This window comes from Triturus cristatus, chromosome 3_2 (assembly GCF_964204655.1).
Source record: "Triturus cristatus chromosome 3_2, aTriCri1.1, whole genome shotgun sequence".
In the NCBI taxonomy this organism is placed as follows: domain Eukaryota; kingdom Metazoa; phylum Chordata; class Amphibia; order Caudata; family Salamandridae; genus Triturus; species Triturus cristatus.
Genome location: NC_140584.1, coordinates 576,969,907 through 577,114,085, shown reverse-complemented (window position 1 = coordinate 577,114,085; position 144,179 = coordinate 576,969,907). Strand labels below are relative to the sequence as shown.

At 46.2% G+C, this 144,179-nt stretch overlaps 1 protein-coding gene across 1 annotated transcript; it reads left to right on the top strand.

Annotated features, from left to right (window-relative positions):
• Positions 1-30,786: 30,786 nt before the first annotated feature.
• Positions 30,787-132,301, top strand: MFSD2A (MFSD2 lysolipid transporter A, lysophospholipid). Its single transcript, XM_085648338.1, has 14 exons — positions 30,787-31,523; positions 40,731-40,856; positions 45,821-45,945; positions 72,189-72,312; positions 73,987-74,065; positions 91,051-91,223; positions 98,258-98,348; positions 106,293-106,414; positions 110,528-110,611; positions 114,794-114,877; positions 115,656-115,768; positions 118,051-118,194; positions 118,665-118,841; positions 131,148-132,301. Exons 1-14 carry the CDS (start codon positions 31,440-31,442, stop codon positions 131,200-131,202), a joined length of 1,581 nt encoding a protein of 526 aa, XP_085504464.1. The 5' UTR covers positions 30,787-31,439; the 3' UTR covers positions 131,203-132,301.
• Positions 132,302-144,179: the final 11,878 nt, after the last annotated feature.

Below are 144,179 nucleotides of genomic sequence, written 5' to 3'. Positions count from 1 at the left end.
ACGTATCAGACGAGCCGCGGTGTATTTAGGGAAGTTACCAGGAATGACTGTGCATCTAGATAATATATATCATTATGTCCAAACAGGGCGAGACTCTGAATGTATTAACAGAGCTATGGAATACCAGAAAGTGGAGATACAGGGGGAACTGTTACGTTTCCTCATAAATTGCGTAATCAGAAATCAAGACCGACCGGGGGTAGATCCGGAAATAATGCAAACTCTTACCAGATGGAGCCAGAATATATCAGAAGGGAGACATGATAGGCAAAAATGTATAATAGCCATGTGCAGAAAGATCCGAAAAGAAATAGAACGCCTACACGAAGAGAGATTAGCGGTAGACCAGTTTGAACAAAACGAGGAGGAAGAAGGATCAGGACCGTCCACAGGACAGTCAGAAACCATAGCCTATGTAGGTAGAGGAAGATCTTGTAATAATACTAGATATTTTACTGACCCGATACGTCCGATATGTCCAGATACTAACAGGAATTTCCAAACACCTATAATAAATATGAGGTCCCCCGAGCATTCGTTCCAAGCCGCTGACAAATTATTGCGAGAACGAAGGGGTTATCATTTTCTCGATTCTATGGATGAACAAGAATTAGCCAGGTCAGCCGTTCACTGGGTTGACAGTCCCGGAAAGTATGATGATGATACAGTAGCGCACACATTTTTGAACCTCACCCCAGATGAACAGCGTTTAGCTGGGATTTATATGATTCAACAACTTCTTATACTATATAAAAGCCAACATTCAGATCCTGGTCCCTTACCTGATATATTGACCGAATTACTCACGAATAGATGGAAAGGTTCAGGTACTAAGTTAATTAAGGAAATACTAGAATCTAGAAAGCAGTACATTCTTTTTGTATGTCCAGAACATGTTTCATTGCCCATCAAGGAAAGACCGATGTATTACATGGACAGACAAAATCCCTTACGAGAAGTACACCCAATAAAGGGCGAGGACAATCAGTTTAAACGTGTATATGTATATACGCCCATATCTAAAATAGAATTGTTAGAAATGAAGAAAGTGGTACCCAGTCATGACAAAGACCCAGCGGGTTTCCACCGAGAAATTAAAGACATGTTACTCATGGGAGAGTATACCTATCCCGACATTATGACAATATTAAAGGTATTAATGCCTGCTGGCATTTATGAAAAACTCAAGGAAAAAGAGTGGGAGGTAGGAGACCAAAAGATAGAGTGGACAGCATTAGAAAATGAAGAAAAGGCCCGAGGTCCAGGTTCGGGGCTTGGGGACAAAACTAAAGCACTGCCAGGTTTACTAGTACAGGTACTGCCACGTTTATTAACCACGAAAAAGGAAGACTGGGGTGCAATCTCAGCCTGTAAACAAAAGCAAGATGAAGACACTAGTGATTTCTATGCCCGATTCGAAAAATGTTTTGGTATAAATAGTGGTATAAAAGCAAGTAGCGAGTCATACCCACATCTGTTTGTGACAAAATTAGTTGAAAATTCCTTGCCCCAAGTGAAGAATAGAGTATTAAAATTCGAGAGTACCTGGCAAGGTAATACGCCATCACAAATGCTACAAATGTTACAGTACCATTACAATAGAATTAGAGAAGAACAAGAACATGAACAAAGACGCATGAAAGACACGAAAATGAAAATGCTAGTCTCCCAGACAGTTCCAGCTGAAGGACATAAAAAGGGTACGACACATTCTGGTGATTCAGCAGGACCTATAAAAGGGACATGTAACTATTGTAAACAGCCAGGACATTACATACATGACTGCCCAGTCCTGAAGCGTAATATCGCCACAGGCATTACAAAAGAAAGACCACGGCCACCTAGACAGGATCAGAATGAACAAGGAGCACCGCAGCATACACAGGCCATGCCGGCCCCACAACAGTCTATACAGTTTGTGCCAGCCGCACCAGCGTTGCCTGCTGCTGCCACACAAACCACGACACGACAGCTGTACCAGACCGCACAGTATGACTATCCTGATTATCAACGATATGCATGAACAAGCCTAGAGAGGGAAGTTGACTTACCCCTTATCGAGGTCCCAGTAGACCAAGAAGGACCTTATGTACATAGTGAATTATTAGGCCAAGATAGAAAATTTTTACTTGATACAGGGGCAAGTCGAACAACTATAAAACGTAGTGAAGTTCCAGGGGCACCCCTCTCAGGCTCACAGAATATTTCCCTTGGTTTTTCAGGAAAACCTATTGTTAATGAAGTATCACAGCCTCTTCCACTTACGATAGGACCCTTGACCAGAACTACAGATTTATTGCTTACTAAATCATGTCCAGAAAACTTGTTAGGTATAAAAACACTGAAAGCTCTAGGAGCTATAATATGTTGTTCTCCGGAAGGAGTAAGATTGTTTTTACGTGATTTCAAAGGTCATTATGTGTCTCGAGATATGGATTCCCGACTGCAGACTTTACCGACACATTTATGGGCACAAGGCCCTACAGATGTTGGTTGCATGAACATTACACCCTATCGAGTCACACTAAAGGCAGGAGTGGTACTACCACGAATGCGACAATACAAGTTACCCCCAGATGCTGTAATGGCTTTACTGCAAATCATTGACGAACTTATCGGCCAAGGAGTGGTTGTGGAGACCGACTCCAATGTATGTAATTCACCGATAATTCCGATTCTTAAACGAACTGATCCAAAAGCTCCCCCAGTATATCGATTGGTTATTGATCTGCGCGAATTAAATAAATGTATTGTACCACAATACCCCGTAGTTCCAGACATCTCTTCATTACTGACAGCTATTGATTCCGAAGCAACATTCTTTACTGTAATTGATCTCAAGAATGCCTTTTTCAGCGTCCCAATAGATCCGGAAAGCCAATATTTGTTCGGATTTAGTTTAAATGGACGTAGCTTTAAATTCACACGCGCACCTCAAGGATTTACAGAAAGCCCCAGCATCTATAGCCAAGCACTGAAACGAGAACTTGACAGTATCCACATGCCAGTCAACACTGCTCTGCTTCAATATGTCGATGATCTGCTGATCACCGCCCGAAGTGAACCTGAATGTGAAAAAGCATCACTGACGGTTTTACAATTTCTAGCCAAAAAGGGGCACAAGGTGTCCCCTTCTAAGCTGCAATTCTGTGTCCAGCGAGTTATTTACCTTGGTCACTCGCTGTCCAAGGAGGGAAGGCAGCTTACACCAGATCGTATCCAGTTAATAGCTAATATGCCAATACCCAAGACACAAAAGGAGGTGCGGGCTTTCATAGGCCTCACTTCATATTGTAGGCAGTGGATCCCTCAGTATGCATTTCTAGCAAAACCACTCATTCAATTAACAACACAGGAGGCGGCCACATCGACTGTCCTCCCTTGGACTCAGGAACACACACACGCTTTTGAAAGCTTAAAGAAAGCTCTATGCCAAGCACCTGTTTTAGCAACACCATGTTACAGAAAACATTTTACACTCTTTGTTACAGAACGAGAAGGTACTGCCTTGTCAGTACTCACACAGGAACAAGCAGGATCACACAAACCGTGTGCTTATTTTTCTAGTACATTAGATCCCGTAGCTCAGGCTCTGCCTGCGTGCCTGAAATCAGTGGCAGCGACAGCTTTAGCAATCAGACAAAGCGATGCCATAGTGTTAGGACATCCATTGACAGTACAAGTACCACATGCAGTAGAGGTTCTTGTGAATCGAACGCAAACACAACACTTGACTATAGCGCGACTTACAGGTTACGAATTAACCTTGTTTCAGCCACATATAGAAATCAGACGTTGTAACACATTGAATCCTGCCACACTTTTACCTGTAAATGGAACAGACCCACTAGCTCATGATTGTATTGATGTTATTACAATAACGACGAAACCCAGACAAGACTTGACAGATGTCCCATTGTCAGATCCAGACCTGACGTTGTATGTAGATGGTTCATGTATGAGAACAGGTACAGGAGAGTTAGTGGCCGCTTACGCAGTCACAACAGACACTGAAATTATTGAAACCAAGTGTATAAATACCTTGTCCGCTCAAGCAGCAGAGCTCGTCGCTCTGACACAGGCCTGTATTCAAGCCACAAATAAAAAAGTCAACATATACACTGATTCACGTTATGCATTCGGAGTTGTACATGACTTCGGCGTGCTGTGGCGAGAGAGAGGTTATTTAACTTCTCACGGTGCCCACATTCAGCACGGACCCCTCATTCATGCCTTATTAGATGCAATACATCTACCCATTGCAATATCAATTATGAAATGTAAAGCTCATACGAAAATTACTGATATCATTTCTCAAGGCAATGATCTAGCTGACAGAACAGCTAAACAGACTGCTCAAACTCAAACATCCGACATGACAAAGACAATAGTCCAGACACCAACACATTGCATGATGGTTAAGGATCCCGCTCTTGATGTAATTGACATACAGACACATGCTACTCCAGACGAAATAAGGAAATGGACTGAATTAGGAGGGATCCAAACGGATCAAGGATGGATGACGAAGGAAAAATCTGTGTGGTTCCTTCCTGATTCAATGGTCCAAGTCATTATTAACACTATCCATAGTCCAGCGCATCTAGGAGAGAAAGCTATGCTAGACAGCATTCAAAACATTTGGTTCAACAAACATTTACGAGCAGCAGCGAAACAAAAAGTCCGTACCTGTATGATCTGTTGTCAGTTCAACCCAGGAAAAAGCATTCCCGTAGAGCAGGGTGGATTTCAGCCTCCTGATCACCCTTTTGAAATTCTCCAGATGGATTATATCCAGATGGAACGATGTCGAGGATTCAAATATGTTCTCGTAGTTGTCTGTGCTCTTTCCCGTTGGACAGAGGCGTACCCGGTTTCAGATTACACTGCCCCGACTACTGCCAAACAGTTAGTTCGAGAATTCTTCCCACGATACGGTTTACCACGTGTTGTCTACTCAGATAACGGCCAGCCGTTCTCATCCGAACTAATGAAACACGTTTCACTTTTGTTAGGTTATCAGTGGAAGTTTCATTGTGTCCGACACCCCGAGGCAGCAGGTCTCGTGGAACGACATAATCAAACTTTAAAAATCAGACTGTCCAAAATATGCAGGGAGAAAGGTGTCGACTGGGTAGTAGCATTACCAGTTGCACTCTTTTACATGAGAATGGTAGCACACTCTCGAACAGGGCTATCCCCGTATGAGGTGATCTTTGGCAGACCACCAAATATGTGGGGGACGCCTATACCACGTAAAATAACTGATATTGACTGTAATATGCTGACAGATTATTTGGCTTCCTTGATGTCTGCACTACAATCTTGTCGTTCACAGGTAGCTGCAGCTTTTCCTGACAACACTGAGGTGAAACCCCATGACGTAATTCCGGGGGATCTCGTCTTAGTGAGGAACTTTGATCGAAAGACTCAGCTGGATCCTAGGTGGAGGTCGCCTCAACTGGTCTTACTCACCACAAGGACAGCCGTGAAGATCGAAGGCAGAAAAGGCTGGGTACATTCAAGTCATATCAAGAAATTTTATGGACTACCATCAGATATAAAAACTACACCTCGTGTGTCTTCACCCATTGACTCAAAACCCATTGACTCAAAACTTCCTTTGGTTGACTCAGGCAGTCACGAACATTATAAACTAAAACTCCGATCTAATCAGTCAGGAAATTTGATTGTTTAAGTCCTCTCCAAGGTGAAGCGGTTGAATTTGTCTCTGACATGTATCCCTTAGATCTGAATAGAGAAAGAACACGAAAAATGTTGAAACGACATACATACTGTAAATCACTGCGTAGTCATTGCACAGTGACGTTATTGATTTTGTTTTTCCTAAGTCTTTTAATAATTACTGCAAGTATATTGTTGCACATATGTTATCCTATTTCTAGACATGTTTATAATATTACTGCTGAACATTCTTTTAGCGAATTACCTCCGCATGAATTGTCATACAGATTTGCGCTGCGCAATAACACTTTTATTAGTATGTTACATCATTCCCATCAGGTTAGCAATGCTACAAATTGTTGGATATGTGGCCGACTCCCTCCCTATCAGAACTATAAAGGAATTCTACCTCTTTTTCCATACCCGTTCACACACAACGGCTCCTGTGGAGCATGGTTTAGTTTACTTAATTCCCAAGATTCGAACTCTGCAGTTTATCAAGACAATGGGGTATGGGGAAATCTGAACTTAGTTTTACTTAAAGTCTGCCACCCCAACAAGGAGGGACTTCCCAAAAGAACAGGAACTGATCTAGAAAATGAAGTATATGGATTAGGTAATTTTACGCTTAATCTCCTGATCTTGAATGTCGAATCCGAAGCTAATCCAAGTTTGCCCGCCATGTCAGTATTTCCAGTAAAAGGTGAATTATGTGTGAGAAAGAATGGTTCCATACATATGGGCCATAGTAGATGCACCACTGTAATAGAATTCAGTGATCAAGGCAAGTCGACATTTAGAGCTTCCCGCCATTCCTATTTTATATGTGGTCAGACGGCATATGTACGTTTGCCTCTAGATTGGGATGGTACCTGCTACATTGGATTCCTTTTGCCACCTGTTTTTCTAGCTCCTCCTGATTATCACAGAAATACTCATTTAGTACACAATAGAGAAAGGAGAGATCTCCCAATTGTCGATTACACTGAAACAGCATGGGAAAAATACACAGATTTCAATAAAGGTCTCTTTCCCTATATAGGTACCGTTACTAATAGTAAGCTGATACGTAGATTGACTAGAACCCTTGAAGCAGTAGTGAACAAAACTATTTCCGCCTTAGGCAATTTAACAGAAGAGCAGTCTGCTATGCGGATTGTTGTGCTTCAAAATCGTCTTGTCCTTGACGTCATCCTGGCCGATAGGGGCGGAGCTTTTAGGGTCATCGGATCAAGCTGTTGCATTTTCATACCAGAAAATTCGCCATCTGTATATAAAGCTATAACGCGCCTTCACAAGATTGTAAGCCAGATACACCAGAATCCAGGCACCTGGACTTGGTCCGGTTGGTTTTGGAGCGTGTTATCAGCCTGGGGATGGAGAGTTCTATCCTTCCTAGGTATTGGCCTTCTCATACTATTCAGTTGCTGCTTATGCCTGCAATGTGGACCAGCGATTTGTGGTCTGTGTGCCACATCGTGTATTCCACATCAAGATTTTCATTCAAGATCCCGGAAGAAGAAAGAAGAACAAATGATGCTATATGAACAGATCAATGGATTAATGAAGATTGATATCTCTTGACGGGCAAGTAGGGGACAAGGAGGGAATGTGGAAATATGGATTTTTCTGGTCAGTTATGTCCCCTATCTTGGACCCCAACGGTTCTATGTGCATGTTACAAGTACATGTATGATCCCTCCAGTTCCAGTTATGAAGACGCAAATACATGTGCGTCCACCGTTAACATGTCCTCTTTCAGATCCGCCATGAATGGGCCGGATATTCCATTCCTAAGTACGAAAGGCCACCGCCTTTATATGGTTCACTTATGCCATTTTACAGTCCAGGCAAGTAGGCCCTGATTCTGTCATCAAGCTTTTCTTGCTTTCTGTCTCTGAAGCTCCAGTCCGAGCCTGCATCTGTGACCATGAACTTTGTCTCATCCTCTGCGCGGCTCACGATGCCTGACATCAGCTTGCTGCCTGCCAAGAACTGTATTTCACCTTCGGAAATTATCTGCTCCGCTCCCTGCCCAATGCATTCCTGTCTAGTAGCTTAAGTAAACATTCTGCCAGCTACCGAGCAAAGGCCCGGCTTCTCTGTCTTTATGCAAGTAATTCATAGCCCTGTTACTATGGAAGATTCCTGCCCTCGCATCTAGTGTAGACACTTAGACGCTTGTACACGCACTAACAGTCAGTATAGTCAGTATAGAATAAGATTCTACTCCAAGAAGGCCTCTCTTTTGGATAACATAGTTCTTTAAACATAGGATGTTAGATATGATTTGGGATTAGGTTGACTTGACCCTCCAGACATTTGTCGCCACATGTAGAGCTAAATGTCAAGTCCCCTTCACCCCCTAACTGCACGTCAATCACACGTCATGCTGCTGCGCGCGCATCTCTGCAAAGTATTTCTGCTGACATTGCGAAATTATTTCATAGGTCCACCCATATGCAACATCACAACCAATGACGTTTCCTTGTTACTCCCAATTACGCCTCCTTTTGCTACGCACGTGAAATGTTATCTTTGCTATCAATTGTTACACCTCTTGCATTTGCTTCGCTGTAATGCCTATTGTATAAAAGTTATTAATTATCAATAATGTATGTCCTTCACTTCCTGAGCCTCCCTGGTGATGGAACATGGAGTCCACGATTTCGAAATCGTTTATTGGAATAAAGCCCGTTCTTAACCTCTAATACCACGGATTCTGCCTCTTATTTATTGAGCTATTCTTATTATGTTCTGTATCAAATTAAGTCCCGGTAATTAAATTATTTACCACATTAGGACAATGAAATTCATCATATGGAAAGGTCACACTATTGGGATATCACAAGACTATGCAAAAGAAACTGTAAACCACAGGATGAGATTCCTCGCCCAAAGAAACAAGATGAAAAAAATGAATATTTCCTTCTCCTTTGTAGACCTGTCAAAAATGAAAATCACAATCAGTGGAAAGATGCCATTCTTTGATAAACCGGCAGATCTGGAATCCTTTTTAGACAAATTGACCCAAACAGAAATGGACTTATAAGCAATTCGTAATGTACTCTCTGCTTACCTTGTCTTGTACCCTCAAACTAATGTCCTAATAACTGCTTCATTAACCACATTGCTCACATAAATATTTGGAAAACAAACCTACAATAGAGAACCGACTCCCAATAACCCCAACAAATATGCTACTATAGCAATAGGCAACAACACCAAACTAACCACCATAGCTAATAGGCCCCAATAGGCCTTCCGGTTAGTAACATGGTCAGTAACACCCTTCATTCCATTATCAGGACTGAAATTAAAACATAACTAACATACCTTATCAACATAACTCTATCTACCTAATTCTACCATCTTACCCTCGTAACACACATCTTAATGCCAATCGACTTCAAATGATTGTTCCATAGTTTTCTACTCTCAAATGAAGCCACCACTGACCACTTCCCTCAACAGTAATTATATGCAGTCAGCTAATGCAACTGACACCGATGCCGACATATTCTCAACTACCCTGCACAACACTCTTCCTGTGTCATAGAAGGAATGCACAATGTGCAATGAATAGTGAATGGTATGCCAGACTAAAATACTATCATAGATATGTACGATTCATGCTGTAATACAGTGAAGGTAGTAGACTGAAGGCCACTGCTATATCATGCTAGGTTGTATACTGATATATAGGATATATATGATCTCCTAATGGCATATATCGATGGGAACTGTTGTGCGCATTAAGCTACGTCATGGTATACCACATGTGCTGGATGTTGCGTTATACATGTAATGTTGTGTTGTGTCCATGTCGCGCCTAACGCTCTAGGTAAAACTGCACTACAGATATTAGTTATACTAATTACATTATGCTATGTTACTGTTATGCCACTGATATGTCACTGTCATGCACCTAACATGCAATAGTTTCCTCAACTGTTTCCCCCAGGGTATCAGTATCACACACTTACTCTGCAAACTCACACCTACCTTCAACATCATGTGGTAATTCAACTGGATTGATAATACAGCTAATGTTGACACATTAATTTTTTTTAACCATCTTTATTACATTTTGCTACAACATAGTGCAATTTTATCCATACATTTAATACATATTACTGTAGCATGATCTCACTAAATGCGCTATGTAGGTGACACCACGATTAGCAGGAATCATTGGTTCATCAAAGGAATAATCAAATGAATTGAACATAGAAACAATAAGCCATGACAACTGCAGCTGTACCCAAAAGGGCCCTCCAACAAAGAAGCAGCCCAAAGAAGCATAAGGAGCGCAATCTCACCTCCGACAAACACCCACATAATATCTCCCGCCACCGGTCAAACAACCGCAGAAAGGGGGGATGACAGTTGACATCCCAGAGCGCACTACCCTGTAAATAGCCAGCTGGATGCTCCACTCATGTTCAGAGGATCCCATCCGTGGTGTCTGTGACTTATCCAACAAGCCCTCCCAATCTGCTGCAATTGGTATTTTACGCAATCCCAGCGCCTCCTCCCGTCACAGCTCCACCATCTCGGCCCTACTACACTTGAGTGTCGCCGCACGCCAATGTCCCAGGAGGGGCAGCGGGCCAGCGCGGCAGCCTTCCAGTTCATGGCGATCAACCTGAACACCATTAACATCACTAAATCCAAGAAGGCATTTGCAGCGCTCCCCGCTTTCCTGCACATTAACTGTCCCAAGAGACCGCTCGCAATGGTGTGAAGGTCAGCTCTGCCCATTATGCCTGCTAATATGTTTGTTACCTCGTGCCACAAGCCCACAACCATGGGACAAAGCCAGAAAATGTGTGCCATTTCAGCATCGGAGCTGAATATTCTGTGAAGTCTTGACGTAGTGAGATAAGCTCTGTGTAATATGTTGTGCTGGATATACTGAAATTTAGTGTTATGGGAAACATTACACAGGTGAAGAAGTTCCCTATCCCAAACCTTCTGAGTCGAGTCGCTGCCTATGTCTCTCTCCCAGGTCCTACGAAGTGTCAGCAAGGGGTCCTGTGAAGTGTACACTAGTGCTTGCATGAGCCACGTGAACAAGCAACAGCCATCACCTATGGTATGCAATGTGTGCACTAGAGGGTGCAGCTCAGGATCGGTGTCAGTGAATCACCTTAGGCAGCCGAGTTCGACCACTAATCAACCATGAGCCAGGAAGTGGCCCACCAAGAGGACATTATCAGTCTGAAGTTGCTCAAAGGGAATGAGCACTCCATCCCAGGACAAGGCGCCCAGAGTCCCAACACCAGCTGCCGTCCATGTCTCCAAGCCATCCCTCCTGACCAGATCTCTAATTTGTCAGAGGGAGTCAAGTCGAATCTCAGGTGTGTGCTGGGGCACAGCCAGCATGATGCGTAGGCCTCTAAGGAGGCTGGCATGAGATATTTCCGTTGTAGAGGGTGCACCAGAGAAGAAGTCAGAATCACTAAAATAAGTCCATAAAGTTTCTTTTATTCTTCACAATAATCAAAGTTTGGACATCAGCCTTTGACATTGCCCAAACAAGCAAGAAACTGTCCCATTGGGGGGGGGCGGGGATCACTGGTTCCTATGTCGGTACACAGTACTTCCCTCAAGGAAAGCATCCTGGGGTTGCCAGCCTGCTTAGGCCAACGAACTCAATGTCAAAGGACATCAGGCTGTAATTTAGAAAACAGATAAGAAAAAGAGGGGGGATGAGAAAGTGCCCTCCTGACCCATTTCTTCATAATCAGTCAATAAGGACCTAAAGTCCTCTGGGAGAGCTTCACCAGACTCTGCAATGCCAAGTCTGCCCAGGCATCAGCCTGACACGAGGAGCCAAGTACATTTTCCAACATCAGGGAGGCCGGTGGGCACCTGTATTTGGCTGGACATGATGGCCCAGGAGATGCTCCAGGCAGAGGCCATCTCGCTGGCACCCAGTAGGCTTGTTCCACCAGGTAGTGTGATGACAACTCTGCAGGTGCCACCATGCCCGCCAACCATGCACAAATGAATGCCACTGGGTCTGAGCCCTCAGCACCCTCAGGAAAGTCAATGATTCGCAGATCGTTTCGGCGCGATCGCCCTTCAGAGTCTTCTGCCCTGTTCTCACTCTCTTGGACCTTGTCTGTGAGGCTCTTGACCTGTACCTCCAACTCAGTCAATGTGGTCTGAGTGTTTTGAGCAAGCTTTCAGCCTATATGACTCGGGTAGTAAGCATCCTCCGGTCATCCCACAGTAGGCTTAGTTCTTCCGCCTCCACGCTTACTCTACCCTGTAGTTCTTGTTTTGTATCCACTATGGAGCCATGGATTTGGTTCAGTTTGCCATCCACCAAACGCTGCCGGCTGCTCCCCCTTTGCTGTCATCAGGTCAACTGGATTGATGGTCCCGGCCTCCCTGTGCTCCAGCTGCTGTGGGGCCCCCAGTACCCCATGTCAAGGCTGCTAACACCCTCACCCCTGTAATAGTCACACCAAGTCCACCAAGGTGCAGGGTCAATAAAAAGGCAGAGGTGAGTCCATAGTCATAAGTTAGGGAGGCACGTGAAGTCCAGGCCTCTGACGGGGTAACTGTCAGCGATCTCCGGATGGAACCCACACAAGCAAGGGAAGTTCTGTCCTGTGGGGGGATCCGTGGTCCCTCCTTTGGACCTCTGAAGTAGCAGCTGCAGCGTCAATGGGGGGGGGGGATATCAGCAGTCACGGGCAACCCCAGCATCAGGTGCCCAGTTGGAGCCAACCAACACGTCCAACAGGTGCACAATCTGCCTCTGTTAGTGCCATTCCCAAGCCCTCCGGCCATGTCTGGATCGCTGAAACACTCTAGGACCCTCCTCGCCCCTCCAGCCCTGTCACATCAGAATGAAGGGGGCACAAGCAGTCCAACTGTGGTAAAGTCCCCAAGGGGGGGCCCGTCAGTCAATCTGGGCTGTAAGGCATTCACCTCTGGCCTTCACAGATTCCAACATGGCCAAGGCAGGTAGGTGATCCACCCTTCCACTGGCAGGTGAGATGGAAGGGGAAGGGGAGAAGAAAGACCCCACAAATCAATGTCACTCAGGTGGGGAGGAGGGACTGCAGTTAATGGCAAGCATGGGGGTCACCATGAGTTTTGTCTCTTCTCAGAGTTTAGCGCTTAGGCTAGGTGGATGGGCCCCAGCCTTGCAGGCGAGCACTTGAGTGCTGCTGTCATCCGATGGCTGGGGCGCATCCTCAGTGCAGCGCCACTGACGCCACAACATCAAGGACCTTCCAGGACTCCTTTCTCACCGCCGGCCCTCAAGGAAAAGGGCCTCCGAACCTGGTGCCACAGCGTCAGAAGAGGCCCGCATGGACAAAGTGGGTAAGACGCCACTGCTATCTTGGCTGCCCCACAGTGTCCAGTGTCCACCAGTAAGGCATTGTGACGGGTCGGGCCCCGGATGTAGAATTTCTCCTCACTGCTGTCACCTGCTGCTGATATGCACTGCGGCTGCCACCGCGAACTCCACAGTCATCCCAACCCTCCTCCGCTCCAGTCAGCAGCAGCTTACAGGCTACGTGGCCCAGAGTCAGTGTAGGCCTCTGCACCAACCTGGAGTATCGTAGAAGAGCCTTGGCAGATGCCACTCATCTCTCCTCATTAGATTCTCCTCGGCTAAGGCTATTTCTGAAAGAATGGCAAAGTTATATGCCGGATCGTGGATCGTCTGGCTGGAGAAATCTTAGCAAACACAAGAAGATGATGGACGGAGCGCTAAAACCTTTCAGACACTCACCCCCAGTCACAGATCTGGGTTGAATCCATCATAATTTTTTTCTAGTCCAGGGAGGACCTGGCTAGGCAGTTCAGGCTAGACTGTTCCTATGAGGCACAGGGTCAAGACTGATTTGCATATGGCTGGGTCTGAACCGGGATGGCGAAGTGAGCTAAAGAACGATGATGGATTCAACCCAGATCTGTGACTAGGGGTGAGTGTCTGAAAGGTTTCAGCGCTCCGTCCATCATCTCCTTGTGTTTGCTTTGTTTTCCCTAGGTTGGCAGGGTATTCCTAGACGTGGGTCCCTTGCTCACTTTGCCACTGGATTCAAGCTAGCCTGGCTGATGAGGGGTGTTACCCAGTAACTGGTCCCAGGATATTTGTTTCTGGTCCAGGGAGTACCTGGCTTGGCAGTTCGGTCTGGACTGTTCCTGTGAGGACCAGGGTCAAGACTGATTTGCATATTGCTGGGTCTGAACTGGGGTGGCAAAGGGAGCTAAGGAACGATGATGGATTCAACCCAGATCTGTGACTGGGGGTGAGTGTCTGGACAGTTTCAGCGCTCCGTCCATCATCTCATTGTGTTTGCTTTGTTCGCCCAAAATTTGCAGGGTATGCCCAGACCTGGTTCCCTTACTCACTTTGCCACTGGATTCAAGCTAGCCTGGCTGATGAGGGGTCTTACCCTGAAACCGGTTCCAGGATGCTTGTTTCTGGTCCAGGGAGGCCTGGCTTGGCAGTTCGGGCTGGACAGTTCCTATGGAGGCACAGGGTCAAGACTGATTTGCATATGGCTGGGTGTGAACTGGGGTGGCGAAGTGAGCTAAAGACTGATGATGGATTCAACCCAGATCTGTGACTGGTGGTGATTGTCTGAAAAGTTTGAGTACTCCATCCATCATCTCCTTGTGTTTGCTGGAGAGATCTTAGGTCACGTCCGCCATCTTGCCTGGGCTGGCCACGCCCCCACCATGTTAATGTTAACATTTCTGTTTTTATTTGTTGTTGTTCGAGTTTAAACACTTCCAAGAAGTTAAACTCCTCATGCAATAATGTTTGCTTTCTCCCCGCAGCAGTGTCCCCCCTCTTTCAAGAGATACGTGGGCTTCAGCCTCCAGTGGCCTCCACTGTGCCATCTGTCCCCAGAAGGATTCGGTCTGGGTGGCATGTGGTCTCTATGTTTAGGTTTTTTCCTTTTTCCCCCTGTACCACCTGGGTTCCCCCTTCCAGTCCCAACACTGGGCACCTTTACTTCATATAGACCTATTCACATCTCACCACATCACCTTTGCTACCACATTACATCACACATTCCTTATGTTCCCTCAACACTGCTAACACCATAAGTCTCACAAGACTTGATGTCAGATGTTCTATGAAAATCTAACAACTTTCCCCAGCAATATGTGGAAATCTGGAATAATTTCCGTCAGCATAAGCTGAAGCCATCTTGGTTGTGGCATCCATTTTGTTGGCTTTGTAATCCTCCCATCCTCTGCTGCTCGTCTTTTTCCCTGCCTGTGCTGTCTATTTTAGTTGACTTCCTCCCTCTGCTAAAAGCAATATGCATGCTAAGAGTTTGTAGCTGCCAGAACACCTGGTCTCGGACTCAACTGTCAATCTCTTACTGCTGTAAAATACAAAGAAATCCTAGGGTCTAAACATGTATCGATAATATACATAAATCAAACAATACTCCTTGTATAAAGAATGTATGTGAACAAACATATGAGTTTATGAAATCATCCAAGGGCAGATCCCTTGTTAGGACGTAATCCCTCACTCACCAGAGGTGACATGCTTCATCATAGGGATTCTCCTCCCAAAGGAAACTCCTAGTTCCTTTGGGGGCTACAACTCCCTCACTGTGAGGGAGGAGCTCTGGGATGTTTTGTTGGAGTATATGGGGTATCTGTTGTAACTTCTGTTTCCCTGCTGCTCAGCTAGAATGACTGTGGCGTGGAATGTTGGATGGATGGAATGTTGGATGTCTGTGAATGTCAGTTGGGTATGGGCTGAGCAGCAGGACAGCTGCTCCTGGTGGGGTTTCTCTTGTTAACTTAAATAAAGGAACTTAACCAATCTACTATAGAAGACTAGTACATCTTTTTGATTACAACATTTTGGCGATGTTTTGAAGAAGAATCCACGTGTGCCACCTATTGGAACTTAATGAAAAAACGGAACTTGACAGGAGAACTTGAAAAGAGAAGTCCATGGATGTTTGAGAACTGAAACCTGACAGGTACATGAAATAATAACGAAAGAAACCACAAGGTAAAAGTTTTTTTTTAAGGAAATTAGAAATACGTATGTACTGCTGTCTGGCACCCAAACCCCACCAGTGACCTTGCCAACGGTCGCCCTTAAACCCAAGCGTGCCAGATACGAGTTTAGTACATGTTTATCGGGGGCAAAGATCGGGCCTCAGTGCTAATTAATGAAGTTTCAGGTTTCAGTGTGATGAATCCTTATGTGTGTCGGTCGGGGGCAAAGATCGGGCCTCAGTGCTAATTAATGAAGATTCACGTTTCAGTGTGGTGAACCTTTGTGTGTGTCGTTCGGGAGCAAAGATCGAGCTTCGGCGTGCATTTTGAACTATTTTACTCGGGGGCAAAGACCGGGCCCCGGTGAGAAGCTGTTTAGCAGTTTGGTGACTGAAAAATACGGGCCCCGTTGTAGTCTGTTGATGTTTGGCAGCGATGCATAACATAGATTCTTTGGAAGTGTCGAGTGAGAAAAAAAAAAAAAAAATCGAGCCCCGGTATGAAGTGAAGGGAAGACTAACACACATGAAGGATGCGGTGTGTTGTGGAGGATTGTGCTGTTCACTATTGGTATGAATACTGTCGACAGGATTGAGGATTTCCTGGATACAGAGATGTGAAAACAAGATTGAATCATATGGCAGCTTCGTCTGGGTTGGATGCATGAACCCGTGCAGATTTGATGAACAGCGCATTTCCTGCTTTGCGGTATTTAAGGCATAAGGCATTGACTGTTTTTTTGGAATACTTAACTGTTCGTCGGTAAAATGATATTTTTAAAAAAAAGGAATGACAGTTTGGCACTCACCCCAACGGTTTCAGCTTGTGCTTACTGACCTTTGAATTAGCTTGAGCCCAGTATTCTTTACATGCATTGTCTTGCAGCTTTCACGCTATACCGCATGGACGTGCCGACAGCCACCCGGCTTAGCGTCAAAAACGTTCCGCCATCTTGTACTCAATCCATTTTATTCAATTTCAACAAAACTTTATCAGTGCGTGTGAAACGTGTATTATTATGGATTTTACGATCGGAGGTTAACAGGTCTGCACCCCTGCATCAGAGCTTCCATTACTCAAAGGTATTTGCTGTAAGTTTTGGTTTATAACGTAAAAGTACAGTCAAGAGCGTCAATAGCTTGGAAACAGGAACGACAGTGATTATTATTTCCCCTGCCTAGAACTGGGACAGCAAGTCCAGCAGTGAGTTAGACAGCCCGGAACTAAAACTGAGATCCGAGATGATGGCCTGAGGGTCCAGACTGTGCTCAGAACTGAGTCAGAACCGAGACAGTCATCTCACAAATGGGGTCAGAGCACACAGAAGAAGCTGAAGCAGGACAAAGGTCCCACTAAAGGAAGCAGGTCTTAGAGACCGTGTCGGGAACAATGTCCCGGAATTTGAAACACAACGGAAAGCCCAAAACACGGGGTCAAAGAGCCCATGTTGGGGACAAAGGTCCCAGAACTTGATCCACAACAGGGACAATAGTCCCAGAAGCAAAAGATTGTTGTGTATGGGTTGGCATTGCGGTGTTAGGCCACTCATTGGTTTGAGTTGTGTATGAGTTGGCTGTGTTATGTTAAGTCACTCATTACTACATATGTCTTGTTGGTTGATAGTATGGGGATAAGTCTCCCATTGTCTTAGTGTTTGAATGTGAACCACGACGGAGAGCCATGTCCCATATTTGGAATTGGGAAGGGACACTGGTCCCAGAAATTTTGAAACACTTTTAATATTGTGTATGAGGTGGTGGTTAATGGTTGGGCCACTCATTGGTTTGTGTCGTGCATGTGATGGCTGTGTTCTTTTAAGTCATTCATTATTAGGTTTGGTTTGTTGTATAATGTGTGTGAACGTGATATTTATCGTATCAGTGGTTGTGTTTTGGATGTGTGTGTAGAAGTGTTTTGAGGGTGATCGTCTTCTGACCTGCGGCGCGCACGGTGTGTCCTGATATTTGTATTGTTTTGAGGTTGGTTCCCTATATGTTGCTTGTCGTGCCGGTCTGGCCAACTGGTGTGATCTGTGCCATATGGGTTTTGGTGTGATGTAGGACAGTGGTTTATTCAGGAAGTGACGTGATACTTTGGTTTGAATTTAATGTGGTGTGAAACCTTTAGTATAGTTTCCCTGCGAGTTGTGATGTTGTATGGTGTAAAAGAATGTTTTAAATTATTCACTGTGTGCGAGTTGAGATGTAGTATGGTGTGATAGGGAGATGACATGTAGTATGATGTTTATTTTATGTGAGTTTGGTGAGATCTAGTATGCTGTGATTGGATATTTCTTTATGTGAGTTTGATGAGACGTGGTATGGTGTGACAGGGTATGAGGTGAGATGTTTATATTGTATTGCATTATTTTCTTATTATTAATGCATTGTATTCAATTTCTTGACTATATGTTATTTGCCATATTGTCATTATTTTATTGTTTCATCTAATTTATTTTACAATGCGCTTGTTCCCCGTAAAGAAGGGAGATATGTTGTAACTTATGTTTCCCTGCTGCTCAGCTAGAATGACTGTGGCGTGGAATGTTGGATGGATGGAATGTTGGATGTCTGTGAATGTCAGTTGGGTATGGGCTGAGCAGCAGGACAGCTACTCCTGGTGGGGTTTCTCTTGTTAACTTAAATAAAGGAACTTAACCAGTCTACTATAGAAGACTAGTACATCTTTTTGATTACAACAGTATCCTAAACCCACTTATGATTAGCCAAAAGTGTGAGTGAAGTCGTAGCGCAAATTAAACAATAATGTGAAAAAAGTGAAAAAATCAAGTGAATTATAAAACTGGCTAGAAGGCATAGAGCATGGGTACTCACAAACTTTCTCTCGGGGGCCAAATTTACAGTGTGGTTTCTGGCTGAGGGCCGCACCGGTGGGGGCGGGGCCAGTGGGGGAGGGGGCGGGGCTAGAGCAAAAAAAAACTATGACCATGAGGTTGAACACAGGCCACTGCAGCAGACGCCTTCATCTACTGAGCCGCCAGACCCGGTATGCATATCTATCTATCTATCTATCTATCTATCTATCTATCTATCTATCTATCTCTCACTCTGTCTCCCGCCCTCTCTATCTATCTATCTATCTATCTATCTATCTATCTCTCACTCTGTCTCCCGCCCTCTCTATCTATCTATCTATCTATCTATCTATCTATCTATCTATCTCTCACTCTGTCTCCCGCCCTCCCTATCTATCTATCTATCTATCTATCTCTCTCTCACTCTGTCTCCCGCCCTCTCTATCTATCTATCTATCTATCTCTCACTCTGTCTCCCGCCCTCTCTATCTATCTATCTATCTATCTATCTATCTATCTATCTATCTATCTATCTATCTCTCACTCTGTCTCCCGCCCTCTCTATCTATCTATCTATCTATCTATCTATCTATCTCTCACTCTGTCTCCCGCCCTCCCTATCTATCTATCTATCTATCTATCTATCTATCTATCTATCTATCTATCTCTCACTCTGTCTCCCTCCCTCCCTCCTCCGTTCTCCCTCCGTCTCCCTCCTTCTCCCTCCCTCCCTCCCCCTCCCTCTGTCTCCCTCTCTGTCTCCCTGTCTTCCCCCCTCTCCCTGTCCGCCTCCTCTCCCTGTCTTCCTCCTCTCCCTGTCTTCCTCCTCTCCCTCTCTCTCCCTCCCGCTGTCACCTCACCCCCTGCTCTCACTCCCTGCTGCCCTCCATCACCTCACCCTGCTGTCCTCTGTCACCTCACCCCGCGCTGAGACGGCTTCCAGGGAATGCACACGGTCGTCGCACCCAAGTTCTTCACAGGTCTTTTAAAGACCATTCACTTGTTAATGAGACTTTGTTGTATTTCACCTCTTCTTAGCGCCCCTGCATCTCCACTCAATGAGAGGGGAGATGCAGGGGTGCTAAGAAGAGGTGAAATACAACAAAGCCTCATTAACAAGTAAATGGCCTTTAAAAGAATCGCCCGGCCTCACAGCTCCGCGCTGCTGTAACCGGCGGTGTTCGCTGACAAGCACAGGGCACAGGCACTGTCTGCAAGGTCCGCGGGCCGCCAAGGAAGGCTTGCCGGGCCGCCAACGGCCCGCGGGCCGTACTATGAGTACCCGTGGCATAGAGCAACAATTTTAATAGAGATATGCCTGCTGTCAGGATTAAAAATGCAGTGCCCCAGCGGTATGGATATGAACCGCTATGGTGTGATGATTACTGGTCAACATGTTTCAGCCTATATAAACCATATTTATATATATGTATATTATCGATACATGTTTAGACCCTAGGATTTCTTTGTATTTTACAGTATCTCTTAGGGGAAATAATCCTTTAGTGGTCTCTAAACTTCTTTCCCTTGGACCCTCCACCTTGAACTACATTGTTTTTCAATCTCTTACTGCTGCCATAAGCACTCCTGCTCCCCCTCCCACTTTGCTGACTAAGTGATCTCCTATCTGCCCATGTTTGTCGGTAACTATTCCTGTGTAGGCCTGTACCTTCTATTTGTATCGTGTGAAAAAAGGACTTGAGAGGGACCCCTTGAAACTCAAGGGAAATGGGGTACTTTGAACCAGTAAAGAGATAAATATTCCCTTGTTACTACACTTTGAGAAGCATACAATGTTATGTCAGAAAGGGGTATTCTATATCAAATATTTATTATTTTTTTTAAAAAAAAACATGTTTATCTATAAAAACATACACAATCATAAAACATTTCATATTACATCAGATCACATTAATTAAAAACATCATATAATACATATAATTTTAATCTCAATCACATATGAAATTCTAGCCCAATTATGACCAGCATAACATGGAGACAGACAAAATAAAAGATCCAATTACTCTTTTTCAAGTGCACATCAAAAAAAACCCTGAAATACAGCTTGTCACACGTAGATAAATCCGTGCGTAATTGAATCTGTATTAGGACTTTGATTATGCAAATCCACGTGGATTTGCATAATCAAAGTCCTAATACAGATTCAATTACTCACGGATTTATCTACGTGTGACAAGCTGTATTTCAGGTTTTTTTTTGATGTGCACTTGAAAAAGAGTAATTGGATCTTTTATTTTGTCTGTCTCCATGTTATGCTGGTCATAATTGGGCTAGAATTTCATATGTGATTGAGATTAAAATGATATGTATTATATGATGTTTTTAATTAATGTGATCTGATGTAATATGAAATGTTTTATGATTGTGTATGTTTTTATAGATAAACATGTCTTTTTTTTAAAACAATAAATATTTGATATAGAATACCCCTTTCTGACATAACATTGTATCCTTCTATTTGTATCCACATGCTTACTAGTGCAGAAAAATCTGTATATAAGGCCTGTGTTCTGTGACTTCCAAGTACTACCTCAAGCAGCACTTGAGAGTGCTGTGTGGACGTAGTCCCACTAATGAGTGAATAATAAACTTGTTATTTGAATTCCAGCTTCTGTGCCAATCTCTATTTTGTTGGTCTAGGGACCCGTGGACAGAGAAGGGTGACCCCTGCACAGGTGTGCTCATTAAAAGACACATTTCCACAAATACACCCACAGTACCCAAACCTTGAAATATCAATGCCTGCATACAATAGGGATACCCTCCCTACAAAGATAATTCCTCCCAGAATCTGGGACCTATCTAATGATACAAAATCTCTAACGGAACTAGAATTAAAATCATATCCCAAATTACATGGCCAATGGAACGTTAAAAGTTCTCACCCTGAATACAAAGGGCATCAAAAACCCTGTTAAACATTGGAAAATTCTAAACTAATGCGCAAAACGTAATGGTGGCATAATCCTCCCACAAGAGACTAATATAGGTCCTCAAGAATGTAAAACAATGTGCCATCTCTGGATCCATAGTACAACTTGCTCACCAGCATTTAAGAAAAAAAAACAGGCTAGTCACACTGCTACCAAAAATGAAGGACTTTCTGTCACGGACTATTTCCATGACAGTGATTGTAAGCGGTTAATTACGAAAGTCAATAACACTTCAACCTTCTATATAGGCAATATATATGCTCCCACAAAGGATTACCCACAATTTTGGGTCACCTTAGCCTCTTCAGTGCCCATGACGAGATAGTCTTGTCATGGAGCACGGTCGCGCTGTGCCCATGACGAGACTATCTCGTCATGAACCCCACCCACTAATAAAACGCCCGGCACAGGAGGGGGAAAGGGCGTGGCACAGAAGGGGTTAAAAAAAAAAGACTACATGAATTACCAGCTAACTCAGGAGTAATACTAGCAGCAGATTTCAACCTTCCTAAACTTTTTTTAAATGTCACAAAAACAGATCCAATCCATTATCTAGAAAAAAGATACAGCCAGTTGCAGAATGGATACGACCTTCAGGTGCCCATAGCTGAAAGGAAGGAAGGGGTCTCCTGTTCCTTGAAGCAAAGAGAGAGGCAATCAGCGAACAAAGAACCAAACCTACTTCCTAGAGGACCTGCTACCTGAAAGAAATTTAAATCTGTGCAGTTGGTTAATTAGCAAATCTAAAGGCTGCTTGGGAGCCAGGATATGGCTTTAAATGATGGAATAATTTGAGAATTCATGGTGACAAGGGCATATCATTTTTGAGAGGTAATGTAAGAGTGTTATCAGCTGCATTCTGGAGTGCATCCTTCTAATGGAAACTTAGAAAATATCATATCTTTAAGTCTGGCTTGGACTTGGAGAAAGGTTTTAATTTCTCCAAATGTTACCACTCTGCATGCATACTGTATTACACAGCACTCGTACAAGGTGATAAAAGAGTTGGACTATGACTAAGCATAGCATTTTGTACTGGAGGGGTATCATTCCTGTTGAAAACCTATACTGCCAGAACAGATGTACCCTTGCACCAGTGCCTAAAGAGCGCCAGCACAGTGAGAGACGATAACAGCGCCATATCTAAGTAGGTATGGTGCTGTTTGCCATATTCTAGTAGCTGTGCTGCTATTCTGCACTCTGCTTTTCATGCAACTAAGTGCACCTTTGGTCGCTGGGCCGCGTGAAGAGTTAGTAAATCTGCTCCTGAATCTCTTTGCACATTTTGCAGAACCCATTGATATACTGTATGTAAAACAATTTTAAAATAATGAGTTGCATATTCATAGTGCTTTCAGGTGCAGGCTGGGACTGCGTAGTACTATAAATACAAGTCACTATTCTACCTGGATTCAGTTGTGTGACTGTCTATTTACACATAGCCATCTGCAGGGACCCCATTAAAAAACTGAACTTACATAGCATAAAAGAATGCATTTCCCACTGATTATGTTCACATTTGTTTGTCATTTAAGGTGTGCGATTTATATTTTGTATATATTTCCTTGAAGGTTAAATGTTGACAAAATAGTTTTAGCCACATCTCTGGCATGGCGCTCATAATCAGAGTCCCCACTGCTTTTTTGCATGTCATACACTTTGGAAATACACAGTTTTTATCGAGGCCCCATGTCCAGCCAGCCCAGCACACACCTGTTAAAGTGTGTGTCCTGGAAGCTGCAGCAGCCCAGGCTGTGACACATATCGGGTGGAGGGGGCCTGTCGACAGGTTTGCTGTGCGTCTGTTATTGTATACACATACATACAGCATGCATTCTGACATTGGTCTGACCTAGCAGAGCTAAAACATGAGCCACGGACCTTCCCACTCTGGCTTCAGAGATCACCTCACTGATCAGAATCTGGAGTTTGGTTGCCTCTTGTCGTCCTGTGGCCAGGCATATATGTTATCCGAGTTATTGTTCATGAGGGTGTGCAGTAAGGCTGGTTTAGGAGAGGACTGACGGGAGGTAGAGGGTGATGATAATATCGATCTAATGATCTGGAGTGTTTTGAAATTTTGTTTTGAGGCATTTTATGGAATGTTGGTATGGGGTATTGATGTGCTATCGTGCTGTAGTGAGCACTATTATACGTAAACAGGGGAGAAAATATACGCAAAGAGAAAGAAGGGTCGAGGCAGACGCCACGCTGGTATGTTGGAGGGGCAAACGTACTCCAAATGTTGATACTTTGCAAGCAGATATCTTTACTATACTTTTAAATTCGTTGAACTCAGATGGATTAGTGATGTTAACATATAATTCACAGCCCTGAAGAAGTCCTTCTTGGACGAAATGCGTTGGCTACTGTTTGTTGATATGGTTTTTTAGAAGACAAAGATGAATAAAGATTTATTGAAAGAAGAAACCTTCTTCATATGCATCTTTTGCGATTCAGCAACAAATTGTCATGAATACTGGTGTTATACTCTGTATAGTAATCGATGCATAAAGCAAATGCATTTTGCCATCACTTATTACTAATCCTGAATGCTGAACCATTAATGTCAAGGGAGAAAATATATTTGATTGTGTCTGTGATGACGTGTGCAGGGCCTTACTGGGAATCAAAGCAGGCCTGGCAAAAAAAAGTTCCCGCTCCCTTCCTCGTCGCTCTCTCATCTCTATCCCTCCCATATCTCTCTCTTTCTCTTGAAGCCCCCCGCTGTGCCTGCTGGGGAAGCTGGAGGAAGTGTCACAGAGGTGCCAGCAGAGACCCCCCCCCCCCCCGCCCCGCCCTAAAGCCCAGCTCCAAAGGCTCTGGGAAATTCCCAGTGAAAAACCCAGCATTGGCAAAGCCAATAGGTCTCACTAACCCAAGAGCTATTTGCTTTGCCAATATTTTTTATCCTTGTCGTACACCAGCATGACTGCTGTTCAGCATGGCTAAAAGTTAGTGGCGTAAAGGAGAATATAATGGAGTGAAATGTCGTAAAGTGGAGTGTTGTGGTGTGTTATGGGTTGGGGTAGAGAGGCATGCAGTGGAGTGGCCTGGAATGGTGTGGAGTGGCATAGAGTGGTGTAGATTTGAGTGATGTGGAGTTAAGTGGCGTGTCGTGGAGTGGCATAGAGTGTTGTGGAGTATCATGGAGGGAGTAGAGTGTCGTAGAGTGAAAGGGCGTAGAGTGGAGTTGAGTGTTGTAGAGTTGAGTGGCACAGAGTGGAATAGAGTGTTGTAGAGTGGCGTGGCATAGAGTGGAGTAGTGTCAGAGTGGAGTAGAGTATAATGGAGTAGAGCGTCATAGAGTGGAGTGGAGTGGAGTGGAGTGTTGTAGAGTGGCCTAGAGTGAAGTGGCGTAAAGTACAGTGGTGCAAAATAGACTGGCATAGAATGTAGTGGCACAGACTGCATTGGTTTTGAGTAAAGTGGTGTAGAGTGCAGTAACAGAGTAGAGTGGCATAGGGTGGAGTGGTCCAGAGTAGAGTAGGAGAATGGCACATCATAGATTGCAGTGGCGTAGAGCGCAATAGCGTATAGTGGAGTGGTGCAGGGTACAGTGGAGTGGCGCCAGAGTAGGGTGCAGATTGTGGTAGAGTGGAGTGGTGTAGAGTGCAGTGGCGTAGAATGGAGTGATGCGGAGTAGAGTGCAGTTGAGTAGCATAGAGTTGAGTGGTGCAGAGTAGAGTGCAGTGACATAGAGTGCAGTGTCATAGAGTGCAGTAGTGCAGAGTTCAGTGGCAGAGTGTAGTCTTGCAGAGTAGAATGTCGTAGAGTGCAGGGGTGTAGAGTAAAATGGTGTAGAGTGCATTGGTGTAGAGTCATTGGTGTAGAGTGCAGTGGCGTAGAGTAGAGTGGTGTAGAGAGCAGTGGTGTAGAGTACAGTGGCACAGAGTAGAATAGAGTGGCATAGAGTTCAGTGAGGTAGAGTGCAATGGTGTAGAATGGCATAGTGTACAGTGGCATAGAATAGACTGTTGTAAAGTATAGTGTTGTAGAGTCCAGTGGTGAAGAGTAGCTGGCGTAGAGTGCAGTAGCGTAGAGTCCATTCCTTTTGAGTAAAGTGGTGTAGAGTGCACCAGCATAGAGTGCAGTGGTAGAGTGGTGTAGAGTGCAGTGGCATAGAGTAGAGTGGTGCAGAGGAGAGTGGTGTAGAGTGGCACAGCGTAGATTGCAGTGGCATAGAGTGGAGGGCCGCAGAGTGGGTTAGAGTGGTGTAGAGTGAATTGGCATAGAGTAGATTGTTTCAGAGTAAAGTGAAGTGGGGTAAAGTGGAGTGATGAAGGGTAGAGTGGAGTTTCAGGGTAGAGTGCAGTGCCATAGAGTAGTGGCATAGAGCACACTGGCGTAGAATGGAGTGGTACAGAGTAGAGTATATTGGCATAGAGTGCATTGGTATAGAGTGCAGTTTTGCCAAGTAGAGTCGTATTGAGTGGAGTGGCGTGGAGTGGTACAGAGTAGAGTGGACTGGTCTGGAGTGGAGTGGTGTAAAGTGCAGTGTTAAAGAGTGATGCATGCACAGTAGCATGAGTTGAGTATACAGTAGAGTGGTGCAGAGTAGAATAGAGAAGGCATAGAGTGAAGTGGTGTAGAATGCAGTGTCGGGTACAGTGGTGCACAGTAGATTAGAGTGGTGTAGAGTGAATTGCCATAGAGTGTAGTGGCGTAGAGTAGAGTGGTGCAGAGTGAAGTGGCGCAGAGAGCAGTGGCATAGAGTACAGAGGTGCAGAGTAGAACGGAGTGGTGTACACTGCAGTGGTGCAGAGAAGATTGGCATAGAATGCAGTGGCGTAGAGTGTATTGGTTTTGAGATAAGTGGTATAGAGTGCAATGGCGTAGAGTGCAGTGGCATAGAATAGAGTGGTGTAGACTACTTTGGTGTAGAGTAGAGTGGTGCAGAGTGGAGTGGAATAGCACAAGGTTAATTGTAGTGGTGTAGAGTGGAATGGCCCAGAGTGGAATATGGTGGTGTAGAGTAGATTGTTTCAGAGTAGAGTGCAGTGGCATAGAATAGAGTGGTGTAGACTGCTTTGGTGTAGAGTAAAGTGGTGCAGAGTGGAGTGGAGTAGCGCAGGGTAGATTGCAGTGGCGTAGAATGGAATAGAGTGGTGTAGAGTAGATTGTTTCAGAGTAGAGTGAAGTGGCATAGAGTGCAGAGGCATGGAGTAGAGTATTGTAAAGCTCAGTTTCAGAGAATGCAATGGTGCAGAGTAGATTAGAGTGGATTGGTGTAGAGTGCAGTGGCGTAGAGTGGAGCGATGCAGAGTAGAGTGGCATAGAGTGTATAGTGCATTGGTGTAGAGCGCAGTAGAGTGGCGTAGAGTAGAGCGCAGTGGCATAGATTACAGTGGCGTAGAGTACAACCCAGTGGCATAGATTACAGTGGTACAGAGTAGAGTGTCGTACAGTTAAGTGGCAGAGAGTGCAGTGTTGCTGAATAGTGTAGTGTAGAGTGAAGTGGTGTAGAATGCATTGGCATGGAGTGCAGTGGAGCGGTGTAGAATAGAGTGGTGCAGAATACAGTGCAGTGGCATAGAGGGCAGTGGTGCAGAGTAGAGTGGTTCAGAGTTCAGTGGCGGAGAGTGCTTTGGTGTATAGTACAGCGGCATAGTGTAGAGTGGTGTAGAGTGAAGTGGTGTACAGAGCCGGAGCATAGAGTACAGTGGTGCAGAGTAGAATAGAGTGGCATAAAGTTCAGTGAAGTAAAGTGCAGTGGCGAAGAATGCAGTGACGTAGAGTAGAGTCTTGCAGAGTACAGTATTGTGGGTGAAGTGCAGTGGTGCAGAGTAGATTGGTATAGAGTGCAGTGGCGTAGAGTGTATTGGTTTTGAGTAAAGTGGTGTAGAGTGCATTTGCGTAGAGTGCAGCGGCATAGAATAGAATGGCGTAGAGTACAGTGGTGTAGAGTAGAATGGTGTAGAATGGGGTGGAATGGAGTGGGGCTGGGAAGATTGCAGTGGCGTAGAGTGGAGTGTCATAGAGTAGAATGGCGCTGGGATGGAATAGTGTGGCTTAGGGTGCAGTGGCGTAGAGTAGATTGTTTCAGAGTAGAGTGAAGTTGGCATAGAATGCAGTTGCATAGAGTAGAGTTTGTAGAGTTCAAAGTCCTAGAATCCACTGTTACACAGTAGAATAGAGTGGCTTTAAATGGATTGGCGTAAAGAGCAGTGGGGTACAATGGAGCAATGCAGAGTAGAGTGGCATAGAGTGCAGTGGCTCAGAGTGTAGTGGCGTACAGTGCATTGGTGTAGAGTGCAGTAGAGTGACGTAGAACTGAGTGCAGAGCAGAGTAGAGTGGCAGAGAGCGTATTGTTGCAGAGTAGAGTAGTGTAAAGTGAAGTGGCGAAGAGTGGAGTGGTGCAGAGTAGAGTGCAGTGGCATAGAGTGTAGTGATGCAGCGTAGAGTTGCATAAAGTGTAGTGGCATAGTGTGCACTGGCATAGAGTCGAGCCATGCAGTGGCATAGAGTGCAGGGCATAGAGTGCAGTAGCATGGAGTAGAGTGGTATAGAGCAGAGTGGAGCAGTGGCGTCGAGTGAAGTGGCATAGAGTTCAGTGGCAGAGAGTGCACTGTTGCAGAGTAGACTGTCGTAGAGTGCAGTGGTGTATTGTAGAGCGCAGTAGAGTGCATTGGGGTGGAGAGATGCAGAGTAGAGTGGCATAGAGTGCACAGTGCATTGGTGTAGAACACAGTAGAATGGCATACAGTAGAGCGCAGTAGCATAGATTACAGTAGTGCAGAGTAGAGCACAGTGGCATAGATTAAAGTGGTGCAGAGTAGAGCACAGTGACATATATTACAGTGGTGCAAAGTAGAGCACAGTGGCATAGATTACAGTGGTGCAGAGTACAGAACAGTGGAATAGATTACAGTGGTATAGAGTAGAATGGTGTACAGTTAAGTGGCATTTAAATTTTGCCCTCCAGCACACCCCAGTAGCAAGTATGATTGTTACATACATCCTCTCACTTTTAAGTCAGAGTAAGGAGAGTAAACACCAGGCTCCCTGGAAGTCAGAGCCTGTCATTTGACCTCTGTCTTTGTAGGCACAGCAAATGTGACAAGATAAGAAGGCATGTTCACAGGAATTGGACGCTGGTGAAACAATACCGTAAATGAGGTATGGGCCACAGAACGGCAAACACAGCCTAAAACATATATATCCAGCAAATAGAAAGCAAGCAAAAGTGAGCTACAAAGCCAATGGTAAGCAATGGGTGGAATGCATTCCCAGGGAAGCTTTCTGACTGTCCCCAAGATGTAATTAGTAAAACAGGCTGTGCTGTCTGGTAAGCTTTGACCCAATAAACAGGGCAGTTCAGGCTGGCGTGTGTGCTGTCTTATAAGTTGCGTGTTGTCAACTATGTACCTCACGTGGAGCCTACAGTACTCGTGATGGGATGTGTATGTGTTGTTCGGTGAGCTGTGCGAGGGGATGTATATATCTTGTGTAGTGTAGATGGTGAGGTGAAAGTGAGTTACGTAGTGTGGTGTGTTTTTTGATGTCGGTGGGGGCATAGGGATTTTTGTGCAGTTAGTCTTGTGCTGCTTCTATCTGCTGAAAGGAAGTACAGTATAGGAGATGAGATGTGCAAGTAGTGTGCTGTGTGTGATGCTTCTAATGCTGATTATACTTATGTACAGATTGAGTAGTTGTGTAAGTAGTAACTACGTTACAAGGCGTGTGGTACCCAGGGCACGAGTTGGGGGTACACGATGGTGGATGGCATCCACCAACTTTTTTCACAGGGTGAACGCCGTCCACCCTGCCCAGAATTTGGGCTCCACTGAATGATGAGCTGAACTGGTCCTGGTGTAATTTCCAAACACCAGGACACTTTCAGCAGCGCCTGCTTTCCATCTGCAACAAGCAACAAGGTGCAGGCGGGGACGGGGGCGTTCTTATTCAAGACTCCTGCCATAACAAAGGCCGAATTTGAGGGGTCATCAGGCCTCCTTTTGTTTGAGTCTCCTGCCTGGGAGCAGTCAGGAGCCTCACACCTGATGCAAATGAAGCAGAGGGGGAACAAAGCCTCACATCTTGTTAACACTTCACACCTACTTAAGAGAGGCAGCTTTTCACTGTGTTCAGTCCCTGTTTAGGAGATATGCATGCACTTAAGAATATCAGATGTGTTGGTCTTTCCCAGTGTTTACACAAAGCAATTTGCATTCATATAGAGCTTACGTCCCCTGAGGATACCTTGAATTAATTTAAGCCCTACTCATTCCAATGCAGGGTGCCAAAGCGCTTTACATCAACACGTGCATATTACATGTAAAATAAATGATATACGTTTGTAAATTAATGTACAGAATGTGTTACATAAAACTGGGGGATTGCAACGTGTAGAAGTCACATATCATCTTCCATAGCTCACTGTGCTATTATCCTCGCAATGCGCTAAAACGTATACATGATAGACCTGCTAAACATATAGGTGAAGGCTTTAGATCTGATGTCACTTCTTGTGATGACACTTCTTGTAGTAAAGTCGTGGCTTGTGATGCCACTTTCTATGATATCAATTCCTGTGATGCCATGTGTGATGTTGTGCGCCGTGGTGTCGTGCACAGTGATGTCATGCGCCGTGATGTCGCGTGCTGTGATGTCATGCGCCGTGATGTAGCGCGTCATGGTGTTACGCGCCGTGATGTCACTTGCATAACTAGGTTAGTCCCCCTAATACTTTTATTAGGACTTGTGCCCTGGTTATACCTGGGTGTTGTGTGATGTGTGTTTGTACTATGTGATGGACTATGCATGTATGCATTGTGGGTGCTGCGATGTTCTGTGTGTAACAAGTTTGTGTGTGCACTGTGTGATGCTTGTGAAGTTGTGCATTGTGTACGTGTGTGACCACTGTTTATGATGGCTGTAGTTGTGTGCGTTGTACGGTAGATTGTGTGCTATGCATTTCGTACGTGTATGGTGGGCTGGTTTAATTACTGTTTGTGATATGTGAGCGAATGAGTGAGACAGTGTGCCAGTCATAATAATGTGACATTAATTTGTGTGTGTATTTTATTTTATTGGTTCGCGTTCCATACCCCTTGTGTGTGGAAGGTGTAGCCCTCGCGAGGTGTGTGTGCGGAATATGAAGCGTGTATTTACATTTTCGCGCGAGCTCGCCTTATGTATTTAATATGTGATTGTGGGTATGTGCATTATAATGTATGTGGGGCGTAACTCAAGTGCTGCGAATATGTGGTAAGAGTGATGCCCCTAGAGCAGATGAATGGCGTTGGGGATGGGAGTGGTGGGGGTGTGTCCTGCTCGGGCGTTCATTGGCTTCCTTGCTCAGCTGCCGCTGCTGACGTGTGCATGGGGTGAGGAAGGCAGAGGCTGCCTCCAGCGGGGGCCCGCTTCTGTAGGCGGGGCCTAATTCAATTCTCTAAGAAAGATATACCGGCTCAGTCCTTGAGAGCAGAAGGGAAGCGGGAACCCGGCCTACGGAGCAATACCGTATGACCCGCGGAGGAATAGCTATCCCCTACCTGCGGACTGTTTGGACCGCTCGAGTTGAATAGTTAGAGGGCCCCGGTCAATGAGGCGCACACACACTGCAGTGAGCCATAGAGACCTTCCGAGGGAGACGCATTGGACTCCTCAGTGAGCTGGAAGCCAACCCCGACAGAGCGATATACATCCCGTAGTGAGCTAGAAGCCAACCCCGACAGAGCGATAGACATTCCCACAGTAAGCTAGAAGCAAACCCCGACAGAGCGATAGACATTCCCGTAGTGAGCTAGAAAATCCCGACAGAGCGATAGACAGTCCCGTAGTGAGCTAGAAGCCAACCCCGACAGAGTGATAGACATTCCCGCAGTGAGCTAGAAGCCAACCCCGACAGAGCGATAGACATCCCCGCAGTGAGTCACGGGGACTCCCTGAGTGAGGCACAGTGAGCCATCGCGACAGCCTCCGCCGGTGAGAGCCAGGCCCCTCGGAGCGGGCTTCAGAGTGTGCCGGCATGGCCCGTGGAGAGGGGGCGGACAGCGTTTCTTCGGTGGAGCTTTTGAAACCTGCCCTGCGGGAGGAGGCCCAAGTCCGAGAGGTAAGGATCGCGGTTTGAGGGATCAGGGATGGAGGGTGCTAATACCGATGAAAGGCGCCTTTACTCCTCAAGGGTGCAGGATTGCCACGGGGGATCCGCCCATAGTACTCATCGGGACCCAGCAGGCATGCTATGCTGTACCTGCCTGCCCTTCTGGACACCTTGTTGCTCCTGGCGACTGAGCTGTGGCCTTATCTCATCCCGGTGATGGTTGCTGGGCCGGGCACTGATGGTTGGGGTGCCTCTGTTGGGCTGTCTTGCTGCTGCACAGTTTTACCTCAGTAGTAATTTTTGTAGTGCAATAATTCCAATTACTTGCCCCTTTCCCATGAGGTCAGCAAAGATACCGTGCTTCATTCCTATGGGTTAGTATACCAGTATAACGTATTCTGGGAGTGGTAGTTCTGCTTCACGCCGCTCGATCCGCTAGCCTTGCCTTCCATGCACTTATTGGAATTTTATGTGTGGTTTGGCTGTTAAGCACTGGGTTGTCCAAGTGGTCCGCAATGATTTATGGAGTGAAGGGTGCCAGCTTCATGGCTGAGGGTGATGTGTCCTACCCCGGAGGACAGCGTGGGGCTTCTCTGATTACACCCTGTGTCCTAGCTCCACAGGTCGCTTTCTGCGGTGCCTACAGAGTGTTTCAGCGCGCACCCCGCCAGTGTCATCTTAAGGAATGTTGGTATGGACTAAGCAGGGAAGGTAGAAAGCGAAGGAGAGCGGTGCACAGGAAACAGGAGGCGGTAACAGTACGTTTCATGGAGGTACAGACAGTGCGCACACACTGGTAGTCAAATAGGTTGGGTGAAGTAGTCAAATAGGTTGGGTGAAGTAGTAAAAGAGTGTAGTGAGTAGGGGCGAGAGAGGTGGAGATAGAGAAAGAAGCAAAGGAGGGGGAGGAAAGCGAAGGGACAAAGGGAGAGAAAGGCTACTCGTTTCAGTAGCCTCCTGAAGGCGGGTGGCCTGGGCAATTGCTCATTTTGCCCCTGCCTTAAAACGTCTCTGCATCCTGACTTACTTAGGGGGTCAAGTGGTTCCTCTGCACAGTTTGCATTGTTGCCTCTGAGGGTTGAGTCCTTTGCTCTTTCTTAGTGAAAGTTACATTTAGAGGGCTGCAGATATGCCCGACTTGTTATTGCATCCACGTGATAGCAACTTAAAGTGCATTCATTTTCACAAAGTCAACTTCCTTAAAGGGCCCGCGTTAGGACCGGTTAGTAATGACTCGACGTTAGAAGCAACTGCTTCCGCCCATTGAGGCCCCTCCCCAGGCCTCAACTGCCCGTTTTTTCTCACCGGGAATTTCCCCGGTGGGCTCAAGTTTTCGGAAGCCACAGAGTTCCTCCGCCGTCGCCTTTTTGACACTTTCTCCAGCAGACACAGCGGGTCGGGGGGGGGGGGGGGGTGAGAGAAATGGGAGGCCGGCGCCAAGGCTGTTTTGAATATTTTACATGGGACACTTCTGGTTCCCAGGCCGGCTCGCCCTGCCAGAGCTTTTCACGGCCCGCCATTTTTGAGACATCCCCGCTGACCCCTTTTAGTAAACGTGTATTTTCTGTTTGCGTGTGATTTTAAATATTATTTCGCCCAAACGGCCTTTCCTTAATGTGGAACTCTTGGCCATCGCCTCGTCCCCGCTCCGCGTCTCTCCTTACCCCCTCACCACCGCTTTTGTGCTTCCAATCCCACACATCGCCGCGCCTTAGATAGCAAAGACAAAAAAAATAATACAAATATGATGCCCCCCACCCCACAGCTTGCGTATATGTACGTCACCGCCTCTGGGCAGCGCTTGGTTCTTCTGCACTTAGAATCACCGGTGCTTGAGTGCCTACGTGAGGCGGCACGAGGGCAGGCTTCCGTGTGTGTTCAGCGGGTGGGTGTGTGCGCGCTCTGGGCTGCGCCTAGGAGGGAGCTGTCAGTGAGCGACACGTTGTGCCGGTCTGTCTCCTCCCCCGCTGTCTGTATTTATCAGGGGTCTCGCTGGCTCGGGTCACTGCGTGCCTGTGCCTCTGCACACCTCACCTCTAAAGCATGCCTCGCTGCACGCGGCGGGCCCGGCCCCTGGAAGGGGAGAGGGCGAATATGTATATTTAACTGGGGGGGAGGGCGGGCCAGGTCCAGCTGGCGTTACAGGGGTGTGTCTGGCTAATCTATTTATATTGTTTTCTGTAGCGCAAACGCATTCTGCGCCACCGGTTTTATTTATACGTATTTTGTCTATAGCACAGAGTACACCAGATGGAGTGTGGCTGTGAAATAACAAGGGCGTCGCGGCGTACGGGGATAGTCGCAGAGCATGTGGACACCACTGTAATAACAGAAGGAGAAGTCATTGACCGGAGTCAGTGAGAGGGATAACATTAGCACATCGGGAATAATAGTTGTTTTGAGCTTGACACAGCAGAGGTGTAATGGCATGAGTAGCACACACTCGTCATTAAGCAGTTTCAGAGTGCTGTACAAAGTTGCTGCAGATGTGAGCTCGAAGCACTGCGTGGAGCAATTTTAGAGTGCTGTGAAAGAACTTTTGAAACAACTGGCGTAAACGAAACGGAACAGTGGGACATTATCTCGAGGCGTGGAGTGAAGAGAGATTCTAGTTTCTGCACCACAGACAGGTCAAGCCACAGTTGTCATGTCACGTAAGAAGCACTCAGATGTGCGACATTGTTTGCCACGCCCCCTTTAATGCTCTGGCGCTACTGGTAACCTCCAACCCGACTGACTGATCGCCTCCTTCTCCCTCGGTGCTCCTCTCTGCTTCCTGTATGACCGGTTATACCGTTTCTCGTCTGACTTCGCTTCGCAGATGACCCCAGGTCATCCAGGCTGCCATGCCCACGGTCTGGGCTCTCCGTTTACTGACCACTGTGATTTTGTGGCTTAGTCAAATTAGTTTCACTGATAGTCAACACGGTAATAAGCACCAGAATACATTATGAAGTTGTACCTATGGATAGTTGTGTGGTATGTCTGTAGAACTAAACCAGGCAAAAGGTAGTGGGGCACTGTACAGGGTCAAAGAAAGAAAGGAAAGATTAAGTCAATGATTAGACAGGAGGCTATGTTCTGATAGGCATGTCTGTGATATTTTTATATCGTGTAAATCTAGCCTAAAAGAAGCGGGGCTACTGGATTGCTGTTTCCTTGGTAACCTAGATAGAGGCATGTTAACTTTAGTTTGGAAAGTATTCTATCTATTTCCTGTCTAGGATTTCTGTGTTTCATCCAATCTGCTTTCTGTCTGGCTTTCAATCTGTCTACTTCTGTGTACGGTTTTATCCTGCCTTTCTATCTCGGAGGCGGGCTTCATTCTATCTGCTTCTTATCTGGGATTCTTCCCATCTGTGGGCTCCCTCTGCATTGTCACAGGGATTTTGGCCTCTTATGCTCCCCAGTGGGGTTCAGCCCCTTATGCGTCCTGCCCAGGACACAAGTCTTAAAAAATAAGTGGATGGACTAACCAAGTCAGGCAGTATGCGAGTGAAATTATAACGCGTGCTATCAAAGCACATAACGTCAATAACCATGCCAACTGAAAATGTAATAAAATGTTTTTTTTTAAAGTTGTCTCCTGCAACGCATATCAAGTAACAGATCACTGATTTTTATTTTATGTCGATTGGTAAATGGATTACTGCTATGAACACAGAGATCCTTTTGTTACTTGCAGTCAATAAATTGGAATCCCTCTAGTAGACTACAGTGAGCTATGAAGTGTATTTGACTACCACACCTTCTAACCCCGACTGTCTCATGTAACACATCTTCTACATTAATTTACACACTTACATGACTTATTTGGAATGGATAATGTGTATGTTATGTAAAGTGCTCTAACCCTCTGCATCGGGATGAGTAGCGCTATAAAAGAAATAAAATAGTGCTATTTAAATTATTTGTGTAAGCACTGAGACAGACCAACCCATCTGACATCCTAACAATGCATGCACTTATATACAACAAAGTAAAAAGCATGCATCTCTTAAGTACCTGTGAAGAGATAAGCGGTGTGATTTTGCTTTCTCGCCTTTGCATTTGTGAGGTTCCAGTACGCCTCCAGTCCCATAGGTGATCAAACGGAGCCATGATGGCCCCTTAACTTCTGTCTTTATCATTGCCCAGCTGGAGGTGGGAAAAAGCCCTCTCCCTGCACATTGCTGCTGGGAATCGAAAGCAGACAACGTGCAGGAGATGAACGTGTCAGGTGTTTCAAACTTACACTGGGACAAGTTCTACATATTTCTTTGGGGCCATACTTCTTAGCAGGGGGGACGGCATTCACCCTGTAAAAAGAGTGGGTGGACACCATATTCCCGCGTGTACTGCCGACTTGTGCCCTGGTCCTGCCCCACCTGGGATCCGTCACTTCCATGTCCTGTCTGAAATTCACCCCTTCCACATTTTTCCCATTTGGGATTATTCCCATTTATGCGTCCATCTGGAATTTGCCCTCGTTGTGGTCTGGAATTTCTCCTGTATGGAATTCAATCTATCTACCTCCCATTGGTGTCTCCTCTGGGATATATATCGAATCGGCCTCCTGTCTGGGATTCTGTAGTGCACTTCATTTGACATACATGTCATCTGTGATACGTTCCTTCTGCATCCTGCCTTGGAGATGTCCCATCTACACCCTGTGTTGGCTAGGCTACATCCAAAATCTTGGAGATATCTCTTATCGGATAATTTCTGTCTGGCATGTATACTATCTGCAGCCTGTCTTTGATACGTCCCATGTGGGTTTCTCCCTGCCTGGGCTGCACCCTGACTGAGATATATTCCATCTGCAGCTTTCCTGTGACACACCCTGTCTGCACCTTGTGTAAGTCATGTCCTACCTGGGATATGCCCCAGGGGATCGTTCTCACTTTCATGGTTGGGACTCCTTCATTCTCTTCCTGTTCGGCTTTGCTCCTCTTTGATTCTTTGTCTGAGGGCTTATTCTGTCTGCCTGCAAAGTATGTCTTTGCACCATCAGTCTATCTAGGATGTGCCCCAGGAGCATCCCATCTGGGTTCATTCCATATGCATCATGTCTTGGGGTTCTGTCTGCTTGCCTTGATTTTGTCTGTGGATTAATTCAATCTGCTCCCATCCTAAGCAGGAGAATCTATTTGGGTATGAATCCTATTTACTTCCTGCACAGTGGTTCATTCTTAGGGGTGTTCATGATGCCTGCTTCCTGTCTAGGTGTACATTCTACCATCTTCCTGTTTTACAATGCATGCTTTCCTTCTGGGAGGCAATCACCTTTGCTTCCTGTCTTCAATCAATCAAGGAATTTGTAAAGCACACTACTTACCCGTGAGGGTCTCAAGGCGCTGAAGGGAGGGGGGGAGCCGCTACTGCTCGAAGAGCCAGGTCTTGCGATGTCTTCTGAAGGTGAGCAGGTCCTGGGTCTGCCGTAGGTGGGTGGGGAGGGTGTTCCAGGTCCTGGCGGCGAGGTAGGAGGATGATCTGCTGCCGGTGGTCTTTCGTTGGATGCGGGGCACAGCAGCGAGGGCGAGGTTTGTTGAGCAGAGCTGGCGGGTGGGGGTGTAGAAGTTCAGTGTCGTTCAGGTAGGCTGGTCTGGTGTTGTGGAGTGCTTTTTGTGCGTGGGTGAGGAGTTTGAAGGTGATCCTCTTGTCGACGGGGAGCCAGTGTAGGTCTTTCAGGTGGGGGGTGATGTGGCTGTGTCAGGGTACGTTGAGGATCAGACGTGCAGAGGTGTTTTGGATGCGTTGTAGTCGATGCAGGTGTTTGGCTGGGATTCCTGCGTAGAGTGCATTGCCATAGTCCACCCTGCTGCTGACGAGGGCCTGTGTAACAGTACTCCTTGTTTCGGACGGGATCCACTTGTCGATCCTGCAGAGCATGTGGAGGGTGTTGTAGCAGGAGGAGGGGACGGTGTTGATCTGCCTCGACATGGAGAGGGAGGAGTCGAGGACGAATCCCAGGTTGCGTGCGTGGTCAGTAGTTGTGGGTGCTGTTCCCAGCGATGTTGGCCACCACGAGTCGTCCCAGGCCGAGGGGGGTGGATCCGAGGATGAGGACCTCCGTCTTGTCTGAGTTCAGTTTCAGACGGCTGCTCTGCATCCAGTCGGGGACGGCCTTCATTCCCTCGTGGAGGTTCGTTTTGGCGGTGTGCGGGTCCTTGGTGAGGGAGAGGATGAGCTGGGTGTTGTCGGCGTAGGAGATGATGTTGAGGTTGTGCTGACGGGCTACTTGTGCGAGGGGGGGGCCATGTAGATGTTGAACAGCGTTGGGCTAAGTGATGATCCCTGGGGAACGCCGCAGATGATGTTGGAGGCTTCGGAGAGGAAGGGTGGGAGTCGGACTCTCTGGGTTCTGCCGGAGAGGAAGGATGTTGTCCAGCTGAGGGCTTTCTCATGGATCCCGGCTTCTTGGAGGCGTATTTTTAGGGTGCGATGGCAGACTGTGTCGAAGGCGGCCGACAGGTCCAGGAGGATGAGGGCTGAGGTTTCGCCGTTGTTGAGTTGTCGCCTGATGTCATCTGTGGCGGCGATGAGGGCTGTTTCAGTGCTGTGGTTTCGTCTGAACCCGGACTGGGACGGGTCCAGGATGTTGTTGTCTTCGAGGTGGCGGGTTAGTTGTGCGTTGACGATTTTCTCGATGACCTTCGCCGGGAACGGGAGCAGGGAGATGGGTCGGAAGTTCTTGGGGTCCGCCGTGGGCTTCTTGAGGAAGGCGTTGATTTTGGCGTGCTTCCAGCTGTCCGGGAATGTGGCTGTCTCGAAGGAGGCGTTGATGACCTTCCGTAGTTGGGGTGCGATGGTTGCGTTGGCTTTGTTGAACACGTGGTGAGGGCAAGGGTCTGACGGTGATCCAGAGTGGATGGAGTTCATGACCATGCGTGTTTCTTCGTTGTTGACGTTGGTCCAGGAGGTCAAGTGGTTGGTCCAGGTGGTGTTCACGGGGGAGGGGTCTGGTGGGGTCAGGTCGATCGGGATGTTGAAGCTGTTGTGGATGTCTGCTATCTTCTGGTGGAAGAAGGTTGCCAGAGCGTTGCACAATTCTTGTGAAGGCGGAACGTCGTTGGCGGTTGGGTTGGAGAGTTCCTTCACAATGCTGAAGAGCTCTTTGCTGTTGTGTGCGTTGTTGTCCAGTCTGTTTTTGAAGGAGGATCTTTTGGCCATTCTGATGAGGTGGTGGTGTCTACGAGTGGCGTCCTTGTGGGCTGCGTGACTGTCAGATGTGCGATCGTGGAGCCATTTCTTCTCCAGTTTCCGGCACGCGCGTTGGAGGTCTGTAGCTCGTCGGTGAACCAGGTGGCTTTCTTGCTGGCGTGGTTGATTGGGGGGGGGGGGTTCCCTGAGTGGTGCGAGGGTGTTTGCGCTGTCTTCAATCCACTGTCTGAGGTTGCGGGCTGGCGTGTCTGGTTCGGTGGAGGCCTCAGGTGGGTTCTGGGCGAGGGTGCAGGTCAGTTGGTCTTCGGTGACTTTGCTCCAGCATCGACGTGGGAGTTGTTTGGTGCGGTGGTGCGTGTTTGGCTTCTTGAAGGTGAAGTGGATGCAGCGGTGGTCGGTCCAGTGGAGTTCGGTGGTGTGGATTAAGGCGACGTGGGTGTCTGTGTCTTGCGTATTTTAGGCATGGACACTGGAATTATGAAAGTTTTGCGCCTGCATCATTTTCCTCATTCAATTTATGAATTTGTCACATGGCCACATCATCTGCAGATTTTTTTTTTAAAAAAAATGCTTATACTTCAAACTGATCAAAAGTTACTGGAAATTCAGCAACTCTTGTTGCAGCACAGTGATGGGCTTTACGTAAAGGTTGACTGCGCAACTTTCTATTGCTTATTGCTGTATTTGTGTTCTTAATTCGTACTAATGACAAAACCTTGCTCAGACAGTGTTAACATATGTAAACATGACAAAATAAAGAAGTACTATCACACAATTTGCTGCATTATGCAATATAATTTGCCATTTCTTCCTGCATTTTGTCTGAGAGGTGATCCACATGCTTACTGACCAGTTTTGATTCTGTAAATTGTGAGGTAATCCAGCAAGTTTTATGTTTGTAGTTCCTCTTACCCCAATTTGTCTGATGGATTTAGTCCTTCTGCTTCCTATCTTGGGTTCATCCTGTATGTTTCCTCCTAAGAGGGTGCAACTCCAACATTATACCCTGTACACTACTTGAGCCAGAAGCTCTTACTGTTCAGTTCCTGTATGGTGGCAGCAGTGCCATCATAGGGATTTAAGGGGCCACAGCTAAAGCATACTTTCGAGCTCCCTGTTCAAAACAACTCTAAATGTATTATTCCAGTTTAGCTAATGGAGAAAGTGCACTGCTTCCCCTTTGTGAATGGGTTTTCACCTTCTCTGAGGATTTTGTAACTTTTCAATGGTTGCAATGGAATTACAATCATAAACTGTTGATGGATGTGGTAGAGGATCGCTGTTTGGAAGTGATGCCCACAACATGCCCATTCCAAACAGCAATTCATAAACCCTTTCAAAACTCATTTACCGCATTACAGATATAGGTCCTCTGCGCCATCGGAGCACTTTCTGTGATATCACTGAAATCAATGGTGTTGCTTAAAGACATGTACAGTGACACTGTATAAACCATATTGGGCCTGATTCACAATTCACTGTTGACTAAGTTTACTACTTTTCAGTATTTACAAACTTCACTTTTATAGTACATCCAGAACTACATATGGCCAACTGCTGGTACTGCAACACACCTTCACAGAAAGTAATAGAGATAGGGACTTAAAATAAAACCCCATAGGAAATAATGTAAAATTAATTTATTTATCAAATATTTAGTAACCAGTTTTGAATTAAGAATAATTTAACAATAAATGTTTAGTTTTTCAAAATAGGTTATTACATAGTTTATAAATAAATGTGCGATTTATATCTTTAATAATAATTTATATTTGTAACCATTTTAAATTTTCATTTAACATTATTTCCCATGGGATTTTAACATAAATCCCCTACCTCAATTATTGTTTATATGAGGGTGTTGGCAGTACCAGAGGTTGTCCATGTGCAGTGCTATACTTACTGGTTACTGCACTTATGTAGTATGTGAATACCGAAAAGTAGTAAACTTACTCAAAAGTGCAGTTTGTGAATCAGGCCCTCCGTGTCTTGCATGGTTAATGTTGTGCCTTGTGGGTCACTGCTGGCATCCTTTAGGGTTTTCATTGCTCATGTTTTCTGCTCTTTTTGTAGCCCAAGAAGCAGCAGAGGCTCTCTGTATGCGCCAAGATATGTTACGCCATCGGAGGAGCGCCCTATCAAATAACAGGCTGCGCGCTCGGTTTCTTCCTGCAAATCTACCTGCTCGACGTAGCACAGGTAAGTCTTTTGGGATCTGCATCCTGACATCCATGGTGTGAGGCGGTCACAAGGTGACCTGGCAGTCCGTGGGCTGAATGAGGCAGTGCTAAAAGGTAGTCTAGTGCCAAATATGTGTGGCAAGCTTTTTGGTAGGTGAAGGGTACTTTGGTGACTTCTCTGTAATGGATTTAGGAGTGGGATTTTCCGAGTATCGAATGGAGCGGCTGTAGGGTCATGGCAGAGATGCTCTATGGTGGATGAAGGAGTGGCAAGCTCTGGGTAATTTGGCTAATGGTCGTTTGGTTCTGTATAATGCATAGAAGGGTGGGCATGTGACATCCTGTTTGGTTATTTTTTTCTCATTGCATTGCTTTAGCCAACATTGCTTCTTTTGACAATATAGTAAGCCCCTTCCTGGTGTCTAAAGGCAGCACCTGACCCATCAGATCTACAATAACTCTGCTCTTCTACAGAGTGAACTGTTTCATTTAATTTTGTGGGCATTGAGCGTTTATGAAATCGGACCTTCTGGTATCTTCTTTTGGATGCAAAATACACCACAGACTGGTATATTTCCCAAAAGGAAAAAAACACTCTCATAAAAAGCTAATGCTGAAAAACGTAGATGGTAAGACTTGGAATGCCGTACACAGAGAAATTGACCTTTTAGGGAATTCCAAATTTGTGGAGGAAAAAATCCAAGGATTCAGCCTAAAAGTTTTGTATTCAAAGACACCAGTATTTTTTACCAGGAAACAGATCCATTATCCGCTCCCCTGCATTATAGTCTCAAAAGTCGGAAGTGATCAATGTCCTTACAAACTTCTGCAGACTTTTGTTCAAAATAAAGGCGAGCTTTTCTAGCTTTATAACAGTTTCACCGATTTGCTCTCAGCCCCTTACTTGAAAGAGTTATTACACGTCTATCTTAGCTGTCCAAAGCGATGTTTGTTCTTACTTGTCTAAGTGCCTACTAATTTAATACAGAACATGCATTGAGAAATGTCAGTAATTTATAATGTACTGTACAATGCTAAATCTCATGGAGCGGGATGATGAGAGGAAGTTCCCACTCTATTCTTGACAATTGCCCCGCCTCCTCACTCTGCCGTTTCTCATCAGACAAACGTACTGCCTCCGCCTACCGTAGCGTCATTGCCAGTCAAGCATATGGGAGTATTTTAGGGTGTCCATTCAGGTAAAAAAAAAAAGCTTGTTTTAAGGACTCCTAAGAAAACTAAAAACTAAATATGGCAAGATACAACTTTAAAGTCAAACTAAACTCAACAGCTAGAAAAAGTTTCAAAGAGCAAAATTATGTCCAGTATACATTCCCTAAAATTAAACTTTAAAGTTTCCGCCAAAATTAAATGCCAGCTTCGTTACTTTTGCAGTTTATACTCTAATCCTCTAATTTACAACAGGCAGGCAAGGTGGAGGGGATGTAAAATGGGTGATGCTCGTTGTGTGCCTGTATTTTTTTTTTTCTTTCTTTTTTTCTATCTTCAAGGTGTTTATTGTGGCACCAAATGATTCCTAGGTGCCAGTTATCTTCACAGGTTAAATTATGTCGGAAATCAACACTGCAAATATGTAGTTATTTGAGGTGGCAATAAAATGACTGCATGTTATGCCTTATGTAGCTCACCATAGTTACGGAACAGAAAACACATCACTAGAGTAGAACAGCAGTCTTGGCTAAAAGGGAAACCTTAGCAAGAGTGCCAAACAGCCACCAACTCTAAGGCCAAACTGTGTAACACATAGTGTCAGTAGCTTAATATTTTTTCCTCGAGTCCTTGAAATGCTGTGTTTATGCATTGCAGTCCTGCTGTTTCCAGTGCAAGGTACTTAATTTAGCAGATTCTTCTAAACAAAAGCTGAAGATCTTTAAAAAAAAATATATATATATATATATATATATATATATAATCTACTGGCGGTTGCCAGTAGATAGTTATAGTTAGGACCGTGTTTCCATAGGAAATCTCAAAATTCTATTTTGAATAACTTTGGCGCCGGTTGACGAATCCTCGCAAAATTCTCAAAACTAATGGGGCACTCCGTTCAGCTCCTACCCTGAAAGTCTCTGGGTCATTCGTCAAGCGGGGGCCGAGAAAAAAGGGGGGTCCCAAAACGCGTTTTCCCCATGCATTTTTCCATAGGACCTTTAGACGCAGCTACAGCCCGAACGGCTGAACAGAATTACTTGAAATTTGGCAGAGAGGTAGCCATAAGGTCAAGAAAGTGCCTTTTGCAGGTCTGGTGTAAATCTGTTCAGTATTTCCTGAGAAAATAGCATTTAAAAGCATATCAATATCTATATGCGAGCACCCTAACGTGCGCGAGCGTAATTCTGATTGGTGGTTACATGTTAGTCGACGTTCGAATCGGTCGAAATCAGGAAGTGTCGGCCGCCATTTTGTTTGTTTTCAGTGCGAGAGTGCAAAAGGAAGGTGGCGAACGTGAAAAGGGGGCAGGGTAGAGAGTTCCTGACCCCCTAGCCTTTGTCAGGGGGTGCGCGCACTGTGAAAAACCCCAACAACAAAAAAAATCGCGGGGGTGCGTGCACCGTGCGCGCACGGTGAAAACCAAAAAATAATAATAATTTGAATACGTAGTTTATTGTAAAATAAATATATAAAAAAATAATACATAAATAAATTGGCATTTAAAAAAACGTACAAATTCACTGAAAAAACCATAGGTTTCACACACGTTATAGTTAGGAATTGGCATTTAAAAAACCTTGCAAATTCACTTAAAAAACCATAGGTTTCACACATGTTATAGTTAGGTGGATATTTCACTCGTAAAAAACCAATGAAATTCCCCAGTTATAGTTAGTTCAGATAACTATAACTCGCGCGACCGCCACTCTATCACAAGGATGATGTCATCAGTGATGTCATGAGTGATGCCACTGACCATGTCATGAGTGATGTAATATGTGACGTCATGAGCAGTGGATTGCGGGCGCGCGAGTTATAGTTATCTGAACTAACTATAACGGGGGAATTTCATTGGTTTTTTTACGAGTGAAATAGCCACCTAACTATAACATGTGTGAAACCTATGGTTTTTTTAAGTGAATTTGCAAGGTTTTTTAAATGCTAATTCCTAACTATAACGTGTGTGAAACCTATGGTTTTTTCAATATATATATATATATATATATATATATATATATATATATATATATATATATATATATATATATATATATATATATATATATATATATATATATATACACACACACATACATTAATACATGGGCAAAGACAATAGGTGTGGCATTACCTATTAGCCTTTTGGGTTTGTCAATGGTTGTTTTTGTCATGATTTTTGTAAACCATTATTGTTGGGGGAGCTGCTAGTCCCTCACAAACACAAAAAAATTGACTAGAAGGAAAAATATGTTTAAGCCTCAAAGTGAACTACTTTGTATGAAGTATGTTTCATGTGAACGAGCAGAATGCCGCCACGCACAGTTAATGTAGCCAATGACTGAAGTGGGCTGACCCATTGACACAAGATGTATTTTGTAGTTGGTGGAAGAAAAATGTGTATGACGCAACAGACCAATGGATGAAGAGAGCTGGCTGAAAGATCTTGTAAGTATATCATTTTAGCAAAATCAACAGGTGTTGACTAACGCCTGACCTAAAGAACAAGACAGCAAACGAGTGTGTTCAGTTAAAGCCCTAACGATAATCGCTTCTTTAGCAGTAAGCAAGCAGTTGAGCTAAAGCTTTCCTTTTGTTGCATTTAACACAATAACGAGCTGAATTGTTTCAGCGTTCTTGTTCTTATAACCTCCAAATCCCTTTAGCCTCGAATTTCTCACCGTCAGGTGTTATCATCCCCTTTCCATTCTTGACAGGCGAGAAAGTTCCACCCTCTCCCCCAAGCTTTTACAGGTTTAGTTTCTTGGCTGTGCGCGTGCAGCAAGAGTGCTTCGGAGAGAAGATAATGGAACAGTAGGTCTCTGCTCTTCCTTAGGCCAGGGAACGACGGATAGCAGTGATAGTCATTCACCCCTCCTTTTGTTCACGATGACGCTCGCACGGATATCACTTTCTGGGCCCTCGAAGCTCATGGCACGCGCGCTCGGTGACGGCTCGCGGTGCCCCTGCCTGTCTCTGCCCCTCGTGCCCTGCAGCATGGAGGGTATTACCTTTCTGCCACCCACGCCCTGCGTACGGCGTCTGACATGATTAATGAAACGCCGAAAAGGCCTTTCTGTCTGAGGAGGTGTCTGCTGGGCCACTGCTGAGATCGGTCTCCTGGTCAGTCACTCATTCATACGAGTTGAGTTGATTTGTGATGAGGAAGAAGTCAGGCTGAGGAGGAGTTACAGGGGACAGATCAGGCTTGGACTCTTTTTCTACACAGCCACACGTAGGTTGATGCAAGATCAGTGGTACGAAGGCGATCGTGGATGGGTGGTACTGTTTGTTTATTTATTTGAGTATTTATATAACACTGACTGCTTCGTGCTGACGTTCGAGTGGTGTACACGTGAAATTGAGTATAAAATCGCAGAGCAAAATCAATGCGAGCTTTGAATATCCATCTTCGACAGAGTTTCTTAACCCTAAGGAAGCCTTCTTGGCTAATAAAGAAAGCGTTTTCTAAATCATCTTTTTTTTGTTTTGTTCTGGTAGTCAGTTAAACAGTTGAGGTGGCAGTGTTTGATTTTTCTCTATAAATGTTTGAGATGTACTTGGTAATGGGGTAGAGACAGTGACCGGTTGTGGATGGCAGTTTAATCCTCTTTGGAGGGCTTCCACGTACCCTCTGGCAGGGGTACAGTACTTGGCTGAGTGGAGGGATTGTGCAGTACTGGGTGTGCCACTGGGGTCTCCCTTTATTTATTTAAATGTATGGAGGCCCTGAAACCTGTAGTGAGTGGGGTGTACAGAAGAATAACTCTTTAACCTGCATTGCCCTAAACTCCACTGCTTCCCTTGCTGCAGGTGGACCCCTTCTATGCCTCCATTATCCTGTTCACTGGCCGTGCCTGGGATGCAATCACCGATCCCCTTGTTGGCTTCTTCATCAGTAAAACACCATGGACGCCATTTGGGCGCTTAATGCCCTGGTAAGTAGACTTTGTGCTCCTCTACCCTCTTTCTTTAGTTAGTTGCCTTTTTCTTCAGTCACAGATATCCTTTCTTTTGCACAACCGCTTTCTCTTACATGAGCTCACTTCCTCCTGCATATCCTCTAATACAGAATCCCTTTGTCTTGCACAATCCCATCTTTTTGGAGTAGAACTCCTCCCCTGGCCCTACTCCCTTTCTTTGACCCAGCTATCTTTTTTTCTGGCCCTACTGTCCCTCTTCTAGCAAATCTGCCTCCGCTGTCCTACCTTTCCTCAGGCCCTCAATGACCTTATGGTGGGATATAACCCTTTCTCTGGCAAGGCCCCCTTTCCTGTGCCCTGGGTGACTTTCCTGTGGTTTAGGTCCATTGCTTCTGGCACAGGATCCTGACTATGATATAGAGGGCTCCTAACTGTAATAGAGATGCCAGGCCTGTGTCACTCTTCCTGTGACACGGGTCTTATGTCTTTGACATGGACCCCTTCCCCTGACATGGGTCAATGCCTCAAGCATGAGACCCTTCATCTGGCTTCAGTCCACTAAACATGGGCCTGGCAGGGCTGAAAGTTGAGGAGACCTGCTCAGTGACAATCAGAGTCCACTCGAGTCCTGTTGAAATGTTGAATGCAAAGTTACCTTCAAAGGTTTCTTACCAAGTGTGAAGGTGTAAGATGAATGGGCTTCCCAAGGAATTTGTTTATATATGTATTTTCTGAAGCACTTAATGCTACATAAATGACATCGGAGTGATGCTCCTCATGCTGGATTCGGCATCTCTACTGTTCCTTTAATGTGTCTCTATCATGATTTAAGACCTTTCACCTGGCTGAGGAGAAAACTGAAGTCTGCCAGTCTGAGGGCACTGGAGGTGGTGGTCTGTGATATCGCAGTTTTACAGTAGTTTAGGCAGCACTTGGTGTTAGCTTTAGATTGTAGGAATTAAGAATATGGAACCTTGCTCTTAGAAGTATAGAATGTTAGTCTGTTTGATATTGGTTGGCAGCCTTCGTGGATGAGACATTTTGTATGTACCTCTGTATTAATAAAACTGTCTGGTACATCATCGACTGCCTCAAGTCGTACTTCTCTACAATTGCGATGATATTGGTCTGAACCCACGCTGTGGTACAGATTTCCCGGTGTTTTCAAGAGAGGAGCATGTAACGGACTCTGCATGACCGAGTCCATGGCCTACCCCATCTTTGAGCTAACGGGGGTTACGGAGAAAGGAGACATGCCAATGCGATTTCATGGAAGTTTCTCCCATTGTGGCCCAAAGTACTGTTGTGCAAATGTATTTTAATGTCATTTTTTTAAAACTTCGGAGAGCAGTCCCTTGCGATCTTGTCGCCTCACGACCAATGGCCTGCTTGTGAGCTGCTCCATGTCTTTGGTCTGCAGCATGGTTGCTCGTGCTATGTACTTGCGGCCAGAGGGTTCCTTGCATGCCTCCTATCTCCGGTGTGCTACGTCGCGATTGGAGAGTGGCTTGTGAGCCTGCTTTGTCAAGCGTGCTGCATCACAGAGGTTCGGCTTCTCGCTTCCCAATTGACTGGGGCGCTCTGTGCTTCTACTCAGTTGTGGTTGCTTGGACGGCAGCCATACACGGTGTGCTCTGTGTTTGATCTGAAAGGGGGCCGCGCCTGTCGCTATGAGTTCAGTGATAGGCACACTTGGAGAATCGACTTTGGTAAATTCCCGTTCCAACCATAGAAATTTAAGTTAACATTATTATACTGGTCTAGTTTGGCTCCAGTGATGGGCACTCTTGCTTTTCATTTTCGCTTGACTCCATTGACGGACACACCCGCTTGTCATTTCTACTTTATTTTTACTCAATATATCCTTTGCATTTAAACCTTAGTGACATGCACACTTTTGTCATATCCCTGCTTGTCACTAGTTGCTAGTTTCCCTATAGTCACCTCAGTGACGGGCCCACTTGATTGTCATTTGTAATTTCTGGAACATATATATTTTCTTTCAGGGGATCTTGGTGTGAGCTGCACACTGGTGGTGTTCAGATTACTGTCCTAATTTTTTACTTTGGGTGAGGTGCTTTACATTAGTGTTTTTACAGTGTTGGAATCATTTAAAACATTACGCCACCACCCTTCTTTTTATTTTCCCGGCTGAACCACCTATGGAGTGGTCAAAGTGGAAAAAGGTCTTCTTACATTATGTGACCTAGTCCGAGATGGACCTCGGTTCCCGGGAGTAGATTTTCTCCAACTCCTCATATTTGTTGCTTGACCGGACTTTGGTGTGCAGAGGCAAGGATAATTACCTTTTCTGAATGTTAAGGTTATGGTAACCATTGTCAACGAGGTGATAGCGCAAGACCCCCTGGGAACAGTGTTAGCAAAAATCTTATTCAAAGGGTGTCACATTCCACATATGGACCGGTGTCGTCTTGTAAGTGTTCGAAGGATCCCTTGTGCCTGCAATAGTCAAGCGTTTATAGGCAGGCCTGGAGAGAGATTTGGATGTGGATTCACTAAGGGAGGGGATGAAACAAATGACTAGGTGATGTGCTAGCTTTTTAATTGGATGTGATAGAACAATAACTGGTACAAAATGTGTGAGTGGTTTGAACCATGTGGGGATTAACTGGTACAGAGGACGCTAGAAGGGTAGATCAAGGAGAGCGGGGGGGGTCACAAGATGGGAAGAAGGCAGTGACCATACAGTGAAGAGGTAAGGAAAAAATAAGTTTGGCCATTTCTTTGAGGAGTTGGTGGTACCAGTGGCATAGGGAGCCCCCTGCTCTAGCAGCTTAAGCGGGGACTGCCACTGTGCCTGATTCGATCCCACTTAAATGGTAATTAGTTGTTTATGCACCTTTTCTGTCTGCAGCACTGCAGACAAAATGCTCATAGATGACACTGTTAAGGAAAACCTTGCTTGATTGGTGCAGACCTTGGGCTGACATGCACAGTGACTCAAATATAAATGATGGAAATGGTGTAAAACACAATGAGAGAAATACAAATTAAAAAACATGGTTGAGAGAGAGAACGGTGAGAAATAAAAAGTAAGGTGAACAAATTATGGGGTGAAAGACAGAAAGGGAGGAAGGAAGGGTGGTTGAAAGGAAGGCAGTCTTACCTCCTTCCTGGTCAAGCCTTAATTCCTGACTCCTGGGAGTGATCACACTGTCAGACAGGATCTCAGAATCCTCCTGTCATGGGGGCAGCAAATGCGGGAAGCACGGCCTTGCCAGCCAGAGCACAGAGAAGCTGGTGCAACCTGGTGAGCAACCTCTAAGGTAGCCACATACGCGCATATGCATTCCACATCACCCAGGACATGAGATTCATGTCGGGGGTGAGAAGGCATCTTTTTGATACCAAAAATGATATATTTCAGCTGTACCATAATGGAGCTAGCAACCTTGAATGCCTGGGTGGCAGCCCGTGTTATTCTATGGACCTCTAACACTTCTAGTAGTTTCCAAAGAAGATACCTCCGTATAGGGACATATGGGCTTGCCCTTATATCTCCTCACCTTGAATATAATGCACCCTGCCTCCTGGGCTTAGGAGGCCTTCCATAGCTGTGCTTGAGCTACAGTAAAATTAGTGTATGGCCTGTGCCAAACATGGTGAGGGCACAGTTGAGTTTGGACAGTTTTCACTGTTCTTGCAGTCTGCAATGGCAGTCCTGTTGTCTGTAGTTTACTTGGGTCACTCAGGGTGGCACAAAACCGTGCTCAAGCCCTGGGGACCCCCTGGATACCCCTTGTACCATATACCAGGTGCTTATAAGGGGGTAAATTATTTGGCAATTTGGGATCACTAAGTTGAACATAACCGTTTTGGGAGAGAGAGAACCGGCACCGGGTCTGGGCAGCAGACTCCAGTGCACTATCAGAGTCATAGCCTTCAGCATTTGGAGCCTAAACTGGAGATGACCATACAAGAAGGGCGCTTTCCTACAATAGGCAACTTGCAACCTCCTACATGAGCTCACCACAGGTACTCAAGAGTTTACCACCCATGCTTCCACTATCACAAGAGCTCCACATCAATGTGACAATCTGCAAGAATACTTTTGAGCCTGCAACCAGTGTCAGAGCTCACCAACAATGCTACAACCATCTGCATGAGCTCTTCACCAATGCTGTTACCTCTCACAAGAGTTCATTACTAGTTCTGCAGATACCCACAAGACCACCATAGAATGTACAACCATCTAGTGCATTCACCTTACTTATCCAGCGTTTAACCACCCAAAACAGATCAACATCCACTCTGCAACTACCCAGAAGAGCAATGTCATCATGCAACCACAAAGAAGAGGTCCCCAACATTATGTACTCCTGAGTAATCTAAACCAGTAAACTGATGCCGCGAGCTGCCATCACCTTGAGATTTAAATGGCTGCCTGATGATATGGCAGCTCACGGCTCTTTGAGACCGCATACGGTTATAGTGGCTTTGTCTATGGTTGCAAACTTGTCAGTTTAATTTCCTTTTTAATTTGCACTGAAGTGGATAACCTTTTACGTGAGAGAACTAAAACAATGCCTTTCTTTGCTTAAAAAATCTGAAATCTACTGCCTAAATTGGGAGAATTGGCAAGCTGGCGCAAATATGATTTGAGGCCTTGGGGGCACAGACGTGCAAAAACAATAGACTAGGATCAGGGCCGGACTGGGAACTACATCCGGCCCTGGCAAAGTGCTCGGCCGGCCTCCCCCCCCACCCATCCCGGGGGGCGGAGAGTGCCGCCGAGCTCTTTGTCAGGGCTGGTTTTCGGCCGATTTTGTTACAGGGCCGATTTTGCAGCTATGCTGCAAAATCGGCCCTGTAACAAAAACGGCCCCAAGGAGCCCAAAACCGGCCCCCACCCGTGCGGCGCACCGGGGGATTGCCCGGTGCCCGCTACGGCCAGTCCGGCCCTGACTAGGATGCACTCCAGGAATTTAATAATGTTTTACTTTTCAGTCGGATATAAAGCTAGTTGTGAAATGAGAAGGCCTAATGTCGGCTCCACTATTACACCTATCTTGGCAAATCACTCATCCCCTCCCACCCCCAATATTTCTTTGTTCCTTCCTCTTCCAAAATTAACTAGAAAGTGGTTAAAAACACGGAGTGTCATCTAAAAATTGGAAATGTACTTGGTTTCCATATGGGGAAGAACTCAGCAGTTTATTGGACAATACTCAGACCTGTTCCGTTCTGTATCAAAATATATTTGTTATGTTGCATGCTTGAAGCCAGGACTGGTGACTCAGTGCACAAATGCATCCGCTCCAGGAATCTGTTTATGACCACCTAGTCTCAGGTTTGAATCCTGGCGGCTCTGCTTAATCTTTCATCCTTCAAAATACATGTACTTTTTTTGCATATAAGGTGCTTAATGCATGTCTAAAGCCACAGGAAGGCACAGGGGTGAAGCCTGCAGGAAAATGGGTTACGATATGGGGAGAGAAATGGAGGACTGTGGTATGCAGAGGGATGGAAAAGGAGCCTTGCGATTAAAATGATATAGCTAAGCGCTCTACAGGTAACCTACCTTGGGCGCCTGGTCTACAGGACAAGAGTATAGGGGCAGTAGAGGCATGAGAGGTTTAGGAATCAAGGAGTTGGAAAAGGTAGGAAATAGAAATTTGGGGGTTTGAAGGCAATGCATGTGAGAGGAATTGGAAACTAAGAGTTGCTAATGATTGGAGCCTGTTGGTGGTTGAGAGAAGAGTGTCTGTCTGATGGAAGGGTACAAACCTGCTAGCGTTTTAAACAGTATGGTAGCCTCAGGAAGCAGGAGTCTTAGTTTCACAATATGAAGGCAGAGTTGTCAGGAGTTAGAGCTGAGGTCTTGTGACTTGTGTGAGCGCAGACAAATCAGGGTTTCTAGGAGGAATGCTCCTCATGTTGCTGAATGCCATGCCCTGACATTCCCCTAGCCGTAAACGTCGATTTACGTGCCGCCATTTTAAATTTTAGCATGATTTCCCTCGGACCTTTCAGAGCATGGAAAAGTGTGCATTTCTTCACAGCTGTCCCATATCCCGCCGCAACTACTTGGTACATTTACTTTCAAGCACACCCTTGTACGCTGATCACACAATCTGCACTTGAGGAAATTGATATAGCCGAGTGGCTCGAAACGCGTCATGGACTAGGCACGCAATACAAATAAACAAGATTTGAAAGCATCGGCGAGTGAAGTTGTCCGTTCCTGCAGATGTGCGCCATTGCACTTTGGGAAGTTTCTTCTATATATATATATATATATATATATATATATATATATATATATATATATATATATATATATATATATATAATATTCTCACTTTTGATTCATTCACTGAAGTTTGTCGGCTTTCCGTATATTCTGCTAGCCGCAACTTCGGGGGAGGATACAGCGTTTTCCAGACCACGATGACCACTTCATTTATTTTATTATTTTCTTGGGACATTACCACACCTCATATAAGCAGAGTGTCACTAAGTACTAATGTGCCATGCCCTGTACATCTTGCCGTGCTGCAATTTCATTAATATTCAAAATGTGTACTTTATGGTGTTTTTACAGTTATATTTACATTGCATTTCCTGTTGCTCATATCTCATTCTTTCATGTGGTCATCCTCCACATCCTTTTCACAGTTTCATGTGGGACTTTCTGCTGTGTGCCGTGTCCGCACGCACACCTTTCACCTTAACCTGCTCTGAGGGAAATCCTACTTCCTTATGTGGTCCTCCTCCACATCCGTTTTACAGTTTCATGTTATACATTGTGCCGTTTCCGCACACCTCTCACCTCAACTTGCTTTGGGGGATTCCATTGTTCAAGGCACTTTACTTTACAGTGCTTACTTTTGTTACGTTATTGCAACACTTTTCTCACAGATCCATGACAATCTGTAATTTCACCCTACATGGTACCTGTATGTGATTTTACATTTTCCTACTGTCTAGTGGATTCATTTTCCAAAATCCACCTAGGTGTACCTTACACACCTCCCTTAAATGTTGAAAGTGCTTTACTCTCTCCTGCACTAACTGTTCTTTTCCATTTCCGTTTCTGCTTGCCACCTCCACACTGGTCTGGCCAACTGGTGTGCCCTGGTGGTGATTAGAATGTCCATTCTCTACTCTTCATGTGTTGCGCTACCATTGCTGCGCAAATTTCATCTCTCATTTCTCTGCTTGCTTTTCTTTACATCACGCTTCCCTTTACCATGCAACATTTGCATCTCAATCAAATCTGTTTTCTCCGTAAAAGGGGGAAGACGGATTGGGTTCCTTCGTATCCATGCTTTGCCTTCATTTCTCATACTTCAGTGCTTTCCTTTTCATTACATGTCTCAAAATGTATCATTCACTCATTTACATGTTTCGAAATTCTTCACCTTCTCATTACTTGTTTCAACATATATTCTTCATTCCATTTCTTCAAGATCTTTTCATTTACAATTTTGCCTGTAACCTTTTGTTGTGCCTCTTTGTAGTTCTCCTTTCTCATTTCAAAGAAGGGAGAAGATGTAGTATGCTGCTCCCCAGGATGTGTGTATTGTAGAATGGTGAAGGTTAGAACGTTGGTATGGTTTGTCAGTTGAAAGGGTTGAGCGGCATAGGCTCCTGGTGGGGCTCATCCATTATACAACCTTATACCTAATGAATCTACATGAAAACTACCAAGGCTGGACTATATCTATAATATTACAAATGTACATTCAGTATTGTTCAGTCATTTCTCTGCTTATTTTATGTATCATCAGTGCTTTGTTTCTGCGATGGCATTTGACTACTGATCATTATTTGTTTTATTAAAAAATAATAATCATAAAGAAGATACAAAAAAAATCAAGATGAGCTCTTTCCACTGCCTGTGAGGTTTGCAGTTAGAGGTGCGTGCGATCGGATGAAGGGCGGTGGGTGAGAGAGGCCGCGTAGAAGCCTTTTTCCAGTGGGTGTGGCTCCGCTCTGGATGGCCATGTGCTCTGGTAGGTTTTACAGTGAATCTTTATATATGGAACAGCTGAAAGCAAGGACGCAGCTGCTGCGAATTCCCAGTATACAGTCTCACCCCACCCACTTGCCTTGACCCTTCTATGGCCCGCTGCGGACCTGGCTCCTTCCTCTCTAGGTGGCAGCCGCTCCGGGCGGGAACGGGTGAAGGCGGCCGTTAGAGGGTGTGTTCTGATGTACAACACACCACCGCGTGCAGCCAATCAGAGCCGTGGGTGTGACGGATGCCTGAGGAGGGAGACGCGGGTTACTGAAGTTCAAGTGAAGCTGCTCATCTAGGGCTGTGTGAAAGGAGGGCTCTGAGAGAATTAGGTGGAGCGCGGAAGAGACATGGGATGGGTGGAAAGGAAAGTGGCAGGATCATGCTCAGAAAGACTGAGGCCCTGGGGAATCGAAGGAGCTGGAAAGGATGGAGCGAAGGGAAATCTCAGCATTGGCGCTGTTACTAGTGCCGAAGTGTAAGAAGCAACAGATTTCTGTGCTGCAGCGTTGCAGCATAAGTAGGGTCCACATATTACAATGCCTTCGTGTTACAGAGACCGTACGAGAAGAATCCTCCCAGATCCCTTTATTACAGGAAATGTGCGAAAATAAACGGTTGGGGTTTGCGACAGTCTTGGTAGTTGTGACACTGCCTAGTTTCTCAATGTTGTAGCCGTGTTTTCAGTATAAGAAAGCTGTAACACGTTGCCAAATAATTTTTAGTTACTTTTCCACACTTCTCAATTTTGTACACATTTTTAAAAACTCGATGACGTGGCGTCCTTTACTCTTGAGACGGTCATAATCGTAATTTTAAAAATTCCGTGAGTATAGGAAATATCATCTCTGACCGAAAGGTGAATGGGGACACAAAGACACGATCTTGCCCGTAATCGGACATTTCTCAAGCAGAAAAGAAGTGCTCAATAGCCCCCTCCCCACCCATCACACAACTGCGATTTGTAGCTTCAGGAGTGTTTGGGATTGTGCACATGATCACACGTTGCACGCACGAGCTTCTGCACACAAGTAGTATTAATATGCACCGCGAGGTCGCACATGCTCCCAGTTAGAATGCAGAGCCGACAGCTCAAGCTTTGGTAGGCTTACTGCATATCCTTATTTAACTCGTCTCTCATGCTTCCTGGCGGCATCACGGGGCTAGGGGCTGAATCACAGGCCGGAAATGACGCACGGTTGGCATTCCCCCTATGATTCTCTATCTGTATCCTGGAAACTTATGAGCACGGAAGGAGGGAAGCAGCAGGGGGGTGGGGGCGGAAAGTGGAAGTGTCCGAGAGCCCATAGTGACCAAATGTCGCTAGTGCAGACTGTAGTGTGGCCTGCTCACTGGAGGCACAGTATCCGGCCTATCTCCTCGAAGAACAGGATGGGATCCCTGGACACGGACGCTTAGATTGAACATTATTACGCTCACCGAGTGAGCACAGGAGCCTGGAGCAGCGACCCGCCCACTGAAGGTGCAGCACCCTAGAACTGAGTCCTAGTCACTGAAAGCTTACAGGAATATGCCTAAATAAGGCATTCGAGCCTGACTCTGTGTCCTGCTCACTCGTGTTGTGTTCATTGAGGGCTCAAGAGTATGGCTCAGTATTTTGCTTACTGACGGGTACAGGAGCGTAGGGGTAGTGTTTTGCGGGCACAGAAACCAGGGCGATTGACTGTGCAAATTGGGTGACTGTGCAAATTGGGTGATCATAAGACCACAGAAAACCTTGGCACCTAGAACATACCAGTCTCTCAACCACACTAAAGCCAAGTATTATCAAAACATTGCATCACTATGTCCGCATCCACAATGTCTATCTTGTACCATACTTAATATGCACAATCAGTGCTATTCACACGTAGACTACTCCATAATCCTCCTCTCTTTCCACCAGTTACTTGTCTGGCTTACCTCCTTATCCCTTCATTTCCTCTGGAAATCTACCACAGTGTATTTCCATGCATTCCACACCCAGCGTATTGCACGGTCTGGCTCTGCACTGTTGAATTCATAGGGCTTCAATTCTTATAGTCGAAGGACTTTAATATATTTTTTAGAGTATTCTGCAAACACGTCAAGCATGTGAACACGCCAAGAAACCATAGGCACATGGGAGTGAATACACAATTGTTCAAAATGTACATCAACACATTTCAGTATTCATGGGATTGCAATGATCGGACAACAAGCATATGATATATGATAACGTGTTCCATCACCTTTTGCGTTGGTTGTGTGAGATGGAGCAGTTCCTCTCTGCCTTCTATTTCTATATCCTAGTACCTTAACCAGGAACCCAATACTTTGGTGAACTTCCTTGGGCACCCTCTGGCCCTATATGTGAATTTTTCAGCTGTCATATAGAGAGGTTCATCCCCTTTTTCCATTCCTGCAAAGTGGAGTGGATCTTGTGCGCCCCAGTGTTTGGTCACGTCTCGCTTTGCCACTGCTAGTCTCAAGCTGTTAAATAGAAGTTTGGCCTTCTGGATATCTACCTCTGAGGGGATATCCAACGGTATATATTTAGGGTCAGTTGCTATCGTTTCTCCTAGCACGCCATTGAGTTCTTCGATGATGGTAATCCAGAATTGATTAACGTTGGGGCACTACCACAGTGTCTGTATGAACCAGCCTCTCTCTGCCCTACAGCGGAGACAATTGGAGTCCGCTCTGCTAAAGCTATGCAAGCCGGCCTGTCGTAATCAGTTCTATGGAGGATTTTAAATTGGATCAGCGCAAGTCTGAACTTAATCGCAACTTTCCTCGGGTGCATTAAGGCTGCCTCCCCGTCTGTATCATTCAGTTCTCCCACCTCATTTTCCCACCATATCCTTAGTTTAGTTAAGGAATCAAGACAATTATTATGCTTTCTACTTGTCCATGACACTTCCTCCTCTTCGATTTTCTCCCCTCCCCCCCCCCCCCTCCCCCTCCCATGAGCCGTCTCCACTCTATCGGAGCATATTCTGGAATATTTTCTATATCAAGTTCCATCAGCTGTCCAAGGAAGGTGGAGCTGGAGGTATTTGTAATGTTGTGTTGTGCTGAAGTGATAGTCCGTTTGGAGAGAGCTAAGGTGGATCAGAGCATCACCTTCTATTTTTATTAATAAAAGGGAAGACACTCCTACGTTTCTTTGAACAAGATACACAATGGGGGCATTCAGGATCTATACCCCATTAGAGTGAACACCGGCCAAAAATAACTGATTTCAGACGGCAGGCAGAGGGTGTAGGACCCTTTATTGGTGTGTTTATCTCAAGCCTTGAAACCCTTCAACTTCCTAATCTCCACAGGGGAGTTTCACGGGTGATCCACAAGTCCCATTTCATCAACGCTCCACCCCTTTCCTGGCTTCTATGGTCCCCTAGGTTGCAGATAGGAGCTTTGTTACCCCTTTCCCACCATAGATGTAATGTGAGTTTGGCATTGGGTCGTTTCTAAGGCTTATGTCAGGTGGTTGCTAGACATGTGGCCCCAGTTATTAACTACTATTAGGTGATCCGCCCAATAATATGCTTTCATGGCTGGAAGGGCGATGCCCCCATTATATCGATTTGTCTGGAGTGTTCGCAGTGCCACTCTCGGGTGTCTCCCATTCCAGACTAAGATCTGGGCTGCCCCTCCTATCTTGACAAAAATTTCCTCTGGAATCTTATAGTATGTGTTTTGTAGTATGTATAAAAGTTTTGGTAGTTTTATTATTTTGTACATTGCTGCCCTACCGAGTACTGTCAACTGCAACGTTTTCCATCTTTCTACATCTCTAGGAAACTCTGTCAGGACCCTTTGAATATTGCATTCTAAACTATCTTCCTTGTTTGTGGTCACATACAGATCTATGTAGCGGAACCCCTCTGTGTCTGCGTACAACTGTCCCGGGATGGTGTGCGCGTCAAAGTGCCTTCCTGGTATAGGCTAGATTCATCCCAATTGATCATATAACCCGCACGTGCCCCATATTGTTCGAATGTGTGAAAGAGTTCATGGAGTGTTGTGCGTGGGTTGGTGACACACAAAATCAAATACTTTGAAGAAAACCTGCCCAAGGGAATGGTGAATAGGATACAGCGAGAATCCACTGTGATCGCTTAATAGGAAAAAAGCCTTTTTCCTAGTGACCCCTCACCCACCAGGGCTGCCCCTAGGTGGCATGCTTCATCATTGGGGTTTATCCAGATTGAGGTGTGCTGCAACTTGGCGATTACGCAGGACCACTTACTGGTGTGTTTTAAAAGTGAAGTAAGGGGGAGTGGAAAAAGTGAAGTTAAAAATACCTAACTAGTGAGCCACTATTTTATTCCCGCCCCTAGTCGGTAAGGTTAAAATCAGGGGTTATTACTGAAAACTAGGACCATAATGATTCTCTCAGTAACAGGGAGTCAACAAGTTTCAAGCCGTTCCCCTATTGGCTCTTCCTCAGGACTACACGGGAACCAGTCCCGCTAGTACCCCTCATAATAAATCCTCTAATAAGGACACACCCGTACACACACAATGTGCATGCCCCTAGTATACATACGGTTTACACTGTATTATCCCATTTCTGTAATAACTAAGGAAAAGAATTAAACACAGGCTTGGCAGCAAGGCTGGCAGGTCTAAAAAGCCATCAAGAACCAGGATTATGTTACACCCGTATATTGTGGGTGCGCAATAAGTCTAATCAGTGATCCCCCTTTAGTGTGTAAAACTGTCACCAAACTCTGTGGTTGTGGAAAAACTCACTCGTGAAACAGTACAAAATAAGAAAACACATATAAAACGTATAGAAAGTTGAATACTCCTTCACATACTTAAAAACCTCTATGCTATAGTGTCATGGTGTAAGACCTGGGGTCACCAAGCCCTAAGGGGGTGACGTGGCTCGAGCGGCTGGGCACCCAAAGGCTGTTGTGTAAAGCGACCATACAACACACACATCCCCTGAAGCAGGAAACGCACACAATAAGGGATGCCACACCGTAGGTTCAGTGAAAATCAAACACGTTTTATCTAAGCAGTTATATGCAAATGCAGTTCATGAGATGGCATTGGGCATTACTTGAATACATTAATAGTAGGTTCACCAGCATTTCATTATGATGCCCCAGACAGTACCTGAATACATTAGCGTCAGATTCACCAGCAATTCCTTATGATGCAATATGCAGTTCCTGAATACATTAGCGTCAGATTCATCAGCAACTCATCATAGATCCATTGGCACTACCTGGCGAACCTGGGGGAACGGTGAACACAGCGGTTAACCAGTGCGCTGCGCCCCTCCCACCACTAGCGTTTCAACCTGCCGTGGGTACCATGCGCGGTATCTAGCGATTATCAGCGCATGAAATAGGACTGGAAAATGTAGCGCCACCTATGTAAGACTACTAGCGCTTCAAGGCAGGACTCACAAGTAAATCATTACCCCGGGCATTACTAGCGCTCCGGAACAGAACCTGCGCACATAGCGCTACTCGTAATCATAAGGCATTAGGCACTTCAGAGCAGAACTCGAACACATGGCTACTCGTAATCATAAGCATTGAACAATTTTGCGCAGGACGTAAGAACACAGCGCTTCTCGTAATCATGAGACAGTAAGCACTTTTGAGCAGAACGTAAGAATACAGCGCTTCTCGTAATCATGAGACATTAAGCACTTTTGAGCAGAACTTGAGAATACAGCGCTTCTCGCACTCAGCAGACCTTAAGCAAGCGGTCCCCTTTTACGCGGCAGTCTCAAGGCAAGGGGACAATCCCATGGAGGGGAATCAGAGTCTCGGCCGGCACCGGAGCGGTCGCCAGACGGTGCAGTGACGCCCCCGATCAGCAGGGGGCGCACTGGGTCCTCCACAAGCCTCCCGGGGAGCAGGGGGTGAGTCCCAGGCCTATACACGGCCACGCTACCTCCCAGCCCCCAGGGGTTACCTTTATCTCGGCGTCCGGGTCTCGGGAGATACTCGGTGGTTCCTTACGGCTTCAGGCCCCGCAGTCAGCGTGCTCAGCGGCGACGCGCAGTCTGCCCTCGTCACGTGGGGCGGTAGACAGCTGTACGGCCTTCCCAGGCCTTCCGTGACTCACTCAGACGCTGCAGCGGCGGGGCCCCGGGCTTCTCCGCGGGCCCCGACTCGACGAGGAGTAACTTCTGGTCCCTGGGCCGCGGCGGTCAGCGCGCTTCCGGTTCCTGCGCCTGGGGGGAGGGGGGGTACAAATTAAGCGGGATGACAGCGAGCTCAGAGCTCAGCGTGGGACTGACTCGGGGGATTCCAGGCCAGGTCGGAGAGCGCAGGGGACACAGCGCTAGTACCTGGCTAATCCCCAGCAGTCCACCAGTCAGTTGCAGTTCAGGTTTCAATAAGGAGCTTCAGCATTGGATCTCAGCATTGGATCTCAGCATTCAGTTTCAGCATGAAGTTCCAGCGTTTAGTTTCAGCATTCAGTTTCAGCATGAAGGTTCAGCATAAAGTTTCAGCATTCAGTCTTGGCAGTCTTACTGGCGCAGATGTCTCTGGCGCCCTTAGGGGTTCCGTTCCTTGGGGGTAGGGATTGAGTTGGTGACTAGTTCCTTCCTAGTCAAGCTTAGCAGATGGCCCCTGGGTTCTCCTATCACTGGGCTAGATCAGTGGGCTGTACAGGATCCCTCACTCACTTAAAAGGCAGTACCTAAGTCCCGTCACTTTCAGAGGCATATGTCCCTGGCTAGGCCCTACCGCCTACACTCCTGCGTGGATTTTCCCCAGGTCTGCTTCACTCCCACTGGCCAACTGACCAGAAAATGTTCCCTCCCTCACCTAGGTCAGGTGACCTCTATCCAAGGCGGCAAAAGTAAAAACCACACCTCCCTTCTAGAAGGTTCCAGCACATTCCAGGAGCTTCCCCATTCTACCTATGGGACAAAAAAGAGGGCTGGTGTCGCAACATTGTTGTGGGGTCCCAGCCAGCTCCTCGCAGCTAGGGTTCTACTAATGAAAACCACTCTGCAGTAGCAGGGGCCTGTGGCAGCCATCTTGGGAGAAGGGAGCACCTGCACCAGAACACTGATTGGCAATGAAAAGGCGCCCGGAGACCTAAGTCCAACATAAAAATGAGGGTGGAAAAAATGAGGCACGATCAAAAATAGATGGGTAGACCACCCTAGGGCTGACAGGTCCAACAAATGGTCTAAACTAGGGTCGTTGGGCCTGTAGTCATACCCTGATGAAAAAGAAAGAATATCCCAATATGGTAATTGGACCGCTGTCGGCAGTGCAACTCGGTTTATTTATTTATTTATTTTTGGCGATTTTTAAAGCGCGCAAATACCCGAGGGTGTCTCGGCGCTGTGTCACAGAGCTCTCCGTAGGAAAGGAAACTAGGCATGGAATAGCCATGTTTTCAGATTTTTTCTGAACTTAAGCAGGGTAGGTGCACACTTAAGGTGGAGAGGGAGAGTGTTCCACAGTCTAGCTGTGGCAACGGTGAAACGTTTGTCTCCCCAGTTAGCTCTTCTTGTGCGGGGGACTGTTAGCAGATGGGCAGAAGATGAACGCAATGTTCTTTGCTGTTCGGGTGGGCGAAAGGCTTGTTTTAGAAATACGGGGCCATGGTTATGAATGGCTTTGTACGCTATGCACAAGGCTTTAAATTTGATGCGGCTCCTTACCGGCAGCCAATGCAGCTGTTGGATGTAGGGGGAGACAGATGCAAATTTAGGAATGCGTAGCAGGGTCCTAGCTGCTGCATTCTGTACAGTCTGTAATTTATTAAGGACCTTTCGTTGTGCATTTAGGAGTAAGGCATTACAATAGTCGGTCTTGGAAAAGACTAGCGTGCTGACTAAAGTTTTGCCTGCGGAAGATGGTAGGTACGGAATGAGTTTTTTGATTTTTTTTTTTTAAGGTGTGGAAGGCAGATGAGACCACTGAGTTTGCGTGCTGCTGGAAGGACAGTTTGTTGTCGAAGATGACCCCCAAGTTTCGTACCTTGACCACTGGTACTGGAGGTTGTCCCATTTGTTGGGGCCACCATTGAGGAGACCAGGTTGGTTGTAGTCTCCCGAATGTCATCACTTATGTTTTATCATAATTTAGCTTGAGGCAGTTTGATGACATCCAGGAGCTTATTGCTTCCATGCCAGATTGGAAGTTTGACGCTACTGTTTGGCCATCATCGGATACGGACAACACCAGTTGTGTATCGTCTGCGTATGTAGTGAGAGAGATACCGTGGGACTTGATGACCCTCGCTAAGTCAGACGCATATATATTGAAGAGTGTCGGGCTTAGCGAGGATCCCTGTGGTACACCGCAAGGCAGGGAGAAGGTCTGGGAAGTGTATTGTCCCAGCTTCACCGTTTGTGGGCGGTTTGACAAGAATGAGGCCAGAAGCTCCTTAGCCTTGTCCCTTACTCCTATGGCCGCGACACGGTCGATCAGAGTGGCATGATCGACCGTGTCGAAGGCTGCGGACAGATCTAAAAGTATGAGGATTGCTGCTCCTCCATTGTCCATAATGGATCGAATCTCGTCCGCCGCCTTCAGGAGAGCTGTCTCTGTGCCATGTCCCTGACGGAACCCGAACTGGGTGTCATCCAGTAAGTTGTTGTTGTGGATGTATGTTGCCAGTTGCTGGTTCATGATCTTTTCAAAGATTTTGGCCGGAAAAGGAAGGCATGCAATAGGCCTGTAGCTGGATGGGAGAGACGGGTCTAGACTGGGTTTTTTGAGTAGCGGCTTGATAATGGCTTCCTTCCATACTGAAGGGTAGGTGCTGGATGTGAACATTGCGTTGCAGATCGTAGTGAGTGACGGGGCAACAGCTTCTGGGATAAGGTTGAGAACAGCAGGAGGGCATGGATCAAATGGAGATCCCGATTTGGTTCGGGCGATAAGGGGTTGAACCGTATCTTTCGTGATGTTTTCGAAGGCTGGGAAATTTGGAGTGTTATTTGTCGTAGGGTGCTCGGTAGGGGATAAGGAAGGGTCAGGTGCAAAAGTGGAGAAAATGGCTCTGACCTTATCTTCAAAAAATTTGGCCAGTGCATCTGAGAGGTCCTGTGATCCCTCTGAGGGGGGCGGAGGAGGATTGGACAGGTATGTTACTACCTGGAACAGTTTTCCTGATGAATTTTTGGCCTGGTTGATTTGGTTGGTGTAGTAAGTGGTTTTCTCGGATGTGATCAGTTTTTTATAGTTGGAAAGGGCGTTTTTATAGCTGATCTTGTCTGCGTTATCAAAGTGTCGACGCCATTGTCTTTCTAAGTTCCTGCAATATTGGCGCTGCAATCTGAGTGATTCCGAGTACCAAGGGGCTGAAGGATGCTTTCTATTCCTGTTAGATGTTTTTGTGGGGGCTAGTTTGTTACAGGCTGCGTTCAGGATGTTTAAGTGGGTGGCTGACGCAGCTACAGGGTCTTGTTTGTTTAGCGGAGGACTGTCCCGTATGATCTCAGTGAGGTGGTCGATATTAATGTTTTTCCAGTCTCTGAATTTTGTTGGTCCAGAAGTAGTCTGGGAGGGTGGGCAAGGAGTAATGGGGACTGAAAAACAAACTGCCGAATGGTCTGTCCATGTTAGAGGAAGAACCTTATTGATTGTAATATCTCTGTCGTTGGTGAATAGGCCGTCTAAGGTATGCCCTGCTGAGTGGGTAGGTGATTTGACAATTTGTAGGAGGTCTACTGACTCCATGTCACCTAATAATGTTCCTGTATCAAGGTCATCATGAGATTCAAGATGAAAATTGAAGTCACCTAATACGGTAAAGTGTTGGGCTCCGATAGACATCTCAATGATTTTGTCTACATTTGAGAGAAATTTAGATCTGGATCCTGGGGGGCGGTAAATTAACAAACCTCTAAAGGTAGTTTTACTGGAGGTGCGTATGGCAAAGAGGAGAGCTTCGCACTCAAGGAGAGTAGTTTCTGATGTTGTTAATTTTGGGTGCTCTTTATGTATGATTGCTATTCCTCCGCCTTTTCTTAGGGGTCTGTTTAGCTTGCTTACACAGTAATTGTTAGGCATGGCATCTCTGAAATCAGGTCCAGAGGATTCATCTCCCCATGTTTCGGTGATAAATAATAGGTCCAGGTCATGGGAGTCAATGAACTCGGCGATTTCCATTTTATGTTTAGGTAAGGAACGAACGTTTATTAAAGCTGCAGACACTGTGGGTATGGAGGTGGTAGTGTCTGGAGACGGTATCTTTATGCATGTGGGACATGTAAGCGGTCCAATGCAAGAGTCGTAATTACAGAGGGGTATGGGATGGGCTATTTCGGCATAAGGTTTATAGCTCCGGAGTTCTGCGGAGGAGTAACATAGCAGAGGAGTATTGATGGTGGGTCGTGGACCAGGCAGAACAGGGGGGGTGGCCCCGGGCCCGTCCTCGGCGCAGACGAGCTTGCCTTATGCGCGCCTTCGGCGCGCAATCGTCGCGCCCGCTGCGCTCGTCCGCTGCGCTTCCGGAAATTGCACATATTAAGTAGGGGTAAGTAATAGGGAGGGGGGCGTGGCCTGGTGTTGGTGGGCGTGGCCTCAGTGTCCCGAAAATCGCGGCAACACAACAAATCCCGCAGCTGCCTCTAAAACTGCAGCGCGGTAAATGCCCAGAGAAGGTGCAAGTTTGTTTTTAAAATCACAGAAATCACTAAATGCACAATTCTAGTTAAAAACACAGCGTAGTGACCCTCCCGGCTTCCGCCTCAAGAGGTCTGATGTCAGGGATCGCGCTAGCGAATCAGCGCGCTTTAAATGCTGGTGTGGAGGGGGCGTGGCCTGGTGTTGGTGGGCGTGGCCTCAGTGTCCCGAAAATCGCGGCACCACAACAAATCCCGCAGCTGCCTCTAAAACTGCAGCGCGGTAAATGCCCAGAGAAGGTGCAAGTTTGTTTTTAAAATCACAGAAATCACTAAATGCACAATTCTAGTTAAAAACACAGCGTAGTGACCCTCCCGGCTTCCGCCTCAAGAGGTCTGATGTCAGGGGTTCAGAACGGCAGCCGCCATTTGAATGAATTGTATCCCGTAGATATTTCCCTGCAACTTATTTCGTCACTGCCGCCTCGGACAATGCACCTACTTCCTATCCTGAGGACCGCATCTTAGCATGTTGTTGCTCTGGTCCCCGCTCGCGCTTGGTCGGCGTGAACGTCCCAAGTCCCAACATCAGGTAAAGGCTGAAACGCTCACCAGTAAACCTGGCCGCTACTGGTGGCGTTTTGTCAAAGCCTTTCTAGTGGTATGAAATGAGAGGACAGTTAAAAGGTGTAAGCTTGTTGTACTCCAATCATTACTTCTATAATGACTTTAAAAAAAACGGAACTCTGATAATACTTCGGAGGAGAACTTTCTATAGTACATTACGATAGTTTGGAATTTAGTAAAAAAAAAGCTTGTAGCTCTAATCAGGCGGTATTACACTAAAGATTCCGTTTACTCTAGGCTCTCTGGCACAGTGGGACAACTGGAATGTGTATTCATTGCCAAGATGATTTAACCGTTTTGTTTCATTATTTCGTAGGGACCAGACAGACCTGGGTTATTTGGAAAGCTGTTACTCTTTGGGCTCAAAACATTTCTCATTACTGCAGAAAAAACGGAGCACTGGTAACACTTTATAGCCAAAAAATCAGTTGAATTGGCTCCGAGATCGCTTCGGGTTCTTAAGTAAAAACATTTTTAGTAAAAACTGTGTATGGTAGGCGCTTTGGCGAAAGCATGACAACTGATGAGTATATTTGTTGTCATAATGATTTGCTCGTTTTACTTTGAATAGGTACCAGGCAGGTAGACATTTTTTTTAGAGAGGCTCTGATACTAATTCTGAATTGTACTGGGTGAGGCTAAATTCAACTGAAGAGGCCCCATGGGATGTTGTCATTGAGTCCCTGGGTATCTGTTTGGAGCTTGAAAACCCATCGCTGTTCTTTCTCAAGAAGTTGTTCCAAATTGTCTACACTTTTAAAGTGTTCTAGGATTACCCATCTCCGGTCTTTGCGTGTGTGTTTCAGTTCGACGAAATGTGATGACGTCTTCATGGTGATGCGTTGGCATTGGACGTTACTGCAGTGTTCGCAAATCCTGGTACTCACTTTTCGAGTGGTCATGCCCATATAATGTAGATTGCAGGGGCATGTGATGAGAGAGACAACCCCAGGTGTATTGCAATTAGTCAGGTTTCGCAGTTCCCAACTCATGCCATTGTTGAAGGACACAGTCTTGCTGATACTCGTGAGGTGGCAGACACTGCAGATCCCGCAGGGATAGTGGCCTGTGGGTGGTGCGCCCATCATACTTTTGTTCTTTTCTCTGAAATCTTTGGGTTTTGGGTGCGTGTGAGCTAGTATATCTCTTAGGCTCCTCCTCCTTCTGTGGGAGACCATGGGTTTAGGGATGTTGAGTTGTCCACTGTTCAGGATTCGCCAATGTTTTCCTATAACTTTGGAAACATGGCCTGAGGCTATATTGAAGGTCGTAATACAGATAGGTCTCTTGTTTTCTTCCTTGTTCCGTTGTGGACGTGCATCCAACAAGGAGTCTCCATGGTTGTTACATGTACGTTTCCTAGCTGGCGACACCATCCGTTTTGGGTAGTTTCTTGCTACTAGTTTCTAAGAAATTGCCCAAAAGGGAGATTTTCTTGCCTGGGATGGAAACTGTCATACAGAAATAAACAGTTTTTGGTGTAGGTTTGTCATGGGTAGTAGTCTTTAGGATCCCCTCCGCTGCGATAATATTGATATCAAGGAATACCAACTTTGATCTGCTCATAGTGTGGGTAAATTCAGAAAGGTGTCTTGAGTATTGAGCCATCTTATGAATTTTTCAGCTGCTGACTAATCACCCTCCCAGATCAACAGAATGTCATCAATGTATCTTTACCATTGTTTGATGTGGTTGAGGAACGGGTTAGTCTCTGCCAGAATTTTATGGGATTCCAAATGATGTACATACAACCCCGCTACACTTGGGGCAAAGATGCTTCCTATGCTAGTCCTGTGTTGTTGGCGGAACAGCATGTCCTCAAAGCAAAATTAGTTTTCTGGCAAGGCCCTTTTGCAGTATTCTAAAACCACATGTCCTGGTGAATGATGGGTCCAATTAGCTTCAAAAAGAACTTCTTCAATGATTTCCAAGGTTTCTTTATGTAGGAGGCTTGTTTAAAGGCTCTCAAAGCCCAATCCAATTAAAATGCTGGTGTCCGGATTGAATTGTAGATCCTGGAGAAGGCATAGGACCGCTTTAGTGTCCTGTAAATATGTATTTGTGCCCTGGATCAGGGGTCGCAGGAAGGCATCTGTGAATTTGGAAAGTGGTTCCAACACCGAGACGATGCCCAATACAATTGGTCTATCAGGGGGGTTTCCAATGATTTGTGAATCTCTGGGATTGTATAAAAGTATGGGGTAATCGTTTGGGTGTTGGTCAGGAAATCCCCTTCCTTTTTGGTGATCCGATTGTGTGATACTGTTTCTTCCACCATACTTGTTATCTGTATTCGTATGCGTTCTGTGGGGTCGTCTCTGATCCGCTGGTAGTTCTTCTCATCCTCCAGAAGCCTCAGGCATTTCCTGCGGTATGCTTTTGTCGTTTGTAGGACAATTGCACCCCCTTAGTCTGCTGATTTTATCACTATACTGGCGTAGTTAGCCAGTTCTTGGATGGCAATTTGTTTCTCCTTGGTGGTATTGTGGAAGATCTTGATTGTCCTGGGATCAATCTCTCCCCTATGTTTTTCTAAACCGCCTTCTCGAAAGCTAGGAGTCTGACCCGTAGTGCTGAAGTTGGTGGTGTGAAGGTGGATTTTGGATGTAGTCCTGTGTCACTGCTGTTCCCATCGGAGACTGGCTTATCAGCAAAGAAGACTTTTAAGTTTGATTTTTCGGATGAACTCATTAATTTTGCAGCTCAATTTAAATTTGTCCAGGCTTGCTGTAGGTACGAACCCTAGGCCTTTTTCCAAAACTCTAAGGTGGGTAGGTGATAAGATCTTGTCTGTCAGATTTACCACTAAACTGGTTGGTTGCTCGTTCCTGGGTTGTTCACGGAGTCCTTGCTCCTTGTGGTCATCCTTGTCTTTTCCAGTGGGTTCGACAACTGTACTTGCTGGCCCTTCTTCATTTGTCCTCTTTTGGGATCCTCTGTCTCGCCCTAAAAAAGGGATGGGTGGTCTGGAATAACCAGGTTGTTGTGTTTGGGCTGGATTCCAGTACTCCTAGTGTTCTTGTTGGAATGGTGGTGGACTGTAATAGAAGGGGTCTGGGTTAGTGACATAATGTAAAATGTTATAGTCATACAGGGAGATCCATTTGTCTCCCAGTGCATCCTCTCTAAGGACTTTATTGACTTAGTTATAATTTAGATTTTCCTTATTGTGCTCTTTAATTTATTTGCTTGTGTGCAAACTTGTTTATGTACGATAAAGGTAAGCAGTTCAAATTCAGTGTTTCATTCGCCTGAGGGCATCTGGGGAGTGCGCTGTCCTGAATTTGGGAGTGTGCTCCTATACCTCCCGGCATAACTTTAATCAAATCCACGAGAGAGGTAAGAAGAAAACGATCTATACAACCACCATAAAATATATACACCTCTAAATAATCTTGCTCATTGAGGAAGGAGTACAGGCCACACCGGGAGCAGATATAACTATTTTATTATTTCATTGTCGAGACAAGGCAATGTGGTGTTAAGATTCCTTGGAGTCTTGATCATTGTATAATGAAGACTCAAAGGAGTCAAAACGTATCCTTTTTCTCGGCCATGAATTAATAAATACATATATATCTACTCCTGGTGTGATCCGTACTCCTTCGTCGATGACAGAGATTCTTTGTTTATGTAAGCAGGAATCGGACCCTTGAAACTAGGCCCGCTGCAGAAGCTGGGCATCTGTTAAAGTGCATTTTTCAAAGTCCCATGTTATACACACACACACGCCCCTGGGGCATGTGTGTGTGCAACATGTGGATACATTGAAATTTCAGGGTTGCAACAGGGTGTCCTTTTTGCACCCTTAAAATTGCATGTGCAATTTGCGAGTACCTATTGAGTACTCGCAAATTGCGCATACAATTCCCATTCATTCCTATGGGCCTCTAGGCTCATAGGAAATAATGGGAAGTCATTCCTTAATTGCAACTCACAATTTGCGAGTCGCAATTGAGGAATGTGTAGGAATTGCAATTCTTTTTGCAATTCCTACATGCATAGGCGATAGCGATTCTTTAATTGCGATTTTTAAGGAATCGCAATTAAAGAATCGCTATTGACTATTTTGATCCATGTGCACCATAGTTACTAATATACAAGTTTCTAAGGAAAGCTTGCACAGTGACAATGGAGGATACATGGTTCATTTTATATGACCGATCAAACCCAACAGAGCTTGCTGTTTTTCTATTTCACTTCAGATGCTTGCGTTTGGTATCTAGAAGACCGCATCTAAGCAAACGTTATTAATGGTTCAAGCAACCATGTGGTAACACGAACTTTTTCCTATATGGTGATGATGTGGTTTTGAATTGTACATCACTAGAAATATGTTCCATTGTTGTTTTTTTTTCTTGACACAACCATTTATTTTGTTGTCATGAATTGTTTGTTATACTATCAAGATGGCTTTATGATGGCATAGCTTTACAGTATTCTTTCTTATTTGTTTCACAAAAAGAACTTTGAATCGTCGTCTCCCTGAGGAAGAGCGTTACATGCTCTAAATGTATTGAGGAGTTGTTTAAAAACACCTCTGATGTCAGTGAATTTGAACTGTGTAGCTTTTAAGTTCAGATACATTTTCATTGGTGTTTAACTTAACTTTATTGTACATAAACACTTTTGTAAATAATAAATTAAAGAGCACTATGAAATCAAAAATGAGTCACAACTTTGAGACAGAGTCTTTTCACAACAAGAATTGAAGCCCTTTGAGGGCAACAGTGCAGTGCCAGGCCTCATAATAACCCTGGGGGTGGGAACCTGGTGCTCCCCATCAATGGCATGGATGGTCTACTCCTACCCGTGCCTGGCCCATACTCCGCGAGTTCAAAGCCAGCCTCGAGAGTCCTCATGTGATCAGAGTAATGAATAAACAGTGATTCATGTTTTATTCTCCTTGTTAATGGGCCTGTTGTAAAATGAAACTATTACCTGTGTGTTACCTCTTTGTACAGTGTCGCAAGCATGTACTTTGGTTTCTTTGCCTCACTTTATCTACGTAGCGCGCCATCACCCTTCTCCGGTGAACAGTATATTTGCGATAGACATCCTGCTGCTTGTGTCAAATAAATATTCACCAGGCTCACCCTTATTCTTGTTCCTTCTCCCATCCTTTTCTCTCTTGGAATGCGAGGTAGCAGCGGGGTTGCATTAAGCATGTAACAATCTTCCAATGTAACATTGCTGTGGAGAGTTGGAGGGGGTGGGCTAAAGCATAAATGCCTGGTTGCCTGCTTTGTTATATTTCCTGGATTGTGCCTCCAAGCTGCCTGTTTCTCCGCTGTGGATACCTACAGGTTCAGAACTAATATGAAAGGTGCCCTACATAGGAAGACTTTGAATTACAGCTCAGTCTTCATTTTCAGCGTATCTTGCCTCACTGTTCAAGGGGAGAGCTCTGGAGGGAGCAATAGAGTTCAGTTCATGAAGGAAAAAGTGCATTTGACTAGCCCATAAGGACAGGGTTCTCTCCCTTCAGCTGTTAGAAAACGCATTTCTAAACTGAACAGGTCACCCCATTTACCGCTGTGCATGCTACGGGTCTCGGGACTTGGGGGTGATATCCAGGTCTGTATTCTACAGATCGCTAACCTTCCTGGTCCGCATTAGCAAACGAGGCCTGAAGCCAAGCCTAATATTTAGGATATCCAAAGAGCGTACATGAGTAGATGTCATTCATTTCCTAAAGTTGGTGGTTCTCCTGAAATTCTGGCATGGCTTCTACTCTGATGGACCAACGTTGGACAATCTTGTATCCTATATAAAAAGCCGCAAATTGCATGAGTTATTCATTTGTCTGCTAAAAGTGCACATTTTAAATGTGCTAAGTAAGGTGCCTTATCTGTCGTTTTGTTTTGAGGGATTTCGTAGCTCTTAGCTTTACCTTTGAAACGGCTAAATATGATTTACAGTAGGGGAAACTGACGTCTTAAACGTTTTTTCCACATTTCCATTTGCGATAATATTTAATGAGTTTAGTTTTATATAGTGCTCAGAGCAGTCAAAAGGCTTCAGAGTACTAATAAAAACCTAACATAATGATGGAATTAATAAACCATGTCTCATGAGTGTTTTTAATGTGTTCATAACATCATCTCGATGAGCTGGCCATATAAACAATAACTGGAGTTCATTGTTTGGCAAAGGGCTGTATGACCCTATGTTGAGGTTGATAATAGATCCATACAATAATAATGCATCGTGTCGATTGCCAAGGCAAATATATTATTGTAACTTCTACCTGTACCTTGCGATATACTGCTCAGATAGATTTAGGGGATGTGATAATTACTGCCATGCACTACAGTGGGGTTTACCATTTAAAGCAATCTCTCCATTCCTTAATATGTGTTTCTTCATTGCAAGATAGGTATACACATCGATTAGTTCATTCTGTGTCAAAGATCAGAGTGAGAAAAGTCAATTTGTGATGAGTACACACTTTGAAATGCTGATGACCTGCATATTATGTATTTATTTTTAAAATAAAAATAGATAGTTACTTGCTTTGATCTCTGAATTATCACCTCAGTAAAATGCTTTCCATTTGCACTTGAAATATGGTCAACCCTTTAATGTCAGAGTTAAGACGCTCAACAAAACGTAGAAAGTATGATATACCAATGCCGCAGGACACGTGCAGAGGGACCGTATGGGGCAAGGCTGGTGATGTGAATGTGGTACTCAAGCCTACAGAGGAGCTGGTGAGGTGGTTCATACGCGGGCTAGTGTAGGATGCAGCGATTGTCCTGTCTCCTGAGCTATAGTGCACCTTGCTTAGTACATTATTTCTAATACTTCTAGTTAAGGGTCTGTTACGTGGTTCATAAATTGATGACTGGCTCGTGTGTGCATCCGCACACTGACTGTGAGGTGTGACTGGGTGTATTTGAGCATTTTCTCCCAGGGCAAGCAAAAGCTCTAGGGCTGGTCCCGCCCAGGCTCTATACAGCCCTTGTACTTTTGATGGGTATGGTGTTAAATAGTTAGAACACAGAACTTAACTCCTCGTTCCAGAAGTGCAGCTGCATGAAAAACATCCCTTCAGAATAGCTATCCTCATAATTTTCTCTTGCTCTTCCTCAGGATCATCTTCTCCACGCCGTTTGCCATCGTCTCCTACTTCCTGATCTGGTTCGTGCCGGAAGTGTCTAGTGGCCTGGTGGTGTGGTACTTGATCTTCTACTGTCTCTTCCAGTCACTGGTGACGGTGAGTCGACACGCTTTTAATGGATCAGGGCTTGGGTGGTGGGGGATCAGGTAAGGTCCAGCCCTTCCAGGTGGGGCACGTCTTGCTCCTATCCAGTCTGCAAGCTCAGCGCCCAGCAAAGAGCAGTTTGGCTCAATGCCGGGCGCAACTCAGTGGTGATAAAACACCCTGTTGTATTGCAAAGGTATGATAGCTGCTTGAAGGATCCCATGTTGTACAGGATGCCTTTACCATTTTGCTTTTTATCCAACATCACTTTGCATGCTGGGATTTGTAGGCCCAATATAGGACTGGAACACTGAAACAACCTGACACAGGATCATGGTTGTCAGATGGGAATCACAATTGCAACCTCCATCGATTCTCTTGCAGGCCATGCGTTTGAGACCCTCAGTTGTCCTATGAGTCATTTCGCGATGCTTTGCCACACAATGGAGCAGAGTTTGGGGCACTTTGGCCGCATCCCTTCTCACCTGCAGAAACCAGTGTGGCACTGATGGCCAAGCACTGCACTGCACTTTACCTGATCTCAGGGTCGTCATTTAAAGGTCACTGAATGCTGTAACCTCCTTGTTACTGCTCACCCACCTGTTCTTGTCCCTTTGTAAATCTTATAAGTTAGTTAATTGTATTTGAACTTTTAGAATTGTGAGCAATATCATATTCATTATATTCAAAGATTTTGAATGTCTCGTCTTGCAAATTCACTGGTCTCAAGATTTATGTGATGTTCCATCCTGTGATGATGCTAGGGGCTCGGAGTGGGTGATGGTATTTCTTTTAATGGCACCAGTGCTTAGACACACTCTGCTGTTGGCTAGAAGTCCTGGATAACCTAAGGATTCCTAGATGATGTGGAGCCATAGGTTGTATGTGATGCTGCAACCCAGCGTGAAGTACCACTTTAAATACCAGCATTTCAGGCTCTCCGCATGCTTGTGCCCAGCAAATCACAGACCAGGGATTGTAGTGCATTGTCTGTAGGCAAATCACAACAAAGCACAGCCTTCTGAGAAGGTTATCACTGCTGGCATCATTAACCCCCTGTAGCCACTAGGAATGTTCTAAGATGCTGCGCAAGTTGTGTGTTTTATTGCCATGATCTCCAAGCCGCAGCTGTACCAAAATCTATATTCACTTAGCAGTATTAACAAACCTCCACATAAGGTGACGTCTGCAGTCCAAGGTTGGTTATTGCTGGCAACTGGAGGTCGCTCCTGACAACCAGTGGTCACTGTAGGGTAATGATGGTTATTACTAGCAACTGATACTCACGCCTCAGACCTAGTGATCACTACCAGCAGCTAATGATCACAGATGGGAGTTAATGGTCACTGCAGGAAAATGGCTTCCAGCTGGGACATAGCCAAATCATTTATGAAGCCATCCCAAATGTACACACAGAGCTATTTAGAATGTTCAGTGTCCACCAGGGGTATATGGGTGTACTCTCAGAGAACACCAAGCCTTCCTTTAGGTACCGATGTATATTTAAGGAATAGCAAATCTTAGTAGTACAAGGGTGCCCTCTGATAGCATACAAAGCCTTTCGTTGAGACCCCCAGCCACCCCCGCCTTCCCCAAGTAGATTTGATGAAAAAGTGTGTGCGTGCGTGCACTTGTGCGTCATGGTTAATGTGCATCTGTATATTGGCCTCTGTCTTTCTCTTGCAGTGTTTCCATGTCCCCTACTCTGCACTGACGATGTTCATCAGCACCGAACAGAGCGAGCGGGATTCTGCCACCGCCTACCGTAAGTGAGCGAGAAGGTGCGCTTCAGGGTGTGACCGAATGGAATGTTATATAATCGTGCTCTTCTTCTCTAATGCAGACATGTTGCTCTAGGGTCACCGCAGGGCAGTTTCGTACAGTAAAGAGCACAGAAACTTAGAGTTTAAGAGCAGAGTCGTTACATAAGCTGCCCGGGTAAATAGCGCCCAGTTCATGGTCTTTGCTTTCGTTGTGTCTGGGTATGTGTCGACAGTCTGTTGAAAGAGCACTGCTATCAACCTATGATATTGATTTTTGTGGTCTGGTAGACGAGTTCAGTGGATTGTGAAACTGTTTTCATAGGCACTTCTCCAATCAGCAAAGACCAAGTGAGGATAACTGCCCTTGCTCGCTACAATAGGGAAAGTGCAAAGTGTGCTTCGAAGTATACTCTGCTGGAAACGTGGGAGCACAGTCGCACCCTCTGGATCCTTGGACTGTTGTTGCACCAATTATATGTTTGGTAAAGCTGACAAAATATAATTACTCAGATGGGACAGACAATCCTGGTTTCTGTTGGAGTACTGGAAAATATTTAGGGCAATACAGGATAGCAAGATGTAAAATTTAGAAATTTGGACTTTTCATTTCTTCTCGATTGCTTTACTTTACTAAGATTAACAAGTGACAGATATTCAACAACCCCACCTCTCCTGTGCCTACTTATTGTGTGGCCTGTCGTTTTTTTGCAAAGCAACTCTGAACACGGTCTTGTGCTATTGGCCAATTGTGCCAAAAGGATTAAGATTTGGAGAACATGATGCAAGATCGAATTTAAGGTTTGTTGGGCATCTCGCAGAATACCAGAGTCCCACCGGTCTGTGCACTTAGTCAGGTGCTTGTAACCAGTTTAAGTAACCCAGCCATTCACCTAAAAAGAAGAAAGCCTCTGTCACTCTCACCCTCTCTTCACCTTCATAAAAGATCTTCCAGATGTTCCAAGTTAAATTTTGTACATGTCTATGTGGATTTTTGACAGCACTGTTTGTCCATATTGCACACCTGTGAGGGACTTGGAGCCATTATAATATAGAGGGGCCCAGTCATCCGGTTTTAATTTGTTTCCAAAATAAATGAGCTCAAACGTTTTGAATATTAGGAGATCGAAGTTCAAAGCCATAGTTTATTTTCCTAGGATTATATAACTCTATCAACTGGGGGGACCAAGACTCCATCTCAGAGCTCCTATTTCCAAAGTCTGGTACTTGGCCACTAAATGAAGTTTGGAGGCCAGCCTATAAAGGGCTTCAATTTTTCAACAGTTGGTTCTCCCTTAACTTGTAGGTTGCAAAAAAATGAGTATCAGGAACAAGTCTTGAGCTAGTGAAAGGAAAGACAAACCTAAAGTTGAGACGTAACCCTCCTTCCACCAACCCCGCCCCGCCCAATTTTTGGTTCTGGGGGAGATACTTGCATATACTTCCAGAAAAGACATACCCAAACTTTTACATTAGGTGAGATGGATACATGCCTAGGATTCTTGAAATTATATACATAGCTTTTAGGCAGATCTAGACATTGAAACACAGTATTTTCCAGAAAGATGTAATATGCTTACTAATGAAATGCCCTTTCTTGATGTTTGATGGAAACCTCAGATGATTATGGGTTGATGCAGGTATTTTTTTTTAGCCCTAACCAGAGGCGAAAGCTATTTTCAGTGTCTATTGTGCACAGACTGTTTTGGCCTGTTACCAGAGGTTGGATGATAGTGTTTCACTGTTTTGTTCTTTTCACTTAAGTGATCTTCCTCTGTCTTTTGCATTGCTCTGTGCTTGCAGGATTGTTTGAGATTACCAAATCTTGGGTTTCTAGTGAAGTGCAGTGTAGGGAAGAACTAAAAGTGATGAACTGAATGCTTGACTTTATCTCAGCCACTGTTAATAACCCTGGACCTACTGTGCCACGAAAGACTGTTCCGACTATATTCAAGTCAGTGTTGACCATGCCCAAATAGCATCCGCCCTGGCTGAATTGCTAGTGCACACTCTTTTTATACAGGAAGACAAGCAACCAGAGACTTGTTGGGTGTCCTCCCAGAGGTTCAGCTTTGATCCAAGGGCACAGTGACCTATTGGATTGGACATCCATAAATACCTATCACACTTGTGCTGCCTTACTGAAAGTAACAAAAAGGTTTTGGGATGTAATACTTAAATTAATCTCGCCCAATGATAATTTACTCTGGACTGCATTTTTTTGTTTACCTCACTGCCACTACAATCTGTGGCCAACTCTGTGCTTAATTTGAGCCAGTGGGTTCCGGTGTTTGGCACCAGCACTTCATTGTCAACACTGACACTTATGACAGTCTGCTACATGGTGGTGCTGTTTGACTAATTTAGAGGTGAGCAGAACAACAGTTGTTTAATAATTCATTAAAATGAGTAATACCTGCCTAGCAAGACAATCTAATAGCTTTGGAGATCTGCAGTAGTCTTGACTTGTAGGAGTGTCATGGTGAGTAGTTGGGTTGGTATAGTTATTGACAGCACTGGCCGTGGCAATGGATGGTACAAGCTGCAGTGGCCTCCTGACAAGGGCCCTGGCACTTATATTTTTACAAATTAAGCACTGGGCCAACTATATGCAAAAATCACCCACCGCAATGGGAACAGTCCAACCCAGACTGCTGTGCGAAGTCCCCTCTGCAGAGTATCGCAAGAGCAATATATAGCTAAGATTTGGGAATGTGTTCTTTATGTGGTTAAAAACCATAGAAAGTGTTCGCTCTTGACACATAAAGAGTATTTATACTGTGTAAATGTTTTGTTTTTCTTTCTTTCTTTTTTAGGCTGTGTAAAACCTTGTTTTTTGTCCATGGGCTTGTAGGGTTCTTATGTTGTTGCTCATAGCCAGGTATTTTAAGTTTTTTCTATCATTTCATAGTTTTTCACCAGAAGAGATTCACAACTTTGGTTCTGGAAGTCTACCCTTTTTGTGGCTGTATCTCTGAAGCAGTGCCTATTGGTTCCTTCGTATGCTGTGCAGTAGATAAGAATATGAATTTCACCTTCTAGAAGATCCATGTTGCATTGCTTGCATATCTCTGCGTTACAAGTATCCATATACTGCATATCTACCACAGCCTGTAACACTTGTAACTCTTCGTGTTCCGAGAGCGATACAATTGTAACTTGTGGCTGCTGCAACTTTAGGCTTTAGGAGGAGGCGGAGCTGAGGAATTGCCAACGAACCCATAAAAGTGAAGGTTTTTTTCTTCATTTGGGGTCCGAAGCAATAGCCCCAAGTTCTGGTGACTTAGTGGTTTAATTTTGTCTCTCGCCAACCTCTTGTGTAAGAAAGCTGGTAGGGCTGCAGTGGGGAGCAGAGTTAGAGCACAAGAAATGAGAGAGGCAAATTTGTAACGGCAAACAATCACATGGTTCTAATCCCACAAAGGATAGAAGACCGCGATGACAGTAATGATGATTCTTTCACTAGAAGATGTTGTAGATCCTTTTTATTCAATTTCTTTTTATACACAACAGCCAACGGGTTTCACCCTTGCGGGCTTCTTCAGGGCAAGTGAACGGTCCAAATAGTCCCAAATTGGTTGGCACTTTCATAAGTATTGTTCCCGATCATAAAGTCTGAAACATGATATCTTTCATATAGAGATCCGTGGTCACTATCTCAGTCAGAACCCAGGATGTGTGAAGTGTTGCGCGTTCAATCGCTGGCCTAATCATGCGCCCATCAAGGGAAATGCTCTCATGTCTAATGTTTCGAATAGGGCTGCACTGGGGGGGGGCAGTGTTCACCGATGCCCTGGGGGGCTGATGTGATAGAGCTGTGGCTGTATGTACCTTTGCCCTCAATGGGTAGCTATTAGGTGTCCCGATCCTGTAGGGGGCTATCTAAAGAGGAGGCTATTCACTGGACCTCTGGTGGGTGGGGATGTTGTGGTCTGTGTACATACCATAGGCCTCTGGAGGGCTATTGTGTGAGCACTGTATTTCTTCATTCTCTATCCGTTCTTTTATTCAGTTAAACCCTGAATTTCACTCCTAAGCATGCCCACTAATCAAGATTAACTTACATTTTTTTTTTCGACTCCATGATAATCCATTTTCTGTCATTAACGCCCATTTTTATATTTCTGGCTTGTGGTTGTTTCAGTACATTGCGCCTCGAGGCTGAACCTCTGGTAATTTGCAAATGATAAACAGCATAGACAAAGTGCAACTTGGTTATCTCTGCTATGTATTTGGTGTGAAGGCAGATGGTCACCCACCTTCCCTTCATTTTGCCTTTGTGAGGACCTCAGGGCTAGCATCCATCTTGATTTGAGGAATTTAAAAACCGCTCCATTCTGCAAAAGTTCTGACAGCGGATAAGAACAGAATGTGGGGTATGCGTGGAATGTTACCTATGGATGGCACCTTTGCCTTCACTCCATGCAGACCTGAGCTTGAGCCGGTGTTACCCGAGATGTTGGTCTGGTTCCCATCGCCCCTTCGGAGATCAAGGTGGCTCCAGGCCTCAGGGTGCACCCATGCAACAGAGGGGTATAGTGTTCGATTGGTGAATATGATGAGCGGGAGTGATCCCTTCTGAGCATCGTAGATGGTATACTTTTACCCAGGAGGGATATGTTAAAATGAACACCGCCTGTTCATATTAAATATTCAAGGTGATTTGCTAGAAATACCACAGTGTTTCTCCTTTTGTTGAGAATGATCCCATCTATGTAAAATATTGTTTTGGGACTCAAGAACTATAGAGCTCAGAGGCCCAATGACTGGTCCTCATCAGATTAATTGGTGGGTGTCTGTTGCTGGTCCTCGGTGCAACATTTTGAGACTAGAAAGCTGCTGGGTGTCCCATATGCCCTTTCACAGTAGGTAGAATTCCAATTTGCCTTCCACCTACCAGATATTGTCACTTTTATACCTGTCTGAAAACCTATTTTGAAAGTTCTTGAAAGCCATTTAACAGATTGTTCTTCAATTGTACCTATGGGACAAACATCATTTATTGTCAGAATGTCCATGGTGGACAGTGCAGTGGCCTTGGCCATGATGTCTGGTCGAACCATGATGAAAATGGGCCGCTATGGTATTCGTTTGTGGTATTCTTGGCATCTTCCTATATGATCAACAATGGCAATCTCTGGAATTAAATGGTCAATTGGGGTGCTTTGAGATAGCTGCTTAGTATCTACACGCTTTTCGGTCATAAGATTTTCCAGAAGGATTAGGCACTATCCTGAATTTATTATTAGCCACTCATCCATGAGACAGGGCTCTGTGTGTGTCATTCCATTGTTAAATATGTATGTGAGTGATTAGCCTAAGGAAGAGGGGTAAGATTTGTCCGTAAGCTGGTGGGTTCGAAAGTAGCTTCGCCATTTTACATAGATGACATGGTGCTTTGGGAGAGAACCTGTGGCCTTTCAACAAGGCTTTTTTTTTATGCTGGTTTCTTGGCTGAACGAAGTTGAGGTTGACCAGGATATGAGCTTGTGATCAATACCTAAAGTCAAGCAGCGTTCGGTCATAGATGCGGTTAGGGACTTGGCTAGATTCAACCGTACTCACTGAAGCTAATCCATCTTGGCCTTTAGAAAGCAATTATATGGCCAAAGTTTTGATGACTGCAATGTATAGTCCTGGAGCTAGACTTGTATGGAGGCTTTGGTCAGGAGACTGGTTTTGGGCCTGTGTAATAAGATCCGAGTCTCAACTGGGCTAGCCACAGTTGAGACTCAGATCGTATTTATTGTGCCGTTCGCCATTTTCTATAAGCTGCGTTTTGACTCCACATCTCTTATTTCTAATGACCACTGGTTGTTCCTTAAGGATGCTGAGCATGTGATAGTTGAGGCGTTAAATAACTTGGAGGAACATCTTGAAGATTTTAAGTTGCCCTGTAAGTATGTGCTGTAGAGAAGTGCTCTGCAATGGTGGAAGGTGACTAGAGAAGTTTATTTTTGTACGTACTGGGGAAGATTTTTATTTTTTTGACTTTAATTATAGAGGGATTTTTCATGTATTCGATTTAGACTTGGTACGAATGCAATATGTGTGTGCGTATATGTTACTATGACTTAATTGAATCGAGGACAAACTTAGATAAAAAATACTGCACGTCAGTGAAATTTCCTTTTGGTGCCCGGTTTGTGCGTCTGCACTACAACCCGAGTTACAAGGATGCCTCACTCGAGAGACCTCGTGCCAGCTGGAACACCATTGAAGTGGGTGCCAGTCTGAGACCGGGGAGAAAGCGGTCTCCTCTGCTGATGGCGTGGGCAGGGTGGTACCCTTATAGCAAAACAAGAGGCTGCTCTGGCTCACATTGCACAAGTGAGTGGCGCAGAATCTTTCCAATGGGGCGTCGTCTGTGCAGCTGCAGCGGTTGTGCAAGAGCGCTTTATCACGGTCTGCTCCCTGCTCTCTGATTGCATAACTTCCCGCGGTCTCGTTTCTCGCCTTCGCTGCATCTGCACGGTCTCTCATCGCCATCACTGCTGAAGTGAACCAGGAGAACTTTGCTTCGCTACATCCCTCCTCTCCCCCTCCCTGAATGAGCACCCCTCCTCCCGAGTTTGACTTTGTTTCTAAATGCAGGTTTGTCCCAGCTCTTCTTATCTTGGTGCATTCTGTTCTCTAATTCTTGTTTCCCTCCTCATCCTGCAACATTATTATGCTTTTTACAAGTACCGTGAGAGCAGGACATGCCAGCTCGGTACAATGAGCCTCTCCCAGAGCGCTGAACGTCCCAGTTCTGCCCGTGAATATCTCATGGGTCCTGGAGTGCCTCAGCTCTGTGTGACAGCCTCCCAGAACACACTCTTGCGATGTGTATCTGACAGTTCACTGAAACTCCCTGCGCTGTCTCTTAGCCTCTTGGATTGCTCGGAGTTGCAAAGATCCAGGTCTGTTCCTGAGCCTCTCGCGGGTCCCAGGAAATCCCAGCTCTGCTAAAGAGCCCCTCGATGCCCCAGGGAACCCCTAATATGTAGTCTTGTAATTTGCAACCCCTAGTAGATCCCAGTTCTGTAACACGCCACTTGAAGGCCACAGTTCTGTCCACGAGCTCCTTGCAAGACTCAGAAAAACACAATTTCCTTGTGAGCCTCTGTCATGTGGGGGAACTACCCAATTCTCACAAGATGATGGACGGAATGTTGCACAATGGCAAAACACTCACCCCCAGTCACAGATCTGGGTTTAATCCATCGTTATTTTGCTCACCACACCACCCCAGTTCAGACATGGCCATATGCAAATCAGTCTTGACCCTGTGCCTCATGGGAACAGTCCAGCCTGAACTGCCAAGCCATGTCTTCCCTGGACGGGAATCAAGCATCCTAGGACCGGTTTCTGGCTACCCAATTCTGTCAGTCTTTTGTAGGTCTCAAATCCCAGCTCTGCCCCTCAGACTCTCACGTCTTAAAGTCCCAGCCTCTTGCATGTCTTCCAAGAGGCTCTCATAGGTGCCAGAACACCCCACTGCTGTTCAGAAGCATGTTACTGAACCTGTGCCTGCCCTTACGCTAAACCAAGGTCCAACAATAGTCCTACCTCATGCCTAATTCTAACCTTAAAACCAACCCTAGCCCTGTGGCCTCCCCTTTAGACTAATGCTAAGCCTAGGCCTGAACCTAAGCCTAAAGCGAACCTTTGTTTGGAATGTTAACGATTTCAGTAAAAATAGACTTGCCATAAGTCTAACATTATCTATTTTAAAATTAAACTATTTTACCTTTACGTTATTATTTGCATTTTATAGGCTTGGGTCGTATCAGTATGATTGCACTGCTGGCGCACCAATGCTGTAGTCTAGATAGTACACACAGTCCATGTTCTAATTTGAGCGTCTATGCAGGTCCAAGCTCTGATACTTTCAGGCTCTGTGGAAGCCTGTGCTGGGATCCTTAGCAGCTCCATGCATGTCTGATCTGTGGAGTCTGAGGTTCTGTGCTGTGGTACTTGGTGATTTAGGAGGGCCTTAGATATGATCCTTGGAGTGGGCATATGAGGGTCTGTGCTGTGATCCTTGGAGAGAACCTATGAGGATCTGTGCTCTGATCCTGGGAAATGACCTATGAGGATCTGTGCTCTGATCCTGGGAAATGACCTATGAGGATCTGTGCTCTGATCCTGGGAATGACCTATGGGGATCTGTGCTCTGATCCTGGGAATGGACCTATAGGTTCTGTGCTCTGATCCTGGGAATGGACCTATGGGGATCTGTGCTCTGATCCTGGGAATGACCTATGGGGATCTGTGCTCTGATCCTGGAAATGGACCTATAGGATCTGTGCTCTGATCCTGGGAAAGTACTTCTGAGAATCTCTGCTCTCATCCGTACAGGGTTTAGGAGTGTCTGTGCTCCTATACTTAGAGGGGTTAGGAGGAGCTGTGATCAGATCCTTCGAGTTTCTATAAGGATCGATTCTCTTATCTTTGTGGGGTTTTTTGATGGTCGCCTCTGATCCTTAGGTTTTGTGAAGGGCTGTGCTCTGATCCCCAGAGAGTCGATCTCTTATGCTTAGAAAGGGTGGAGGGAGATCTGCAGGATATTGCAGAGTGCTAATCGTTGTCCAGAGACTACGCTCAGATTTTTGGCCTTTTCCAACACAGACAGTTGGACTTTGTCGATCTTCCACGTCCGCTGTGCGACAGCCCACACATGGGAGTTGCTTCCAACTGGAAGTTCATCCAAGTGCAGTGATTATGAAATACAGGCCATGACCTCAGATATGCTTGAAATTACTTCATTGGCGCGCATGGCTGCCAAGGGATCCTGTATAATATTCGACTTGTCAAATCAAGGGTGAGTCGTCTGGGCTGTAACTGGCCTGCCGCTTGGGATTTGGGGGCTCTGACACCAAAAATCTGGAAGGGTGCAGGCTACTGCTTGCACTTCTAGCTTCCCACGTCCTCTGATTCAGCCAGTGACACCTCCTGCCTGTGCTTGGATGACATTCCTAGTATGTGCTGCTGCCCAACGGATTTGCTTTGTGGAGATTGGCCTATATTTCCAAAGCCTTTGACAAGAATGTAACCTGGAAAGTAGGCAATAATCACCCAATTGCATTTAGGTTATTTACGGAAGAACCCTTGAAATCCATTTTGATTGACACTATACATTCTAAAGTCATAGATTCAAAACTGGTGGGCTTTGGAGGGGAATGGACTCTGATGGGTCCCCACCCTCCTGTTTTTTTTTTTCGTTTTTGCCGTTGATTCCTCTCACTACTTTTGCTTGCTGCTCTCTTTTCTTCCTGGGCATCACCAATCTGATGTCTCTTGCTGGCAGACGGTTCTTTAGACCCGATGGTACTGTACTTGCCCCCTACTAGCCTGGTTACAGAGGGCTAGGAATGCACTGGTTAGACCAACTTTCTTTGGCTCAATTGTTGAGGGTGGTGTGGTTCCGGGAGAATCTCAAGGGGTGAGCTCTGTAGGGAGTGATTTGAAGGTTGCACGAGCTACAATTGCAACATCTCGCTATTGCCATATACCTCAATTTTTTTTAAACCGGATCAGTTTCAATATGTTAACAAATATTGATTTACGTGTTTTCTCCCCTTGCCAACCAATCCCCAGCATTTTCTGCTTTTGTAATTCATCCTACATTAGGCTTTATGGTTCAGCCCCTGTCAAATGTTCTTTGTAAAGCCCTCTGCTACTCCAGTGCTATATGTAAGTATTTACTTGCAGGGCCCGCTTTAGCAATTCTTTAGTTATGGCTGAGTTCGTTTTCACTGAGGCGGTTTATGGATTGGAATGGTAATAATGTTGACCGCACTTGAAATTAATTGTGGAATGTTTAGTGCAGAATCATCAAGGGAATGAGAAGCAATTGCAGAATGGGTGATGGCAGCAATTGGTGTATTTCTTATTAAATGTGTGTTCTCTCCTATATTAAACTTGTTAGAAATTATTACTTCAGACTTGGAAGTATATGGAGCTTGGATTAATTTAGCTCCTTAACTTTTTTTTTTTATACATATGTTCAATAGTTTGTGAGACTTTAAACAAGAAAAAAAGTAGGGTTACCTTGCCAGATGTGTTCGTGTATGCACATTTGAATGAAAAACTAAGTCTGATATGCGTTTTAGGCCACAGCCTACCACATAGCTGTCTGGTTTGCTAAAGACAACATAAGGACTTTCAGAATACTTCCCAGGGAATGCATTCTGTTCTGTCGGTTGCTTAATATTGGCTTTGTGGCTTGGAATTCACATTTTCTGGCTTTCTATTTGCTGGCTTTATTTGTTTTAGACTGTCCAGAGTTAGTTCTCCCAAGGAGCAAAGACTTTTCACACCAACTCCCCCTGGAGTTCTTCCAAGAGTGCTCCTTTCTGTAAAACAGGCATTTAAATCTTATCTTGTGACATTTGCTGTGCATTAAGAGACCGAGGTCAAATGTCAGGCTCTGTCTGCCAAGGGACCTTTCTGTTTACTTTTCTTTCTCTATCTTCAAAGTTAGAGAATTTTTGTGACAATATTGCTTGATGCTGGGGGTAGGTGAGGGAATTTTCTAGCACACCACATCATTTAAATGAAATGTGCAAGTAATTCAGAATATATCAGAATTAGGAAAGCACAAACAAACATACTTAAATAGTATCAGAACAAATGATTGCACTAGATGATGCCATTTCCACACATTATAGTTTGTGCACTATATAGTTCTATTTGTAAAACTGCATGTCTGTGCAAATATAATGGTCATCGCCACTCTAATCTACTTTGCACCACTGTACTCTATTCCACTGCGCTCTACACCACTTTACTCTATGCCATTGTTCTTTTCACCACTCTACTCTACGGCATTGCACTCTACTCTGCACCACTTCACCAGACTCCTCCCTTTCTACTACATCTATTTTTGTGCTCTGTGCCAAAAATCCACACTGTACAGAGGAAGGCTGTGTGCCCTGAAGACTCTGTCATTAGGGTAGACTAGCTGCAGAGTTTGGCCAAATTGCATGTTGTGCACTCAGATCTTGCAGGGCATGGCCAAAGGCTTGGGCCACCTGGCTCTGAGGTGGAGCCACATGTGCAGTGCATGCCAGAAAGCTGTGCCCTGTGCACACTGGATACAAACTCATGCAAAGCTCCACATTCGCAGCAGGGAAGGCCAGTGGGTTCTGGGCATGATCAGCGAGCACCACGGAGGGATATATGCAGATGAAATGAATAAAATGCCAAGCCCCATCCCCAGCAGGCACTAAGGGAAAGGTATCCGGTGACAGTCATGCCAAGCAGGTGGCAAGAGAAGGGGTAGCGTGCTTAAGGCATGGCCAAAGGCCTGCCTATGCCACGAGTCCACTGGGCACAGCCATGAACAGGGCATGAACAGATTTGCTAAGCAAGTTCTGGGCACACGCAAAGTGGCTACGGATTTCACCCAGAGCTTGTGGTCTGGGTCAAACAATTGAAGTGCAAATTTGGGTGTGAATTTCGGAGCCAATGCAATCATTCTCGAAGGTACAGAAAGGAGAGCAGGGTACCTATCCCAGTTGGATCCCACATAGTTTGAGTACCAGTCACAGCCCTGCCCTTCCTAACCCTCGGATTGCTTGAGTCTTGTGCAGATTTTCAAGAGGCAGCGAAGGCTGTAGTTCAGACTTGTGGTCAAACGATCCCCGGAAGTAAAGTAACTGTAGCGCAGGAGATGCTGCACAGCGCATAAGGACTGAAGCGAGATTAGTACACGATGACTCAGCCGGAGCTTATTTAGAAGGAGTCTAACCCATATGTTAATTGCATTTCAAAGTGTTAGCAAGGCCTGTGCCAGGAGAAGGGCTTGGAGACCAATATTGATTATGGGTATTCTAAAAAAGACAGGGTGGGGTTGGCGTTCAGGACTGAAATCAATCCAGTCGCATTGTAATGAATGCATCGGTCCAATGATGGGAGTGGAGTGGCCCGTTGGAATTTAGGAGATTACCATACAGATCGAAGCTTCTCTGTGAGGGGTAAAACCCATATTGGATGATTGGGATATCTGACGGTCTCTGATATACCTCCCTCTTCGGCCCTTCCAGGGACAAAGGCTTGTAAAGAAATGCTGCAGTTTGGCCGTAGGCCAGCCCCCCCCCCCCCCCCCCCCCCCCCGCTTCATGTGAGCGATCCACATAAGTGGTATGGAAGCGAGCAACGTGAATAGTTTGCAAGGAGAGAAGACAATTTTATAAATTTCTTAAGAACAAAGGGCTCTTGCATTGCACAGTAGATCAGAACAATGTAGACCTTATTAATGTCTACACACACAGCAGAGCACACCTTCTGTGGCCGGTCACTGCACTGCCCCCTAACGAGCTCCGACCGCACTCGCGGCATGCACAAGTTCTTATCAGACCCTCTGGGAATTTGCAATAAGATTGCAAACTCGCCCCTTTTGTACAAAGGCCAGGCTTTTTAAAGAAGTGCCTGCGAAATTTAAAGAGCCAATGGAGCAGGACCGCACAGCAGGCAGCGCCCAGCAGGCAGGTGAAGGCCTCCCCTGCCCTGCTTCTCATTCCTTTGTTTGACCCTGGCGGCAACGACCCTGCTGCACCTGACCTCCTCCAACTTGGAGACCCGGGGATGGGGGGGACCCCAGATAAAGTATCCATGTCCCGGCCTCCTCTCCACTGGGGCATTTTTTTTTATGTTTTGGGCTCGCTGCACACTGGGCATGTGGCGGCCCAGGGTGGCATTGTTTTTTTTCTATGCTTAGGGTCCGCGTATCCTGTGTGCGAATGGCCCAGGGGGGCATTTAAAAAAAAAAAAAAAAAAAATTGGGCGTGCAACACACTGGGCATGGTGCAGGCCAGGGGGGATCAATAATTCGTTTTCATGTGTGTTTTAGGCCCACCGCAAAAAATGGAGCACGCAGCAGCCCCAGATGTACATAATTAAAAAAATTTAAAAAAATGAAATGCCGCAAAATGTCCGTATTTGGACCGCTAAATTTGCTAATCCATGCTGCAATATCTGGGGGTGGGGTCTGCAGTGATGGTTCTATGCCACTCTCACGGGTCACAATATTGGGAGTACACCAGTGTCTTCCTTGCAAGGGGTTGCTAGTCTCTGGCACACCCCTCTCTCGTTGGGGCTTCTGACGCCCTGGTATCCTGATTCTAGCTGTTGCATGTTTTCAGACTCTGCTACAGGGCCATACCCTTCAATCTTTGTAGAGGTCTCCAGTGCACACTTGGAGAGGTCTGGCGAGTTAATGCACCCTCTTTGAGGATGTCTTTGGCGCACTCGTAAAGGGATATGACCGATTTATGATCCATCTTTATGGAGATCCTCGGCACATGCATGGAGCGGTCTGGCATGTTCATATTCATATCCAAGTTTAAGGGCAGTCTCTGGTTCGCCAATGGAGGGGGTTGGTCGGGTCATGCCCATCTTTGGGCAGGGGACTGGTTATGACACATTCGCGTTTCATCCTCATGGAGGTCTCCTTGCAGATATGCGTTAATGGACTTTCCAGCAGGTCCTTGTTCTGACCCTTGCAGGGATACAGAAGCTCTGTGTTCCTCACCAAGGGTGTTAAAAGGAGGAGCCTGTAGTTGCTTCGACCTCTGTCGCCCTGTGTGGTCTGCGGATCTCCAGTACTGCTTGCTGTTTTCTGAATGTCTGCAACTGAGTCATGTTGCCGAAGCCGCTGCGTAATACCATTACCTCATTTGTACCTGTTTTACCTCGAGAACATGAGGAGTACTGTGAAGAGAGGGGGCGCAGGGGGGCGCTCGGGGTGCTTCCTGCCAAGGAGACCGGGCGGCTGCTGGTCGCATAGTTTGTGTGGCGCTCGCTCTGCCTCAGGCCTGTGCTGAGGGGCCGGCTGGGAAGAGTTACTCCTCAGATTGGCGTTTTTGAGGTAGGCTCGGCGCAGGGTTATCGCAAGAGATAAGGAAGGAGGGGTCCGAACACCAAAGCGGCGGGTGACGTGGAAGGAATGTTCAGCGCCGAAGAAATGGCAAGAAAGATTCCGTGCTGTGCTGCGCGTTGGATGGGGGGGGGGCGGGCTAAGTCTTCCAGCCTCCATAGGCAGAGTGGCTGTAAGGAGGAGTGAAAACACAACAAAAGCCTCATTAACGAGTAAATGGTGTTTTAAAGACGTGTGAAGTACTCGGGTGCGGCTGCAATTAGTCGGACGCCAGCCCGCGAGGCTGTCTCAGCCGGGCTGACACACCCGCGGGGGGCGGCTGAAGCCCGTTGAGTCCAATGGGTGTTGCGCGCCTGGTTTATCGCCTTATTGTTTAGCAGCCTTCGGGCCCTGTCCCTGCAGCACCCAGTGGGTCGGACACCAGGAGGTACGGACGCAGAGGGCAGCCCTCTCAATCCTTCCGAGACCACCGACAGCCTGTGATCACTGGGCGGGGTCTGGGACGGGGCACAGGCAGGCCTCTCTCGGGCCTAGTCACAGTCCCCTCCCCCTTCCCCCCCCAAAATGGACTTAAAGGGACCGCCTCGTGAGCAGCTGGAAAAGGAGCACGATACCTACCATCAGTGCGCCTCGCTCCTAACTCCACCTCTCAAGGCTCTATAGCTGCAGAGGCACCCAGGGCCGGCTTCAGTGCTGGTGGCGCCCTGTGCGACAATGTTTGTTGGCGCCCCCCCCCCCCCCCCCCTCATGACCACCTCCACCACGGATTCTCTCACTAGCACCCTTTAACAGTGACCAAGTCACCATAACCACACTCTCTCAGATGCATTGAATTAGTTATATAGCGCCACTCATACCAGTGTAGGCAGGGCACAAGTCCTAAAAAAAAAAGTGGGGGGACGCTGTCACCGGAAGTGACGTCACAACAGGAATCATGAAAATAAGTGGGGGGACGCTGTCACCGGAAGTGACGTCACAACAGGAATCTCATGAGTATTCATATGCCTTTAGATGACGGGGCATTTCACAGCACTGCTACCCCTGGTCTGTTCCTCGATGTCCAGCTTTTGGGCAGGGGGGACGGCGTCCACCCGGAAAAACCTGGTAAAATAAGTGGGGGGACGCCGTCCACCCGCGTGGTACCCCGACTCGAGCCCTGAGTGTAGGGTGTCCGAGCACTTTGCATCACACACACATTACACAGAGACAATCAATCATACGTGCGTAAATCAGTGTATAGGAAATGTTACATAAGCCAAAGGATTGAAAGTATAGGAGTCACATGTCATTCATACTGGTAGGCAGTATAGTTTAAGAGTGCCTGGTGTGGAGAAGCACAAACGCAGAGTCGAAAAAGAAACCGCATAGTTGGGAGTTTTCTTTAATAATAAGAATCGATTTCTAGCCAAATTAACCCGTTTTGTAACATTAATCAATCTTATAATGTATACTTTGCAGTGTGTATGCAGTTCTGGGATGAAAGTTAATAGCTCACTATTCTATATTAGGACTTTAAGTTATAAATTGCAAGTAACAAAAGGATGTCTCTTTTGAAAGCAGTAATCTGCTGATCTGTTTACATCATATGCACTCTGTAATCTACCTGGTACACGTTCTTTGCAGCAGGCAGATTAACCCTCTGTACTAACTTCACCTAAGTCAAAACCTCAACTTTACAAAACACTGATCTCTCTCCAGGAAGATAATTAATCACACGAGTTTTCTTGACATTTATGTGAGGCCTGGTAATTGCCTGCGGAAATAAACGCTGCAGCAGGTGCTTCATAAGCTTAATAAACTTTCAAACACGGCGCCCCCAGGAAGCCAGCACCCGGTGCGGTGGCACCGGTCGCACCGCCCTAAAGCCGGCCCTGGAGGCACCACTTGTTGCACCTCAATGATGTACACGCAGTGCAGCATGCCACAGGCCTGTCTCAAACAATCATGTCTGGCCAAACTGGCATGCCACCTCTCCCTCCCCTCCACTCCCCCTCCTTTTCTGTGTGATGCTGCGGCCTGGCCCCGCCCTGCCCTCGACTATGCAGACTGGAAGTCAAAATAAAATGACAAAGTTTTATTGTCATTTTATTTTTCTTCTGACTGCTGCATTTCCGACGCTCCTCCACCATAGCGGAGAAGCCGCCCTGGTTTCCTTGCTTCTGATCGGTCAGCTTCTCCTGCTTCCTCCCAGAGTATTTGTCATGTCTGCTGTGGACCATATACCTAGTACAGTTTCCTGTCTGCTGCCAGTGTCTTTCCACTGGCTTCAGGCGGGCTCCTGCAGATACTTTTAATAAACTTTTGAACATTCAATCTCAGTGTCTCCGCAGTCTATGTGCCGCTCTCCTCCCCCGCCCTTGTGTTCCTTTTAGCCCTCCTCTCACTGACCATTGTTGGTGCTGTCCGTTGTTGCTCCCCGCACCTCCCTCATGTTCGTTTCCAATTCCCCCTCCCACCCGCTGTCCGTTCTTGCTGCTCCAGCACCTCCAGCGGGTGGCTTGTTTTATATATTGCCTTTTAGTAATGCCCCCTCTGGCCCTGCCGTTTGTCACTAAAAAATATTTATATTTACAAAGCCAAATAGCTAGTGGAGCTATTTGGCTTTGTAAATGCTTTTTAAAAGCTGTTTCACAGTTGTGAAGGGCTTAAAGTAAACGAAAAAGTGCAATGATGCTGCCATTGTTGGCCAATTGACAAATAGAGAGTATCTATTTGTGTTGATGCAGAACTGCATAGGGAGAAATGGATTTCTTTCATTGGATGGTTCAGGGAAGCACTTCATACTTTCCTGCTTTCTTGGAAAGGACTACAAGCCTAAGTGGCTCCTACTCGAAGAGGTACAGGGGTTTTACCACCTCTCCTTGCACAAACCTCTTGAAAATACCTGGGCCTTGATCGCTGCCCACCATATGTAGCTTGCTGGCGTCCTGTGTCAGGCCTTTTGTATGTACGTACAAGTTGAACATTATCCTTCATGCTCTTGTACCTCTTCCGTTGCTATCTGAACTCCGTTTCCATTTTCTTAGACGCTTCCCAGGTTGTGTAGTTTAAGAGGGTGTTATATTTACAGTGGTCTTTTGAATAGTCTTCTTCTATTCACAAATGTGTTCACTTTCTGTGTTACAGGAATGACAGTGGAGGTTTTGGGCACCCTGTTGGGGACGGCGATTCAGGGGCAGATCGTTGGGCAAGTGGGCATGCCATGTATCCCCAGTGAGTTGCAGATGCCCCTTGGAAATACCAGTGTGTCTCTGGACGAAGTGAACAGCACGCACAACACAGAATCTATTGCCAACACGGTATGTACTTTGTTTCCATCACTTGCTCCCTCCCCAATGAAAGCGACCAGGTCCCAGCAACTTGATTTCATTGGTGCTGTAGCAGCGATACTCTGGAACTTGCGTTGACTGTCCTCTCTGTGGGAGTCTTTTGTAGTGACCTTTGCCCTTAGGAGCCTCTGGTGGCTGGTTTTCTTTTGCAGGAGCCATGGCTGGCTTGTCACAGCCCGCTGGGCACTCCAGTGAATGGTTACTTTCCATGGTCACTCTTGGTTGCTGTGCTTTGGACCTTTTGGTGTCTTGTCATTGTCCATGGTACCCTTTGGTATCTGTGTGGTACTTTGATGACTTTCTGCCTTTGTGGGAGCATGTGGTGACTAGTCACCATTTAGAGAATCCTTTGGTGGCGGTTTGTATGATTCTTTAGTTGTGAGCCCTCCATGGGGCATTCTAGTAAATCGTTACTGTACACGCAACCCTAGTTTTGCAGCGTGAATCTTTCTGGATTCACTATGTTGTGCATTATTCCGCGATCTGGTGGTTGGGTCCGGATTCGTAGTCTTTCCCTTTTTTTTTTTTTTTTTTTTTTTTTCTTCGTAGCCCAGGTGGGCGTCGACGTCCACCATTTGGTGCACCTCTCGTGACGTCGTCGTGCTTCCTGCGGAAGTCCCACCTTTGGGGCGCCATCTTCAGATTCTTTTTTCCGCCGTTGGGTCTGGATCGTCATCGAGAAGCTCCAGGATTTCAATCGAAGGAAGGAGGAGAAAACGCGAGTTTCATCGAGGAAAAAACAGCTGAGATAACAGAGAGGAAGAAATTACATCTGGGATGCGAAGAAGGAAGAATTCCCAGGAATTTTCTTCTGCGCCCTTTGAGTATGCGCACTCAGTGGCTCTGGGCGCAATGGACAAGACACCATTCAAATTCTGCCCTAACTGCCACCACAAGTTCGCGCAGAAGGACCAGCATCCGGTCTGCAACCTTTGCCTACCGATCGACCACCCGAGCAAGGACTGCAACGCCTGTTCAGCTTTCGCGCCGAAGACGCTCCGAGTGAGAGAACGGCAGAGAAGAGCTAACTTCAGCATGGAAGGCAAAGGTAAGGCCCCGTCGCTTTACGATCTGGGCCTCTCCACCGACGATGAGGACAACATCGCCGAAGGACCCGACAGCTTCACGGTCACAGAGACCGATACGAAAACGCCTGATGAGGTAAGAGAATCGTCGAGTTCAAAACCCCCGAAAGGGCCTCGAAAACCAGAGACAGACTCTCAAATCCGAGTCAAAGTCCTCAAAAGGAGCACCGGCGCCGAAAATTTCGACGACCAAGGGTGGATCCATGGACAAAAGGCCGAGCGGATCCTGCGAGAAGGACTCCCTGGTGCCGAAGGACACCGAAAGGCTGAGTTCGTCGAAAGCAGCCCACGAAGCGGGCCGTTCGACGCAGAAAGACAGGCCAGCGTCGACGCAAGCTCCGACGTCAAAAGCATCTCCGAAATGGAGAAGAAGAAGAGAAGACTCGAAGCGGAGATGGAGAGCATCCTTCAGAGGAAGAAGGAGTTTGACGCCAAACTGAAAGAATTCCGAATTCCAACGACTCCGTCGACGGACATCGTCGAGATCGAGGAGCAGGACGAATTCTACGCCGAAGGGCTGCCGAGAGATCATGAGGAGGAGGAAGAAGGCACCTACTATTAAGGCGAAGACGAGGAGGCCGACCAGCAGTCGTTCTACGGCTCGGCGCCATCAACCACTCACGAACTGGATTGGCAAGATATCGACGCCGAAAATCCCGAAGAGCCCGTGAACACGTATCCTTCGAGGCCTTTGCCGCCAGACGACATCGGGGTGTAGAATATGGTCGTCAGGAGTGCTGCAGCAGCCTTTGGGGTAAAACTGGACGAGGAGAAGCCGAAAGCTGATTTTCTCCTTGAGACCCTGCTCCCCATTCAGACGAGGAGCCAGTTCCTTCCCATGCTCCAAAGCGTAATGAACCAGGGGAAGGAAGCCTTTAAGGAGCCAGCAACATGCCGGTCCATCACGCCCAGGACGGAGAAGAAATACAAGCACTCCTCCCTGGACCCGCCTTACATCAAGGAAGCGGTCACTGCCAACTCCATCATCGCTTCCACGGCCAGGAGAAGGGCCAACGTGCCAGCGACCTCGGGGCCACCCCCCGATAAGGAAAGCAGGAGAATGGACCTCACTGGAAGGAAGGTCGAAAGGAACGCGACGATGCACTGGCGCATGGCGAACTCCAATGCGCTTCTCAATCGACACCAGTACCAGCACTGGGACGAGATGGGGGAGTTAGTCAAACACCTCCCTGAAGAGTACCGCCAAAGAGCATCCCACCTTGTAGAAGAAGGTAAAAACATAGCCAACTCATGCATTAAAACTGCATTGGACGGGGCGGAAACTTCCAGCAGACTAATGGCCATTGGGATCACCGAACGGAGACAGGCCTGGCTGAGAATCTCTGGATTCAAACAGGAGGTGCAGAGCAACATATTAAGCACCCCTTTCAACGGTGAGACACTGTTCGGGGCGACAGTGGACGAAAAACTCACCCAGCTGAAGAAAGAGAACGAGACGGCAAGGTCCATGGGGGCCCTACAGTTCAGGGGGATGAGAAGAGGCACTACAACTAGAAGACCCTACGGTAGAGGGGGTAACCAGCAGGGAACATCGCACCAGAAGTTCCAGCAGGGACAGCAGGGTGAAAGTCACGGCCAGCAAGGTCAGCAAAAGCAAAACTGGCAGTACCAGCCAAGGGGCCAGTCCTTCCGCGGGAGAGGAGACGGACGTGGCCAAAGGAGACGAGGGAGTGACCAACCCTCATCGAAGTGACTCGGCACGCATGGGGACGCTCACCCCCAACATACCCCCAGGGGTGAGGCGCAATGCAAAAACAACAAGGGGGGGGAAGAGACCCAATCTCCTACGAACATCCAACACCCATAGGCGGAAGGCTGGGACTCTTCCTACAGGAATGGCAACGTATAACCACGGACAAGTGGATACTGAACGTCATACAACACGGTTACTGCGTGGACTTGGAGGGGACGCCCCCAAACAGAAAACCAAGACTAAGGCAACGCTCAGGTCAGGAGCTTGCTCAACTCAGAGAGGAAACACTGAAGCTGCTCGAAAAGAGAGCCATCGAGCCAGTGCCTTACAAGGAAAGGAACAAAGGGGTCTACTCGAACTACTTCGTGGTACCAAAAGTAGATGGAAATCTCAGACCCATCCTGGATCTGCGATACCTAAACAAATACATCAGAACACAAAAGTTCAAAATGACATCCCTACAGGAGGTGCTGCCCCAAATAAGGGACGGAGACTTCATGTCCACCGTGGACCTCAAGGATGCCTACCTGCACATCCCAATAAACAGAAGGCACAAAAGACTTTTAAGATTCAGCATCAACCAGGACCATTACCAATTCACGACCCTGGCCTTCGGGCTAAAATCAGCACCAAGGGTATTCACGAAATGCCTGTCGGCAGTCGCAGCATACCTACGAAGGAAGGGGATTCATGTGTACCCTTACCTAGACGACTGGCTGATCAAAGCAAACACCCAAGAAAAGTGCGAGAAACACGCAGCGCAGGTGACAAAGACACTGACTAACCTGGGGTTCTCCATACACTGGGGGAAGTCATCAATGAAGCCAGAACAGGTGAAGATTTTCCTGTGAGCAAAAATCAACACCATAGACAAAGTCGTGCCCAGCGACAGGAGAGCAGAAGCCCTACTGAGAGAGACGAGCCTCTACCAGAAGGGGCGAGTTCTGACAGTGAGAACAGTGAGCAAGATCATGGGGATGTTGGCGTCATGTATCCACCTGGTCCCGAATGTACGACTTCACATGAGACCATTCCATGAATGGCTACAACAGCAATGGTCACAGGCAAGCGGAAGTTGGGAAGATCTAGTGGTTGTTACGCACGCAGTGCAGGAAGAGAACTTGGTGGAACAGGGACAACATAACTACAGGGAAAAGCCTGGCACCACCAAGCCCAACTGTGACCATCACCACGGACGCATCTCGAAGGGGATGGCGAGCACACATGGACCAACTCTGAGTGAGGGGTCTGTGGGCTCCGGCAGATGCGGTCAGACATATCAATTACCTGGAATTGAAGACTGTCCTGCTAGCCCTGAAGGCATTCCAGAAGCACCTGTACAACCAGAGAGTGTTGATTCAAACGGACAACACCACAACCATGTTTTATATCAACAAACAGGGTGGGACACAGTCGTTCCCCCTTTCCACTCTGGCACAGGAGATTTGGAGATGGGCCATGCTTCTCAAGATAGACCTGCTAGCGATTCACCTACCAGGGAAGGACAATGTGGAGGCAGACTGGCTAAGCAGGCAGACCTCGGCTTCACACGAGTGGGAGCTCAATGGGTACGAAACGCAGAAGCTTTTCCAGAAATGGGGAACTCCCACAATAGACCTATTTGCAACACGCCAGAATGCAAAATGCCGAAGCTTCGCGTCCAGGCAACCAGATCAGCAATCCCAAGGGAATGCCCTATGGATAAGCTTGTCAAGGACATTTGCCTACGCCTTTCCGCCGATACCACTGTTACACAGGGTGCTCGAGAAATGCAGAACCAGCAACATGACACTGATCCTGGTGGCACCACAGTGGGCAAGGCAGACTTGGTTCTCCCAAATTCTGGAAATGGCTCAAGGGAATCCCCACAGATTCACAAGAAGAAAGGACCTGCTCTCCATGCAGAACGGAGAGGTTCTACATCCAGAGCCAGAAAGCCTCAGCCTAGCGGCATGGCTCCTGAAGAGTTAGAGTTTGCGGACCTTAGATTGCCTGCAAGCACTATGCGAGTGCTGCGTGAGGCAAGGAGACCAACTACACGCAAATGCTATAGTGCAAAATGGAAAAGATTTACAATATGGTGTGGCAAAAAAGGCCTGCAGAATTAAATGACAAAGGACTCAACAGTGCTGAGATACCTCACGCACCTTCTGAAAAAAAACCTATGCTCCACCTCCCTAAGGGTACACCTAGCGGCGATAGTAGCCTACACAAGAGGGGAGAAGGGTGGAAGTTTCTTTACGTCGCAGGTAGTAAAGAGATTCATGGAAGGAGCGAAACGAATCGCGCCACCTAAAAGGTTGCCGCCGCCGGCATGGAGCCTTAACGTGGTCCTGACTGAGCTGATGAAAGCACCATTTGAACCCATACACAAGGCATCAATGCAAATGTTGACTATGAAAACTGCATTTCTGGTAGCCATAACCTCGCTACGCAGGGTGAGCGAACTGCAAGCACTAACGCTACAAGAGCCCTACATACAGATACACAAGGACAGGGTTGTCCTGAGAACGGACCCACACTTCATGCCTAAGGTCGTGTCGGCATTCCATTTGAACCAGAGTATTCAGATACCGAGTTTCTTTCAAAACCCAACTTCGAACGCAGAAAGGGCTCTACACACTCTAGACGCTAGGAGAGCGGTGATGCACTACATTGAGAGGACCAAGGAGCACAGAAAAACTCAGCAGCTCTTTGTGTCCTTTGCATCAAGCTTCATGGGGAGACCAGTGACAAAGGGCACCATTGCGAGATGGATTGCACTAACTATACAGTTTTGCCACAATCAGGCAGGACAGGAGCTAACGGAGGGGCCTCAAGCTCACTCCACAAGGAAGAAAGGGGCAACCATTGCCTTTCTGGCTCATCTACCACCCAGCCGCCACAAAGATAACAAACCGCTACAAAGTCTATGCACAGCATAGTGAATCCAGAAAGATTCACGCTGCAAAAACGAATAGTTTCTTACCTGTCGGTGTAGTTTTGCAGCTTGAAGATCTTTCTGGATTCACTAGCAAACCCACCCACCTCCGCCAGGAAGATGAGGCTGGAGGAAGAGGGGGAAAAACATAGAAGTACAGCAGGAATGAAATACTACAGAAAAATGGACATATAAGTTAATCATTCGCCTAGGGTTAAAAAAAAAAAAAAAAGAGAGAGGAAAAAAGAACCCGAAGATGGCGCCCCAAAGGTGGGACTTCCGCAGGAAGCACGACGACGTCACGAGAGGTGCACCAAATGGTGGGACGTCGACGCCCACCTGGGCTACGAAAAAAAAAAAAAAAAGAGAGAGACTGCGAATCCGGACCCAACCACCAGATCGCGGAATAATGCACAGCATAGTGAATCCAGAAAGATCTTCAAGCTGCAAAACTACACCGACAGGTAAGAAACTATTCGTTTGCCATTTGTGAGAGCCAGTGGTGGCAGGTTGACACCCATCAAGCCCTTAGGAGTCTTGGCACCATTGTGCAGTCCACTTTGGCAAGTGGTCACCATCTGTGAAACCCTTGGTGGCTGGTTGCTGTCTGTGGGAGCCTTGGATGGTTAACAGCTTTCCAAGAGCCCTTTGGTGGCTGATTGCTATCTGTGTTGCTCGTTTGGTGGTTAGCTGCTGTCCCTGTAACTTCGTGATGGCTTGTGGTTGTCCATGGGATCTTTTGGATATGGTCTTGGTGCGTGAAACCCTTTATGCGGCAGGTCTCTGATTAGGATCCTTTGGTGTCTGGCCAATGTCTACTCAACCTTTTAGTGGCTGTTTTGGTGCCTGGTACTCCTTTGGTGGCTAGTCCCTCACTGTAAGGCCCTTTGTTGACAGGTCACCATCAATGGGGTGCTGGTGAATAGTCTTCACACACTTGATGTTTTAGTGGCTTGTCACTATCTGAGACCCTTGGATGCCTAGTCATTGTCTGGGGAATTTCTGGTCACTGTCTGTTCGACCCTTTAGTGGCTGTCTTGTTGTGTGGCATCTCTTGGTGGCTGGACACTGGCCACTTGGACTTCTAGTGGCTGGTCCTGGTGCGTAGGGCCTTTGGGTGCTCGGTCTTGGTGCCTAAGGCCCTTCGGTGGCTATCTGCATTGCATGGTACCCTTCAGTGGCTGTTCAGTATGTGTGTGTGTGTGTGTGTGTGAGAGACCCTTAAGTGTCTGTAGTATATGCTTTGCTATTCCTGTTGCTGACCTAGACATCCTCTTGTTTACAGAAAAAGGCCTACATGCTTGCGGCTGGTATAATTGGAGCCATATATGTCTTTTGTGCAGTGGTCCTGTGCGTCGGGGTGCGTGAGAAGCGGGGTGAGTACAGTCATATTGATGTAACATACCGTACCCTGCTTCTAGCACCACCCTCTTCCCACCTCTCAAAGTTTTCTTTTTAATTGCCTTTGCCTACCCATACTTGGTCTGTTCTATGGTTCTCTCTTCCACTTACCTCAATTTTATTCATCCCTCCTGCTTTCTGCCCTATACTTCTGCTCACCACCTTTCACCCTATCTTCCCCCTACCATCCCTCCTCTTGCCTCTACTTCTCCTCCCTCTCTGGAGCATTGAATAGTCACCCTCTCCTGTCCTCTAAGTTCCTTTGGTTGCCCTATGTGTTTGTCTCACTCCCTTTCCACCCTTCCCTTCCAGCTCTGTATCCTACCCACACTTCTTCCTCTGCCTATCCGCCTCCCCTCTCCTCTACTCTATACCTGGAGAAAAGAAATACCTTCCCATGAATCAAGAATTTTTTGGAAGGATAGGTAGTTCCAACCACTCAGATGGGCTGTTGATTGACCGTTTTTTCCAATCCGAATTTATCTCTGCCATTAAACAATTTTGGGCCAATCTGAATGACTGTCCTCCCGGATGTGCTGAAGACCGAACGCAAACATTAAATGGTGGATACGTTCGCTAATGCTGAGCGGGATGTATGATGATACAACGCGTACCATCACAACGCGGTATGTTACATCGCGGTTTTGACAACTCAAGTCGTTACATCGACTTGCGTTGGAGGGCGCTGGATTTAGGAATAGTGTGAATTACTATTCCAACTCCAGTCTACATACAGTAGGGAAGGTGTTGGAATAGTAATTCACACTATTCCTTAGTCTAGAGCGCCCTCCAGTGCAAGTCGGTGTAACGACTTTCGTTGTAAAAACCACGATGTAACCATACCGCGTTGTAATGGTTGCGTGGTAAAGGATGTTTCCTGCTGAGCGATTGCTGGAAATGGCAGATTCCACCCTTTCTGCATTCCAGTGAATTTTTGCCATTGTGCGTCTTCCTTCCCAGCAACCACACTCAATGCAGACTTACCCAGCCAACCGCCGGCAAACGCACCCATTTGCTTTCGCTGCTTAGGGAACAATGAGGAAATTGAGTCGGAGGGTGGAGCTGGATGGTCCTGTCTTCGGGCAACTAGTTGCCACACAGTGTCACAACTGGTGGCCCCACTTCCCTGTTCTGAGGGTACAGAGGTTTTTCAATATACACTATAGTAAGCGCTTGAGAGACAGTATAGTATCCATGTCAACGTCAGTTTGTGTTGTGGTGAGGCCAGCAAGCCCCATGGGGCTTTCTACTGGTGACCCAAAGGCTAAAATAAACCATTTCCCAGAGCATGGTCAGTGCGGCTCCCTGACCTCATTTTTGGGCAGCTTTCGCAGAGTGTCTCAAAGTCTGAGGTTCCTTATCCTAAAATAAATTCCAAGCAGGGGGCTTGATGAGAACCAGAGAAGGCGCTATATGAAGTGACCATCACTTTCAGAACACGCGAGCTGAGCCCCCACCACATTGTTCAGTGCATTTCAGGTCCGGAGGAACACCTGTTCTGTGTTCTAAAGCAACTTTATGCACTGCTTTGGCACAATCTGAACCCCTAATTCCTTGTGGTATTTACCATACATATGTTGAAGAGCTGCCTCACTGACTATATCCTCACCTGTGAAATGACGTGTCCCTCAGATTAGCAAGTACTGAGGTGAATTCCAGGTGTCCACAAGGACAGGTGTCCCTGAGCGCTTGCGTTGTTGCAAGACTGTCTCTAAAGCACAGCCTCTTCCTACCCTGGTTTCTGGCACAGATACCCACAGCCAGAGCCTTTTTTCAGGAGCACCTCCGGTTGAAAAATCCTCAAATGCAAACAGATTTGAGAGAAGAAAAAGGACATGTAATAGCAAAAAGTTCAACTAAGAATTGATCTACGTTAGAGCAAGGTTGCCTTTCTCGATAGACTCTCATATTACACATCAGTTGAATCACTAATGGAAAAAGGCCTGAACCTAAGAGAGCAAAGCATAACTATACAGCGGGTGTAAAAAGGGGTAAAATAAAGAAGGGGTTTTAAGCAAAATATCATAGCGCAACCATAGCAGGACAACACTGTTAAAACCTGAAGATGGGAAGCTATCAAAGATGGGAATCTACCAAACTAACAAAACTCTTCTGACCCAGAAAGCAAACACAGCAACACTACAGGAACAAGGAACCAATCAAATAAAAAATCTGGAACAAAGAATCGACATACTTGACCACAATCCAGCTAGCGAGGGAAACCGCATGAGCAGGCAGTGCCCAGCTGGACAAGGAAAGCCCCAGGAACTTTGCTCCTTTCTACCCTACTGTCACTCAAGTGTGTTGTCTTTTATTTTTGTGGTGTACTTTATCGAGGTGCAGAATCAACTTCCTCCAAGAAATGCTTGAGCCACAAGGAATAGTTGCGACTGTGAACAGTCCGATGTACCATATAGTGAGAGTTTTCCCAGATAACATAGGGGCTGAGCACGAACCAGCATTCGCCTAAAATGACTTTGTTATAAAATGTTACTCTCCCTTACACCAAGAGTTTGTTTGCGTGTTACCAAGTAAAGGAATGGGATCGGGCATCCGACTTAACAGGAGATCCCAGATTTTTATATAAGAATGTATCCTAACACTGCAGTAGCTAGCCCAGTGGAGAGAACTGTCCGCAGCCTGCTACACGTGTACCCATTAATATTGTATTGCCTCCCGGCATGACTCCGTATTAGAAAATAGAGTTGCCATATTTGGCCCTTCTCCTCCAATTTTCAGAAACTGACTTCTTGCTAATGTCCCCATCCTTCTAGTGCTCTTTAAATTATGGTCTTTTCCCCACCCTGTCACGGGGACCCTGTCACCAGTACTAGGCTTTCTGGAGTCCAAAATCAGAATCCGCAGAAAAGAATGTAACTTTAAAATAAATAAATCTGGTCCAGGGTTTAAGGTCTGCCCCACAAAATATCAGGATCATTGACAAGTCATCATCAACATGAGCACTTCATTGGTTAGCACAAGATGGGATCCGCTGACTCCCTCTGCCCGCTTAAACCTTTCAGCAGATTTGGAATTCGAACCATTCCTATCAATTTGTATTACTCTGTTGTAGTCTAAGAGAGGTTCATCAAACCTTAGGTGGTGGAGAAAGATGGCTGCATCAAGCTGCGGATGCTTTATGTGGAATGCTCGTTGTGGGAACATCTTTGTATAGTCCTTGGCAATCCGAATTTACTGGACTCAGATGTTAAGCATGAGATCCGTTTGCCACTGGTGTCCTGAGGCTTCTTGCCACTGATTCTAGATGTAAGCACTATATGCTCCACTTTAGCTCTTGACCCTCAGGGTAACAACATTGAGCTGGCTAGGCCTTATTCAGGGAGGTGGTATGGGCTAGAGATTCAGAAATAATTTCATCATGAAGCATACAGGGATGTGGAATTCCTATAGGCCCACACCCGGGACATATGGTTTGGGGTCAAGGGCAACAAGTTTTCATGTGTATTTTGTCCTTGGGGCAATTAGGCCTAACCCCCTACAGCACAAACCCTTTGGCTGCCAGTTTACAGTACTACATTATGGATCAAGGAAAGGCATTGCCTGCAGTTAAGGTAATATTTGTGTCCATGTGTTAATGCTGTTCAAACTTGTATTTATGGTTCATTAATGCAAAGCCTTTATTATTAGGGTGAGCTCTCTAAGTAAATGCTGTAAGCTCAGACTGCTCTACTGACTGTGGTTAGAGTATAAAAAATGTGCTCACACGTTTGCAAAGTTTAACGATATGAGGCTATGTATACTGCTCCGAGAATGCTCTCTGATTAAATGCAAATATTTGCAGAAGCCTGAAGGCAAGATTGATGATCCTTTGCTTTCAAAATAAAATGTTCACAAAGAAAATGCGAAATCATTTTGCTAAACCACTGAAAAAATGTAGGTACCATTTCTTTGCAGCAGCATTTAATAAAATGTGTTCATGCATGCTAGTATTTCCCAAAAATATTCATAATGAAAAAGGAGTGTAAAAAGATTATGAAAAACCTAAAAATAAACCAGCATTGTTAAAGTCTGTAGGTCTGAAATTGTTGGTCAGCCTTTTGGTTTGGTCAATGCGTGACTTGTTTTGGCATGGTTTTTGTAAAACCATACAAGTGTAGGAGCTGCTGGGCCCTCCCCATTATAACAAACGTTGGCAAAAGCAAAACATTTTTGGTCTCAAAGCACATATTGCACAGTAGTTCCTGGAACTGAACAAAACGACTGTTTCGATATGCTCCTTGTGAAAGAACAGAATGCTGTCACTCCCAGTGAAAGTAGCCAGAAGACCGAAAGAGAGAGGAAATTTTAATAAATACAAAAGGTCTTGGTTAACACCAGACCTAATTAGGGGCCCAATTATTAAATAAAGTGCACCTGTGTCCTTGGATTAAGTGCAGATATACGACTTTCGGGAATTCACAAGACTTTACAGAAGTAGGGCCAGAAATAGTGCTCCTAGAAAATATTTGTGAATTGCGTTTTTGCATGAGCAAATATGCAGGTTTACATTTGCTCATGTGAAAAATCTGAGTGTTTAGAAGTTCACTTACCCCCCCCCCCCCCCCCCACTTTTTTTTTCCCAATCCTTGAAGAAGTTTTATGTATGCCATTGTCAGGAGTAAATATCCAGCCTTTCTCAGTATGGAAAAAGATTAGAGAAGAGTTAGTGAAAACCCTTAAAACATGCAAGTTAGTAGATGTCGGAGGGATGGTCGGAAGCAGAAGCAAGGAGGCCGTATGGGGTTAATATTGAGAGGTTTACTGGCGGTAAGAAAAACTGTTTGTCAACAAAAAGGAATGTAGAGGAGGAGGCCGTATGGGGTTAATATTGAGAGGTTTACTGGCGGTAAGAAAAACAGTTTGTCAACAAAAAGGAATGTAGAGTCCGGATGAACACAGTATTATTTGGAATTAGGCCTGTTGGTGGCACAGGGTTTGGAATTAGGTCTGTCTTCTGGAGTGTTCAAGGAACCTGCTGCGGGCTTCTAGGGGTTCAGTCGGGATCCCGTAATATGCTTCAAAGGAAACCATAAAATAGGCATCGGTCAATAGGGATGTCCTACTTATAGGTTTGGTTACCGTAACCATACCCAGTGAAAAGAAAAACTGGGTGGAAAATTGTGAGGGCTTTAGGGAGAGTTTTAAGAGGGATGTCGCATGGGTTGATGGGGATGGCACCTCTGATATCGGTATATTGCTCCCAACAGCTGTTTGCTAGTGTATGGGCAGAACATGGGGTAGTCAATAGAACAACGGGTTGTGGGGAAAACAAGAGAAAACAGGAGTGTACAAACGCAGAGCCATCACCAACTCTGTCACCCTGTCCTTTCTCCCCCCCCCCCCCTTCCCTGGATTGCCCCGACACGTACCACTAAGAGCCACAACTCTCCTGAGTTGTGGCAACTCGTACGTCCTCTGGGATCCACCACTCTTTAGTCCACGTCTCAGGAGGGTTAGGATCCTCTTCTTCGGTTTCCTGTCCTCCGGTGTCCACGTTGCTCCTCAACAGCGTCCCGGTCTTTCAGAAGTCTGGTTTCGGATTCTCCTCCGCTGGCACACTTTATGTCGCGTCTCCTCGCCTTTTCTGCTGGTCTTGACCTTTCGTCGGTGCTCCCGATTGGGTGAATTGGACTTCCGCCCGCCTCCCTCGGGACGAAATACGTCCGGGTCACTTCCTGTGTTATGTATGAGGAGGGAAAAGTCATATGTTATTTCCGACGGTCCAGGTACTTCCTCGTCTTCATTACAGTGCGGAATCCACGCTGGATATATTGGGGTTTCCGTTATTGGAGGTGGGTCCGGGGACTCCCTCACAGTAGGTTTGCACAGACTCAAACGGGGATTCCAGCCCTGGAACTGCCGCTTACCATTAGCTTTATTTCCAGTATGTAGATCTACGGAAACGTGGCAACATAAGGGATTTGCTAATATCCAAACCCTACTATGAAGGGGCCCTGGCATAATCCGAGAGGCTATTTCAAGCTCCTCCCCGCTCTAGACAGCCTTTCCTTCTTGAAGGAACAGTGCCAGTACCACTCTGCAGCAGTCATTGGGCTCCTTCGTTCCAGGTGGTCCCTAGACCGCTCCTCCTGCAAGGATACTAAAGTTCAGGGTTCCTCTTTCGGACTAGGAGATTTGGCAGACAGCAATTACAGCCCTAGAGCTCCATTATCTTTCTCAGTCTCCAATTGTGTGAGATTCCTGAGACATCTGGCATGATGAATGCAGGTTCCTGCCCCATACTTGTACCAGGTTTGCAGAGAGAGATTGTGTATTCCATAATGTCTAGCTCTAGGGACGGTTTCAGGTACCTCAGATATTTGTGTATTCCTCCCAGACTGATCAAGCCAGATTTGTCCTCCAGTGTCAACAGGAAGGAAGTGTTGGGGTGGAAGCGTCATGTCGGGGAAACCAAACAGATTTTTAAATGGGATTGACTTCCACAACTCTGAAGAAGAATGGAGCAGGAAGGGGCCAAGGGCTCTCCCTTCTCTTCAACTGGGCCATTTTCCGTTTATCCTCCCCACCATAGAGTCGGGTCAATTTCAGAGGACTTCAAGAATGCTTTGGAGTAGTCCTGCAATTCACATTGTTGTACGGCAGGTTCCCTCAATCACTATATAATGTACCACTTATGAGATCTAAAATGGATTCCTGTGCTGCAATGGCCAAACATGGCATATATGATCCACACTGATGCTGCCACAACATACATATATTAAACATGTACACATCATCCGTGTCCTACCTGAAAAGAGTGAGGGACCAAGTTGTAAGGGACTTGCAGACACATTTAGGAAAGTTAGGCTAGCAAGGCAACTCTTCCGGTGAGACAACAGGTAAAAAAGACTACCCTATGTATATCCTCAGTAAGTACCACCACTGTGGTCCTCCACAGCCTCGTGAGCTAGTCACGCTCAGTAAAGGTGGTGCACATCGTATAACTCTCCGCCCACAGGGCCCACCTCTGGGTAACATTCTATGTCACAATGGGCCTTGGAGAACGCACATTATTGTTGATTTTGCTGAGGCAAAAAATCAAAGTCTCAACCAAGGAAACATGTGGATCTCAGGCCAAGGGCGTATGCACTGCCAAACCACGCAGAGGAAACTTTCTGTTTCCAACACATGTGTAACATTTTCCAACTCTTGTTTCGTCAGTGGTTAATATTACTTTAATTACCCATGCATCCTGAGGGCAGAACCTGTACACCAAGTTTACTTTTGGTAATGAAGAGGTGGCAAGTATGAGCTGGCAAAAATGCCTCGAAATAAGCAGTGCCCGACGGCACAGGCAAGGCAGACATTCTAGAAAGGCAAGCATTCAGGATCCTCTGAATAAAGCAATAAAAAAACTAAGGCCTTGAAACCTAAGTGAGAGTATGCTTTACAAATGTCCAGTCACGAACTGTGGCAGCCCGCTTGCAGGAAATGTTGAACACTTCATGCAGCATGTCCCTGTGGACAATCCAATCCAAGCCTAGGAGCCAGGAACCAGGGTGTAAACCTGGTGGTAAACTAAAATGGCCAAAACGTAAAGGGGCGGCCAACCAAAATACCAATTGTCGAGCAAGAACAGATCCATTTTGTGAAATGGGTAGGAAGGCAGCAGACAGCCACACGTGCAATGTAAGTATTTTAATTACTGCTGGACGCCCTGTAGCAGTAGTGTGCTATTCTGCCACCCGCTCTTCTCGTCACCACTCAGTCTGTTTGCTTCGCCTACACACCCTCTGCATTACTTGGGCTCATCCCAGTCCAAATCCACTCTTCCTTCTAGATTTGTTACCTGCTTTCTCCTGTCCTCCGCACACTCTGCTACCCACTCCTCAGGCTCACTCATGATTGTTCACAATTTCACTCCTGCTCAGCCCCGGGTGTGTCACTCGTGCTCATCCCTCTGTCTTTTTGTCCTGCAGACACCGGAAAGCTGTTAACGGATGAGCCAGTCTCTTTCTTCCAGGGGCTGAAACTGGTTATGAGCCATGGTCCTTATATCAAGCTCATTGCGGGCTTCCTCTTCACCTCGCTGGCGTTTATGGTAAGTGATGAGTTTTCCTCATTATTGGGTCCCTAAACCCCATGGTCATTTTCCTCTTAAACTCTCAACTTCATCATCCAGGTACCTCCACTCGGTGAACTGTTCAGCATCATCCCCACCCTATGAACTGCTCAATATCACTCCCCTGCTCTCAAGTATGTCGGCCAGTCTCACCCTCCTCTGTCCAGCGAATTGCCCTCTACCACCCCCCCCCCCCCCCCCCCCCCTACCCCCTTCCCACCCTCAACCCACCAACTGAGTGACCTGGGTCGGTATCATTGAACCCAGTTGATTGATCAATATCACCATTTTGCACAAAACGATTGAGAAGAAATGAACTTGTATCACTCCATTCCAGAGAGGTCAGTATCTCCCTCCAGTACCCAGTGCGCTGTCAGTATCACCCATCCCAGTCCCAACGAACTTGGTGGTTCCATCTGTGTCCCCTTCCTTTTCCCAATGATCCGGTCAGTATCCGGCACTTCCACCCTGGTGGCCAGGCTAATATCACCCCTCTGTGACCAGTCCAATGTCAAGGTGTGCCGAGGGTCACACTGTGCCCAGTCACCTGTTGAATATCACGTATCCGCTCTATAAAGCTGTATGACTAGTAAACTTTTGTCTGTTGTATTTTTTTCCCTCCTTTTGTGCTGGACGCAATAGCGGACTCCACCAGCTGGTAATAGCGCCATATAAAAATGAATCTGCTCGCTAGTGTATTCAACCATGGATGACCTTTCTCCCCAGTTGCTTGCTCCCTTTCTCTGTATATTGCATCCTCCTGTCCAAGAGTGCTAATATCTCTCCTCCCTCCCCTTGTTCCCCCCCCCCCCCCCCCCCCCCCCCCCTGGTTCCTCTTTGACCATGCTTGAACAGAAAAAGTGTTAAGTTTTCTTTAACACGGATCAGGCTTTAGTGGGCATACGGTTTACATTAGGAAGAAGAGAATGTTTACATCTCCAAGCATTACTTAAAAAGCTTACTTTGGCCATAGATGCCTTTTAGGGGAGGCCGAGGAGGGGGTGTCTGCTAGGCAAGTAACCATTAACAAGCATTCGCAATGCCAGTAGGTCTGGCTTTAAAGGAACGATGAAGGGTAATGTGAAGCAGTACAAGTAAATACCATGGGAATGGATCTCCATTTGTGTGGAAGCAAAGAACTGTAGAAAAATACTGTTGTAGGATAAAAGGTCCGGTGACAGTTGCACTGCCAAGTCAGACCTAAACATCCATGTAGGTTAATGACTGCCCTCCCCTATCTGTGCTGCTGCCAGAGAAAAAATCCACAAATTGTCTAAAAGACACTTTAATAGCATTGCAGTGTCATGTGTGTGCCACTGGAAGTTCATGCTCAAGCAGCTGGATAAATAAAGAAAATGATCACAGCTGTGTGGCGGGCAAGCACTTTTTTGTGGAAGCACACAACTTGTGCCCAATCAAAACCTGTATTCCCATCACCCAACATGTGGGTGAAGCCAAAGCCCTCTCTAGTGATGCTCACATAATTGTCTGGCAATAGCTGCGTTGTCAAGCCAGACCTTAAAAATCTGGGTGGGGCGTTGCTGAGTGCTGAACTGATACAGTGCATGGCTGGAAGGTGCACAGGGATGTCAGGCTTTCACTAGGAGCAGGTCCTCGTGCCAGCTACCCTTGTGACAGTTCTTCTGTTCAGCTTGCTCGCAGTCTGCTGCCTTCTGTTGTACCTCCTCTACTAGTTTCTTGCTCTGTTTTTCCATTCCTGTGCGTTTTTCTACCTTCCGTTTTGCCGCCTTCTGCTCTTTTTTGCCTTTTCTGCTCGTTTTTCTGCCCACTGTTTTGCCTTTTCTGCTCTCGTGCTTTTCTGCCCGCTTTTTTGCCTTTTTCTGCATGTTTCTTCCCGCCGTTTCCTCGAGACCTGTCGCAGGGGGAGCTGGCATGAAGGAGACCCTGCACAGATTCCCCCAGGGGTGACAGTGCCATGCTCTATAAATGAAATTTGATCATGGGAGCATTGGAACAACATGAATGTCCAGAATATGAGCGGGTGTTGCTCTTGGCACTAGCTTTTTTTTTTATTTATTTATTTTTTTTTTTAAATCTTGAAATGCACCCTCATGCCAAAAATGGACATGAGGACGCTTTTCACACTGAAATATAGCACTAAAGGTTAGATTTTGATTTTGTCCCTTTTCCAAAATGTTGAATGATTACGCAATAGGAAACGACGCAAATTACGTACACCCTGTAAACGGCTCTAGCAAAAAAATTCGAACTAGCCCCACACTGCCGGAGGCCACAACTAGAATGGGGCCATGGATGGCATTGTTGGGTCATGGCCGCCCTTCCTGTTCTGAAATCAGACCATGGCCTTCTAACTAAAGTGGTGGAATGGCCAGTTCGGCCCAGTCTGCAGTGAAAGGGGAGACCCTGGCCCGCACTAACCACACGCCCTGCTGACCCAGGGCTCCAGCTACTGCGTCTTTCTAGGAGTGCCAGGACTAATGGGTGTTGGTTCGCCTACATTGATAGCGAATCTGGGATAACAGAGTAGCCCGTTATCAAATGAATTCGGCAATGTTCAGTGTTTACTTAAAGAAGTAGCTATTTTTTTATATTAAGATGATTGTAAAAAAAAAATATATATATATATATATATATATATATATATAACTTGTCAAACTGTGTACAGGCTGCTTACCGTTCAAAAGAATAAAGACTCGAATAGTTTGAGTTGGAGGAGAGCAATCAGGATCGTAGCTAATAATTGGCACCAGTGCTACACAGTCGCATAAGATGGTTGAAGCGCACTCTCGACGTTCGTTCCAGTGCACCAAGGTCCTTGTGGTGGGTCCTTATACCAGCATATTGGACACAGGTGCTGGCAGTGAATTAAGGTCGAGAGCAGACACAGATGTAAACATGGGACTTTTCTCAATGAAACCTCAAGACTCCCACTCTTGTAGGAATGGCGAGACCAGAGGACAGCACACACTGCAGACACAATACTACAGGGACCAGGCACCTCCTTTGACGCTTACTAGGGAATATCTACACAGAGTGACCGCAAGCTGCTGAATTCTACCAGGCAGCGCTTGGGCGATAGACTTGAGCTCAGAGGTTCCAGGCACTTTAGACCTGAAAGGTAGTAACAAATGATAGACGTGCACGGGTTCCCTTTCACTACTACACATGGGCCACTTTCTAGCAGCAATGCATGGTTGAGATAGAATTGACTGCTGGGAAGAGGGGGGACTCCCACTAAAGGACTACAGAAGTGAGGAGGGTCCCCATAGGTGGCTTTTGAAAGTCCCCAAAGGATCCATCTGTGCTGGCGGAGTCTCATTCACAAAGACCCTCTCTCACATTTTCCCCGACAACCAACAAATTGAGACCCTTGTTCTTTGAAAGGCAGAACACGGACATTGTTTTCAAGGTTACTTTAGATTTGTGTTTAATCACTGCTATTTGGAAAAGGCAGCCTGCCCCCAACACCACCCACCTACAGCGCATGCGCATTATCCAAAAATGACACCTGATGAAAAGTAGCCACTGCTAATCAAGTAGCATTTTCATCCCGTGCAAAGAGATTCCTTGTCGTGTAGCAGAACTTCTGGAGCAACAAATCAGTTTACACATCAAATGTCAAGGCCGCGGTTGCAGAGCCCACTTTCAAACACAAAGAAATTGCAAAATATCTACGTCATTCAGGAAGCCTCATCCATAGGCTTTCTTTCACACTAAGGGGCCTATGGACCTTTTTGAGTAGATCCCAGAAAGGCGCTAGGCGTGCAAGGGATGGGTTTGAGAGGCACTAGGGAGGCTTTTATTGGTACCAAGGTAGATTTTGGGAGGTCCGTGGTAGTGTTTCCAAAGTCAGCGATGAAGAGTCTAAGCTCTTGGGGATAAGGTCATTCTTTCTGGGGCATGGTAGAGAGTTTGCCTTTCATGAGCATGCATGGCTGGTTGGGGCATTTGGCAGTTGTTTTGTTTTTTATTTGGAACTTGGACATTTGCTTTGAAGCCTGTGTAAAAAAACACAACGGGGGTTTATTTGTGTGGGTGCTGGTGACTGATACAAAGAGCCCACAAAGTGTGGTGGAGAAGCCCTGAATAATTCTTCTTTCTCTCCTGCAGCTGGTGGAAGGGAACTTTGCCCTCTTCTGCACCTACACCCTGGGCTTTCGCAACGACTTCCAGAACATTCTTCTTGCCATAATGGTAGGTATCTCATGCAGTGGCATCTGGCATTTACAGGGAGGGGTGGTGGGTGCAAAATAAAAGAAAAAATTAATAACATTTGCCTAAACACGACACCCTCCACTCCGGTCCTCTTCTCTCTACAGGAAATGGATGCACTAACTCCTTTGACCCATCTTGGCACTGCTCTCATCCTCATTTGTGTGTCCTGTGCTGCTAACCAGCAGCATGAGAGCAGTGCCCTGACTGGAGGGAGCGACCTCACTCTGAGCTACACTGCACTCTGGAGGCCTGCATTTGCTCTAACCCAGCTGTTTCAAGACAGCTGGATTAGAGCTGTTTAAAGTGCACGTATGACTGGCCGTCGCAAGACAGCCAGCCAAAAAGACCTGCGCACTTTAAACAGTGTGCAAAGACAGTGTTACTGTCACTCAGCAGCGGCCCGCCCCTGTCCTGACTCGGTTCAGGATGGGGGATGAAAAATAAAATGGTAATAAATTGCCATATTTTTCATGATTTTGGGGGAATTTTAAGTAGGGCTCTGCTTCAAAGGAGAAGCCGCCCTTGACCTCATGCACTCAAGGTTAGGACTGTCTCAGTCCTACACTGGTAAGGAGTTACATGCTCTCTGCCCCATATGAACCCCAAGGTGCATCTGTGTCAACCTTGCTTCTTTTACTCAGACGCCCAACTTGAAATGCCCTATTTCCAGTTTGATTGTTGAAGGGACGCAAGGTGGGTCAATTTCAACACAGTCTCCTCTTCTGCTAATAAGAATAAGAATAAGACTAAGCTCCGCCTCGCCCTCATTAACGCGCGTGCCCTCCCAAAACATAAAATAGAAATTGCTGACCTTCTTGATAGTAAACACCTTGATGTACTTTTCATTACTGAAACCTGAAGCGACCTGGCGTCCTGCCCTGATTTTGGTATTGCAGTCCCCACTGGCTTCTCTCTATTTAGTTGAGACAGACCACACAAAAGGGGTGGAGGTCCTGCTTTGATATATCCTAGCTGGCTCACTGCTACCCGTGATCCCGCTCCTATTTTTAGACTTCAAAGCCCTCTTCTTTAATATAGGAATCAACAATAATCTCACTTTTAAAGGACTGTTTTTATATCGCCCACTGGGACCAAGAAATAGTTTTTTGAACAACCTTGCTGATGATTTCACAGTACTAGGTGATTTCCATTTTCACCGAAAATCTTATTCAGACAAAGAAATGGATGCTCTTCTAGAAATTATAACCTCACTTGGACTTACTCAACTCATTAAGCAGCCCACACACCAAGCAGGGCACACCCAATGACGGTCTTTTTTACTAACAACCCTCTCAATGTGCAAGTGTGCTCCCTCTCAGCTGGTCCAACCATCAGGCTATAATTTTCAGACTTAAAATCCCTTATAAAATCCATATTCCTTTGAAATAAGGGGGTCCCTCCTGTTGTAGGGCTTGCAGTAAAATCGATTAAAGCATTCTAACCTAATTCCTCCTTAAATCCCAAATTGCTGTTCGTCCGATGCTGAGCTCGCATCCGCTTGATATACAGACTGGCTCAACTCCTCAGCTTCTAACCTCTCCCCAACCAAAATCTCTCACATTAGCAGAAGGGAACCCTCAGCTCCTTGGTTCTCCAAGGCATTCAGGCTTGAGAAACAAGTCTGCAGGAAACAGGAAAGATGCATGCGCATGCACTATGATTTAAAGGAGAGGCACTCCTACAAATTAGCATTGACCAAGTTAAAAAATCGTTTAACAAAAGAAAAAAGCAACTACACTCAACTAATTGAATCGGCCACAAACTCCACTACGAAATAATTTCAGGTAGTCATTAAGCTCTCCTCCGTTTCCAGTAATAACGCTGTTGCACATAGTCAACAGTTCTGTGACACCCTTGCTTACAGCTTTAGTGACCAAGTTGACCAATTATTCCAGAAAGTTGACATCTATATGGTAGACATCAAAGACCAGACCCCTCGGGCAGAACTAACCTATGCTCCCTTCACTGACTTCTCACCCACCTCCCCTGACTAAGTTGCAACAATACTTAATGACTCAAAATCTGGTTCTCCACAAGACCCCTGCCCTTCTGGCATACTCCAGCTTGCAACAGAAGTGATAGCTACCAATCTCTCATCTATTTTTAACTCCATGTTTTCAACTGGAGTTTTTCCATCAGTTTGGAAAAAAGCTTCTATCCTCCCCTTAATAAAGAAACAGAGTCTGAATCCAGCAGACCTTAATAATTACCTCCTCATTTCCCGCCTCCCCCTTTCTGCTAAAATTTAGTACTATCTAAGTTAGACTACTGCAATGGTCTTTACATGAACCTTCAGGAAAAGCATATTATCAGACTTCAGATGGTACAAAATGCCGTAGCCAGAATGGTACTAGAATTGGCTAGATTTCATTCAATCTGGCTTCCTGTGCGAAGTTGCGTAAAACTTAAAGCCCTGTTCATCAGCCATAAGGCACTGCACAACACAGACCCCAAGTTTTCTGAGACCCGTCTGCTAGTGGTACATTCCTAGCAGAGCCCTGCGCTCCTTGGGCGCCAGAACTCCCAGCCCCCAGATACAGGAAGTCTAAACGGGAGTTGGGGGGAGTGACTTGGGGGAGGGGGGAGGGGGGGGTGGGGGGTGTCGAAGTCGGAGACCTCCCCTCCTTGCTTTCCTTCAGGAAAAAACTCAAAACATGGCTTTTTAATAACTAAGGTGTTCGGTTTGTGCTCTGGTGCAGTTAGTGCCAAGACACCCCAGGCTATACAAGCCCTTAATACATTTTAATAACATAACAGTGTTAGACATTCTTCTCTTGGTTGCAGTGGAAAAAAAGCTAAAAAGAGCAGTCTGTACCCCTCAAGAATGGGTTTTTACTGTTTCTTTTGGGTGAATTTGTAGCATGGATGAGAACCTGTATTCAAAGAGTACACATTTAAAAATGTTTCTGAGGTCAGTAGAGTTTGCCTGTGTTAGAGGTGCTCATGGATTCCTCTATGTAGAAGAAGATAGGTTTAGTCACAAGGGTAAGTTCTCGTTCTCTCCCCACACCTATATGCAGTTATCCAAAGAGAGTTGCCTCTTTTCTCACAAGGACACAGAGGAAATTATGTATAGGAACCTCTCTAAATCAGTGACCGTTCCATCTGAAACCCAAGAAACTGACTGGCATGATCACTTGGCATAAGGGAAGCTTCAGGAATTTGATGCTGTGACATGTTGGTTTATTATGTAGAGCGTATGTCTCACTTGGGCCGACCCAAAGCTGTTCAGGGGAATGGAAAGATTCCGAAGTGAAGGAGGAAACACAGACCCAGGGCAGCGGGTGAGTATGGAAGGTACCTCTGGGGTGACAGGGAAAAGGGTCAACGAGTGAAGGATAAAGTGAGGCAAAAAGTCGTGAAATAGACTTTTTTGCATAAAGGACACAGACCTTTTCGAAATACTATTGATCCATTGTGATGGAATTTTCAAAAGGCTGGTAGGGTTAGAGTATTGTCAGTTTTCTATCAACTGGAAGCCTACTGGTGCTGAGGCAAATTGGCACATGCTGAATATGCCACCGAAAGTCATCAGGAAACATCAGGCACACTGAGACAATAGTTTGGCCTCAATTTATGGGATCTCCCGGTCTGTGTCGATGCACAGTCTAGTGGTCGCAGCATGCTTTCTATCTAGGCTTGAGGACTGTAAGTCTTTACTTGGGTATGCCAGCACAGCCTGTGACTAACCTGTTGTGAGAGTAGTACAAAATCTCCGAAAATGTAACCTTGTCTAAGAGGCCTTGAAATGTTTGCATTAGTTGACATTTGAACAAATAGTGCAGGTCTCAGCTCTCTGCGTTGCCAAGAGTCTTTTCTAATCACGAGAATACAAAAAGGTGCAAGGAATGCGTTCACAAAACTAGTTTCCTGATGGTTGGTTGTGCCTTCCACTTTCCAGTCCAAGGCCTCTGGAACCTTCTCCCGTAAGCATTGTGAGCTCATAAACATTACTTGCTCGCTAATAGAAAGCTAAATACATCTGTTTTTGTTAATTTTTCAGGATTATGATTCTTGTGGTCTGATATTTTCTTGTTATATTGCGCTATTATAGTATGGGTTTTTGTCTTCTCTCCTTTGTGTGTTATTTTAGCACCATTAAAACTTGCAGTGGCAGTGCAATTTTTAAATAAAGATCTCCATGTGTTCTCTTTTTCTCAGATTTCCGCCACCCTCACCATCCCGTTCTGGCACTGGTTCCTGACACGCTTTGGGAAGAAGACAGCGGTATACTGTGGCATCTCAGTAAGTATGGAGGAGCGCCGATGGTAGTGTTGGGGCAATTGTGGATTTTCTCTTGGAGTAGGCCTCACAGCGCTGGTTCTGGTCCTGTGTAAACCTACAGTTGGCTGGATGTTTGGGGCTGCTTGTCAGGAATTAGTGGTTAAAGCTGACTGCTGGACAGCATGCACCTCTAGCAGGGCTGTAGAACAAAATACAATGGTCCATCATATCGATCAGCACATATATCCACTCCAGAATAACAACAAATAGGCTAAGCATATGCATGTACATTTTTAATGTTCTTGATTCCACATCGACTTACCTTGACAACATTGCACATTGATATAAATGCAGGACAATATTAAATACTTAATGTTTTGGTAGAACACTGTCTGGCAGATAGGGCTAAGGGATGATAAGGTGCCTGAGTAAGGATGGATAAGTGTCGCTCTTGACCAACACGTCTGTGGAACTCATGGGCAAAGATGGAAATAAAGAGCAGCTGAGTAAGAACCACCTCTGTAAACATCCTGTGGGAAGGTAGGAATAGTTTGAGTGACCCATGTTCAGTCGCACAAGCACAAAGTGCTTTGTTGAACAGCCCTGTGGGTGTGGTAATATAAGGAAAGTTATCCCGTTCAGGGGCTCATGCTGTACCCCATAGTGGTGCCCACACTGCTTACGTCCGCATCAGAAGCCTAGTCTGCTTCGGCTCATTCCAGTCATGGAGACTGAGGCCATCTGATGGGATCTTTTGGTGCTCTCTGACTCTATCCCTCTTGCCACCTCTCTTACACAGTCTGCCATCCCGTTCCTCATCCTCGTGGCCGTCATGAAAAGTAACATCATCGTCACGTACATCGTTGCCGTTGCCTCAGGCGTTAGTGTCGCATCTGCCTTCTTGTTGCCTTGGTGAGTACATTGTTTTGAAGTCTGTATAGATGTACTATGTGTAATCTAGAAATGAGAAGAGACTGGCCTCGCAGCACCCACAGGTAAAATAATTTGCTGTCAAGAGGAGGTCCTTTCACCCACTCCTTCCAAGTGGTGACTGTCCTACTATGCCCCTCAGCTACCGGATATTGCTTCCCCCATGTATCCCTACTTTTAGATGTTTTCGTTCCATGCCCTTTTTTTAGTAAGTATTTTGAAGATTTTTATCCAACAGTTGGTAAAATCATAAATTGTAAATGAACAATAAAATGTTTAAAAGTTGATTCTGTGACTCCATGCGCTACTGGTTGTAGATGTTGTTCTCCGACTTGTAGGTCCAAACAGACTGTTGGTCTCATTTGACGTCTCCACTTTCAGGGTATCTCTGTTTTGTGGGGACAGACATGCTGAGTTGGCTCTAGCAGGGCTCCCTTGCAGCACTATAGTCCAGAGCCCAGCCCTGTCCAGGCAAAACAGAACCCCTGTGCCTCGCTGGTTCACCTTTGGTAGCGAGGTTAAACGATAAAGCCAGATGCTCTCTTGTATGACATGCATTATAACACAGCAGCACAATATCAAACCAATGTGCATTGCCCAGTCAAGGTAGTTGCTTTAAAAGGGAATAGGTGTTTAATGGCTTTAAAAGTAAACACACAGAGGTAAAACTGGCCTAAATCACATTAATTTTTGAATGTTTTGACCTCAAATACCATAGGATTTAACTGGCAAAAATCGAATCCTTAGAAAACAGTGGGGGTCAATGTTACAATGTACAGTAATATCAGTCCTGCTTAAACTGTTCTTGTTTATTGCCCTAGAGATACCATTCATTTTGAAGTGGCTTCTTGCCTTAAAGCGTGGTATTCAATCTAAGATGCAGGCTGTAGCTTTTAGGCGCATGTCTCGAAGCTCACTACGGGTGTCTATGCACAGTCCCCTGAAGGCACTAGACTTTAACAGAAAGTACTTAGAGCGACTAGCCCAAGTTCAGAGGCTCCAGGATGGCTTTGGATACTACCTGCGTGGTGACTACATTGCCCCAAAAAAAGGGTGGCAATCCAATAGCTCCCTTTCTCTCATGAGGGCAGTTCACATACAAACACAATGCAAGGAGGATCTTGGCAGCCATCTGGAGTCAGATGCTGGGCATACTCCATGATCTGCAGGTGTCTCACAAGCAGTCGAGGGAGACCAAGCAGGCTAAGCCCATCTGTCTTGGATCTCAAAGCAGACTTGTACTCCTGCTCGGTCAGGGTGGCTCCCCAAGATCCAACCACCCTGTACTACGAAAGCCTCTAGTGAGGATGTACATCCATGTTGGCTCTCAAAGCAAATTCAAAGCACGGAATTGAAATACTGACTTTTAATTCATAGGACTCCACCGCAGTTCATAGGAAGGGCAACAGAAAGCCGGATACATCTTTGTATACATTTTATAAATCCCTACAGATATGGGAGAAAACCTTCTTGACAGGTGACTGGGGGAGCTGGTGACTTTCTTTCCCACAGATGATGTATGAGGCACTGGGCTAAATAAACCTGCGTTTGAGAAGTTGACTATAGTGTGGGCTTGCCACAAAATGCTTTTGTGAGTTATGGAGAGAAATATTTTTTTCTGCAAGATGATTTTAATCCGCCATGCCCTCTCACACAAAGGGTACTACTCATGCTTTCATTCCACATTTTCCAGACCCGCGAAAAGTCCACTCGTTCATGTCACAAGGTGAAAATAGAGCCTTTGGCTGCAAGAAAACCAGCTTTGCATTTGGGTTTAAGAAATGCTGTGTGGAAGAGCATACCACCTCTGCCCTTCCCTAGGTGTCATACGCACTTGTAAAACTCAAATATGATACATAAGATAAAGTAGATGCCACCAGCCAGTTACAAGAAACTAAACTTTCAAATTGTACTTTTCACAGAGATGAGATGCACTTAATTACTTTTGGCTATAAGAAAATGAAGGAACTTTCTCAGATTGTGCATCTGTTTATATATAACTATGCCAGGCTTTGTGCTGGAGAGCCTACATTTAGTCCTTAAGAAGTCATCAAAACTGTAGAGTTTTGAGGGATACATCTACCTTTAGTGCCCATCTACCAGATGTCCTTGGCGACTTCCACCTTTTGTATGTCCATGCTGCTAGATGTTATTGTCTCTTGTTTTGTCCTTGTAGATCCATGCTGTTGTATATTGTGAGACCTTTTGCTTTAGGTCCATGATACCAGATGTTATAATTTTACTTTCCTCTTCTGTCCATGTAGGTCCATGCTGCCAGATGTTATTGATGACTTTTCCCTCAAGTATCCAGAATCTCGGGGCCATGAAGCCATCTTCTTTTCGTTTTATGTTTTCTTCACAAAGTTTGCCTCTGGGGTCTCTCTGGGAGTCTCAACACTTAGCTTGGAGTAAGTTTAAGTCAATTGTGAATTATCCCTAATGCAAGCCAGTATCAAGTCGAGGAATGGGAGAGTTTTTGCGAGAAAATGAATATGGTGGAAATGAATGCAATAGTGGATCAGGCCAAAAGCAATCTGGTAGATTGAGGGGTTGGGGGAGTGATAATTTTAAAGGCACCTCCGTGTTCCCACATAGTAACCAACCATAAAAACTTCAGCTTTTTTTATGGTGTGTTTTCGGGATCCCTTGACATTTTAGGTTTCACCATTGAATGCGGCCTGACCTACTGGTAATTTCAGCAATGTTCTGATTGGCCAGTGCCTCTGAAAGGTCTATGGTGCCAGGGCAGTGCATGATGTGACTTGTCTCCACCTGGCCACTATTGGCTTCCTTTCCCATAGGTGCATGCTGTGCATGGTGCTGATTTCCCTGTCGGCTAGTGTTCTCTCCTTGCTAATGATTACTGTGTGTTCCACAGCTTCGCCGGATACCAAACCCGAGGCTGCTCTCAGCCGGAAAAGGTGAACTTCACTCTGAATATGCTGATCTCTGCTGCCCCTGTAACTTTGATCCTACTGGGCCTCGTCCTATTCAAGCTCTACCCCATCGACGAGAACAGGCGGAAAGAGAACAAGAAGGCTCTCAAGGAACTCAGGTGGGTGAGGAGCTTTTTGCAGTGGCGCTAGGGGGTGGAGTCCAGAGAGTACGATGTCTGTGCATCTGTCTGAAATAGACAGGCGTGAAACGTTGGGGCACACCAGGCATATTTTTGATTTAGAAGGAAGAGGCGGGATCATCACTGATTATCAAGTGATGGGCGGGCATGTGATGCCATTCCTTGGCTCTGAGGCTCCAACGCGCATCAGGCTTTGAGCGAGGGGTGGTGAGAGTGGAGGGGATACTGCATCTGCCCGATGAAGTGAGGAAGGTTATCTAAGATCCTTGTAGGGATGGTCAGATATGGGGGGTACTGGGAAACCCAGCAGCAGATCATCCATGTATGGTGCATGATCTGCTTGTGGGAGTGAGTGATGCCAGGTTAATGCCTGGCATCCACCTTTGATGGGCATGTGCCACGAGGTATGTACAGTTCAGATGATCAATCCGGCTTGGGATTTTGGCTGATTTCTCCATCCCATCTCTTCTCATCCTGAGCCTCGGGGTGAGATGTAGAGATTGAGGAGGATAAGTCGATAGCTTACAATTCTCCTGCATTGCCCTCATGCGTGCTCTCGAAGCTACAATGGAAGCAACATTCTCTCGCTTCTTTCTGTTGCGCTTTGCACAGGCGCTGTATTTGCAAGTAGCAGTATGTTTGAAAATTGTTATCACCAGGCTTTTAAGCGCTACTGAGACAGTCTATGCTCATGCAACCAACTCCCAAAAAGGAGAAAGACCCAGAAGTTCCTGCCCTAGGCCTCATTCTCACAAACTCAGAAACCGCTTTCCATGCACGAGACTCCCTTCAATGATGGGTCTTGCAGTGAAATGTGTGCAGATACCAGGGTACTCTGGAACACCCCGCGAAGCATACAGCACTGTCCGCAGGAGATATAGTACGAAGCCAGGTAAGTGAGCAAAAAAAACACCATAAGCCCCCGTAGATGAACTGGCTGCTTTCTTGGCACCGGCGTGTACAGCTTTTTCTTCGTGGCTACTGGTTCATGGGCCCCTTTGGCGAGTGCGTAGAAAGCCAAGAATCTCCTCTGGTGCACGCCTACTCCATAGATCTTCGCAGCTCCAGCCTTTAATCCAGCTTTGTCATAGGTGGCCCAGTAATTACTGTGCTGTTTAAACCCAGGCCTCGCCCTTCCAAAGCTGTACCTCCCTTGTTTTCACCAAACAGGGCTTTATACCACCCAAGGGTAGGATTTGACAGCTTAATTTTATGAACAGCACAAATCATTCCGTGTTTGTCTCTGGTCATCGCACGCCTTCCAATTAGCCCTTGTTTATTATTTTGTATTTAACAACATGACATGACTTTATTTGAAGTACCTACCATTCCTTAATAACCAAAGACAAAGCAAGTACGTCCTCTTATTTTTATCTACTTATTTACATTGAAACGTTTTGGTGAAAGGTGCATGGACAAGTGCAAAAGAGTGTGCATGCTGTGGCGCTGAGCTGTAGTAGTGATTCCAGCTATACAGCCAGGATGGCACCGCGCCTGAACCCCTTTTAGGTGTTCGCCTTGAACAAAACCACTGCTTGTTTTCCAAGACTGTCAGGCACTACTTTCACCCAAGGAAGATTCCAAGGCAGCAGTGAGGGCCGTACAGTAGTTAATGAAGTAAAGAAGTTAAAACCCAGGAGCTCATGCCTCCCAGAACATTGGTAACCTACAGTGTGAGCACACAATAGTAGATCACCCACTTGACGGGAGGGGTTGGAAAACGTCTCGTGATAATGGGGATCCGTTCTCCACACACTGGGTATCTAGAGTCTAGAAAGATGCTTAGAGACATCTTGAGCAGATAACCCTCCTGTCTACCCCAACTAGAAGCGCCATCTTACGAGGGTTTTTACCTCCGCAGGGACCATACAGGATGAGAACATTAGCAGTACACAACCTTGTCTATTACAGTATTCCATAATATTTCATGAGACAATCCGTCAATTAACGGGCAAGCTAGGCTGAGCTGCATATTGGTGAGCACCTGTGCTAGTTAGACACATGTATGATACTGTGGTGTTCTAGTTCGTCACAGCGGTCTGAAGACAGCAGGCTAGTTTTGCTGCTGGGGGGGGTTTATAAACTAATACAACACTCCAGGTCAGTGTTCAGAATTTAGTGACGTTGTCAAATATTGGTGGTGTGGGAATCTGTAATTCTGAAATTAGGGGATACTCAGGAGACAGAAACCTAGATAGGTTGGAGGGGAGGAGGTCATGACCATGTAGCCACTAGTGTGCTCATGGTTTGTGGGACCGTGACATCTAACCGATCGGCCTGAAACTATGTGATGCTCACCACGAGTCTGAAAGAAGTAGCTCCTTCTATGTGAGCTCCTCGCCTCCGGCCAGAGGCCTAGCCTGCGCAGAAACGAGCGGGCAGGGATTCTCTGCCAGGCAGGTAATCTCAGAAATGCTGATGGAGCCCAACATGACTGATTCTTCCCCAGCTTTGGCAGCATTTTCAAGGGTGCTGGTACCTTGGGAAATCTCTCGACTTCCCTGTGGTGGAGTTGGACGCCCTCTCTGAGGCACTAGTATTTCATGCAGAACAACTGCATCTATTGTTCTCTGCTGGCAGCCTCGGCACAGCTGCCCGTTCAGAAACAAATGGGCCCGGGAAAGAAACATTTACAATAGAAACATTTACAATAGAACAGACAAGGCTTCCTTCAGCTGTTAGTACCACCCTGGACCTTGACCTAGTGCACAATAACTGACGGACAGGGAGCAGAGGGCCTTGAGTGCGCCAAAGTCACAGGCCGAAGAGCAGCATGGGAAAACTATGTCACAGCAGAGACACTGAAGTCACCATTTTTTGAATGCCTTTACTCACACTCCATTAAATGCAGTTAAAAAAAAAAAACAAGAATAATTATAAATGTCTTCACTCACGCTGCATTAAATGCTATTGAAAAAAATCAAGCAAACCCTAGTGGAATGAAACCAAATGTAGTGAATGGCTGAAGGACCGCATCCGTTGGTTTGGGGGAGGGGAGTTCCGGGTGCAGGAGCCTTCTAGGAGCACAGTTGATCCCAGGGTTGATCACATTCACGAGGTCCCCCTCTCCTTGTGCAGCTCTGCTAGGCACAGTGAGTAGTGAGAGGGTAATGCACCGCCATTAGTAGGTCAGGCAAATGACGCTTAATAGGCTAGAACTGAAAATGAAGTCCCACCTCCCTATTATTCAACGGCCCAGTACTTAAGGGCAGGTGCAGGTAAGAGTAGTGGGGGAGGGGGACACGACAGACAGCGGAAAATTAAATAAATAATTAATTTTCACTCATCTGACCAGTCATTTCCCCCTCCCCCACCTGCATGGGCCGCTCCTGCTTAACTTAAGGGCGTGCTATGTAGAGTAACATGGCTCACAGAGCTGGTCGCCAATGGGTCGTTTAGCCAGAGGTAATAGGCCTAGACCCACTCCGAGGCCACTGTGTTCAGTTTCACGGATTCCAACTATACGCATCATTCTCTCAACTAAAAACTTCAGTTTATTAGGCAAATGTATCATTCTGTCTCATTTAATAATTGCTTTCTTGTCATATAAGCTCTAACTTAAAGATATCTGTACCTGATACAAAACATGATTACAGAAGACTAATCAACATCTGTTGTTTTTGGTCTCACTGGGCACAGTCTTAACAACCTTTTTATGTTTAAACACAAATAGGTTCGTTGTAATGACTGAACCACACAATTGCATTCCATGAAAAAGCTTCTTTTTTCTTCTTCTTAATAAACTAATCTGGAAACCCTGCCTGCTTCTCAGCCCATTTTTTCTGGAGATGTCTATTTATTTTGAGATATATATATATATATATATATATATATATATATATATATATATATATATATATATATATATATATATATATATATTCTGTATAGCTCGAACCTGACCCGTGCATGTGTCAGAGGGATTTACAGAGAGCACCACGGTGATAGCAGTAAAACCAATATCAATATGTAGGTGTCAACCAGGGAAGGAAGGGAATGATGGTCAAGGTTCGTGCAGTAGAGTGAAAACCTCAATTAAGCCAATAATAATGCAACTATAGGAGTAGACAATGTCAATAAACTGGAGGGTAGAGCCCGGGCTGAATAAGTTGAGAACCAAAAGGTCGCCGGTAAAATTAGTCTGAAGTGTGGTTGAGGGAAGAAGGGTATCCTGCCATCTAGGGAAGGAAATTGTTCATAAGGAGTACTTTGACTTCTTTCTTGAAGGAAATATTTGAGGAATTCATTCTGACTTCAGGGGCAAGGTGTTCCAAATTCTCAGGGTCATCCCAGAGAAGGATGGGTTGTAGGCTTTCTTCTTGAGGAAACTCTGTGGTTTCAAAGGAAGGGTTGCTTCTGGAGGATCTGGAGCCGCCAGAAAGTTCAAGCTTTTGAGCAAGATGCCTGAGGGTTTTGAAGTGGAGGGCTTTGTGTCATGTAGGCAATATTTAGCTGAATTCTTACTTTGTATGGGAGCCAGTGCGGGATTCTGAGATCAGGAGTGATGTGGTTGTTCCTTTTTGAGCCAGTGATTAGTCTTGCAACAGCACTGAGCGAGGCACATAGTGGTGCCAGTTTGAATCTGGGTAATCTAGAGAGGGTAGCACTTCCATACTCCAACCTATAATTCACTATGGCTTGCACTGCATGCGTGAAATTGTTAGGGGGTCGGGGAGGGGGTTCGTTTGCTTAGAATGTTCATTTGGTCATTCATTCCTTTGGTGGCGGCATTGATGTGCTTCTGCATGCATGTTGAGGTCTTTGTCGAATTAGTCCCAGTGATCTTGCTCAGGTCAATAACCTGAGCAATGCTAGAAACACCACAAGTTAGTCTACTTTTACTAGGTAAATCCCTCCATCAACCACATCCTTATCATGAAAGTACCAAATGGTTTTTCCTCCTCCTTTATTCGCACTTCCAAAAATCTCAGGTCTCTATGGTAACTCCAATTACCCACTATCGCACATCATCATACAACCTTGCCTCCGTCTAATCTCTGCTCCGCTCTATATACATCGTCCTGCTGCTCAATCAACCTCAAACAATCTTGTCAGTTCTTGAAGACTGGACGCCAAATAGACCGCTGAGCTTTCATATCCTATCCTGAACAAATACTCATGTAATGCCCTCTTACTCCGTAGCAAGGACTCCTGCATCCCAACCCGTTTTGACTCACAGCCACTCTTCTCCTCACTGTTACACTAGAGACTCAACTGCACCCTCTATGCCACCTCCCTGGGGAAAACGTAATTTCTTTATCTGGATTTATAAACAATATCTATGGAGATGACAACCGAATCTTCTCATTTTCTAAAATGTTACCCCTCCTTCACTCAGGTTTATGTAGTTGTCACTTCTTTGACACTGGGTTGCTTGAGCGACCCAAATGTTGAACTCCTCCAAACCAAAGGTCCTGTATTTTCCCTCTTCATCAGCATCTATCTCAGTAATAATCCTTCCACTTTCACTCTGAAACCCTGACCTATGTCTCCTCAGCTAGAAAGCTTGGTGTTTTTTTTCAGGCCATCATTCCAAATTCAAGCCCTCATAACTACGGCATCCCTTCAAACACAATATTAGCAATAAAAAAATATCAGATGTGGTCATTTATCCAGTTCAACATAGCGGAATAGCAGTTTGCTCACTAGTGCTTCTCTGGCTGAGCTATTGCAACGTTAGTAAGAATTCCCCAATATTCCTTGTCAACATTAGAACTTTGTACAACATTTCTAAGACCACTTCATCCTATCCACACCAAGCTGACTGGCTTTAAGGAGAATGGGACCACACGCAAGAGAATAATGTGTAAATAAACCTATTCAGTGTCTTTCCTCTTTGATATCTTCTCCCATTAAACTCTTATCCAGAGCCTCAAATCTGCTCGTCATAATCTCCTGGCTTACCCAAGCTTCCCTGTGCTGCGCCAGGGCTCCTTCTACCTGCTAGGGCACTGCACAGGGACTGTTTACCACCAGACACACTGCGCATGTGGAGACACCTGAAGGCGTTTGTTGGGGAGGAGAGGACCAGGAGGCACGGCGCACTCTTGGGGTTTTCATTCGGATTCTTCCTCCTCTAACCCAGGCCATCTTTAAAGATCTAACTCAACCAGATATTCAAATTTTAGAGCGTTTGACTCCTGTTCATATTGTATTTGAGTTATCATCCCTTTTCTACCTCCTGGATTAAACCTGGTCTGCTCACTATTGCAAATTATGAGAGCCCCGTTCAGGAAATGAACAACTTCAGTATTCAAATGGAACGAAATGGTCTTGTGCTTTCAAACACCAATGTTAAAAATCAGTATCTACTATGCGTAGCGCCTAGTAACCACTGACAGCCACAGGATCTGGTCCAGTGGGTACGTTTTAACCACGGAACTAGGATACTTGACATCCAGTCTTAGGTTACCACTTCACCTAAACATGATTGACATAAATACTGTGTTCTAAATCTGGGCAGGACCCACAACACAGTGACATTTCCCTGGGAAGTGGTCACCGACACCTTAGCTGTGTCTAGTGAAGTAGTGGAAAAAGTAGAACCAGGAGACCGCGTTTCTAATCCCGGCCTCCCATTTGGACATATTGTGGGCTCTTTGTCAGTCGGTTTTTCAATGTAGACCTTTGTTCTCTTGTTTGGATGGACTTTGTATTTTGAATCAGTGTAAATACTGCTGTTTTCGTGTGTGGTTAGAAAATGGGCTGGATAATACCTGGGAGAGCGCAGGAAAGCCCAGTCGTGTGGTACAGTCACCAAAATGCAATATGGTGGTAAATGTATGGCTTTTGCAGCAAGTAGCTGTGTGCAGCAGTCTCTGGTCTATCACTTTAACAAACTGTTTGATCCCTGTCAAACCCAAGTATACTCTTCATGTGCCTCTATCCACTGTCTGACATTATATCTGTTCTTCGAAACAGGCTTAAAGAAAGCGATGAACATGAAGGGCTGACCCCCGGGACAGGCCTCCAGTGGGGTTTCATTCACACATGCAGGGCTCTTTACCAGTATGTGTTTCAATATGCAAATCAGTAGCTGAACTTGCTACTGATGCAGCATTGTGGAGGTCTGTCTGCCTATGCTGCACCCTCTCATGCCAGTCAGACAGGCACCTCTCTTGCAGCTCATACAGGGCTGAAAAAGTGAGCGCTTCTTGTGTTTTTTGAGAGGGTTACAAGTGGCCGGAAGCCATAAGACACAATTTGTGCACGCCAGCGAGCCCTTGTGACACACTGCATCTTGTGACTTTCTTGCCGTTTCCTAAAACTGGATTGTTGGGAATTACTTGGAAGGGGGAGGCTGATTCCACTTTGTGATACAGCGCTCCGATGCCCATGGGAACTGACCTTACATTCTTTATACACAAAGCACCACGTGGCATCTGAGGTCACTTTACAGTACCCTGCTTTGGGCAGCTGTAAACATTGCATCTTGTTGTGGTTTGCCACCTGGCCCAAGGTTCTATTGGGGTCCAAGGGTGAAAGAGGGCAAAGTCCACAGGCTAGATAACTCGAGAGCAATGCTATAAATACATTACAAAATAAATACTCTGTTTTTAATTGCCTGTTGAATATGTCGTGGCAGTCTCTTTGAACCCGTGGCTAGCTAGCAGTGTGTGAGTGTTGCACTGAAATAGCGGATGCGGCTGTAGGATTGAGGGACATTGGTTGAGTTGCATGTGAGTCAAAGCATAGCAATAGCAGGCATGGATAGAGGCACTCTGTGTGTGAGTCCAAACATGGGGAAGTCCAGTGGTGCAACTGTACAGGGCTCAGGAGCACCCGCAGGGCCACAAATGGGTGTACGCACTGTGAAATCAAGTGTTGCTGCAGACTGGAGGTACCAGTTGAGGTGTTTCTATCTGATGTGTAGGATGGAGCTGCTCTGGTGGAGTCGCGCAGGGGTCTTTTTACTTCAGTAAGAGTGAGATACATTATCAGAGGTGTGTATATGCAGGAGTTTAGGCACAGTAGTAGCAGCAATGAAAGTTTGTTTTTAATCGTTTTCTCTAATGTATTGTCATACCTTCTGTGTCAAATTAATGGGGGTGGGGAGAGGTAGGTGTAGATGGCTTCAAAGCGCCCATGTACAATGTCCCGCTGTGTTACACCTCCCCCGCATCCAGCAGATGTATTCTATTTATTTAGCTGTTGGATAGTACACCTCAAGCCATAGTAGGGTTTCAGATATGTCCATATAAAAAGGAGATCAACTATATTGGGGACTAGTTATGTTATGCAGATTTGCAGAGCACACCATCACCTGGGAGAGTATCCTAGCGCAGAGCAGGGGAGAGTCTAGGCACACCTAGGGCCTAGTGGGACTACTCGAAGCCATGGCTTCTGCTTCTTGCAGAATTCAAGAAGTGAAGAAGAGGTCCTTGTGTGTAGCCGCAGGTCATTTAGTTTGCTTTAGGAGAGCTGTAGGAGCAGCCTCGACCACCAGATCTGGTTTTCAGTATCCTTTGGATTTGTGCAAGTAGAGGTTCAAACTTGTGGCTTAATAATAGCCCCCATGGTGCAGGAGGGTCCAGGGGGCCCCCTCCAGCAAGTGCACGGACTGCGAACCCTCTGGTCTGGGAGCTCCTGACCGGGTCCGGACTGGGGGGGCAGGGGGCCCCTCCATGTATGTTGCAAGGGGGCCCCCTCAGGTTTCATTACACTACTGGTCTGGATGAGGGGTGGTGTCTGGAAAGTTTGTGAGAGCAGATGCGATTGTTGAGGTCTGCTGAGCCAGTGTTATGTAGTGCCTTGAGTGTGGGTGAGGAGTTTGAATTGTGTTTGTCAATGGGGAGCCACTGGAACTCCTTCAGGTGTGATGTGCGTGCGGCGTGGGAGGATGAGAGTGATAATGGCTCCCGAGCACTGAATGGTCTGCTGCCTCCTGGTGAGTTTTGGAGAGGCAATGAACTGGAGGTTTAGAAAAACTGTGTGATGTAGGCAGGGAAGAGAGCTCTTTTTTGCCCAGTTGTTTATGGCTCACAGGTGGCACATCATCTGAGACAACAGGTCCACCCCTGTGTTCTTTCAATGAGGGAAGTCTTTGGAGGACAGGCTCTCAAGTGAAAGGGGGGTTAATTGGAGGTGAGGAGAGGGAGATTCTACACCTGAAGCATTCCTTGTTGGGGCTCCAGAGCCATACTTCAGAGATGCAGTAAGACACTTCAAGCCTCTAGTTGGTAATGTACTTTTTCTAGAAACGCAACCATTTTTAAAGAAATATCAATTTCATCCTACCTACATGTTTTGAGTCTGAACATCATTTCTGACTTCATGACCTTGCTAGGTAACCCTCCCTGAGCACTCTTCCTTGTGGGCCTCTCGGGTCCCAATGACACACCTAGTTTGAGGGACAGAGAACCTAAGTTCATGAGTGTCACATCTGTGCTATATATTGAGGATAACGTGTGACTATGTGCATTAGTCCCAATAAACGTCATTTCATGCAAATCTAACTTATGTGGATATATGAAAAAAACAGTCATTGGAACCGGCTTTCATGGACCTACACTGGTCACCCCTCCACCAGAAGGAGCTTTTGGTTAAAGAGTCCTCGGGGAGTTCCAGAATTTGGTCTGCAGGCCAATACCTGTCCAAAGGAATCGGTTTTCAAATTTCCTGAGGGAAACATCCATTAGAACGAAGCTTTAATCCCGCTGTGCCTTCACAGCACTGGCAAGAGAACGAACGTGTCTTTTTTTTTTTTTTTTGTGTACTACGCATTTGTTCAGCATGCAAGTCGTTATAGCGACTTGCTTTAAGTGGGATGCATTCCATACTGTTGCACAGACTAGAGTTGGAATAGTAAATTAACTTATTCCAAAATCCAGCGCCCCCCCTAAGGCAAGTCGTTATAACTACTTACGCGCTGAACAAATGTGTACTAAAAACACGTTCGTTCTAATAACTGCACTGTGAAGGCACAGCGTGATTCGGCTTGCGGAATCCCGTCATATATTCGTTCCTGGACCTAGTGACCATTATTCCTACGGGCAACCTGCTCAACCAGGGTCTTCCATACCCCCCCCCCCCCCCCCCCCCCCACCACCACCACCCCTGCAGGAAGCTCCTCCTACGGAAGGACCCCACTAAGGTTTTATTCCATTATAAACTGGGCACTATTTTTGCACAGTTGTGTTATACAGGTGCCCAATTAGTTGTGGGTTACCCTATTGATATATTAGCCTTACAAATGAGCAGCAAGCCTTCCAGGTGCGAATTGTGAAAGATATAAAACTGCCCAACAGAGGATTTGGAAGAAGGTTGGCTCTACTCTGGTGGTAAATAAGCTCATCATAATTAGGCTCAGGAAATCGGAAGGCAACTGTTTGTTATTATGTACGCCGCTCTCCTTTTAATTGGCTCAGCCTTTGTGGTGTTGGTGAGCCCAGGCCAACCTAGTCTTCTCCCCAGAAGGAAATTATAAATGTTTTATCGTCAGGAGTGTATATCAAACATTGCCCTCTCATTCGCGCGTCCAATGTCAGATTGCTGTTGCGAGGGTCTGGTCACTGTACGAAGTTTCACAGAGTAGCTACTGGAGGAACTATTTCACATGACAGTATGGTAGGTACAATGTGGCAAATCACATTCTGCCTGCAGGCTGTGGCAAGTAACAGCTGTTGATAGCATGGGGGATTTCCAGTGTCCACAGTTTGCCTCCTGGAAGTAGAAGTCTCATGTCCCCCGAGGCAGTGCTACTTTCCTGGTGTGGTTAGGAAAGATTGTGTGTTCCTCGCCACTGGCCTGCTTTTGCACAACGTGCATCACAGCCTTCAGAAAAGATCACCTTATCCTATTGTGGTTTTACAGGAATCAATTCTCTGATGCTCTTCGTAGGAAGGGAGCAGCATTGCCTCACCCCTTTAGGAGGTCCTTAGTTCTTTACATGGGTTAAATACTTCATGACTCCTTTAAATCCACAAGCCTGTGTGTTTGGTTCCTGTGCAAGACTTTTATACAATGTAGTAGTCATCCAATTGGCCATCAGTTTGGTGACTAGGACAAATATTGACCTAGATGCTCCAGACAGTGGACTTGTAGTAGACAAGATATATGCTCATCTCTTTTACTGTTCATTTAGTTGTTTGTGTACCCTCTATAAGGGACTACGAGCTATACTCCTTAAAGAATCAAGGTGCCATAAGTAATGTTGATGGTCTTTCCTCTAATCGGGATATGTCTTGCTGATTATGATTTGAATGTTCTGAACTTTTGAAAGGTACTTCATTTGAGGCCTGGTCTTGCAGGGAGACTGAAAGATGTCTCCTTGTTGATGAGTACACTGCCCTATAGTAATGAGGAGTTGCATGTCCAGGTGGCCACGGAACATTATATGCTGAGTTTTAATATATAATGGATGAAAGGACTCCAATAGTTCTTTTGAAGGACAAATTGGCCATTCTGTGACTGTGGCCTTTTCCCTGTTGTCTGCAGGTTGGGGGGCTGCTTTTGGAGCTGTTAGAGCGGGATAGGCTGCCAAGGCCCAGTCCTCTAAGACCCCACAGTTCCATTCTAGTCTCACCTTCGTTTGCATGTAACTTGGATGCTTCTTCATCAAGAAGATTGTTTGTCACATATGGTAGTTCTAATCCTGACATAAACGCATCGAGGCTGCTTCTTCGGCCTTCATTGTCTCCTTTATTGGCTGAATCATTCGCCACTCCATGTTATTCCTCCACTTTCAAAAATGGGTGTGCATCGTTCCATGGCCCGTTGGAGACCAATTCCTGCCTGTCGATATTATATGGAAAGCAAACGTTTGCTCTATCCTTTATGATTTCCAGAGGTATTGACCAGTTTTGTCTGGCCTTGCTGAAGATAGTATTTTGTTAGGCGAGTTTGAGATGCCAGCTGCTTACCTTTTGCAAGGTAGCCTCGCGAGTTAGGCTCAATGGGCCTTTGGAGTGTGTACACATTAATACCCTTAGTACCTCTAATACTCTTCATCCTCTATCACCCTCCCATTTCATCTGTCCACATAGTGCCTCTGATCCATGCATGGATAAGCATTCTCGGAGTAGCAGGAGCTGCAGTGAGCATGTGTGGGTGGGTGAGTGAGGTCAGTGCTTGTCATGGGTGGGGCAGCGCATCCACTCAGCTTATTCTGGTGCAATCTTTCAAAAGGGAACAAGCTAAGGATTTGTTGGAATGGCATTGTTGGGCGAAGAGTATTGATGGGACTACATTACATAGACGTTTCAGTTTTGTAGCAAGATTTTTGTTCTGGATTAAGACCTGTCAAGTTTTTGAGGGATACATAATGTTATATTTTTATTTTAACAGGGACAGCGACACAAGCTCCGAGACGACGTCCCTGGAACTGGCCAGTAATGTATAGGGGCCCAGGGCTAAGGCCCGGTCTACGTCTGAGACTGCTGGATATCGCTGCTTCTCCAATGGGATGGCGAGGATGATGCTTCTGGTGACACTGGATGGTATCTCATCACTGAACCGGATCTGAATCCAGCTAGGACAACGTGACTGCTGAGGCTAGCAATGAGAGCTTGTACCGTATCCAGGGATATGTGCAGGGTCTTTCTCTGGTCTGTGGATGTAACACACAATCAGTACCACATTCCAGGGTTTACATGCTGTATCTGTGTAACATCAGTATTACCGGCATCGCATCCACAGGCTCTTGTGAAGGACCAGTGCTGTAATCCCAGAGTTTACTTTTAGGGTCTGTGCCACGTCGAGCAAGGTTGGGGGGAGGAGTTACATGTATAATCTGTGCCATGTCATTAGAGCTAACTGTATCTCACATCCCAGGGATTAATCCAAATACTGTGCCGTGTTCATGAGGTTTTGCGCCGAATCTGTTGGTTGCCCCTCAGAAGGACCACGGATCTTACATGCTTTATGGAATCTCCTAGAGCTTGTCCATGTTCTCTTCAGCAGTTGACAGAGGGGCTGGTGGGGCATATTGGTACAAGCTGTATGTAACATTGCACTAAGCCCCCCCACCCCTCATTTGACTCTTCAGCATTACACTGGAATCCACCTGAGACTCTACCGCGTTGCACTGCACTCCATCTGCGTCTCTCCCACGATGCACTGGACTCCGCCTGCAACTCTCGCATTGCACTGACTGCCAAACTCAAGAAGCTCCTGGGCAGAGTTAGACTTTGCATGACATTGCATGGGACCGTTATGCCCAGCGCGCTCACATGGTGCTTCTCCGAACTATGGAACCTGAACCTACCTGAGGCATGGAGCCATGGACTCTGAGCCTAGTTCAGAAATGGTGCCACGGCCGCCGGGCCGCCTGTAAATAAAAACCCGGCACAGAGGGTACACTTACTCTCATGAAGATATTTCCAGAAATAATGTATTTATGTTGTTAAGGGGATGAATATCCCCCATTGTACAGATGTTTATACTGCGAATTTAGAACTGATTTTTGGAAACAATAAATGCATTTGTGCTACAGATGTGGATTCATGGTCTCTGCCGGATCTTGTTTTTTGCTACTTCTTTGGGCTAATTTTCTGGGTGCCTGGAAGGTCATACTCTTGTTGTTAACATGAAGTGTGTAATCCTGGTTGTTTAAAATACACTGCTGGATTCACTGGCTGTTTATGTGATTATGTTTTGCTAGGAAAAAATCTTTAATTTAACTTTGGGTTTGTGACAATCCTGAGTGCGTGCTCCATTTTCAAGCAAGCTTCTTTTGTATTCACTGACGGAAGTTAATTTGAGCATTGGGGGGGCAGGTGGGCCCGGATCCAGTAGGTAATTTGTAAAAGAAAGAGTGCCGGTGCCTGAAGCGCTCCTCAGAAGTGGTACAATTAAACATGGGCACACAAACACCAAAGGTTGGTAAAATTAAATCCACCTCATGCTTCTTTAATCCACTACAAGACACTCCCTGCCCCTTTATCTCACTATTTCAGGTTCCTACTTTGTCCTTTTCTGACTGTTTCTTTCGTCTTTCTCTTCCTCCGCCTTTTCACCTTGTGTTTTTTTATATCTCTTGCTCTGTCAATGTCTGATGCTAAAAAACAGGTGCTGGTCCCCTAACGTATGTACCGGTGGCCCCCACCGGCGCAAATTAAGCATTGAGCAGGCCACTCACATGCACACCAACACCCATGAATTCATACAGGTGCACATATTCGCAAATATAAACACATGCCACACACCCATTCACGAGGTTTTAGGAGACAAGGGTACCCCAATATGCAAACCTGGGGTGATAGTAAATAATTAAGGACAATGGTTCAGGTATGGCCTAAAAGGTCCTAAAGAAAGGTGACCCAAGAAGGGGCACTTGTTTTTTAAGAAGTGAAGTCAATTCCGTAGGGAGCAAAAAACAAAGTACGTAAAGGGTCATGTAGGTCAAAAAGATGACCGGTATTTATTTAAACAAATTCAATTTTTTGAGTGCTCACATAAAAAAGCGTGGAGTGAAATAGTGATAGTGGCTAAAAAGACATCGCATTGACAACAATATAGTTGAGTTCCATAATTGATTTTTTACAAGTTATAAGGAATTCATGTTGTGGGGTGGTCGGCGTTTCGAACCCAATTATTGGGGTTCATCTTCAGGACAATGGTGAGCAAGTTGGTTTGAAAGTTTAAACTACTTGTAGAGTATTGGCGTAATTCCTAGATGCTCCAAAACTGGGAGGCAGGGGCTTCAGAAGGCTATATCAATTAAAAGCCAAATGAAAGAGTTTGAACCAAGTGGTAGTTGGTTAGAGCAGCTGGTCAGTACTTAAATTCGCCTGGAAAGTATAATTTTCCTTCGAGGGGCTGCAGGGCAGTGAATGGGAGCCTGAAGCTGAACAGACAGACGTCTTGCTGCTGCTGGGGCTGGCTGTTAACAGCCCCACCAATAATTGGGTTCGAAACGCCGTCGACCATCCCACAACATGAATTCCTTATAACTTGTAAAAAATCAATTATGGAACTCAACTATATTGTTGTCAATGCGATGTCTTTTTAGCCACTATCACTATTTCACTCCACGCTTTTTTATGTGAGCACTCAAAAAATTGAATTTGTTTAAATAAATACCTGTCATCTTTTTGACCTACATGACCCTTTACGTACTTTGTTTTTTGCTCCCTACGGAATTGACTTCACTTCTTAAAAAACAAGTGCCCCTTCTTGGGTCACCTTTCTTTAGGACCTTTTAGGCCATACCTGAACCATTGTCCTTTAATTATTTACACACCCATTCACAGCTCGAATACATCTATACATGCACACAAGCACGCATGCATCAGACATTTAAAAAAAGAACGCTTATTAGGCCACGTAGGCGATCTCGGTGGCTGGAGGGAACCCTTGTGGTTCCGAAGGATTGGGACGACAGCCTCTCTCATTGGCTGATCTTGTCAAGGATCAGCCAATAATAAGAGGCAGCAATCCCTTACTTGCCTCAAAACGGGATGGGGTCAGTGAGAATGCTGGCCTCATCCAACTCTGTGATCTAGGTAGAACGTGTCCCCAAGAAGACATAGATGCTGTCGGCCGTATCCCTGGACTTTCCCTCGAAAGAACTTGGAAGCCTGTTGTTGGTGCACACATTGATGTTGCATCTGCTGATATCCCCTACAAAAGCCTCTGTAGAGGCAATTGCCGTGGGAGGTCTGCCAAACAGATGGAGCTAGACCTATATAGGGACATTTGGCCCTGGGCACTTCAAAGCCTAAAAGTGAAGCACCCAGGTCTCAGACTATCCGTGAATTTCCCCCCCCCCCCCCCCCCTTCCTCCCCCCCCCCCCCCTAGTCACGAGGGGAGGACCACCAAGGACTTTTCTGGGCTGAGGAGGTCACACCCACAGGGCTGTGCGACATCTTCAGCCCATCAAAGTTCAGCTCAGTCAGCCAAGCACATTTAGCGCAAATACAGGGCCTGACTACCTGAACATGAAGAGTGTTTCTCAGGCTGACCTTTGCTCAGCTTGACAGACGCACTTCACTTTTGAAAAAAAAGTTGGAGGGCCACCACTCAAGGACTGGTATCACTAGTTCTATTAAGTTTTTAATTGGCATTATGGCTAATTTGCAATGTCACCTGTGGATGCCTCAGGTCAGGGCTGGCGCTAGGCATGGGCAGTGTGGGCAGCTGCCCATGGCCTCATGCTCAGCTAAAAAACAGGGGGCCCCACTTCACTGTGAAATGCCACACTTTCCGTTAGCCCACCTGCTCCTCCAGGGCCTCTTGCCCCACACAATCCCACAACAAATGTGAGATCTGGTGTTCTGGTCAGGGGGTGGTGGCATTCCTGTGGAGGCAGGGATGGGAGGGGAAGGGACAAACAGAATGGGGACGGCACAGCAGCCGGGCCAGAAATGTTGTTGGCTCACAGTGTAAGGGGCAGGGCAGCACCTCTGTTCAGCAACGGCCATTCCCTTTCTGCATTTTGTTTCAAGGCAACAGAAGACCCCTTTGTTTCCAGGACCAGCCAGACCCAGGTAAGGAGAGGTGGGTGAGGGGAGGAGGGGGCAGCCAGATCAACTGGCTTTCGTTAACTTTTGCATCACCCATTTTTAGGTCTAGCTTTAGCGGCAGTGCGCATGCGCTGCTGGCTTTGCGAGGCATGCAGTATTAGAGTATTGGCGACAAGCTGCCCTCACTCTCCGTCTATATTTTTCATTGCCTTCTGTCTTTGTCCTTCGTAAATTCTGTCTTCTGATTGATTTTGAGGCTTACTAGTCCCGCCTTATTATGGCCATGTCGTCATTTGTACCCTCCCATGGCTATTGGTCCCTTTGCTTCGAGTGTTGTACTGTACGTCTGATTAAAGCACTATTTTTCTCACCTCCTCCCCCCTGCCCCCACTCCTGCTGTCCGTGCCTTCTCGCCCGCCTGCCCCGCCAGCACTCCCGTTTGCAATGCAAGAAGTAGGTCTCGTGTAAATGCGAGTCCTATTGCATTGCAAATGCTTGTTTTGATGGGAATGTGCATTTAAAATGTATGTAGAACTGCCATGGTAGGGCAGTGTTTTACGAAATGCCTCGTTACTGCTTCGATGCCCAAGGGATGGGGCCCCCGTTCCCTGACCTTCTAAGAACTAGAGCAAGCTGCAAGGTCTAGGTCTGGGGGGCCCTTTCCTTGGCCTTGTAGCCATTACTCCCACTTTCCTTTCCTATATTTATTCCCCTGTGAAACGGATCCAAAATCAAAAACACTTTTCACTTCCAAAGTGCAGCCTCGAAACGGAGAGAAATAAAAGGTTTAAAATGCGAAAAATAACTACAGCAAGACAGAGTGGGTCGAAAAGGGGCCAGATTGATTTTATTCACACCCAAAACACATTAGCGCCACTTTAAAGAGTTTACCAGTGAATCGCTACTTTTGTTTTCTTGTCTTTCTCTGAACAGCATTGTTTTCCCCGGGTGGGGAAGTGCACTATTCCTGGATGTACTGTAATACTTGCTTGATGGGTGGATTGGAAAACAAAATGCATACCGTGGCTTTGTATTCACAAATGGTCTTTTTAAACCATACTGCTTACGTTTTGTAAGGATGTAAGCAATGGACATTGAAACTGGTCCCTTCCGGCCCTGCAGTCAGGTCCTTAACTTTTCATGCAAAAGCATTGATTGATTGCTGAATAATAAGTGCAAAAGTGTTAGGGTAACCAATGTGTTCCTTCTTACATTTCACATGCTTTACTTAATCTTGTATTCCCTATGAGTGTTTGCTTTTTCCAGGATGTTGTCACTTTTTTTTTTTTTTTAGGCAGCATATTGGTCTTGTCTAGTGCGTAATTTGAATTGGGTTGCATCTAGGTGTTTATAGCAGAGCACATTTGGGTTGTAGTTGAAGGCAGTGCGAGTTTCTCTCAGTGGGGTAGTATGGTGTTCAGTGGGGGAGAGGATGTGACCCTATGGTCAGAGCTGCCGAATTTGGAACTGGGGAACCAGGTTCAGCCTTAATCACCAGTCCACCAGTCCACACTCCTGAGGGAGCACATTCCTATGCTAGACCTTGAAGGCCCTGCAAGACCTTAGAAGCCCTGATGTCTTAGCACATCAGGTGGACCCTGGTGTGGGTTAACTTTGAAGATCTGTCCATCACAACCTCTGTTGAAGCTCATCTCAAGTCTTTGGGGCAGGCCTATGAAGCCGCACACCCTAGAGTAACAGTGACTCTGTCACTGAGGTCAAGGACCCTTGAGCAGGAAGGCTTTAGGGCAGTGCGACTGGTGAGATCGCACTGAGCGCAGACTTTGGGTTGGGGCATCATGTTTGCAAGTATATTATGTTTTTAAAAGCACTCGCTTCCTCCTTCCTGGCCTCCAGCAATTTTCGGCAACAATAAAAATGCCATTATAATTCCGGTGATTAATGTTCTTCCTAGAGAGAGATGGAGTTTTGTCTAGTGGAAGTTTGGAATCGTGGAAAGATAGCAGAGGGTTAATTTTCCTGCTGCAAAGAACATGTACCATGCAGATCACAAAGTGTACGTAATGTAAATAGGTCAGTGGGTTACTGCTTTTGCCAGTGAGATCCTTTTGTTACTTGCAGTTCATAAGTCAAAATCCTAACATAGAACAATGAGCTATTAACTGCCATCTAAGAGCTGCATGCAAACACAAGGTATGAATTAGAGCGTTATGGTTTTTTTTGCCAGTCTTTGATCATCCTAATGTTGCAAAAATGGGTTCATTTGGATAGAAATCAATTCTGGTTATTAAAGAAAACCCCCAACCATGGTATTTCATTCTGAATTCACAGTTTGTGTTTCTCCAGACCAATCACTATTCAACTCTACTGCCTACTAGTATGGTTGTTATGTGACTTCTACACCTTGTAGTTCTTTGAATTATATAACATTTCCTATACAGTGATGTACACACATATGATTGTCTCTGTGTAATGTGTGTGATATAAAGGTTTCTGACACCCTACACTGGTATCAGTGGCACTGTAAATCAAATGCATCTGAGCAAGAATGTGGTGATGGGGACTTGAGGGGCACTGTTAAAGGGTGGTAGTGAGGGAATCCGTGGCTGAGGGAGTCATTGGGGGGGGCACCAACAAACATTGTCGCACAGGGCTCCACCAGCGCTAAAGCCGCCCACTTCCTACAGTTCTAACACCAAATTAAAAAGGTTGATTTGAAAATCCCTTGAAACTGCAACATACCTTCAAGTCCAAGTATGATTTAGCAGTGGTCTCGGTTGTCCAAAGTCTTTTTTTTTATCTATGTACAATCTTTTTGTTCACAATGGTGTCTTGTAATTTTGTGTTAAATGTGTTGTGTTTTCGCACTTAACATAATTCTGGCGAGTAAGGAGCCCACACACACAAATATTGTCCTATGACTCTTAGCATGTGCGTGTGGGATTCTGGTGAGAGGATTTACGTTAAAACAAATTACTAAGTATTAATGCCATCCTAAGGTGGCACAATAATGGCACAGAAAGATGAGGGAGCCTTTTGAAACTTGCGATTTTATTCATGGTATGAGAGGTTTTCTCTTGTGTAATTTTGAATGATTCCGCCCCTCATAACCTCAACAGGATCTCTCCCCTTTATGAGACAGAACTGGAGTTTTTATCATGCACTCATCTGTAAACAATTCGTTAACATGGATTAAAAAATATCCATCTTTGTGAGACCTGCACCCAGCTTTTCCATCCAATGTGACAAATGAAATCCAATTAATACAGTTTTAAAATATACGGACTTATTTCATTTGTATATTTATCTTTTTGTCCATGTTACTGATATCCTCGTTAGGTCTCTTCAGTGATGCCGTATAAGATCAATAGTCCTGAGATGTCACTTTCTCTGATGTCACTTCTTGTGATGTTACATGCAAATTAGAGGGGTCTCACATCTTCCCTTTTGCCAAGGGCCCCAGAAGTTCTAGGACCGGCCCTGCCTCAGGTGGTCAGTAAATATTGGCTCCACAGTCCTGGGGGATTGTGGGTGATCTGTGAACTCACTTTGTCCCTAGAAGATCGCAAAAATAATCCCGGAGTCATGGGGTGCTAAACCCGACTGCTAACCTATGAATCACTGAATAACCTTGTGAGTGTCCTACCATGTTGCCTTCCCCTCAATGTGGGGGAAGGGATGTAGCCTAATTTCACACGTATGCATTTTCACTGATAAATATTCTCAAACTTTATTTCCACACATTGTTTATGCACCACAGTTTTATTATTTCTACAGCACGCTTGTAAAGTGTCTGGATGTGTTTTGATCCTATTAAATCTTTGTTTTAATTGCACTTTGGAATTACAAAAAAATATGCTTCACGTGAGCTTTGCTAATTGCAGATATATTTTGAAACATTTGTACAGTTCATTTACAGGTATTTATATTTTGTTGTGTTATGAAAAAATCTGGCATCCTCCAGCGCCTTTCCTTTCCGCGATTCCTATTCCCCAGCAAGACTGAGATTGTACACCTTACAAAACGCTCTCACTCTGTAGTTAGAGAAAGAAATTTAAACGCCAATCTCAATGTTAAAAGAATAAGCAGCAATGTGTCAGAAGGCATTTGACCTCCGTCTTTAACCTCGCAAAAGTGTCCAGATAAAAACAAAAATTAATGGCCCTGTATTGCTCTTTCACATTCTGAACTCCAGCATCTCTACTTCCAGCGGCAGCTCACCATTCTGTGGCTTTAGTCAAATCACTTAATCTACAGTGCCCGAAAAAAAAAATGAATATGACGTTGTGTAATGTAATCTAGTCTTTATGTAAAGCCCTCGAATCCCCTTGGACCAAGTTCGCACTGTGAAAAACTGCAAAAGGCTTATTGACTTCTTGTTAGAAATTGTCTCTGGGCCTGTGGGTGGCGGCAGCTCCGCAGCAGGGCCGAAACCAATCACGTTGACGCTGCTGCCACCACGAGGCTCCTCGTGGCAATTGCAGGCCTGTTTGCGCGAACGGCAAACCCGCTGTGCTGTTTCTGAGAATTAAACGATACAAATTATTTAAAACCCACGTGACATGTAGGAGTCACGGAAAATCAGGGTAGGGGAGGCTGGTGAACCTTTTACAGCTCATGCATGGTAAGCTACAAGAATCCCGCCATTCACATTTCTCTCCAATGACCTTACCGAGAGGGTTGAAACTAACGATTTACACGAATTTTTAGCTTTAAGACTGTCTATCATCCCCACTATAACCCTACTAGTAGTACCCCTGTATTCCGAGACATTTGAATGAAAACTTCAGGCAGGACCAACATTTTAACTTCAGCGGCTCTTTGAGAAATGCCAGGCTCCCTCCTCTCGGTTCAGTTCGTGAACAAGGGTGCTTTATTTGGAAGCAAGGAGAGCTCACAGTAACACAACCTTTGCCCAAACCACACATAGTATATCCCCGACAGTTCTACTAACACATGAACTTTAATCCCCCCCCCCCCCCCCCCCACACCTCTAATATTTCCCTCCCAACTCTGTCCAACCTCCCTCCTTGTCTTTAACGTTAAGCCCTCCGTCCCCCGTTATTGATATCCCTGTACCTCTCAATAGGGTCTCCCATGGCACCCTTCAGGCCAGGCTGCATACATTGGGATAAACGACAGACAGGACCTTAGACTGATGCAAACTGTCCCTTACCCACAGGACACAAGCAGTTTATTTACCTCCCCTGTGTGTGTCTGACTTTAAGATAATGCTTTAGGGAGCACCCAAAGTGTCTGCCTCCTACTTTCTTTAATATTCACACCTGCCCGCTGGTGAAACTGATTAATTTGTTTGGCCTGCAGTGTATAAACTGTGCTGATGATATTCAGCTAATCATCGCAATGGAAAAGCCATCAGAGTATAACGTTCTGTTACAAACATAGCTCCCTAAAATTGAACTATGAGAAAACTGAGGTACTCTGGCTACAATAATCGTGTAAGCCTAGTCTGCTATCATCAGGTTTCTGCACTCCTTTTTGGACCGTCCACCTTGCCCCTGCAACAACGATAAAGAAATTCTGGGTTTGTATCTGGAACCTAAGCTCTCCTTAGCAGGACAGGTCAAACAGCAGGTCTCGTCCTCTTTTTATTTGCTTACGGTGCTGAAGAAAATCCGAGCTTTCTCCCTAAGAATGTGCACGGGGCCACCAAACTTAGGGCCATATTATCAAGGAACGGCGATAACGTATATCGCCGCTTTAGCGGCAGGAAACTGCCACTAAAGCGGCGATAATGGGCTTGATAATATGCCCTTGTGAATTCCCATAGAAGCCCAGGTTCTGGTGTGAACCTGAGCTTCTATGGGAATTCACAAGAGCATATTATCATGCCCATTATCGCCGCTTTAGCAGCAGTTTCCTAAAGGCCCTTAGTTGCTTGGATTGCTACAACTCTCATTTGCTTAAGACGGATATGTGCAAATGTTGAAGTTACAGAGGATACAACACTCGGCTGCAAAAATGACACTAGGGATCAATTCTGTTGTCGGTAGGAGTTGCCTCCGACCGATATCACTGAATTGGACCACTGAATTACAATGCGACCACGCATGGTGTGGTCACATACTACCATTTCCCTATGAGAATTTGTGCTGCGGTCTTAAACCAGCCGTAGCACAAGCCCCCATAGGGAAATGGGAGATTGTGTTCATCCCTGCACTGCGTGTTCCTGCCACATGGTGTAGGGATCAACATGGGGGCACCATAGGTGTCCCTCGGCCCCCAACCGGAGGCTGCAAAGAGAAGGGGGCCATACTAGGGGCCCCCAAACTTGCTTGCTGACAGGCTTTCTGTTAGACGGCGACCTCAGAGGAGCCCGGAAAGGGGTCCTGACTTCCCTGAGTCCCACCCGTATTGTATTGTAGCCGGGCACTGGCGAGAGATTCCCCAGGGGGAGGAATCTCGCAACTAGGATCGTACTTCTGGCCCCACACGACACAGAGAGACCACACTGGGTATTCTCAGAAACAAGCTTTATCAAATAGGTATCACTGCAAATATGTACAAGATGAGCACGGGCTCAAGAGTCTCGGAAAGGTAGGGGGTAGCGGGACTGTCTCTGGTAACGGTTCAAAGCAGGGACGTATCCGGCGCACAGCTCACAATCCTCGAGCTGGGAGATACGTGGTCGGAGTCGGGGTCCGGCGGGACCGTGAGAGTCTGGGGGAGCCGCGAGTCACTCAGCAGGGCTCAGGTACAAGTTCGGAGGTCTTACGATCTTCAGGGAGCCGCGAGTCACTCAGCAGGGCTCAGGTACACGTTCGGAGGTCTTACGATCTTCAGGGAGCCGCGAGTCACTCAGCAGGGCTCAGGTACAAGTTCGGAGGTCTTACGATCTTCAGGGAGCCGCGAGTCACTCAGCAGGGCTCAGGTACAAGTTCGGAGGTCTTACGATCTTCAGGGAGCCGCGAGTCACTCAGCAGGGCTCAGGTGGGTTCCAGTTCCAGGAGCCGCGACCACGTCAGCAGGCTCTCGTTGTTCCAGCGTCGAATCTGCCGGACAGTCTCAGAGCACCCCTTGTTATAGGTCGACCCCGCTTTGATGTCCGGAGTCTGCGCAGGCAGGGGTCTTGTCACCTGGGGGCCGCTTGTCGGGGTTTCCTGCTATTGTCTTCTGATCCTTTCAGGGCCGGGTCGGGAGGAGTCCCAGACACCCAGCAGGCACGGAGCCAGCCCGCAGGGAGGCCGGAGGGCCGATCGAAACCCATCGTCCCAGGGGAGTTCAGAGGTGCGATAGAAACTGCTCCTCCCTCTCTCATCCCCTGGAAGCGTGATGTCCTCCAGCCGGAGTGGCGCCTCGAGGCCCGGGTCGCGCTGGAGCCGGGCGGCCATCTTGTTGCAGGGAGTGGGCACGCGGGCCCGGGGTGGCCGAAAGGAGAGAGGCCATGGACGGGGATGTCCGGGGTTGGTGCAGGGGTCCTGGTGGGAAAGGTCGGCTGGGCCGTGGGCTTGGGCTGCAGGCACTAGGTTTCGGTGGTGCGGGGGCACGGAGGGCCATTCTACAAGGCCGGGTCCAACACGCGTCCCCCCCCAGCTGAAAGCCGGAGAGAACTGCCCATCACCTTGGGGGGTTCTCTTCGCTGAGGCGGAAGAACCGGGAGAGGCCGTCAGCGTTGGCGTGGTCCGTACCAGGGCGGTGTTCTACGGTGAAGTCCATTCCCTGGAGGGAGATTGACCACCGCAGTAGCTTGGGGTTTTCTCCTCGCATCTGCATGAGCCATCGCAAGGGCCGATGGTCAGTTTGGACCCTGAAATGAGTGCCGGAGAGGTAGGGTCTTAGTTTTTTGAGTGCCCAGACCACGGCAAAGGCTTCGCGCTCTATGGTGCTCCACTTCTGTTCTCGGGGTAGCAGCCGCCGACTGAGGAAGGCGACGGGCTGGTCTAGGCCTTGATCATTCACTTGGGACAGGACGGCCCCAATGCCATGCTCGGAGGCATCGGTCTGGACTATGAACTCCTTGGTGTAGTCGGGAGCCTGGAGGACGGGGGCCGTGCACATGGCCTTTTTTAGAGCATCGAAAGCTTCCTGGCAGGCAGCCGTCCATTGCACCTTCTTTGGCTGTTTTTTAGACGTGAGTTCCGTGAGAGGGCCGACCAGGCTGCCATACCCCTGAATGAATCGGCGGTAGTAGCCCGTGAGTCCCAGAAAGGCTCTGTTGGACCCGGCCTCGTAGAATGGCCCTCCGTGCCCCCGCACCACCGAAACCTGGTACATACAGCCCAAGCCCCCGGCCCAGCCGAACCTCCCCACCAGGACACACGCACCGACCCGGACATCCCCGTCCCTGGCCTCTCCCCTTTCGGCCACCCCGGGCCCGCGTGCCCACTTCATGCACCAAGATGGCCGCCCGGCCCCAGCGCGACCCGGGCATAGAGGCGCCACTCCGGCTGGAGGACATCCCGCTTCCAGGGGATGAGAGAGGGAGGAGCAGTTTCTATCGCACCTCTGAACTCCCCCGGGGCGATGGGTTTCGATCGGCCCTCCGGCCTCCCTGAGGGCTGGCTCCACGCCTGCTGGGTGTCTGGGACTCCTCCCGACCCGGCCCTGAAAGAATCAAAAGACTATAGCAGGAAATCCCGACAAGCGACCCCCAGGTGACAAGACCCCTGCCTGCACAGACTCCGGACATCAAAGAGGGGTCGAACTATAACAAGGGGTGCTCTGGGGCTGTCCGGCAGATTCGACGCTGGAACAACGAGAGCCTGCTGACGTGGTCGCGGCTCCTGGAACTGGAACTCACCTGAGCCCTGCTGAGTGACTCGCGGCTCCCTGAAGATCGTAAGACCTCCGAACTTGTACCTGAGCCCTGCTGAGTGACTCGCGGCTCCCTGAAGATCGTAAGACCTCCGAACTTGTACCTGAGCCCTGCTGAGTGACTCGCGGCTCCCTGAAGATCGTAAGACCTCCGAACTTGTACCTGAGCCCTGCTGA

Coding starts and splice junctions, on each gene's coding strand:
- MFSD2A (XM_085648338.1), top strand. CDS start 31,440: ATGGCCCGTGGAGAGGGGGCGGACAGCGTTTCTTCGGTGGAGCTTTTG. Junction 40,857..45,820: donor ACCTGCTCGACGTAGCACAG/GTAAGTCTTTTG, acceptor CCCTTGCTGCAG/GTGGACCCCTTCTATGCCTC. Junction 74,066..91,050: donor GGATTCTGCCACCGCCTACC/GTAAGTGAGCGA, acceptor TCTGTGTTACAG/GAATGACAGTGGAGGTTTTG.